At 35.4% G+C, this 144,179-nt stretch overlaps 2 protein-coding genes across 4 annotated transcripts; one reads left to right on the top strand and one right to left on the bottom strand.

The window, feature by feature from the left end:
* The first annotated feature begins 46,929 nt into the window (after window positions 1-46,929).
* crok (crooked) lies at window positions 46,930-93,337 on the top strand. Of its 2 annotated transcripts, none has more exons than XM_081759682.1 (3): window positions 46,930-47,107; window positions 73,579-73,740; window positions 90,275-93,337. In XM_081759682.1, exons 1-3 carry the CDS (start codon window positions 47,032-47,034, stop codon window positions 90,502-90,504), a joined length of 468 nt encoding a protein of 155 aa, XP_081615808.1. In that variant the 5' UTR covers window positions 46,930-47,031; the 3' UTR covers window positions 90,505-93,337. The 2 variants fall into 2 exon arrangements, with proteins under 2 accessions (XP_081615808.1, XP_081615809.1); XM_081759683.1 differs by lacking the exon at window positions 46,930-47,107 and adding an exon at window positions 47,146-47,229.
* Window positions 93,338-105,447: 12,110 nt separating this feature from the next.
* On the bottom strand, window positions 105,448-139,229 carry LOC145684764 (uncharacterized). 2 transcript variants are annotated; one of them, XM_081757135.1, is made up of 2 exons: window positions 139,096-139,229; window positions 105,448-106,520 (listed from the first exon to the last, which is right to left on the bottom strand). In XM_081757135.1, the coding sequence occupies exon 2, from the start codon at window positions 106,419-106,421 to the stop codon at window positions 105,837-105,839; it is 585 nt and encodes a 194-aa protein (XP_081613261.1). In that variant the 5' UTR covers window positions 106,422-106,520; window positions 139,096-139,229; the 3' UTR covers window positions 105,448-105,836. The 2 variants fall into 2 exon arrangements, with proteins under 2 accessions (XP_081613261.1, XP_081613262.1); XM_081757136.1 differs by lacking the exon at window positions 139,096-139,229 and adding an exon at window positions 138,523-138,541.
* Between the last annotated feature and the right edge of the window lie 4,950 nt (window positions 139,230-144,179).

Raw genomic sequence — 144,179 nt, 5'->3', positions numbered from 1 at the left:
CAAACAGAACTTGATTATTAAAGATTTGAGGAACTTAAGAAAGAGTGTGCTTAAGAAGTAATGATCGGGTAAGCATTAATTCTTAACAGAGGATACATACTTGAACTTTTTTATCTATGGTACTGAGATGTTGTATATCTTGAATATTGAAACTATGAAATCACAGTAGTTTAATATCAAACCATTTATGTAACGTATTTTGCAATCTTTTAAAAATATCAAAAAGAGGAAACTCAATATTTAACAGTTGAGATAAATAATTCGAAGAGGATATAAGAAGCATCAGGTGCTATCGCTGGCCTAAATGACTAAATTTCTCCCTGTGCTTTAAAAGTCAGTAGTACTTTCAAGTACTTGTTTTTATACGTATTTAGTCTATAGTGTTTTCACTCAAACTAAATAATCGAACTCATGGTCCAAAATTTTTCAATTTCACGATTGAAAAGTTTACAAAAATAACCTTTCTTGTCGCACAATGACGATAAACACGAGCCGGTGCGGGACCGAAACTATTAAAGAGTTCTCACCTGTTTGGCAAGCACGTATTTCCTGACTTTCTCAGGTTATCTAGGTCACTATTTACAAATTTTTAAATGTATATATAATGTAAAAAAGAAACCACATTTTTCCTTCCAGGGGATTCCTCATCTATGATGCGAATAGGCGGGAAAGGTGAAAAAAGAAATGAGTTCTGAGAAGTAAAAATTCCTTACTTAAAATTCCCTGACTTTTGCAAGTATGCTCAGCGTTTCCTGACTTTTCCAAGATTTGTTTCTACAAATAAGTTGAACTCCTTGATTTCCACAGATTTTCCAGATCAGTGGGAACCCTGATTAGATTTGCAAGAGCTATTAAATTTGAAATAGTTCCAAAGCACAGTTCTGAGACTCTTAATGACTTTTATTTTCTTCTGATATGATTTCTCTGTTTTTTTTTTTTTTTTTTTTTTTTTTTTGTTTTTTTTTAAAGATTTTCAAGTTGTGATAACGAAATTCATGGCATATTCCAGGGTTTCTCAAGGTACGAAATCCATGGCTTATTCACGATACCCTAAGTTACCCCAAGTGTACAAACATACTTTTCACAACAAGGAAATCTCATATGTAGTACTATTAATTCTATTTATTTCGTTATATTATAGTATGTCAGATACATACTTCCATTTTGAAATTTAGTCTTTCATTCACGACATTGTTAAGAAATTTTATCATCTGAAATCTGATTCTACTCTTTTTATTATCAATAAATTCGGAGAGTGGCGATGATATATTTGACTCTACCCAACCTTACTATTATATGCAATGGAAAGAACTTTAAAAAAAGAAAAAAAAAACTACAAGTACATCAACTTCACATTGTAAAATGTAGTATGTTCAAGACAGTAGCGTCTTCTCTGGGTGTGCAAGTCGTGTGTTAACACCCAACGAAAAATGAAGAAAAAAGTATTTTAACTTAATTAAACGAATCGTCAGAACTAGGGATTTTTTTTCTTTTTAACGAGACAAAATCAACTGTTGAAGTGCAGTTAAATAGAGAAGTGCTGTGTGATCCCCGTCATGTTTTGAGGAAGCGCCTCTGCGAGTAAGTCGTTGGCAATGCTTTGGCTGCATTTTCACTGCTTCAGAAGACTCATATTGCGCATGCGCTTCGTGTTTCTCACCTCATGCATTTGTGATTCAAGGCGTTGTTTAGAAAGTCAACGTCTTGAGTTTTCTGCTTGTCTCATGCGTTGCCAAGTCTGTAGATTTATCTGTGGATGTAGAGATTTTCTATAGCAATACGGAGTACTTTTTTTTTGGGGGGGGGGGTATGATCTACGCACTTTTTTATTGTTAAACACATCGTTCAATTCATAAGTTAAGGGTACAATCGACTTCTTGCTAAAATACATGTAAGGGACCCGGTGAAAAGAAACATCATTTTTCTCTTGATCCAATAAAGTTATGTTCAAAGGGTCAGTTGATGATAAAAAGAAAAAAAACCTATACGTTAAGCTACAGAACAGTTTTCCATTCTGCCTTTTTCTTTCCCTAATTTTCATTGACTTTGTCGTTAGTGGGTCATCTTCAAGACCTCCGGTTTCGGACCCCCTATTACTGTTTATAAAACAGTAATACTGAGGTTTCTACGCAGAGAAAGACGACTCAAGCTGGAGTTCAGGTAATTGTAAGTAAATAATTGCTTGTTTTTCATTTTGTTTCATATTTTGAGGGTATATTTACTTATATAATTATTGTAATTAAATGTATTCCTTACGTAATAACATCCTCCTTGATTCGTCTTTATAATTTGCAAACTAAATTGTTAGAAGAAAATTGCTATTTATAGGTTGGCGTAACTAGGACATTATGGGGGGGACGACCATGGTCCCTTACTTCCGAAAATTGCGAGAACTTCCAGACACAGACTGCATTCAAGATGTCAATGTGTGGACAAAGTATAGTAACTATTAAATACTCGTATGTCGAATGCAAATGCCATTAAAATAGTTATGCGTAAATTGAGGAAAACTTACCACATTATTATCGATAAGTAAAAAATGTGGGTGGGCCCATCTTTCCTCCTGGGGAAAGGGAGGTCCCCTCTAGTTTCGCCTATGGTTGTAAGGATTAATATATTTTTCCTTTTTTGCCAACGCCCTAGCATTCACGTCAGGAGACGCCACTGGTTCAAGATGTTGTTGAAGTAATGCTCCTCTATCAAATTTTCGCTACTACACTTAAGCAAAACTAAAACACTTTTATCTGCTTGAATTATTTATCTTCTTTATATATTTAACATATCACGTCTTCTAATTCTTTTAGAACCCTTTGTTCCAATTAAATTAGCCACCAGCTATTAAATGGTGTCCACTGAACATAATTTTAACAAAAAATAATTTTTAATTCTCAGCCGAAACTGAGAATTATAATAATTTAATTTTCTTCATAAATTAAAAATTACTTGATTAAGTTTACTCTCTTCTTTCAAAGATGGAAATATCAGTTCAATTTTTTTATTGCAGATTTTTAATAAATTTTTATTCTGTTGATCCTTCCCTAAAAGCTATTCCTTCAATTTTGAAAATTATTTTTATATAAATAGGAAACTTCTTTGTCACTTTAAAACAATGTACAGAATTTTATCATACACTGTTTGAAAAACATTAAGAATTGCATATAATAGAAAGTCTGTAAAAAAAAAAAAAAGTAATACAAGGCATTTTCATTATTTGAAAGTATGAGCTGAAAAAAAATTAAATTTGTAATATGTAACAATATCATATAAATAAATTGTAAATACATGTTAAAAATATATATAAAGTTTTAATAGACTGTGTTGTAAAGTTGAAGTTTTAAAGTTGTAACTGTGTTAACCTTTCATTGTTTTCTTACATCACAATATAAATGATTATCGCATAAGAAAGTTTTTCATAATTTCAGAACAGCTTTTATTAATATAAAAGAAAGTGTTCAGAAATGTAATCTTCATTACAATAAACTTTTTGGTTTTCTGTGATTCAATCTGTAAACAAGAAAATCTACATAGTGGGATTCTTAGCGTCTCTAATAGGAAGGTTTAAAATCCTATCCTATTCTAACTATATATAATACTACATGAACTGACTGACTGACATAAAATAACGGGTACTTGTGGTTAGCGCAGAAAGTTGAAATTTGGCCTGATTGTAGTTTTTCAAGACTAATCCACAAGAGAATTGCCAAAAGCAAATATTTTTAATTTTTAAGGGGACTAAAGGGGGATGAAGAAATTTCTATGTTATATAAATGAGCCTTTTCTTGGACATATAATCTCATATTTTAGATACTTAGAATTATAATAAAAACTTGAAATTCGGTACGCTTTTACGTTTTCGTTAGTGTTACCAAAGTAAATCACCAAAAACTAAAATTTCCAACTTTAGAGTGATCTTATGAGGAGCTAAACATCTTTACCATGTTATTTATGTGGGACATCTTCTACATCCCAAAATTACTTGGTACTTCCTACAGGGTTACAATGATTAAATTTGACACGATTGTAACTTTTTGGGACTAATCCACAGGAAAATTGTCAAAAGTGAATATTTTTAGTTTTTAAGGAGTCTAAAGGGGGATGAAAAAATTTCCATGTTATTTAAATGGATATTTTCTTGAGATACAAAATCTTACCTTGTAGATAGTTGAAATAGCGAAACAAACTTGAAATTCAGTAGAATTGTGGGTTTAAGAAGTGCGGGGGTCTGGGAGCAAAGCCTCCAGCTGGCCAAATTCAGAAAATATTAAAAGCAAATGAACGTAATTCACTCCTAATGCAAAGGCTAGTTACAATAGAGTCCTGCTAATAAAACGCTTCACTCCATTTACAGTTAGTTTCAAGAATTATTTTAGTGATATTAGAATCGCATGTTGAATCCACATCAAAAACAGCTTCTTGCCATCTCTTACTGTTTGTTCTATGGAGATCACTATTGAAAACGGAAGTAATCATAAACTTAGTAGAGTGATGCGCGTAAAGATTTCGTCAGACGCTGAATCAATTTTTTAAAAAAGCAACTAAATAGATTCCGAAAGCCGTTTCTTGTTATTTCTTACCATTCTCGCTCTTTGGTGATCAACGCTGAAACCGGAAACAATTGATTTCACCACTTTTGGTTTGAATAGAGGGTTAACGGATGAGATGGAACCTATTTCTGGGACGCTGAATCGATTACAGAAAACCACTTCTAGATATTTTTGGCAGTTCTCGCTCTGATACCTATTATCAAACATACAGACGGACAGATGGACATAGCCGTTCTATAGACTTCCGATACTTACGTATAGCATAGTTTGGAAGTCTAATAAAATAACCTAATAAATGTTTTTAAGTGAGGCTAAAATATGGAAATGTAAACGTAAGAAAAAAGCTAGTTATTGATTTGCCATAAAGTAGAGCTATTTCGAAACATTTTCATTGTGAAATTACATAAATGAGTAACCCATTTTAGACCATACGAAACTTGAGAACCTAGGACGATCAATTACTTGCACATTTTACAATATATCTCTGTATCGTTATTTACATAAATGAAATCAATTATAAATGCAATAATTTACATTTGCCTAAAAAGTATGTTCAGTTAACTAATGTCAAGACTAAAAAATGTGCATAGACTGGTATTTGGGGAGGAGGTCTGGGCCATAAAATAACACTGTTGGGAAGATCGAGAGCTTTAAGGCATTAGCTGGCCTATCTGCCACTGGTTTTAATCTCACTCAGGTCACGGATTTTTTATTTATTTATTTTTATTTATTTATTTATTTATTTATTTATTTATTTTTTACAGTCGTTTCATCGTTAGTTCATTTATCATCGACTTTAACCTAAAAGGCCTACTCGTAGGACAATGGGACTTTGCAATTGTTCTTATCTCATTTTTTCCGTAAAGCGTTACATAGTTACATAGTAATGTGTATTTAATGTATTTTACAGAAAACGTTACGAAAAAGAATCTTTTAAACGATTACTGGAAAATTAAATATGAGCTGTAGTATGATAAATGTGTATGAAAATTATTGTTTCAGTTAAAAAGTAGTTAATTGTTTATTACTTCAAAATACTTATATATAATTTGAATACATGTAGAAATAATAATTAAAACGATTTTGTTTAGTACAGTTAATAAACACATATCTTACCTTGATAATCTTTGATAGTATTTTGTCCTCTAAGCAACCAATTGTTTTATATTGTTGTTTATTTCTTGTGAGTTAAAATACATTTTCAACAATAAAGAGTTTAAAAATCGTTACATATACCAATATATATCTGATCAGATATAGGTACTACAATATCAGAAATTCCTTTACATTCAAATAAGTGTTCCCAGCAATATTTTTAGTTAAGTTACTGCAACTAAGTTAAAATGTATCTACCTTTCAGCGAAAAGTTCCTACATGAAATCTTAGCTATTAATACTGAATATGTGATCATACATTACAAACGTCATTATACATAACTTCGCTACATACAGTTATGTAATACGTATTTTGATCACCAGAAATTCTTTATGCATGATGATGTTTCCTTCCGCTATGATTTTTTTGGAACGATTTGGGCAATGACTGGGACTGGGATTAGATAAATGTCAGTCGATTCATACTGACAAATAGGTCAATAATTGGTATAACATTTTTCAGAAAATTGAATTTTTACCCGGAAAATGAATAATAATTCGAGATTTTGGACAATGAGCACTACTTGTCAACTGCGACAAGGCGGGTGTCATTCGATTCGTATTAATGAGTAGGTGAATAATATATGACATTTTCCTGAAAAATCAATTTTTACCCGGAAAATTTTTAAAAGATCGGAATTTTGGGCACTGCGGACCAGTTGTCATCTGAGACGAAATAGGTATCATTCTTTTCGTATTGACAAGTATTTAAATAATTGGTATAATAGATTTTTCCTTAAAATATAATTTTTACCTGGGAAATTATTAAAAATATGGGTATTTGACCAATTTGGGTAATGCGGATCAGTTGTCGACTGGGACAACACTGGTGCCATTCAATTCTTATTGACAAGTAGATCCATAATTGGTATGACATTTCTCGAAAACTCAATTTTTATCCGGGAAATTAATAAAAAAACTACATTTTTACCAATGCGAACCACTTATTGACTAGGACGAGATGCGTGTCACTTTATTCGTATTGACAGTTAGATCAATTATTGATACAACATATTCCCGATAATTAATTTTTACTCGGAATTTTTTTTTAAAAAATGGGGTTTTGGCTAATGAGGACGAGATGTGTGTCATTCGATTCGTACTGAAAAGTAGATTAATTTATTGATATGACATTTTCCGGAAAATTCAATTTTTACCCAGGAAATTAATAAAAATTCGGTATTTTGGGCAATGAGGACTAGGTTTTCACTTGGACGAGATGAGTGTCATTTTATGCATATTGTTATATCCTTCATGTACTCCATATTTATTTATTTTTTATTTATTGAACAAATTTCCGGATACAACATAACTTTGTCATTTTACACAGGGAAATAACAAAAGAAAGAAAAAAACAAGCCAATAATAATAATAATAACATAAAACAGTGTCAAAAAAGAGTGTAAAAGTAATATTATTTTGTCAAAACTCGTTTAATTGTGCTTTCAAACAGCGGGTAGTTCGAAAAAATGTCTACATAAGTTGTTAATTTATTATAACAGTTCGATATTTTGTAAAAAAGTGACCTCTGTATAATTGCCAACCTGGAACGGGCAAGATGGAATGGGTGGGTATTCCGGGTTATGCGGGAAGGGACACGTAAGGATAGTTCCTGTAGTAATATTTCCAGTCTTAAGTTTCCGTTAACTATTTTATGAAGATATTTCAGGTCAGAGATAATTCTGCGTACTTCCGGAGTCTGGATATTAAGATGTCGCAAGAGTTCGACATAGATAATATAGATAATATTCGAAGATATTATTCTTAGATAACATTCGAAGTGCAGGAACACGAAAACGGACTATAGCAATAAAGAAATTGAGAATAGAATCAAGTCTGGAGAGATATGTAGGTTTTGCCATGGCCCATATGGGAGAGCAGTATTCGATCTTGGATATTTGTAAACAAGACCACGTTTCTTTACAACTATTACTACTACGAGCAAGCATATACGATAGGCATCCCCACCAACAGGACACCTGATAAAAGAGGAACACTAGCGCCGTCGCTAACTACGAAGAGGGTATAAAAGAATCCATAGGACCTCCAAGGGATCAATCTTACCTGCCTTCTCCTGGGTACACTTGGCCTCAAGAGCTACTACCTTAACCCAATCCTCTGTCTGTTTCTCGGCTTTGAGATGACCGACCAACTTTTTCCTTGACTGCGCCACGGCTCTGGGAGACACCTATGTTCTCCTCTCAGCTGCACCCGGTCCCTGAGAACTCATTTCTCTCAGCTGTAACTGGACCTTGAGAAGCATCATTTACTCAACTCTTGACTGCGACTGGGCCATGAAATTTTTCTCTCTCACACATGGTTCCAATTGGACATTGAGAGAGGCACCACACCTATTTCTTGGCTGCAACTGTGTCTTGAGGTTCATCCTAACCTGTTCGTTGGCTGCGTCTCAGCCCTGGGAAATCTTATTCCGAATTTAAGGAAATTAGTTGGTCTACGGACAACAACTATAGTAATTTGTATTATATTTGTATAAGCTGGATTTTGATAATATATGGTTGTGGAAGAGAAATCCAAATCCCGTGTAATAATTGCTCTAGCTACTGCCTTAGAAGGGTAATGTTACATGATAGAAACGATGGACTCAATCCGAACAGATTGAATTGGACACTCCCCTACTCGACGCTTTTTCTATTAACCAAAAAGTGGACTTAAAATTCATAAGATACATACTATAGCCTGTGTTTTGTTTGTTTTCTTCTTTTAAAAGATTAAATTACCTCTTCGGCAGGATTTATGCAGCAGACCAGATATGGAAATAACTTTTATATAGATACTACAGAAAATATGTCCGAACAAGGTTCTAGACCATAACTTAATATCCCACGTTTAACGACATATTCCGGACGAATAACCGAGGATCCTGAACGTTTTTTGTATTATTTGGACTTTAGTCATGGACTACGGAATGTACTTACAGGATGTTGCATTGGACTCAGTTCTTCAGTTAAAGAATGAAACTAATTAGATAGCCTCACATTCGAACAGTTAAAGAGTAAATTAATAATATTAAGTCATTCCAAGTTGCTTGCGAACATGGAACAATTCGAAATATATTAAACATGGAAATAAAGTGAAAATCAACCTGTAGACGCCTTTTCTTTTACGAAATTACGCACAATAAGACAAATGATACAGCAAGCGACGGAGGAACTGAAGATCCACTATCTATGTTTAGGGCTAAAGAAGAGTTTTTTTCTTTTTTTTCTTTCTTTTTTTTAAACAGAAGATCACCTTAGAAACTTTCCAAACGATCCAGTTACTACAGGATTATATCCGCTTATTAGAAGCTGCACAAGATCTTATGAAAAATAGCGATTATGTTGAATTATCGTAAATGATTTATTCCTTTTATGGTCAATCTTCTAATACTCTATCTGACCTATTAATTAATCGAATCAACCGACTGTTACTAACTAATCTTTGCCCATATATAATCAACAGGCAAACCATACCGTGTATTATAATTCTCTGAATTGGTAAAATTTGGAAAACTTAACAAATTACCAATTCAATCAGCCTCCGGAAATTCACCCTTCCGCACCTTCACTACAGGATACTCCAAAAAATCAAATATAAACCTGCCTTTCCCAACAGGCACAATCGTCATGCTCCCTTCCCACCTCTACCGACACTAGTCAATTATCAGTGAATAATTCAACTGTTATCAGCAAGATTACCAACCAAATGGGAGAATCTATATATTAATGGCAGTGTCTGTGATTTAAAAAAAAAAAAAAAAAAAAAAAAAAAAAAAAAAAAAACTTCGGATTCAAATTGAAAGTTACTATGTTTGTGATCCTTAATCTCTTGAATCACCCGACCGATCTCGATCAAATGTTTGACGTAGATGCAGTTCTGGCCTGGGAGTGCTTTTAGCTATTCAGTTTGACGGTAGAACTTAGGAGAGGGAGAAATATAAAAAATAAATAAAACTTAATAACTCTTGAACCAAACGACCAATCTCGATCAAATTTTCAACATAGATGACGTTCGTGCCTGGGATGGATTTTACCATTTCACTTTGACAGAATAACGTAGGGGATGGGGAGGAGGGGGAGATATACAAAAATCAATAAATATAAAAATAAAAGTGACCATGTTCGTGAGTTTATAACTCTCGAACCACCCGATCGATCTCAATTAAATTTTCAACGTAGGTGAAGTTCGAACCTGGGAAGTTTCTTATTATTTCATTTTGATAGTAGAACTTAAGGGAGGAAAGGGGAGGAGGGTAAATATATGAAAATGAATAAAACTTAATAACTCTTGAACCACCCGACCTATCTCGATCAAACTTTCAACATAGATAAGGTTTAAACCTGGGATGTTTTCATCATTTTACTTTGACGGCATAATGTAGGGGAGGGGAAAGGGTGATATATGTAAAAAATAAAAAGAAAAGTAACTGTCTTTGTGACTTCATCACGCTTAAATCACCGAACCAATCTTAATCAAGTTTTCAACATAGATGACGTTCGAGACTGGAAAGTTTTTTTTTTATTAATATTTTTACTGTGACGGTAGAACCTAGGGGAGGGGGAGGGGAAGGGGAGATTAACATATAAAAATAAATAGAACTTAACTCTTGAACCACCCAACCGATCTCGATCAAATTTCAAAATACATAGCATTCGGGCCTGGGATAATTTTTCTCATGCCGTGCCCCGCAACATGGCGAGGGGAAAGGGATATATAAAAATCACCGAAAATGACTAATGTCAAAGAGCGCTTTAGTAATAGTAACAACGGAATATATTACTATTTTTCCTTAATTTAACCCAGTGAAATCGGGGTGCGTCTTAGATTCGAGGACGTCTTAAAGTCAGTGTCCTGCGCTTGCGCAAGTCGTGCTGGTTTGCTAGTTCTCTTTATTAGTGGTCCAGGATGCCACGAGAGGCCCTCAATTCAGAAAAAAAATGGGGCGACCGGAATTACGGAACAAAGAAATAGCAACAGCGAAAAAATAATGAGAAGAAAAGAAGAAGTAATAATAACAATAATATTTCAAACGGCAATAACAATAAGAAAAAAATTAAAGCTGAAAAGTGTCGGTATGTGTCACGCTATGAGAAAGAATACGAAGCCAGCCAATGTTATCAAAATAATAAACCGGGAAACGAGTAACCAGGTTCAAGGACAACTCACCAGTTCTGCGGGCCAATAAGAAGCGGGACAACAATAATCTAAACATTGTTCGGAGTAAGCTCTAAACTGCGATAAACAAAGCCACGTGAAACTAAATCTCGCTGATTTGCTGTTGTCCTACCGACGCTTGTACTCCTCCGCAAAATAGTTCATGTGATTGCATTATTACTTTCACTATGAAGCTTCATATAAAACTGCTACATTATTATAAATGATAAAAATATAATACGGATTATCTAATAATGCTGCAATCGAGTGTGGTTAATGAAACAATAGAAGTAAACACTAAGCATGCGCAGTAATTATGGCGCCAACTCAACTGTGGACGGGTGTTCTGCTTTTAAAGTCTGAAAGATGGCTGGCATGAATCCCGGTTCCGCGAGTGTTGTGGTGAAACACCAACAAGGCAAACCTTTACTCACTAAGCAACAATTGTTTACGAGCGAAATTCAAATACCTTTTTTCTTTTAACCTTTCGAGTTTTTTTTCTTTCTTTTCTGCTGCTGCTGTAAGTAACTAGACAACACGAGACAGTATTGTCAAAATGCACGTGTATAAATTGCTCCTCCCCGTGGGGAGTGAGAATGATACATCACTAGCCAATCGTATTTGTGACAAGCGGAAGGATACAAATTTTTTGTTTATCGGAGTTTAGAGCTTACGCTGAACACTGAACAGGAATAGTGAGCTGGATACAAGCAGTGTTGCCAGATCTACTGATTTTGCAGGAAATCTCCTGATTTTTCTACGTTCTACTGATCTACTGCGAAAGAAAATGAAAAGTAAACAATCTCCTGCTTTTTCCTTACTTCGAGAAGTTAAGAAATATATTATTATTAATATTGAATTTTCAATGTTTCCTCACATAAAAAGATGAAATTTCTCTGTTATAATACACAAAGCTCTGTAGAGCATATAGTTATAGAGCTTTACTGTATATAATATGAATCCAAAGGATACAACTGTATGTCATCTTCTATATACATTATGGTTAGCGTTTTTATGACTTTCTATAAGATTTACAAGTAAGCGTTGTTTAGATTCGGATTTGGGTTGGAAGAGTGGCTTAGATCATTTCTCCACGATCGTCAGCAAGAAATCGTCTTACTCCACGATCACGTGTGACTGTACCATATAGCTACGTTATCGCTACGTGCATGAAAAGACATTTTCCCACTGCACTTTGCTCTTTCACTACGTTTTACTTCACACACGTGTGTATCAATTAATATTAATATAAATCGAGACTTCTCCCTTTCATTTGCTCAACGTAGTTCATCGGAAATGAATTCTGAACTGCTCGTTTTGACTACCGCGCGCGTAATAATGGCAAATTTTATTGCCCCTCCCCCGGATTTACATTCAAACGCCACCACTGTATGTGTCTACTGCTTTCTCCTGATTTTTTATCTTCGAATCTCCTGCTTTTCCAACTGACTGGTCTGGCAACATTGGATACAAGAAATTTTCAAGCAGACAATTAACCAGCTAATACAACTTGATCTGCTAACGAAAGTAATGTTCGCGAAACTCCTAATTTATTCACTAGCAACATTATACCAAACAACCGACAGAAATGTACAAATTTAAATACTGAAAAAAATAAACTAGTTATTAATATCCGAGTGACAACAGACATCTTGGCAGTGATATTAGATACAGGATCATCTCTCTCTCTCTCTTCGTGACCAAAGAAGGACCTACTTCCAAATTCTAAACTCATATCATTCTCAACTAATAGTGATTTTAGATACAATCGTTACCCTAATATATATAACATATATCATTAATTCAATATACAACACTAATATATATCACTATAATATATATCACCAATATATATCACTAATTCAAGATTAGAAAAACTACTTCTTCCCATTATTTCTAAATTTTGTTCGTTTATTTGGACAGGATTTGCTGAAACGCCTTCAGTATAAAGTTGATTTGCAACAAAAAAAAAAGAAAGAAAAGAAAAGAAAAAGAAAAAGAAAAGAAAAGAAGAAAATAACACTAAGTACCAAAACCCATGAAAACCAATTTTTCCAATAGAAAACACGAGACCCAAAGAATTATCGGAGAAAGTTATTAATGTCATATGTCAGCACGCCTCGGCAGGCTACTTACAGTTCGTAAGGTCATCATTCCAGCTAGATTATATTTCCTTCTTCCTGTTTCTATTAAAAAGAAAAATAATGATGACATTCTTCATTATATCACCTTTACAAACAATGTTAGATCGATACTGCCTTGAAGCTATAATAATGTAAATTCCGAACAATAACCTTACGATATTAATTTCAATTCCAACAAGTCATCCTTTTAGGCTGGGAAAAAAGTTCACCAGTGGTAACGTTATATATAGAGACAAATTTTCAGGAAGTTACTTTACACGTCAAAAACGTAGAAGAAATAAAAGTCAATAAACAACAAACGCCATTTAGAACAAAGCAAGAGATACAGGAAAGACTAAAGTAAACCGCCAATTATTTTAATATTAAACTTTTCTATGTAAACCCAAATTTAACAGAACATCAGAAAACCGCTTTACATAATTTGTTGTATAAATACAGAGACGTCTTGCCTATACTCACCGAAGGTATAGGATATTATTTTCAGGGTTACACACCCGACAAAGCGGCCACATTCCATGACCGCTCTCCGCCCATTCCTTTAGCAGTGAAATCTCAGATAGATAAACAAGCTCAACAGCTTTTAGAAACAGAAATATATTGACATGCTCTATTGCACAGGTCATGTGTACAAGATACTGTGGTCGCTTGATAAATATTATAATGATAAATTAATGAAAATTCAGGTAGGGAAGGCGGGGCAGAACGAGGTAGCGGGATGGAATGGGGTACCCCTCCTATTTCCCTGTTATGGTGCTGCAGCCTTGCGGAAACAACAGGAAACTAAATGTCGACTCCTTACCGGTGTGTGAAGCAAGTAGCGTTAGCGTTGGCACATGCTAATCATTCAGGTGTTTGCGCTCTGTTTCTCGACGCCTGTTGCAACATCAACAGAAACAAAGCTCAAGATAAGTCAAATAAGAATGCATAGAATGCTGAAGTCGTAATTATAGTTTCAGAGTATCATAGTTGTTTTATGTTTTAGTGACTATAGTAAGCTTTCCCACGTAGTTACCGCTGACACCATATGAAGCACCAACATGTGTATTGGGGCGGAACGGGGTAGGGATGAAATGGGCTACTGATATCATATTGCAACCATAAAGAAGAAACCCAGACCAGCGAGAAATGTCTACAAACAAACTGTTTCAGGAAGTTGTTCCCTTGCAGCATCGAAACTAGGACCTTCGTCGTCATCCACAGAATCACAATCCCAGATGCGACCACGGTTCCAGGAAGTAGACCTCTTGACGAATCGATTTCAGAGCCTTCAACGCCAACCACAGGAACAGACATTCCCCACGTGACAACATTACTACACATGTCACTGAAGGATGTTTTACCTTTCCCCAGAGTTAAGACTGGTGGCAGGAGACTGATCAAAAGACGAGGAAAAACAGCATTTTTGACATCATAGCCGTATAAAGCAGCATTAGAAACAAGAGCCAAAGAAGAGGAAGCAAAAGGTGGAAGAATGAAAAGGAAGCAGCAGGGCAAGGAGAAGCTGGCGAAGAAGTCAGATCACGCACTTGAGTATGCAAGAGCTAACAGCAGCAATAAGGAAGAAGAAATTGATCGCTAGCTCATCAGGGGATGCTACATGTCTTTATTGTGGTGGGTGGTATTCCCAATCTAATGAGGGATTTATTGCGCGTATGCTGTGAAAACTATGGTCACATAATTCTGTGCAAGTGTAGATAGTGACGACGACGAAGAAGTTTACGGTTGTAAGTACTGCCAGCCGTAATTCAGGGTATACCCCATTGTGCCCCCGTGTGTTCACGTCCATGCGAAAAAACATTACTTTCGATAAACACGTTTGCTTCCTTAGGTTTGGACACATATCAACCAACTACTGGTGCTATCTATGCCTAAAACTTCAAATAATATATTAACTTCATTTTCAGTACTCACTTGTCATTTTTGTTACCCTTAACTTATGTTAAGTACCCCGTTCCGCCCCGCCTTCCCCTAAATATGAATATGCTAAACAAGTTACTTGTTTATACTAGATACCTTAGGTTAATTTTGGAATATAATGAGATTATATAGAGTCTTTTTGTGTGATATGCGGTCCACCGAGCATTATCATGCAATAGGATAATTTGTTCCTTGACAAACGTCGTATGCTTGTGAATAAGTCAATATTTAATATCACGTGGTACAACACAGTAAATATTTACACGTTTTGATTTCTAATTTAATAGTTGTCATAGTATCAACTTTCGTAACGAATTCATTGACAACAATGTGAAATGTAATCTATATTGCAATGTATATGATAAGACTGGCTAAAATGTCTATTATTTAAAGTGAGTTATAATTACTGTTATAATTACAATTGTAATTTATGTCACTCAATTTTAATTGATAAATGATTAAAATAGTTTATAACATAAAGTAAGACTTAGACATTTTTGTCTATATTTACTCAAATATTCTAATCGTACTTAATATAGACCTTTCCACTGAGCTAATGGCTAGCGCATGTGCCTCTGGTGTATGTTTTTCCGAACTCGATTCTCGGTGGGAAACCACAAAAAATTAATTTACAAAAATCACTTTCATTAACCATCTATTTACTTCATCTAAAGGGCATAACCGTAGTGGGTTAAACTTAAAAAAAAAAAAAAAAACTCTTTATGATAACTTAAACTGTTCAGTTAATCGAGAATATAATTAGCAGGTGGCCACAAACTCTCATTACCCCTTGATAAATGCTAATGTAAGATTTCCCGTTAACCCTTTATAAATGCTAATGCAAGGTTTTCCATTGTTTCAGATTATGTGAACAATGGCTGATACTTCCAGTTACAGTATTGAAGAACTGAAGAACTACCCGCACATCTTGCCTGACCACCACGAAGCCCAGACCTCACCACCCGTGATAATGCGCTATGGGGTTCATAAAGGGCATCGTTGCACAAAACCGTTACCATAGCACTGCTGAACTGACAGAAGCTATGAAACGAGCTTTTACTCAAGTTACACCTACAATAGACCTACTCCGCAAAATGTCGCACAGACCCTGGCGGCGTATTATCCTTTGTCATGAGAATGACGGTCTCATCCTTTGGATACTTAATGTTTCCTACTTTGTGTCCACTGATATATATATATATATATATATATATATATATATATATATATATATATATATATATATATATATATATATATATATATATATATAATACTTGAAGGGAACAATCCATTAAAGTTTTACTGTATTTTCTACAAGTACGAGGGGAATTCAAAAAGTAAAGGCACATTTGCAATTTCTCTTTCCAGGGATTGGCAACATTACTAGTAATCAACGCTGAGTGTATGTAGTTGGCAACACTTCGAGACAGCGTGTTGCTAGTATTCCTGCATATTCAGGCGTTGGAGTGTAGCAGTCCGTTAAACATGACAGCTCCATTGGCGATCTGCACCAAGGAGGAAATGTGAGCAGTAATTCGCTTTTCGTATGCGGAAGGTGTGAAATCTGCGGACATTATTCGTCGAATGCAAGCACGGTATGGTGACAGCTGTTTATCGCGAAGAAAGATCTAAGTATGGATAGAGCGTTTCAAACAAGAAAGAGCTTCTTTACGTGACGAAGAAAGATCCGGCAGGTCATCGACCTCAACGACTGAGGAACTTGGGTACGACATCCCGAACCGGAAAATAGGGTTATGAGCATGGTTTGGAAACAACTATAATCACCAGAAGTTAAGAAATTTAAACGTCGTCCATCAACTAGTCATTGATGCGGTGCAAAATTGGTTACAGATGCAACAGAAAAACTTTTTTTTTGACGGAATAAAAAAAAATGTGAAACGTTGGGAAAAGTGCATGGAAGTCAAGCAAGGTTACGTAGAAAAATAAGGCATGTTTCAGTTTTCTATTATTAGAATAAGTACATCTTTTCTCAAATGTGCCTTTGCTTTTTGAATTCTCCTCGCACATTGTTCTGTCTTGGTCATGTCACACTGTCTGGTTTGGATTCCACATTCTTTAGTGTACTGCCGGATTCAATGGTAGAAAACTGCTGCATTGAACCTAGGAACTAGGAAGTCACTTCTGAATAAAATCCTGAACTTCAACACAAGTTTCTTAATCGAATCTCTGTCGAATACATATCGTCCGTTGAGAAGATTCTTTTGGACTTAATAATCATAATCAACAGAAGGAAGGAAGGGCAAAACATGACCAAAATGGGAGTTTTGTACTTGAAATCTTTCTTTGTATGTTACAACTTCTACCGAAGGCCAACATATACATTTGCTGTTGGAAAAGGGAAATAAATCTGTTTGGTAAAAGTAAAAAACTCAGATATGATATTTTGTTTAGGTGAAATTAATTCATTGATACATTTCCAAAACGTTCTACCTATCAAAACTCAGATATGATATTTTGTTTAGGTGAAATTAATTCATTGATACATTTCCAAAACGTTCTACCTATCAAAGCATTTGTATTCTGATCCCAGACAACACGGATATGCTGTTGGATGATTCACTGTAAATGTCATAGAGTAATAATACGCAGCGCAACCATTCTGAACTGTGTATCATCGATTAAGCTACATCCGAAACGGGCCCCACTGAAGCTGACAACACTGGTGTTGCTTGGAATCAACTAACCAACACTGTGTGCTACGGACAACTAGTTCTGAATTACCAGCCATTCGTCATGCTATTCAAAGAAATTACGTCTCAAAGTAGTCCATAAGGCATATATTCATGGGCTGGAACCCGGACATATTGCGCAAAGGAAAACAAACTTCAGAAAGCTGTACGAACGCCACCTAACGGAAGATATCAGTCACCATAGACGAGGCCTTGATGTTTCTGACCAATTGTAAGGTCAGAACAATTACGTACAGAAATTGCTAAACGATTAAGCAATTTCCTTTGTCCGTGCACCGAGAGTTGTCCAAGTATTTTCATGGTTTTAAGATTTTGATAGAGAGAAATGTTAATGCTACATCGTATTGCCAGTAATGTGAAGATCAATTTGTGATATCAGGTATACGTTTTGACGGGAATTTACAACGGAACTATATGAAGCGTACACCAACCAGGTTAACTGCGTCATGAGGAGGTGTCTAGTCATACAGCCAAATCATCACTGGCTCTACAGACAGATAGAAACCAGTACTGGAATTCGTCCTGTCCCTTCACCACAGGGCCGTGCCGAGGGGAGGAAAGCGGGATGACGGCCCCGGGCGAAGTAAGGGGGTGAAAAATTCGGGAGAAAAAAGGAAAAAAGATAGGAAAAATTGCTTGGAATATATGTATGGGGGCACCGTCGTATACTCTTGCTCCGGGCGCTGATTTTCCACGGGATGGCCCTGCTTCACCATTATCTTAGTGAAGAGCTCCGATGCTAGTCCGATGAACTATTGTACCTTTAGAATTCTGAAATATTGTGTTTCTGCTTGCAAGATGTGCACCGTTTCCGACCTGGAAAGTGTTTCAACAGAAATGAAATAAATTAGCTCTTTTACAAAGGCACACCTACAAGAAGTCTTCTAGAAAGGAAGGTGCGCTGTCGAGTGATCGTCAAGAGTACTGGATGTCACACAGAACACTGCCGGTGATGGAAATGTGGACTGTCATATATGAGTAAGTGTTTCAAATTCATCTATGTGGAAGCTTATCAGCCTCAGTACTTGTCTCGGGTAAAAACCTAACTAATGTTGGATTTATTTTCAAACAGTCTAATATAGCCTTAGTGGTCAAAACTAGTGCTATCGAAATCGGTTTTTGAAAAAAACCGAAAACCGGTTTTTGAAAAAGTGAAATTTCATAAAGCCGAAATGTCGGTTTTGAAAACCGCTTTTGCGGTTTCGGTTTTGAAAACCGCATCTGCGGTTTCGGTTTTGAAAACTGTTTTTGCGGTTTCGGTTTTGAAAACCGCTTTTGCGGTTTCGATTTTGAAAACCGCTTTTGCGGTTTCGGTTTTGAAAACCACATTTTCGGTTTTCAGAAAACCGGTTTTATCAGAAACCGAAAACCGAAAATGTCACAAAAATTCAACAGCAGTAGTCAAAACGGATTTTAAATACTAATGAAATGAAGCGTTAGCAGCAAAATCATATAATGTTAGATTGAATTAGTTCCGCATTTAGTGCCAAATCTTAAAGAGAGTACATGTTAGGACCCTTCTGAAATTAAATGTAAAATTTAGTAAGTTATTAAATTTTAAGAATGATCATACGAGTATGTTACTTCCTGATTAAGCACGTGATATTGCTATGAAATATACTGCTTAAAATAAAATAAAAATACAGTACTAACAGACAGTGCTTTATTCAGAAGTTTGTCAAGGGAGTTCATATAATTTCAGGTGTTACACATCTTAATATAGTAAATATTTATTTTTGCATAATATTTTGCTCAAGGAAGGGGGTTAAAAATCCCTAACTCCCTTGTACACACCACTACTAAGGGGACAGTGGGTTGGTCCATATTTATAGTTGCAATAGAACAGGCAATTGTATTGTTTATTGCTTTTTATGTCTTTTGTTTTCCCATTCATATTCTCATATTGCAAGATATTTGGTGGTGTATTCTAGTTAGATTTACTGAGCTATGAATTCTTTTTCTTTACATCACATGTTGGAAGGCTGTCTGGGAATCTTAAAGGAAATTTATAACAAATGAGAAACCGATTCATCTTAGGAAAAAGATAGCAAACCCTTGCATTCAATACTCATCAACAGATAAATGTGTTTTGATATCGAGTATTTCCTTAAACTGACGACTCTATCACCGTCTATCGCCATAGGGGAAAAATGGAACAATAAGTGACATATAGTTTTGTTAAGTATAGTATATTAAAATTGCACTTACGTCATAATGTGCGAATAGTAAACTTAGATAGCTACCAGGGCCGTGCCGTGGAAAATCAGCGCCCGGGGCGAGAGTATACGACGGCGCCCCCATACATATATTCCAAGCAATTTTTCCTAACTTTTTCTTTTTTTCTCCCGAATTTTTCGCCCCCAGCCCACGGCACGGCCGTGATAGCTACTAAATAATGTTTATTACATATCATATAACAATAAAGACTAACATAACTAATACATAATAGTTATTCTAAATTAAAAATTTACCCCTTGTCTATAGTGAGTAATTTTCAATGGAAAGGCGAGTAAAAATAGGCAGAATTCGCTCTAATACTTTCTTTATGGAGGAAAGTGAAAATTAGGATGAAAAGCTCGGTTGAAATGAATATTTGTCGTCCATTTAAGCGGATTGAAACGACATAATTTCTAACTAATTAACTCAATGACCTGTGGGAGCCGAAGGTTCATTGCGTATTCCCAAACGCTTTCGATTGACTTCTGACCTTAGGCAACTGTATCCAGTTTCCACTTTGCATTCCTATTTCTACGAGATTCACTTAATATTATATTTTCATCTGCGTCTCAGAGGCGGATCTAAAAGGTAAAAACTGGTGGGGGGCAGCCAGAACCCACATTATGGGGGATAGATATACCATGAGTTTACTATAAACTTTCAAAAATAATAGCTTCAATTATATTTGTCACTAAAGAAAAAAAGGGGGAGCTACGCTAGACACCACGGTCCCAGTCTAGATCCGCCTCGGCTGCGTCTAGGTTTTCCCAATGGTCTTTTTTCGATTGGACTTTCAGTTAAAATTTTGAAAGCATCCATTCTGGCTACATACATGACCTGCCCATCTGAGAATGTTAGGTAAACGGTATAATTATATAGTTCGTCGTTATGAGCCACATAATTGCTGGTTTCAATATTTAAGGGGGCAGTGAATTATGAGACTTATATAAAAAACACATAATTTAAAACATAGCTATTGTGTATAAATCTAAGTATACTAGATGTAATCCAAAGTAAAACTACGTGCAATATAGGGTAAAATATAAACTTATTTCCAACACTCCTAAGATTGTGTATCGAGTTTTAAAGGGTTGCGGAACCCTTGCATTAAATCCTTTATTCTTGATTCAGCTGTTAAAAATATACAAAGCATATTCAGATGTTTGTGGAAAAGTGCAGCTTGTGTAGGAAACTGTTTCTGGGATGTAGGTCGCGTGTTTATTAAGGTGTGAATTAAAATGGTCAACAAACTTATCGCACCTCGCAGTTTAGAAGCAATTTTCCGTTAGTCACGCTCTTCGTGCATTGTTAAGATTGTACGGTCATTTACTTCTGACTTGAAAGAACTTCTTGAATAATGCAAAAACAGATCGACAATATAATAATAATAATAATTCTTGCTAATTGGTTTGCGTTGTAAATAAAGAAAGTCGTCTCACTGAGAAAATCGTTGCTCAAAAAGTGAGACAAAATAACTATCATCAATCTAAGAGCAAATAGAGGGTTGAAATCCTAGGAGACATGGCATTTCTGGATCATAAGAAATTGTTATGTAACTGTCAGCTTAAAAAAAAAAAAAAAAAAAAAAAAAGTAGATTTCCAAACTATGCGAATTTAATACTTCAACTTGAAATAGTACATCTATAACTATTTGAATAAAATCAAAGGTAGAGTTGGGGAATAAGATCAAAGCCAGAACCTGTTAGTTGGATGCTGAATCTACAATATATTGAAAAACTATTATCTCTTACTGCTTTTGCTTTATGGATATTAATATTGAAATCGGAATTTCTCATTGATATTTATCGCTTCCGGTTGCAATACACGAATAAAATCAAAGGTGAAACATATTCTTGCTGCACTGAATATATATCAAACTCTTTATCGCTATCTATTACCGTTTTATCCATTATGCTATCAGTGTTATAATCAGAAATCGTGAATTTTCACTATCTTCGGTTTGAACAGATACAATTCGATACAAAACTCATTTTTAGGACACTAAATCTTAATATCTTAATATTTTGTAAGAAAATTAATATATCTTAATATTTTTGCTTTGAATCAATTGCAAGAGGTCGCATCTCGCTGTCTATTACCGTTTTTGTTCTATGATGACCAACGTTGAAACAGTAAACAGTTGAATTCTACTACTTCCGGTTTGAATAGAGAGTTAACGGAAGATGTGGAACCTATTTTGGGGACGCTGAATCGATTGCAAAAAAAGCCGCTTCTTGATATATTTTACTATTTTTGTTCTATGGAAATCATATATTGAAACTGGGAGTAATAGTAAATTTTAACCACTTCCGGCTTTGGTAGAGCGTTGTAGATAATCGTGATATATTATCCTAAGACGCTAAAAAGTTTGCAAAATACTGATCTTCACTCTCTCTTACCGTTTGTGTTCTATGGAAATAAATGTTGAAACCGAAAATGGTTAATTTGAACCTCTCCCGGTTTGAATAGAAGGTTAACGTAGGAGATGGAACCTATTTTTTGGAACGCAAATCGATTGCAAAAAATCACTTCTATGTACTGCATCTCTTACCGTTTTTGCTCCGTTACTTGTCAACAGACGGACGGACGGAAATGACCGTTCTATAAGACTTCCGACACTTACGCATAGCATAACTTTAAAGTCTAAAAGCAGACGACAATAATCTTATTTTATAAAGGTAACCAAGAAAGTTCTGTCGCTTTTTGTGGAGGTATGTGTTCATTTAGCCCTCACGCCGTGAGTTGAATCCGAATGGAGATAAGGCGGTCAGTTGATGGTGTGGGTATTTCCAACATAGTACCTGGTTGTGGCAGTTCAGTTCCACTGCGAAGTTGCGCAAGGACAGAGTGAATATGAAACCTCCACAGAGAGTCATAAGGACGTGTATGCTGCACGAGTTCAAACTGGGGTCAAATGCCGCTGGGGTCAAGTGTCGTGACTACTCGGGCAGTGCAGCGGTGGTTTAACAAGTTTAAGAACGGTGACGAAACACTCGAAGACGCGCCACGTGCCGGAAGATCAACACGTGTACAAAATGAAGATCTCCAGAAAGTAATTGACGCGAATAGTGGCCATGTGAGTGTAGAAACCATTCGGCAGCATCTCCATCAACTTGTGAAGCACTACAAGTTGGGTCGATGGGTCTCACATGATTTGACTCCGGGCAAGAAGACAACGCGAGTAGACACCTGTGTTTCTTTGCTATTTCGTCTGAGGAAGGAGCCATTTCTGAATTGGATGTTGAATTGCGATGAGAAGTATATCCTGTACGAGAAGTATATCATTGGTTAGCATCCCATGAACCGGTTCCAAAACAGCCGAAACCAGCACTGCACCAAAAGAAGATCCTCATGTGTGTTTGGTAGACTGCTTGTGGCATCTTGCATCGGAAGCTCTTACCAGCTGATCAGAGCATCAATGCAACTGTGTACTGTCAGCAGTTGAGCCGTGTTCAAGGAAAACTTGAAACTCTGGAGCCAGCACTTCTGAATCGCAAAGGGGTCCTCCTGTTACATTACAACGCTAAACCCACGTGGCTAGGATGACCCGGGACACAATTCTATGTCTTGGATGGGAAACACTATTGCATCTGCCATACTTCTCGGACATTGCAGCGTCCGATTATCACCTGTTCCATTCCTTGGACAATCATCTTAGAGGACGTCAATTCAAATCCCTAGTAGAGGTGCAAAATGCACTTGATACCTTTCGCTTCACGGCCTACTAAGTTCTACCGCGATGGAATCCATGGCCTTCCAGAACGTTAACAGATCATCGATTCTGATGGTGACTATTTTTGATCTTCCAGGTACGTGTTAGGTGACATATCGATGTTCGAAGATGGTGGGTGAAAAGCGATAAAACTTTCTTGGTTACTTTTATGGTAATTTATACATATTTTGATAGTTTTATATTTCAAAGTTACTCTTAGATTAGAAGTTAGATTAACAAGCTTCTTCCATATTTACTTGCTCTTTTATAAATAACTTTTTTATGTAGCTTCTTATACATTATACGGTTCAAATAGTTTTTCTATTTCACAAATTTAGCATATTTCTCACAAATTAAATTATGCAGTATAAATTGTGAATTAGGTTTCACTCATTATAGTTTTCATATGATTCGGATCCTACGTTAAGCTCTAGATCCACGTCTCATATGTTCTCGGTGCTGAAAGGGGCACTAAAATTTCAAACCAACCAACCAAAGTTTTACAGCTAACTTTTCCAATGAAAAAAAGTTTTCTTGTATTCACTTTATTTATTTTCTAAGCACTATCATTTGAACTCATTTAATCGATATCTCTTTCTTTTAGTTTCAATACTTTTACACAAACACGCAAAAAGATTTAACAAACTATTGTTTTGGTTCAGTGGCATCTCTTATGTTCTATACAACAAGTTTTTCTGGCTCGCTTGATTAAATGTTGTCGATCGGTTATAAAAAATATATAGCTTATCTTTTGTAATTCTTGGGCATTTATGCTCTTATAGACCTTGTAGCTATCTTTCAGTGCAATGTTTTGACACATATAGACGCAGACATCATGAGAGAAAGAAAGTTCATATTTAATGAGAAGAGAGGGAAGAGAGCAGAATCGTGTTTGTTAGAATTACATTTAAAATTAAATGAACGTAAATGAGAAAATAGTTTAACGTCTCGTTCCTTTAGTCTAAAGGAGGTGGATGAAAGTAAATGCTGGTGAAAGTAAAAGTTCAGTGATTTTCCATTGGAAATCGCACCCGGGATTACGTGCATCAAAGATGCACGTGCTAGGCACTGGACTAGAGGGAAGATCTAGAATCAGATTAACAACCTCACACAAATTCCCTATGTCTATGACGATGTTTCGTCGTTCTCGAGTCTGTTGAAGTCATATCGAGTCACGGGTTTGACTCCTTCCAGGTCACAAACTTTGTAACCAGTCTCATCATTGTTTCCCAGCGCCAAGTATAATACAACGTTGGTTCCAACTCTAACGAGTAACAACTGATTGTGGTCTGTTACCTTTTTCTAAAAACAGGCTTTAATTACCGACGGAAGACCACGTGGCTCGAAGCTCACGTTAAGCTATTGACCCACGAATCATATAGCCTTGCTGCTGAATGGGACGCTAAACTCAAATCAACTACAACTAAAAAGGTATAGATTTATTCTAGAAAGTGCTCTGTAGACCATTTTCTTCGTAATGAAATTTCATTCGAATCAAACAGAACTAATGCCTACGTATAAAAGATTCTGTAAAACCTTCCACAATACCCACAAACCTTTTTAAAAGTCCGGTGTTTTTTTCTTTAAAAAAATTAACAAACAAAGTAGGTTATTTTTGGCGTTATTAAATGTGATCAGTTGCGACATTCGCTAACGAAACGTTGGCGTTACTTGTTCTTTCTGAAATATATGCAAAGGAAAATAGATTTTGACCTCACATCGACATGTAGTAATAATTTAATTTGTTATGTTGATTTATAAACAAATTAGAAAAGAGGTGGTGGTTCAGTGAGCCACTCCTTAGATTTATCAGTTTGTAAAGACAATATTTTAGCCACGGGATGTTAAACTTAAGTGAATTCCTAATGGCTTAAAGTTCTTAACATATTTCCGATTCTGTCCAGAATCGAATTTAAAATGTATATTTCAGGGTGAAATATTGCGTACCTATTCAAGAAACTTTTGTTACAACATATAAAAAAAATGTTGCTAACTTCCAATATCTTGTACTCTATTGCAGTTTCTTTTAGTATAAGCCATTGCTTTCTTTGTCACTGAATTTTTCATAGTGTTTGTCACATCGTCTTCGACATTTTCAAGTACAAATGTATTCATTTTTTTTTTTCATTATATAATGAAATGTGAGCTCCCTCATGGCTAAACGATTAACGTGCTCATTTTAGTCGTGGTAGACACAGTTTTGATTGCCGGTGGGAGCTCAAATGATTCGGATCCCACGTTAGCCTATGGTCACAGTGGATCCGACTTTCATCCGATTTTTTAGTCTGACATACTCTGACGACATCGGTGAAATAAACAAATGCATTGAGAGAAATGTATTACATGGTCAGACTCGCCGACATGGTCTGGCGACTACGACCGACTTGTAACGACCACCGATCAGAAACAAATTATTTTGTTTTTGTCGTCAGACTATGTCAGACTAGCGAACTTTCTGTGCGTGAATGCCCACGTTTGGTTTCTGGTAGGAATATTTGTCGCGGATACAAATCCACGTAGTAGATGGGGTTTCACATTTAAAAAAATATTTATTATTTTATATTTTATTTCCTTCATTACACTTAATTGGTTGTTATTTGCTCAGTAGGTCCCTCTTTCCGCTTCATACAGCCTTGGTGCTGAAAGGAAAGTTAAACGCTAACCCCAGCAATCAATAAGTTCGTGTTTGATGTCGTGTTTCCATATTGATTTTTAAAAAGGTGTAAATATTCATTACCTTTAAGAGCTTAATAAGAAGGGCATATTCCGATGAGAAGTCGCGTATAGGTATTTTAGGTATCATCTTATAACATTGCTTGCGAAACTGAGGCAAAAGGTGGAAAATTCTGCTCTTAAGGGGGAAATAAGATCCAATTACTATGACATTGAAATGTCCCCCAATTTATATCCAAAATACCGAATGTGGGGATTTGCTTAAGTTGGTGATGAAAAATACGGTTTATAAACTGATACATAAAGCTAAGGAAACATATGTTTCAACGTTTTCGTAAAATTACTATTAAAAGAGGGAACACTAGGGCCGATTTTATAAGATCTAAATTTGCATTTTTAGAAAAAGAAAGAAAAGAGTATCCAATGTGAGGGTTCGTTTAAGTTGAAAGTGTGATATTTGGTATATAGACTTATGTAGGTATATAAAAATAAACGAAGTAAAAACGTATTTCATTTTCTTCGAAAATTTTGTTTCTGAAAATGGTAGGAGGAAGATTTCTAATATGAAAATTTTCTATTATTTATTCAAAATTGTTTAATGCAAGAGGTACGCTTAAGTTTTAAGTGATAAATTCGTTATATAATCTCTTAATTAAAAACAAAAGAAACAAAATTCCAAAAATTCCACTTGTTGAAGGGAAAAGGGGCAAAATATACTATTATATGGAAGAATGAAATTGATTCACCGAAAATTCAGCTCATATTAACTAGGGATGGGCAATTCCAGAAATCGGAAAGATTCCGGAATTCAAAAAATTCCGGATTTTGGAAAAATTTCGGAATTCAAAAAAATCCGATTTCGGAAAAAAATCGAATTTCTGGAAAATTTCGACGTCGGAAAAATTCCGGAATTCGAAAAAATGGAATTTAAAAGATTCCGATTTCGGAAAAAATTCGGATTTTTTCCTAAATCCGGAATGTGAATTTTCCGATTCCGGTAAACTTTTGCCATCCCTAATGTTAACACATGTAGAAATGTTATACTTGGACAAAAAATCATTTATTACTAGAACAATGAATTAAAAAAAGTACTTTTATTTTTTTAAATTGTGTAAGCTAAGGGAGGTAAAGATGAAAAGATGATTCAAATGTTTTACTCAGAATATAATATCATATTGTAATATCCCATGTAAAGTTGTTTACAAACAAATCCACGCATAAAGTTTTTATAAACACTACCTCGTGCTTCATCAAGAGGATCTTCCACCAGGGGGACCTGCAATCACCTGCAGAAGACGTTTAGCCCCTCTCACGGAGCAGAAGACGAAATTGAAGCAGCAGCGCCACCGCCACCTAAGGGACGCTATAAATTGGACAGAAGAATCCAGCTCAGTACCAGTTTTCTGGTGACCCTCCTTTAGTCTGCTACGGGACTCTTGGAGTAACCTAACCCCAGGCCTCTAGTCTGCTACGGGACTACGCCTATCCTATCTCCTGGCTTAGCCTGCTACGGGGCTCTGTCTGGGAATCCTAACCTCAGCCGCTTAGCCTGCTACGGGGCTCTGTTGGCGACTTAACCCGCCTCTGCTTACTACGGAGCATTGGTTCCTTAATTCCACTCCTCTTAGCCTGCTACGGGGCTCTGTTGGAGATCCTGTCTGCAACCTTATGGTCAAAGACCACCTATACTCACCCTGATTATAGAGAAATCAATTTGTATAGTATTTTGTAAAAATACTTTTATAGAGGAACTTTTTATAATAAAAAATACTGGTAGTGGGAGTCGATTCCGGACGCTCTTTTTATTAACAGCTCTACCTCTTCCTTATGAGACAAAATTACACAAAGTTTTACATGGTAGAGGCTTAACCGACTCAGAATAAGCTCTGAATACTCCCCTACCGGACAGTATTTTTATTAACTAGAAGTGGACTTTTTTTCTTTTGAAGGTATGTGAATTTTTAAGTGTTAGTGCTTTTAGTGAACTGAATTTGTTTATGCCTCAAACTAGAACTGGTAAAAACACTTTTCCAGAAAACATTTTTAATATGGAGCAGAATTCGCGTCTTTCCTTTAATGTACATCTTACTAAATACTCGGGTCATGTAACGAAGGATCCCGATAGGTTCTTTATGCTCTTTGACCATCTTGCATTATTACATTCGTGGAACGAACAGAAGAAGAAAGAGTTGTTACCTATGTATTTGCAGGATGTCGCTCTGGATTTAGTTTTGCGATTAAAAGCTCAGAATCAATTGGACACGCTAAATTATAATCAATTAAAAGACAAATTAATAGATCTGAGCAGGCCGAAACTTTCAGCGTATAAGGCGGAATTTGAAATTTTCCAGGTTCAGCAAGGGAAAAATGAACCTATAGATGCTTACTTTCTTAGGAAATTAAGAGTAATTAGGCAAGTTTTACCTCAGGCCACCGAGGAACAGAAAATCAATTATTTATCATTGGGTTTGCAGATTTTTTTTTTTTTTTTTTTTTTTTTTTTTTTTTTTTTTTACAAAAAATAGCATTAGAATCCTTTACAACCGTTCAGGCTCTACAGACTCACTTACATAATTTAGAAAAAGCGAATGACTTGATGAAGAAACGTGATTATGTTGAGCTACAACAGGCCATTTACTCGCTGTGCGAACAAAATACACCAGTCAGCAATTTACATTCGAGATCGATCGCTGGCGCTTCCTTTCCTGTTCACCAGCAACAACAACAAATTACATACCGCTATATAATCCAGCGCATAATTGGAGTCAATATCAACAACCTCCTCCTATGTTCCCTGCATCTTCTGCACCACAATTACATGCTACACCACTAAAGCAAATACCTACAAGTTCCTCCTACCAAACTGCGAACCAGAATCCCCCACCCGACCCCCCGGCGCCTAGCACTTCTAGTAATTCTAAAAGAACTAATTCGTTAGTCTTTTCTAAATTAGCAAACCAGATGGCCGAACTATCACTTTTGGTGGCCCAGAATGCTATGAAAGCCTCACAATTTAGAAAAGGCGGCCGTAATAATCATAAATCGAAAAACACAAATAATAATCAAAACCATCAGAAAAATGGGGGAAAGAATGGTCCTAAAAACAATAATAATAACAGTAATGATAGGCCTAGACCGGAAACTGTCACTGTATGTGGGACATGCTATAAAAGAGGTCATACTTCCAGCGTATGTTTTAAAAATACACAACAACAGGGAAACGTATAGACGGACCCCAGGACAGACCCTTACAAGAAAATGTTCTGGGAGCCGAAAACATAGATAAAAATGAACATCAGATGATAGGGAACACATCGCTATATGCAGTGGCTCTTTTGTCGGAAAGAAGAGAAAGTGTTAACATATTAAATCAAGACCATAAATTATTAGTTAATGTATCGGTTAATAGAGAAAAATATCCTGTAATTATTGATACCGGAAGTTCGTTGTCTCTCTGGCCTAGATTAGCCATTCCTCCTAATACAAAATTAATCCCTTTTAACACTAATTTGAGAGGAATTGAGAATTCTATTATAAATCTACGATACATAGCTTTAATTAAATTTAGATTAGGCTCAACGACATTCTCACATTACTTCAGAACCTTAGAACATGGAGACTTTCTACCTCTATTTGGCGACAATATTTTAAACCGATTGCAAGCAAAGATCGCTTTGCAAAATCATACACTGTCAGAAAAAACCTAGACCTCCACAGTATCCAAGGGAGATTAATACTCAGGAACAACTATCGGCTAGTGCCATGAATACGATTAGGCAATGCAAGTCGGCTGATGTCTTCACAACCAGAAAAGTCACTATACCTGCCAGGACACATTTCTTTTTACCTATTAGTATTAAAAATCAGCAGAAATCACGCAAACATTTTTTCATTTCTCCATTAGAGAATTTATTAGACAGGCATGGTCTGCAAACATTGCCTACTAAAGTACCTAAAAATAACCTCACTCTATTAATATCAAATCCTACAAATAATCCGGTAACACTAACAAAGAACACACCTGTAGCATACGTAGAAGAGAACCTTCAAGAAATAGATTTACAGGGTAATTGTCCAGATAGTGGCCATGATGACGAAACTTTTTACAGATCAGAAAAAGAAATTCAGGATCGATTAGAAGAAACAAAATCATTTTTTGATATTAATTTGTTTGACATAAACCCGGATTTATCAGAAGAAAAAAAGAAAGCCGTACAAGATTTACTCTTTAAATACAGAGATGTTTTTTCCTACACACCAACAGATATTGGATATTTCCGAGGTTATATACATAAAATAAGGATAGACAAAGGAGCATCCTTTCATCAAAGATCTCCTCCGGTTCCATTGGCGGTAAGACGTCAAATTGACTTACAAATTAAGCAACTTTTAGACGCTAATATTACACTAGTTAACAAAGGTTTTGTTACACAAAAGGAAATACCTGTTCTTAAAGGAACTTTTTGCGCTGAATTCGAATATGCACTCGGTTTTTCTCCATCATGTACGATTTTCCCGTAACAGAGGGATTTTCGGGAAAATCCCTCAAAAATTTCCCTTTTCGTTTATTTTACACCCCAAGATCTTGTCCCCTTCCATATACTAACGTAGAAATTATACCTAAGTATACTTTGAGTCATATTTAACAAACCCTCCAAGTTTCGTAATAATCGCTTTATTCTTTCTAGAGAAATAAATATGTTTGTATGTATACTGTGTGTACTGTTTATTGCACCTTATAGTAATGCTTTCAGATCTCTTAAGTTGAGGTAAAACGTTTTGCTTTATTACCACAAACACATATATAAAATATAATACAATATAATTTAGAAGTGTGACAATTTACAATAAACAATAATACAAATGTACCAAAAGGTCATGAAAAGACAATCAAAACTATCACAATATATGAAACTTCCATTGGGTTACAAAAACGTACACTACTTCCTTCTTTTGTAAGAAATGTTGCATTCTCTAACAAGACCCCAACAATAGTCCCCCATCATTGAAGGATTCCATCGTCCCTGGTACCTTTTCTCCATTGCCATTATATCTTGGTGGAATCTTTCCCCCTGTTCGTCGCTGAGAGCACCTAGGTTAGCAGGAAAGAAGCTGAGGTGGGAGTGAAAAAAGTGGATTTTTAAAGACATCCTACAACCCAACTCTTTGTATTTCTGTATCATGTCCTGTACGATTTCTGTGTAACTCTCAGCTTTGTTATTGCCCAGAAAGTTGCGCACAACACACTTAAATGCTGTCTAGGCAGCTAGCTCAGCACTGTTTAACTTGCTGTCAAAGCTGTCATCAAGCATTAATTTCCTAATTTGGGGACCAATAAACACTCCCGCTGAAATCTTAGCATCACTCAGGTTAGGGAACTTATCTCGCAAATACTTGAAACCTTCACCAGATGTGTCTATGGCTTTGACAAAGTTTTTCATAAGTCCTAACTTGATATGAAGTGGCGGTAGTAATATCTTATTAGGATCTACCAAAGGAGCGTATTTGACGTTGCATTCTCCAGGTACGTAATTCACTCTAGGTTCCCATTCCTTCACTTCATAATGTTTGTCATCAGCTCGGCTATCCCATAAACATAAAAAACATTGGTACTTCGTGTAACCGCACTGCAGTCCTAATAAAATACCAACTACCTCGAGATCACAACATATTTGCCAACAATGGTCCTTGTAATTTATAAGATTTAGCAAAGTTGACATGGTGTCATAGGATTCCTTAATCTTCACTGAGTGCGCAAGTAGTATAGAAGGTTTTTTATTTCCATTATGTAAAAGGACAGCTTTAAGGCTGACCTTTGACGCGTCGATAAATAAACTCCATTCTTCTGGAACGTAAGGAATTCCTAGCTCCGCCATCAACCCATTTATATCCGTACATACGCACACATTATCTTGCATTGAGAAATAGCTTGAAAATTGAACATGCCTTTTCCTGTACACTGATATGTTCGTTTCTGCATCCAATAAGTTCCACTGGTGGAGCCTTGATCCCAGAAGTTCCGCCTCTTGTTTTGTCAGGTGCAAATCACGGACTAGGTCATTAAGTTCACATTGCCGGATGAAATGTGGCTCGCGAACACAGTCAGGGATGAACGTTGGATCCTTGGATGTACATGTTGATGTCGATGGTTCATCAAGGTCATGATCATCATCAGAATCTTTTGGTCATATCTCTTCCCAGTTGGTAGGGGGCTCGGGAAGTGGAAGTTCTTTTGCATTCTGTTACATTTGATAACAAATATTGATAACCATTTCATGAACAAAACGAAAAAACTTGGAGAATTGTATATATATATGTATTAAGATATACATATACTGTACGTTTAAAAAAATATACGTTGGAAGTACATTCTATTTTTATACACGTTTCTAATTTACAGAGAGCAATACAAGTGTGTTGTTGACTATTGTAAATATTCATTTTTATGTCTGTGTTTGTAGTAATAAAGCAAATCGTTTTTACCCCAACTCAGGAGATCTGAAAGCATTACTATCAGGTGCAATAAACAGTGCACACAGTATACATACAAATATATTTATTTCTCTAGAAAGAACAAAGCGATTTTTACGAAACTTTTAGGGTTTATTAAATATAAATCAAGGTATACTTAGGTATAATTTCTATGTTACTATATGTAAGGGGACAGGAGCTAGGGGAATAAAATATCTTAAAAATGGAAATTTTTGAGGGAATTTCCCGAAAATCCCTCTGTTACGGGAAAACTGTACGTGATGGAGAGAAACCGAGTGCATATTCGAATTCAGCGCAAAAAGTTCCTTTAAGATCAGGTGATTTTTCTCATGTAACAAACAAAAAGTTTAAATTTGTTAACTAGTGTTATCAAGGAAACTAGCGATAGTTCGTTTTCATCACCATTGATCATTGTGAAAAAGCCCGGGACTTGGGAATTCCGGCTAGTTTTGAATCTCCAAGCTTGCAATAAGTTCTCACATTATTTGAGTATTGAATTTCAAAATACGGAGGATATTCTACACGTTGTAAGAGGAAAAGCCTGTATATCCACCATTGACATAAAATCCTCATATTTCCAGCTATTGTTGCATCCCAAAAGCCAAAAATACATGACTTTTGAGGTCAACCATACTAGAAAGGCATATAAATTCCAGAGGTGTACAATGGGTCACTCCAATTCCGCCGCCGGACTCAGTATAGCTGTACGCATGCTTTTAGAGGGCCTACCACCCCGTATAACTGCATTTGCTGATGATTTGATCATAGAAAGTAAAAATTGGAAACAACAGATATCGGATTTAGAATTACTTTTTAAAAGATTAAGAAAGCATGATTTTCGTGCCAGTCCAAAGAAGACCCACTTATTATACATAGAATTGGACGTTTTAGGCTTCACAGTTAGTGGAAAAGAAATCAAAATTTCACCCAAAATCGTTAACAAGATTCGTAATTTTAAGAAACCAACTACTAAAAGAACTCTGAAAAGTTTTCTAGGATTATGCTCTTATTGAGGAGCACATATCAAAAATTTCTCGGAAAATATAGAACCATTTCAGTGCCTTTTAGACAAGAATTCAAAATTTAAATGGACCTCTCAGCATGACGAATTATTTGAGAAACTTAAAACGGACATCATACACGCGCCATCTTTGTTTCACTTCGATCCCTCACTGGAAATACGCGTGTATACTGACGCTTCCTCTATCTCTGCGGGAGGATTATTAGCATGTTATAACCATAAAACGAAACAAGAACGTGTTGTTGCCTATGCTAGTAGACGTTTTACACCAAGTGAAAGGAAATCATCCACTTGGCAAAAAGAGCTGTACGCCTAAATTTATGTTTTGAGAAAATTTAGATACTTCCTACTAAATAGAAGATTTAAATTATTTATAGACGCCAAATGCTTGACATCTCTCACAACACAGGCGGACAAAGTTGGAAAATTTAGTCGCTACCGAATATTCTTAGCAGACTACAATTTCGAAATACAACACATTAAAAGTCAATTACACCCAGCGGACATTTTTAGTCGTTTAGAGGATAAACAAGAAATTAAACAGGAAGAAAAACAAGAAGTAGACAACTTCTCGGACACAGAAGAAGCTAAAGTATTTGCATCCCATTCTTTAGACACTACTTTCCAAATTGAACAACCTATAATCCTACCAAATTTAGCAGAAGAACAAAGGAAATATCCTTCATTCTCTGACATTATTACTGTATTGGAAAATAAGGAACCTAATAAGTTGTCTACTCTTCGGGCCGCAAAATATTTTTCTCTAAAAGACGGGATATTATACAGAACACAGAAGCATCCCCAATTAGGACTGCTATATTTACTTTGTGTGTCGAAATCTTTATTAGGTAAGTGGTTTGATGCCTTACACAATAACCCCATGGCATTACACTTCGGATATACTAAAACATATCATTCGGCGCTTAGGAAATACTACTTTCCTAATATGAAAGCGTACATTGCCAACAGAATTAAGACATGCATTTTATGCCAGAATCTCAAGAAATTACCAGTTAAACCAGTGGGTCAATTACTCCATCACCCACCTAATCCGATCGCAACAGCTTGGCAATATAATTCTATTGAGAAAATAACAGTGGGAAATGGGCAATTTAAACACATATTAGTGGCCATAGAAATGTCCACAAGATATTGTGTGGCCAAGGTTGTGGACAATATAACAGCGGAAGAAACTGAACAATTTCTTATATGACATCATACTCAAATTTGGACCTTTTTCATATTTATATCTGGATAGACTATAGTGCTAAGAGGCTGCAAAATTTGGTAAAATGATATCTATAACTTTGAATTTAAATTTTACCCCGCATACGACCATAATAACCTAGGCATAGTGGAAACATTCCACAAGACAATACAGAATGCACTTAAATGTTTCGTGCAAGAAAACCAAAATCTTTGGCCGAAGCTGATACCATATATTACATTCGCAATTAATACATTCGTACAAGCCGGAACTAAATATTCAGCTTTTTTCCTCATGTATGGATATGAACCTAAGACCATCTCTGATATTGCGATAGCGGTAACTCCAACATTATGTGTCAACAAAGAACATTTGAATAAAATACGCGAGAGTGTACAGAATAACTTGATCGCTAGCTATAATAAGCAGAGAAAGTATTTCGATAGCAGACACTGACAAACTCAATTTGAAAAGGGACAAAAAGTACTGGTCTACTTTCCTAATCGACAAATAGGAGTGCCGAAGAGCTTTTCAGCTTCCTACGTGGGACCCGTTCAAATCCTGGATAGACTGAATCCTAACCTTTATAAGATAGAGTTTCCAAATTCTTTTCGGTAGAAAATACAAGAAAACTCAATAGATAGAATTAAGCCATTTTGTGGAGATAGAGAAGATATAGAACAAGAATAAATAACTTCTTTTTATTTTCTACACGAGCGAATATATATATATATACAGTACTCACCACTAGGAAGAAGGAAAACACAGAGACACGACTTCAGCAGATAAAGACACTTTTCATTACGATACAAACATTCATTTCCTCTTTGTTTTATAAAAAGCTGATTCATTATTCTGCAAGTGAATGATAGAATGCTGAGATTTGCATTTCCGCATTTAAAAGACAACTGATCTTTTACAAGGACAGCTAACCTATAATTCTACATTTTCAAAGATATTTTTTTCTTTTCCTCTGTGAACTACATATTGTCACCTACATTATGCAACTTGAATATTACATAGGATGTTCCAAAAGTTATGACCACACTTACATTATACAGGATGATCAGAAATTCAGGACTATCATTATCATCATCATTGGCATTTAAAATTGCATTATTTTCTTGAAATATATATCTTTAGTGCATATATTTTAGAAACTTTTGCACCTTATACAGGGTGACCAAGAAATCACGCCGTTCGAATCACGAATTTTCCAATATAAATTATCTTTATATCTCAGTGTTAATAGCAGCCTTTTTAATACTTCTAACTCTTATCATTTTATACATATTATATCGTCGTCTTCGCTCGTTACCAAACAAATCTAGAACGACCCACATAGAAATTTCATCTCCTATTCCATTGGAAACATTTAATACCAATAATACAACTAAGACAGACTCCAACTCCACTTACTATAAGTGAATTAGTATATATTTATTGACACCAAGCCAAAAACAACCCTATCTCGAGGGAAATGAAGTATCATGTACCATGTACGGATCCTGCCTGTATATAGGGACCACCTGTTTAGTGCTCTATTCCCCTACCACATCACTGCTCCGAAAAGTGATTTTCATTTATTTCAGTGCCACAAGTGTTTAGTGCTTAGTGACTTTTTGCGTGTGATTCCTCAGTGTTGCCAACTATCACACAAACAAAAATAACCCTTCGGCTTATTTTTAAACAGGCCAGGGGGCTGTAATATCCCATGTAAAGTTGTTTACAAACAAATCCACGCATCAAGTGTTTATAAACACCACCACGTGCTTCATCAAGAGAAACTTCCACCAGGGGGACCTGCAATCACCTGCAGAAGACGTTTAGCCCCTCACGGAGCAGAAGACGAAATTGAAGCAGCAGCGCCACCGCCACCCAAGGGACGCTATAAATTGGACAGAAGAATCCAGCTCAGTACCAGTTTTCTGGTGACCCTCCTTTAGTCTGCTACGGGACTCTTGGAGTAACCTAACCCCAGGCCTCTAGTCTGCTACGGGACTACGCCTATCCTATCTCCTGGCTTAGCCTGCTACGGGGCTCTGTCTGGGAATCCTAACCTCAGCCGCTTAGCCTGCTACGGGGCTCTGTTGGCGACTTAACCCGCCTCTGCTTACTACGGAGCATTGGTTCCTTAATTCCACTCCTCTTAGCCTGCTACGGGGCTCTGTTGGAGATCCTGTCTGCAACCTTATGGTCAAAGACCACCTATACTCACCCTGATTATAGAGAAATCAATTTGTATAGTATTTTGTAAAAATACTTTTATAGAGGAACTTTTTATAATAAAAAATACTGGTAGTGGGAGTCGATTCCGGACGCTCTTTTTATTAACAGCTCTACCTCTTCCTTATGAGACAAAATTACACAAAGATTTACAATATAAATCAATGAAGTGAGAGAGATAAAACTCGGCATAAAACTAGACATCAGTAATAAACAGACGCGTATCCCAGCGTTTTTCAAAATTCCTTTTTAAGAGGAGAGATACATTTCCTATTATTTTGCCTCCCATATTCAAAGGAATGTTTCTTCTTATTTGTGATCACATCACGGAAAAATATCTGAAAACGTTCAAATTAATTTTGGAACAAACTTGGAACAAGTTGGTATCTATCTCGAGGTAGGTTTTAATCACTACTTTGACTAAGAAGCACATCTTAAAGTGGTATGGAGTTCAAAATTAATGAGGTAAATAGAGTATATTATAAGCCCCTCAAGTTAGGAAGATGAAATATCTATATAAACTGTTCATTATAAATAAGCTGACACATGAACCAGCATTTTCCAAAATTCCGGTTTTAAGGGGGTGGAAGTTGCAATTTCTATATTTTTTCGCCACATTGGTATAGACATTGTCAGTTGTTTGTGAACACATCGGTAAACGGTTTAACCGTTTGAATCTTGGAATATAACTACTGCCTTAATGTTTTTCTCATGCCATTAACTGATTAAGGAACGTATCATAATGAGGTATGGTAGTTCGAAATACACGCCAAAAAGAAAATATCTTATGTGGTTTTATAATTACACTTTCATTGAAATGTATTGTGTATTCCATCTATACGTCTGCAGTTTATATATAAAGGATGACGCCTTCTACGTGTGGAGGCTAGTGTCATAAATAAGTCATCATAAACTTGTGGAAAACACCCCCGATAACTAAATGGCCAACCAGAACCCTCATTTCTAGCATTTGACAATCGCTCGTCAAGTACGGTACCAAACGCTGTCCTTTCAGTCAGTGATTAGACGATTGCAGCGATATAGTTTTCTTTTATATATATATATATATTATATATATATATATATATAATACTCGATTGTAGCAAAATGTGGAAGCCTGACACCTGTTTCACATTGCCGATAGTACTGGTAGAGTGAGAGAGAGACACACACAGTGGATGTTGAGACAGATTCAGATAAACTAAATATTTAAAAAATACAACTTCATAAAGCAAGTATGGCTACAAAGTTTAACACGCAAACAAAACAAATCAATTCTTTGCAGACACTCTTTGTGATTTAGTGTGTTTTACATTCGTCAGTTAACAACTTTATCAACAACACATTGCTATCACTAGCTCGTTACAATTAGAGCAATAAAACCTAGAAAGCAGTCAATTTTGTTGGTTCCTGCTGTAGACGATTCTTCTGGCATGAAGCAGCTGTTTCTTCATGTAGATTATGTCATTACGAATTTTTTTTTTCTGGCATACCATCAATTGTTAATACACTGTTTCTATACCAAACATTTTCTCAAAGGCACTTTTGCAGGTCGTTGTGAAAGTTATAACCACCGATATTGAGTTTTATCATTTTTTTATTTTTTAAGCAGCTTACCATTCGACTATTTTATGACTGTTTTTCTCTCCTTGCTAGTTCATACAGAATTACCAGAGTGAAGTGTGCATTTCGCGTTTTAAAAGTTGTTCTCAAAGGTTTGCTCTTGTAAACCATGTTATGATATTGATTGTTGATTGATTGATTTTAGTTTAGCGTCCCTTTCAGCAGCGAGGCTATATGAGACGTGGACCTACTGATTAACGTGGAATCAGAATCACATGAGCTCCCGCCAGGAATCGAACCCGGGTCATGTCATGATATTATTATTACAATAATGAATTATCACGTCTATGTTAATTTCATAGCAGAAAAAGAATGTTAAAGAATTTATGAAAAAATATTCAGATGTTAAGTTCGGATGATCCCAGGTTTGATATTTAAGTTATATTTTACATTTATACAGGGTTATGAATTGAAATAAGTTGTGCAATATAAAGAAAATATAATGAAGATAAACATCTGACACGATTAAACAAATAATGTTAAGTTAAACATGAATGCAATTGTGGATTTTAGTTTAATATTGGTTTATCTCAGAAAAGGAAGGAAACGAGAAGCAAAGTGCAGAACTCCTTATTTGATTTCACGTGTTTGAATATCGGCAGAGCAGTTACTTCTTCCATTTCTTGCATTGCAATGTTTTGCTGTATGTAGTATTTTCCGAAGAATGGTATGGATGACCTTCTCTATTCTTCAATCGAGAATGTGATGGGCATGAAGAATGCTCAAAAGAAGGAACTTTATTCTATACAAGTCTTCGCAAAAATTAGAGAGTAACGCACTGCAAAACGCGCAAAAATTAATTACATCTGATGTGCATATAATCGCAAACTAAGACACAAATATTGCGATGACGCAACGCGTTACGGATTTGGCAGTGGTGGCAATTGGACCTTAAAAGTAGGGAGGGACAATACATGATCTGAATGTTTGTATATCAATGTTAGTTTTCCTTGTTGCTTCTAATACTTTGACGAGAGGTCGTATAATTAATATGTTACTATCTTTTTCAGTTCTTCTACAACCCAAACCACATTATTCATTACTATTATCCTTTATATTTAATGTTTTGCAAATTTGTTATTAAATAATCTCATCACACAATTTTCCAGACAGAATTTTAAGATGTTCATGAGCAAGGAATCAAATCTCTTCTTACGCTTTCGTTGTTTAAGAGTACAAAGGTCTAATACCTACTTGCGTTGTTCTTGTCAAGGGGATTAATGAACAACTTATATTTTTAATTCTACACATGGCATTAAATATATGTTATTACTCTTAGAAAATGAAATACGGTAAATACTACAAGCATATGCTACGACGTTTAGGACCTTATGTAGAATCGTTTTGACGTATGATTAGCGTCATATTCAAGGCCTGGCGGGAAGGCCTGGCGACTACTGCAGGAAATATATGTAAGTCGAACTCTTTATTATGGTACTAATAACGTGTCAGAACGACTCTGCATAAGGCTCTTAAAGAAATATGCAATTACAATATTAATTGCTTTGAATTCTTTCTTAACTCCACAGAAAGACAAGTAACCAACACGTACTCACGCAACGGCAAATATTATATGGCATCATTTTTTCTATGAACCAGTAATACATACAAAAACTTTATATTTTCAAACGCAACTGCCCCTTTTGACCCCCTAATTGGCGCACCTGGGATTAGGGCTTAGAATTAGCCGGTCAAGATATGCCCATATTCCCTGCCGCCGGTCAATATGTACCCATATTGCATTACTCGCCGCCGATGTCCGCCTCCGCAGCGAAAGGGCCACCCGCAACTGTCCGACTCACCGAAAATATGCTACGAAAGTTGCTGTGCCGGTACAACAACGTCGAAACAACTTCCCACATGTCGATTTTGGCTCGGCAAACCTACGGCAATGATTATAAAAAGACGTCGGAAAGACAACATTCCGACGATTGATTTACGGTCGACAAACCCAGGACATAGCGATAGGGAGTATGGCGTTTCAAAGGCACGATGGTGGCACAGAGAATTTTTTTTTATTTTTTATTTTTATTTATTTATTATTTTTTTTGGCTCAGGCCCGTCTTTCAGATCCGGCATCTGAAAATTTTGACCGGAACGGGTTATCATCATTGACATTCATTTGTTTTCTTATCTTTATTGGATATCCATGTTTGAAAGAAAAAAGGTGAAAAGGAAAAGGGAAAAAGGAAAGAACAAAAGAACCACAGCACAAGAACAAAACAAACAAAATACAAAGAAACAAACAAGAATAAACTATGAAAAAAATAACAATTTTCTTACAAAGTGCTACTCAGCTTAAATCTATCCGCACCTATCCTGAACTATACTACTTAGTATTTCAATTTCTGATCCAACAACTGTAATAGTACGGAATACGATATAAGATACTTAAATAATACATTCTATTGTTATTAATTCTTATCTACTTATCTATCTATATTATCTATCTAATCTACTCTTCTATTTTGCTGTTATTTGTTTATTTTTTATATTTTATTTCCCTGTAGTTCTTAACCATTTAATTCCTACTGATTGATTTCTTTTCTTAATTATTAAGATGTTTTTTTTTAAAGATTGTAGTCTTATGTTTTTTAGTTACCTAGTTTCTAATTTTTATTTTTTTAAAATTGTAATTATGGTTTCCTATTCTTATTTAATGGTTTATTATATTATCATGTATTAATACATTTATTAGTTAGGTTACTATTTATCCTTTTTCCCTCTTGTTATTCCACATGAGTGTTTAATGATATTGTTTAATTAATTTTATATTTCTTTATTAATTATTTGAATTGTTATATTATTTAGTTAAGTTTTATTTAATAATGTGTTGCTTCATCTTCTTTCTTCGGTTTTCACCGTATGACAATGGTTCCTCTCCCGTATGCTGTATGGTTATTTATCAAACTGCACTCCTCTTCACTTTTCACAACAAAACAGATCACTATGGTTTTTCACTGTATGATTGGTTCTCTCCTGTGGTCACGGAACACATTTACACTAACGTTTCACTTCACTAATAACTTCCACTCTTATATGACCTAAATTTAATAATTATTCATGAAGTATTCTGTGAGTGTTCTCAGTTTCGTGTCCATGCCATACCACAGTCCTGTATGTGCTGACTTGAGGTCCAGAACCCACTCAGAGCACTTAGTGTGGATCCTGGTCCGTTGTGTCCTTCCGCTCGCACACCCAGGCTGGGACCGTCATTTCGGCCGAGATCGACTGAAGCGTCACTAAGTTCACTATCTCTGAGACACTCCTCTTCACTTATTGTCCATAACGCAATGAGGTACACCCAAAAACCCGAAAACCGAAAACCCGGAAACCACGAACACAAAACCACACATGCGACGTACACACACAAGACCATACGCATCCGGAGTTCCATCCGGTGTAAACCGGGGATGCGATGATCCACTCGCTCCTCTCCCCCGGGGGGCACGGAATACCAGTGCCATCCTGAAGATTTTCTTCGGTCCGGAAGATTTCATTCATTCAAAAACACTCAAAGACACATCCACTCTAATTCTATTTACATTTATGCAATGCTTATTCGTTTTCATTGTAATAAGTTCTTCTTCTTATTTCTGAATAGCTGTTTGCTATTCGCTTTAAGATGTTAAAATCATTGCCTCAGTTTCTTCGGCACAGAGGATTTTTTTTCACTCAGTTTACCTGTTGTCAGCACCTAATAATTAATGCTGGACAAGGCATTCATCATTGTGAAATGTTTCTTGTGCTTTGTTGTCGTTTCATTTATTTTGAAAACGTGTGGCTTAACCACAGCCAAAGAACAAACAATACAAAACAAAAATCAAACGGAAAACAAAACAAACCCAAGTGGAAACAAAAGAAACAAATAAACAAAAGAACAAAGAAAATTCCTTGTATATTAAATGCTTCCTGTCAGTGCTCGACTCTAGTCCTTCGTCTTTCCTCGTTCTGTTCTTGTCTGTTTTGTCAATGTCTCGTCATTTGGCTTCTTCTTCTTTTCTTCTATTCTGGGCGTTATTTTTCACCTGTATCTTAATGGTTTTCCCTGTATGTTTTATATTGTTTATTGTTTCACTTCACTGGTTATTCACCTGCAATGTTAACACTATTTCACTATTTACACGTCTTTTCACTTATATTGCTCATTATATTTTTCACCTGTATGATTATTTTAAATTTTCTTTTATGCTCAAACCGGAAAAAATTTACTTTCATTTACCACTACACAACACCACACTATAATATACTACACAACACTGCACTAAGAATATCACCCACTAAGCACACATATTTCAAACACTGTTATTACACTTATTTTTCCATTCGCTCGTGGTACTATGCTATCCATTGAACGATAATTGGGGCCCAAGATTCACTCAGAGAACTTAGTGTGTCTCTTGGTCCGAAGTATCCCACCTTGTCGTCATATATATGTTCTCAGCACCACCACCTCGAGACGTTCCCCTCACCATCACACACACACACACGCTCCTAGTGCATCCGGAGTTCCTTCCAGTGGTTTACCACGGCGATGCACCAGGCTCTTTCACTCTGTTCCTCGGCCAGTGCGGTGGTTCCTGCACTTCTTGGAGTAATCTCCGGTCCGGAGGATCTGTTCACTCACATATTTCACTTCCACTCTTCCTAATCGTTACTGCTTTAGGTTTTATCTTCTTGATGTTCTATATTTTAGTCTGCATAAATTTGAATATTCCATTGTAAGTGTTTTAAGGATGTTATAATCTTCTCTACTCTTTACTATGTCTTTTGTATATTTTGTTCTTAAGTAGGCCTATTCTCTTTCCTGTATATTTGTCTCTATTTGATGGCACCACAGGACGTGATGTTCAGGTGTTCCCCTACTTCCACAATCACAATTTGGCGTGTTTATTTTATTAATCCTATATAAATATTCCTCATACGGTCCATGTCCTGTGATGTAGTGTACTATGCCAGAATTTGCTTCTATATGTTTCATGCTCAATCTTTCACGTACGTTTGGAAATATGTCTCTGGTCCGTGTTTTGTTGTCTTCCTTCACCCACTCATTATTCCAATTACAGTGAAACCTGTCTATGTTGGCCACCATCGGTTCCATCGACAAGTGGCCAACTTAGACAGGTGGCCAACTTACAGAAAATAAGTGTGATTTGTGTATTTTTAGAATAGGATTTCTAGTATCACTTGATTGTAAAATTTTAATAAGCAGTGGCACGACAGCTACTTATAAATAATGTATATAGAGTAATCATAAAAATATACAGTACTAGAAAATATTACTATAGTATGCAAGAGCGCCGATTTCTCTGTAAATTGGGGGGGGGGGGGCATTCAGATGCAAAAGGTATATATATGAAGATTTTAAGACAAATTGCACTCAAATTATACCAAATATTGTATACTCATAAATAAAATAGGGGCCACGGACCCCCTCTCCCCCCCCCCAGGATCGGCGCTCTTGATAGTATGTTTAATATATATGCATACCTTTCTCTTCCTGAAAACTAGTCTGGTACATTGGATTATTCGGATTGAAAACACAATAACACAAACAACCATGAAATAGAAGTGTATGGACGCAGTTTATTGAAATTGATATTATAGCACACTGAGTTATTCAGATTGAAAACAAGAAAAGCTAAGTTATAAATTGAGAAATTCATATGCAATTTATATGACTTATTTTCAGTTGTTACTGAATGGTGGTTCATTCTAAACATATTTGCTTTATTCTTTTTGCCAGATAAGCACATTCTAATATTGTAGTTAACTCTCTTGTTAATGACCTGGAAGTGTATCCCTCGGAGGAAAAGATGTTTTGAGAAAATCTTGAGGGAATTCATATCACAAAACCTCCGCTACCTTTTGACATGGAGTCAGATGCCAATAAATGACAATTGAGCTTTAACCTTGAGAATTTTCCGGAAGCTTGCCACTGATGAAAGGAGCCGATGTAGCTAATGGTTTTGCCAAAACAGACAGGGTAAACAAATACGTACAACCATTTCCTGAATTCCTGTACGTGCTTTTTCTTATTCACATCTTCCTTCGCCACCCTTTTATGAGGGTAGTGTTCTGGCCATTGACCTCCAAGAACAAATCGTGCGAATCTATGATTCTTTATGTCCAGTCACAAATACAGAACATCTGCCTCTCATATGGGAATTCGAAAGAGTTAAGAAAAATAACAAAACTGTATTTTTCCTGGCCAAGATACGCAGGTAAATTTATCATTATCATCATAGGGTAAACATTGCTTCAGTGTGGCCAACTTCCAAGATAGACAGGTGGCCAACTTATAGAGTAGTAAGTAACGAATGTCTTATGGGAAAATGCAGGTTCAAGACGAACTAGGCCAAGATAAGCAGGTGGCCAACTTAGAGAGGTGGCCAAGTTGACAGGTTTCACTGTACTTATTATTATTTGTTCTAATTCTTCGTTGTTAGTCGGTATTAATGTGCTTAGTTTCTGCATCTCCTCTACTTTACCCCTTTTAAGGTAATAGGTCATTGCTCTCTGTTTGACACAAAGGTTCGTCGGTTTTTGGCCTAATATTATACACAATGCCATATGCGATGTAGTACTAAAAGCTCCTGTCATTCTTAACATTAAATTCCTCTGTGGTCTATTAATCTGTGCTTTCAATTTCCTATTTCTTGTAAACGATGCGCCCATATACTTGCTCCATAACACATAGTCGCATTTAGTATCATTTCCTGATATAATTTCACTGTTTTTATAGGTAATCTATATTTATTTGTTGCCAGTGTTACTAATTTATTTATGATTTTCTGCCCTTTTTCAGTCACGTAATCTATATGCGAACTAAATGCCAATTTATCATCTATTTCTATCCCTAGATATTTAAATGTTTTGACTCTATTTTGTTTTCCTGTATTTTGATTATTGGGTCTCTTTTTAATATTGATCCAAAGATCATATATTTCGTCTTCTTTGCTGACAATTTTAACTTATTTTTAGTGCACCAGCTCTGTAGCTTTGCTAATATTTCATTTATCCTTGATTCTAGTTCATTTCTCGAATTTCCCGTCGTAATAACTGCTATGTCATCCGCAAAAGCTACTACCTTTTCTACATGATGCACTTTTTCCAGTTCTTCCAAACACGGTTGTATTTGAATATCCCACATTAGTGGTCCAAGAATGGACCCCTGTGGGCATCCTTTTTCTACCTTTATGTTTATATCTTCCCCTCTCTTACTATTCTTACTATCCTATCCGTAAGGTATTTCTTGATAATATTGATGATATATCCGGGAATTTTGATCTTTCTTAAGTTTTCAATTAACGATGCCCCCCACAGATTATCAAATGCTCCTTCAATGTCTATAAATATTGCCGCTGCATATCTCTTTTCTGCTTTACTCGTTATTACCTGATTCACAAATGTATCTAGAGCATCTTCCGTGCATTTTCCTTTCCTAAATCCAAATTGTAGATTGTCGTTCCTTATGTCTCTCGCTTCTTTTATTCTTTCCGCTAATATCTTTTCATATATTTTGCTTATATTTCTTAGTAGACATATTGGCCTATAAGAACTAACTTCTGTATTATCTCTGTCCGTGCTTTTCAGTAATATGATTAATCTTGATTCCTTCCAAGAGAATCTCAGTTTCTTCGGCGGAGAGTCGGATCTGTCACCAGCCCTGCCGCGACGTCACGTTTTTGCCGATATACAGTCGGCAAAGGTTCGCCGGCTACCGGCTACTCTGATCCGAACCTCAAAAAGATGCTTTTTTTTCTGTATATAGTCGTGTATGATCCGTACCGACGGCCCGCCACCTTCGGCTGCGGCCCTCCCACTTTTCGACCGCGATTTCCCCATGGGGTTCTTGTCACGCGGTGGGAGATGATAACAGCTCTCATCCTATACTTTTCCGCTATATATCTTTAATATTTTGTTAGTGATACCCTTTTATTAATTTACTATACACTTAGTACATTTAATAACTGCTCGATGGTGTTTTTTCACTATAGTCATTAAAGTGGTTAAAAAGACGTTTCCAAAATTGTATATTGCATTACTCGTTTAACTTCTATTTACTCAGGATTTGTTCGCGCTTTCGCAAACAAGCGTTTTTTCTAAAGGTGTTATGTTTGGCGCTACTGTCGCATTGTACAGTGGTGAGGTGTGTCTGTCACGTGACCATGGGAAATGTTTGAAATTCTTCTGCGTGTTTGTGATTAATTATGAACATTTAAAGTAAATGTTAAACATGGTGACTTTTCGCTGGTTTTATATTCCAGTTATTGTTATTTTATTTTTAATAGCAATCGAAAAAGGTAAGATTTAACGGAGAAATATTTACTTAATTGTTTATCACAGATGAGTCCATAGTACATGTAAATGACCTATGGGTATTGTTTACATATCATCTTTATATCAGGACGTACTCTTTTATTTGGTATGTTTACTGTGTTTGGTAATATTGTTATAGTGACATTAGATACTTTTAACAAACCACAAAGTAGATAGTAGGAATGAATTAAGAATTTGTACTCGCTCACCGTTTGTACACACCCTTGCACGAATGTAGAGCATTATCATTCGCATCTTAACAAAAGGAAGTGACATTATTCTTGATAAGGTAATATCAGACACGTACGTTATAATTTGCATCCGAAAAGGATATAAATGAGAAATATGTACTGTGTAAACAATCTATATGAAATTAAGGACAATTTAGGTGTGGTTACCGAAATCGCCATGTATAATTTAATGTTATTTTATAAACTAGTATTTTACAGCGTGTTCTGTAAACAAGGAACAAAATGTATTTAATGTAAGTGATCTATGGGCAAAAATTTTAAGCGATCATTTCAATAATTTGGCTTAAGTTCCGCAGTAGAAGCAGAATAATAACTTAAAAATATGTTATTGTAGGTTAGGTTTAAGATTCCTGTTGTATATATTACTTCCCTGGTCCCAATATGATTCTTTTAGATCCAGATTGACAAGCTGAGACAAAAATGGGCATTTATTCCGAAGTTGGGCGTCCGCTTTCGCCACGTTTTTTCGCTGTTATCTCCTTTGCACACTTTCTGCAATTCGTTATTAGGTTCATTAATCCTTGCTCTTCACAAACTTTGAAAAGATTTTGCTCGTTATCAACGTATTGCTTCACAAATGTTAAAACTGTTAGTTCATTGCCCTTGCACATTCGCCATGTTGATAACATAAATGCTAGTTTCTTTCCCACAATGCAGCTGTTCGGTTACCTTGCGCCAAGTAGTTCCGTCCGCTCGTCGTACAGTCCCATGTTTATAGCCGCTTATATATAACAAATAAACAGATTTTTTGAGACTCTCATATATTATCAAGCACACAAACGATCAAATTATCCATATCTTTCCTGTAAATTTTAAAAAATTTGCTGGAAACGGACGCCCAACTTTGGAACTTAACTCAAAAATGTAATTTTATGACTCAAATTTGAAGGGGTTGTATAAAAAAAGTAAGAGTGAACTTTACAATACATACTCCAGCTGCGCATTATAACGTTCCGCAACATAAGTAGTACCAATTTAAAAGAGTAGGCTAGAGTAGAGTAGGGTTTGGTTAACGTAAAGTTAGGGAAGCGTACAGGTTTACTTTTGGCGCACCACTAGGAAGAATTGTTGGACAATTTGGTAAGTCTTTACTTTGACTCCAACTGTGACTTTAATCGGTTCTTATAGGTTCAGTTACTTCCTGGAACTGTTTGTGCGTGAGTCACTTGTTAGAACTGTTCGTGCCTTTGGTGTGACGTCTTAGTTCATATTTTTCCCACTAGGTGTCTGTGTAGTCATATGGTAGTTGGTTAGTGTGATGTCACATGTTTGTGTGCATGTATGTGTGTGCTGCTGTTTGTGGCATGCGGGAAGCGCGTAATTGAATTGGTTGAATTGAGTTAGAGAAAACGTATCATGGTTGTGGTCTAAAGCTGAAGATATTTTCGATGTATTGTAAAAGTGGGCGTTTATTGGTTTCTTGTTTGTAATAATAGCAAGTGTGTTCGGTTTAATAAAACGACGTGTGTGCGGAAAGAAACATTTTTCAGTAATGTTGAGCATTGCGCATGTGTTCTTGGTATCTTATTTTTTCGTGTGTGGAATCAGCAGTTATGAGTTTATTATTCATGAGTGTTCTCCTATGGCGAAATGGTGAGTGTTTTCTTTTTTTAATTCATATTATTTTTATTCTTGATTTGTTTTGCATTTGAGTATTAGGCAAAGTATTTGGTTTGCTGCTGCTTGTCCTATTGTCTTGTTGAGATGTATTTTTTTTTCTTTTGTCATGCACTGATTTATAATTAGAGACAAGTGTTTTTTTTTTTGTTTTTTTTTGTTTTTTAATTTTTCCCTTCTTATCTTAGCTTTATAGTAGTGGTGTGATTATTTATTATTATTTTGGATGTTTTTATGGTACTTGAGCGGGGGTTTGGGGGGCGGTAGCCCCCCATTTAGATCTCAAAAATCATAGTCACCGCTTCACCTGAATTGATGTTTAGTAACATTGTGGCCCTTGTACTTATAGTATAATTCTTAACATCGTACATTACTTTCACTGTGTTAGTAATTGTAATCGATTCATGTGATCCGGTTCCGGGAGCAGTTTAGGAATCATTCCTAAACTGCTTCGGGAACCGGATCAGATGAATCGGTTGAAGTCACAGTTGGAGTCAAAGTAAAAATTTGCCGACAATTTAATTCTTTAACTAATTTTCTTATTGTCCTCTGAAAGGTTTTCACTGGGTGACATGAAATTCTCACTTGGCATTGAGCATAAATAAAATTCAAGGGGGCCACCAGGGGTAATTATTGGAAACTTAGTTTTTTTTTTTTTTTTTTTTTTTTTTTTTTTTTTTTTTTTTTTTGCGATTTGCGTATAAATGCGGCTTTCAGGTAAAAGTTACAGTTTAGACTACCGTGCTAAAAACAAACCAACCTGTACTTGGTGGCTCCTAGAAAGCATGAATGCTGTCTAACCGAGTCAGCGCAGGGCGAAGCTGGTGGGCCCGCACGGGGTGCGTCCGAAAGGAGCAGGCGCATCAGCATTGGTGGGTATGAGCGCAAGCGGGGTCACTGGAAATGAGTAGGTTTGGGCACAGGATACAAATTACAGTAGCGCTTGTCATAGTTTCATACTAGTAACGCTCCACTTATAATCATAACACGCAGATTCTGCACAGACAGAATTATGCCGGTGGGCATTGTAAAGTTCGAATGGCATTTAGTATCTCCCCAAATCCATGGACAGCTCCGGCTTAATCTAACCGAACTCATATTATAACGGATCATCAATGATTACATCACAGTTACAAATAACGAATCTTAATCAGTACCAATTGACCCAGAATCACTACTAAGTGATTTGATGGACAAACTAATTTATACCCGTATAGTTTACCCAAAAGTAATTTGTAGCAGCCTATACATTTCCCTAACATCGTAGAATTGTAGTTCATGTGTGCAAGATAGTGACTACATATATAGCTTCATTACAAGTCCCATAGCATGCTATATTGCAGGAGCGATGGAAAGTTACGGCCACTGATAAACATTGTTACCGATGCACTTCATAACAAATAGCTCCTTTTCCAGACACAATCACAAAAATTTTTCCTGGTTGTGCTGACGGACTAGGTTTTCACATTTTTTGTTTCTTGAATATATGATATTGTATATTTCTTTCTCGTAGAGACAGCTATTGAGAAGACCGTAATAGAAATACAGTAATTATATGCATGAATTGTGTGATGAAAAACTAAACAGAGTAATGTTAATGATCAGGTGCTTTAGAACGAAAATATCAAAACTCATCACGAATAATTCATTAAAATAATATATATAAAAAGATTGGTGCTTATCTACACTATCAAAAAAATAAAAATAAAATAAGATGGCTTACTTATTCATGCCCAGTCAAACTATTATAGATAGAAACATAAAATTTGTGCAGAATGTTCTTTTAACAAGAAACCAAGGAACAAGAAAAGATTTGTTTGAAGTATGTATCGTGTAGGGGTTGAAAGAGGGCTCAAATATTTTTTTGCTCAGAGTAGAGTATTTCACAAATCCTTGAAGTTAGGAAGATGAAACTAAGCATATAAGTTCTTCATTAAAAATAACCGGAAACATATTTCAGCGTTTTCGAAAGTTTCTATCCTAAAATGGAAAAGAGGGACCCTGTACTAACGTTCAAACTTCCAAATATTTGTTCAGGAAGTGCCGAATATGAGGGTTTACTTCATTTGCAAGTGTGAAATTCAGTACATAAACTCTTCATTTAAAATAATAGACTTAAAGTTTCAGATTAAAATTAAATAATCCCTTGCTGCAGGGTTGGCTGGTTTAAGTTTAAAAACAAAAGGTTTAAACCAAGAAACGAAAATTGTTCGTAAAAGTGTAAGTGTTTGTAAAATCTTGATGAACACATTTGTGGGTTATCACGTTTCACTTCCGTATATTATTCGTATTATATTCAGACAGGGTTGGCAAAAACCATGGTTTTTATTGAAAAAAAAAAAAACGGATTTTTTGGTTTAAATAATTTGATCTACGTATTTATATCATATGGACAGAAATAAGTTTGTTTCGCCTTGGTGTTATGTAACAACCGACCGGGTTATGCTGGAAGGGGTCACATAGACTTAAATCAGAATCCAAACCGCTTCTCGGCTTACATCCGAAAGAAATTGTCCTTTGAACTCGAAACTGAGACTAATTGGCCACTAATGCGATAAATCTGCCAACTCACTCACAAAGGACTCCTGATAAAAATACGTTGTACTGATCTTTACATACTTGTTAATATACGTAATTGTTGAGAGTCATTTCAGAAAGACTAAAAGATAAACAGTTATACAAGTGAAACCGTTATACAGAATTGCATATGGACAATTTCAAAATACTGCAGAGTACAGAAGAACTAATTTAGTCCAAGTTAGTTCACTACGACTTTTATTAGTCCAAGTTAAAGAAATACAACGACTTAATTTGCATATCAGTAAGAAAAGTGAATAAAGATACGAATTATTTGAGTCCACTTCGGCTCTGACCCATTTATACATAAATGCTAAATACCAAAGACGCTTTGATTTCAATAAATGCGTCTCGTGGGGTTTGTATGAGAGCCCTCCCAAAAAAGTACGGTGTTTCGATGAATTTTATCAATAGTAAACTTTATTAAAACGAAACAATATTTAGAATTTTTCTTTGCAATTGCATAACAATAATAACTATAAAAAATCACAAAAGAAACATTCATAAACTTATATAAAAAAGTTGCTTTTGTAGTATAATCTCTTTGAGTAGTGAATGGGAAATTTAGGTCTGAATATAATACAAATAATATGCGGGAGCAAAACGTGATAACCCACAAATGTGTGTTCATCAAGATTTTACGAACATTTTCCATTTTTTGGTTTAAACCAGCCAACCCTATATTCAGACGTAAATTTCCCGTTCATTACTCAAAAAGATTATACTACAAAAGCAACTTTCGTTTTTTTTTTTTAATAAGTTTATGAATGTTCTGTAATTTTTTTATAGTTTGTTGTTATTGTTATGTAATTGCAATCAAAGAAAAATTCTAAATAATGTTTACTATTGATAAAATACATCGAAATGCCTTACTTTTTGTGTATATGTGTGTGTGTGGGGGGGGGGGATCTTACAAACCCCACTAGAGGCATTTAGTGAAATGAGAAGTGTCTATTTATGTATAAGTAGAGATGCAAAAAAGCCGGCTTTTTTGAATCGATGGTTTTTTTCACATAAAAAGCCGTCTTTTTTCATTTTCATGATTTTTCTATCTAAATAGCTTTCTTATAGTATATTCTATAGTTAGATAAGAATCCCATGGCCTAAATCCCATATTTCGCTCTGAAATTCATAACCAAGATGGATGGAGCACATGTTTTGCGAATTAAAACTAACATGAAGAATGTAGTATTTGAGGGCAATTTTAGAGGCTATTTAACTTTATTTTAACTTTTGAGTTATCAACATTTTTCTTTCTTCTGTAGATCATTTTAGTTTGTTATCCGTGTTTCATTTCTATGAACTTAGTACTCCAGCTTCTAGCGCAAAAGTTAAACTTACCTTTTTCCGTATGTCCGTCAAAGCATACGTTTTTTAATATATCCGTCAAACCGTACTTCACATTTCTGTTATACTGTAGCTGTACAATGATTTAGCAATAATTTTCCGGACACAACCTTGAATACCAATTTATACAAATAATCAGTAGCGGATTTAGAAAAGTACTTTGGGAGGGGTTTCTTTGATTGTTTCGTTTTCTAATAAGTTTTAATTTTATTTGGGAGGTGCTTGAAGTTTATGAGTACAGGCATAACTAATATTTTGTTTCGTTTATATATTTAGCAATAATCTTCCAGATACAACCTTGCAGATCATTTTATACTGAGAATCAGTGGCGGATTTAGAAAGTATTTTGGGAGGAGTTTTTCTTACTAATGTTTAGTTTTTGCAAACATTCGTAATTTTTATTTGACGGTAGCTTAAAGTTTATGAGTAAAGGCATAACTAATAGATATTTCGTTTGTTTTAGACATTCCGTAACTTTGGGGAACAGGCTTCAGTCCCAAAGACCGCCCCCCTAACCTTCGCAAAACCGTCACTGCTGGTAATTAGTAATAATAACGATTTAAAAACAATAAGAAAGGAAGTCGGCCAACTCACAGTACACGCACTATTTCTACATTCACAGATGGAATGAAGAAAAGCTTTGTTAGAATGGTCGAATACTGGATTGAATCCCGGACTTCCCGATAGAAGCGCAAAAGCTAACCACCACTCAGTCATCTTTGTTGTGCAGTTGTATTTAGCTTAAATTTTTTTTTTTTTTTTTTTTTTTTTTTTTTTTTTGTAGGGGGGAGTTCTGTAATGATATGCTGAATCTCTCTTGTTAAAAATTCAGAAAGCTTGAGGATTGGATAAACCGTGATGGTGGTTCTATAAAACTTAACTGTAGAATTTCAAGAATATACAGAACCAAAAGCTCTAGTTAAGTATTTCTTTTATGTTTTAATTTTATTTTGTTTCAAAAAGAGAGTATGGGATATTTTGAAGTAAAAATACTACATACAATTTTGCTAGTTATTTGTGTATTTTTTTAAAGAAGTGTTTACTTTTAGGGTTGGCTGGTTTACACCAGCTGTTTTTTTAAAAAATAACTGGTTTAAACAAAAAAATAATAATAAAAAGAACGAAAAATGCGAATCGTGTGAACTTCATGGTGACGTTTCCACATATCAAACCATCTGCATTAGTTTTATTTCCTACTCACCTTTTAATCAAGGTGTTCCATGTTCAATTCTCGGTCGAACCACAACCCTTCTTTCATGTGTAAACCATGTAGAGGTACGAAGTCACTTTAAACGAAAGTCTTCTTGATAACCTCGGTATTACGTAAGGATGTTAAGCCTAAACATACTAAACGAAACCAAATTGTATATTTCTGCCTGCTTGAATGCCTGCTGTTTTATGAAGAAGCCAAGGTTGCTTAAATATATTGATAGAAATTGGCAAAATTTATCGATTTCCTACGTAGCTTCCAACATTAGCTTGGATTGGACTTTCAATGATATCTACATACTAAATTTGTAATTTAATACCTCAGTTTAGCGTACTGATTATGATACGTTGACCTTTAAATTTTACATGCAAAGCAATAACAGGATTTTCCCGTTATTGTTTTACATTTAAAGTAATGACGGGATTTTCCCGATGACTAGGGCGGGAGTTTCTCAATTTAAGAAATTTACTCACCGGACTTCTTTAAGCTTATGTGACCTCTTCGGGCATAACCCCGTTGTTGAATAATAACACCAAGGCGAAACAAACTTATTTCTGTGAATATGTAATATAAATACATAAAGCAAAATATCTAAATAAAAAAAAACCTGGTTTAAACAAAAAAAAAAAAAAAAACTGGTTTAAACTTCCCCCCAAAAAACGGGTTTTTGACATTTTCAAAAAGAACCATGGTTTTGCCAACCCTGCTTACTTTTGTATATAGGAGGTTAAAAAATTCTTATTATATACATTGGTTAATCCTTTGGAATTCATAACGTAAATATGTTGAAGAAAAATTGTTTGAAATATCTTTTAGAAATTCATGGTTTATTTTCGAGGTTTTATATTATTATCGGCATCAACCACTAATTAAATGACTTTTTGTGTTATAGAGAAGCGAAACAAAGTCTGTTTTATCAATTTAAAGCAGAATTTTGAAAAAAGCCCAAAATTTCCCAAGCAAAAAAGCGAAACAGAAAAAACCGAGTTTTTTTTTTCAAAAAAGCCGGTTTTTTTCCGAGCCCTTGCATCTCTATGTATAAGTGAGTCTGAGCCAAAGTGGACTCAAATAATTTATGTCTTTATTCTCTTTTTTTACTGGTATGCAAATTAAGTCGTTGTATTTCTTTAACCTGGACTAATAAAAGTCGTTGTTAACTAACTTGGACTAAATAAGTTCTTCGGTACTCTGTAGTACTTTGAAATTGTCCATATGTAATTCTGTATAATGTTTCACTTGTGCAACTGTTTATCTTTTTGTCCTTCTGAAATGACTCTTAACAATTACGTATATTAACAAGTTTGTAAAGATCAGTAAAACGCATTTTTATCAGGAGTCCTTCGTGCGTGAGTCGGCAAACGTATCGCATTTGTGGCCAATTGGTTCCGAGTTCAAATGGAGGACAATTTCTCTCAGATGTAAATCGAGAAGCGATTTGGATTCCGCTTTAAGCTTATGTGACCCTTCCAGCATAACCCGGTTGTTGCGTAATAACACTAAGGCGAAACGAACTTATTTCTGTCCATATATAATATGAATACATAGAGCAAATTATTATTATTATTAAAAAAAAACGGTTTAAACAAACAAACAAAAAAAAAAAAAAAACTTTTTTTGGTGTTTCAATAAAAACCATGGTTTTTGACAACCCTGCCTTGCTGAGAAAATGGGGTCAATTTCTAATTTCAGTTTTATTAAAGAGATATTAAGTATTTGAAACCAAACATTAGTGCGATAGTAAACCCGTAGCAAAACTGATTAGCATTCGGTTGATGAAGCTGTCAGTTCACAAAATTGAAAAAGAGCTATACTGATCATGACGTCTGTAAATACTTTTGTATTAAAATTCATTAAGTTTTTTACGTTGCAAGTATTGTCTTACACGAAAATGTATCCTAAGATTAGTGACTGAGGCTTCCTTTATTGTTCTCATTATTGAAGGCAGTAACCAGTTAATATTAAAGAATTGTTGTTGAAACTTGGATATTAGGCTATTTCGGTATGTGGTCTCCCTTCACGAAGGTAAGGGCACTGGTTTGGGACGTGCGAAAACGATTTAACTTGGTCTTAACTAAAATCGCCTACGAGACGGGACGAGAAATAAGTTCTTCGTCTTGATTAGTAATTTTATATGCGTTAGAAAATAATCTTGGTAAAATTAAATGCTGTGTAGGGATAATTGTTGAATGATTAGCGTTAATTTAAAAAAAAAGAAAGATATATACCACCCAGGTTTCTTAACCAATGTTTGTACCCAAATCGGACATTAGAACTACCTACTTCTAACTGATACTAACATAGCAAATTTTCGGAGTGTCGTTACTGATTAAACTTCTGACCACTTACAAGTGTAAGTAATGTAACAAAAATAAATAGTGTGTGTAATAAAGAGTGTGCAGTTAATCAAAATATTAGACAGAAGGATTCCATGAAAAATCTGTTCATCTAGAAAGTAGGCTGCCTTAATTTTAACATGAAAATAATTTCCTAAATTAAAAATAACTGAGTATAAGATAAACAATTTAAACTTAAATCATTAAATCACGTAATGGCACACAAGATGGAAGTTTCGAGTATGATGAGAGTTTAACTTTGGACTTTCATTATTTGGTATCTAATCTATTTACAAAAAATATTAAAGATTCTGAATGCACTAAGCATTCAGATGGTATGAAATTACATAGGAAATAGAATATTGCAAGATATGCATTTAAACGGTATTTGTAACTGAAGTATGTTGAGTAGTGGCATACATATTTTTAAACGTTGATGGTGATCTTTCACTGTATTTACGATAGTTACATACACAGTAGTTTTTATACTGTGAATCACGCAATACTAAAACAGTGTTCAATCTAGAACTTTGGTATGGGAAACATGTAAAATTTATCTTCGTGTTTTCCGGACGAGATGTGGTAACACTAGTCTTGAGGCGAAGGAAAGTTGAAATTCTTTTCTTGTGAAGGACGGACATTTCTGTTAGTTTAATACAAAAATGTAATGCTAAAAGTCCTAGCATTAAAATAATAATAATAATAATATAAACTACATACACTTCAGTTCCACCAAATCTTAATAAAATTGTAGGAATCGTTAGTGTATGACAAGAGCGCTTTTATGGGATTTTCGGCAGGTAATGAATAATAGGGGATAAAAGAAATGTATTGTCGATGGTAATAAATAAAATCAAATAAAGCTGCCACGTATTATCTTAGATGCATATGAATTCTTCTACAAGAGTGAGCGTTATCAAAACGTATCACAAAATAAAAACTAGCAATATTTTTTAAAATATCTTTATGCAAATATAAATTAGGCGTGCTATTTTTAAATAAGGAATTGTTAAAAAATGTGCGATTTATCTGTTCGTGAATACAAACATCTTAAACATTAATCGGCCACAAATGTTATTTATAAGATACATGATCTATGAAAATAAGAGAATATAAAAGGTATGTAGTATTGTTTTACCTTGATCTACTACTTACCCTAGCCTACTCCTGATGCAGATTAGAATTGTCTGATGATGAATCTGTAATTTCCACTAAAATTCTTCGTGAGTTATTTGAAACAGGTTAAGGGTCTCTTTAGCTATTCAATACCCACCAATACCAATGTCTTACGGAGTTTTTCCAATTTTGATTCATATTGCACTCTTTAATAGAAACACTAGTTTTGGTAAGTCTGCCTTTCAGGTTTTGGGATGCTACCGTGCATTTCAGTTTGCAATAGTATGGAGGTGATCTTAAAACATGCCCACATGATGCCACTAGTTCGTCAGTTATGGTTTTTTTCTTTCTTTTTTTCGCAATCAGTCATTCGGAGGAAAACCGCTATTATCGGGACCTGACTATGTATGTCGATATTGTGCGTTTGCATGTAATTAAGAATAATTTCTTTTCTCCACGAAGAATTAAGCTTGTGATTATTTATACGACTATGGTAAGGGACATTGCCTAAAACTATAATTGATGGGGCCTCTAGTGTTTTAGTATGAAGTTTCCAAATCAGTGCTCGAAATTAGCGTTTATTGTTCCATGATAGGGGGCAGGAGCATCAGACATTTTCTTGTGAGTTATAAATAAAGCATCATCCATTAAACCAAATTGGCCACTACAGTGCATAACAACAATCCTTTCCCCATTCTTGTCTGAAGTTGCAATTGTGACAATCGTCGGACTACCTACTTCTTCATTTGGTATGTGTTGCTGTCGTACCAAGTTTCGTCTTTGGTAAACGTCGCAGTATCCCGGCAGAAGCTTTAATTTCTTCCAGATAACTGTATTTCCGAGCAGTACCTTCATTGGATTCATATTTTGCACTTTTTCTTGAAACTGATTTATACGAAAACCCCATACTATATAATAAACGACGTACTGTTCTGATGGAATAAGGAAATTCGTAATTAGTTCCAGATGTCTTCTCGCACATTATTTGAGACAGTGTTCTTGCAGTCGATGACACTCCTTTCTTATAACTAGAGACCGGATGTTTAGGCATTAAAATCCTGGAAAATTAACAGGCAAATAGGCACTTTAATTTAAAAAATAAGCACTAAAATGTAACTCGAAAGAATGAAAATAAATACTCAATACAATTAAAAAATAAATTCAAGTCATAGATAATGTTCGAAGAATATCGAACCATACCTGTTTGTTAATACCTTCTTTTAGTGTATATATAAAAAGGAAACTTGATATGCATTCCATGTGTATTTCGTAAATACATTCTATAGAGTACTTTATCACTACACATATGAGTCCAAATTTTATACACTTTATCAGTACACACAGCAGTCCAAAATTTTGCAGCACTTTATCACTACAAACGGCAGTTCGTATTTTACAATTGATTTGTATATAAAAGAGTTCTAACCACTGGTACAGACAGGATAACACCATCTGATCAAAGTAAATTCAGTGAGGAAGGGAACAACTGAGCGATTGCTGTACTATTTGTTTTTGTGGCAGTTCCTTACGTGCTAGAAGAAATATTTTGGGCTGTTGATCTGTTCCATTGTACCGATTACAACATTAGCTAGGAACCGTCCTGCGCCAACGGTCGCTTCGTCAATCGAAACCCAACTTTTTTCCCACTCACTTATTTCCTAATTTTTTCCATAACACCCAATTAACAACTGTCTGCGTAATTTTTGTGCAGTTTGACTCACTCGGTACCTGTTTACCTATGTACTTTGACAAGAAATGCTTCAAGGAGTCATTTTGTTAATTTCCAGAGATATATCTGCTTCCATGAATGCCTTACACAAGTCTGCAGAAAACTGAGATTTCCGAATAGTAGTAGCGTAAAGAACTTTAATTCTTTTGTGCATCTATCGAATGCATCCCTGTTGCAAACAAGAGGAAGTAGGAGAGGAGAATATGGATCATACTGTGCTTTCGACGACATTCTTTTATTGTATCGGAGTGAAGCCTAACCTTGACCTGAACATAAGTTACGGAAGAGGCAGAATCCTTACTTGAAATATGAAATTGTATATCTTTCCCAATAAAGTCTTATTTTGAAAAAAAAAAATGCATGGAATAGGCAACATTAGGCACTAATGCAATAATTTAGGCAGTAAGGGGCGAAATAGGAAAAATAAAATTGGCTTAAATTGAAATTAAGCCCTCCATATAAACTTTAAAATGTTATTTTTGATCATATTATTAATATTAAAGAATAGATATTTTGCGTAACATCCGGTCTCTACTTATAACATTCATATATTGTACATCGCAACAGATAGCGAGTAAAATATTCTATTTTACCGAACGGTAACTGTTTTCTGTTCAGTGTCGCTTCGTTGGCATTCGATAAACTAGGATCTGGAATGTGTAAAATATTTTTCATTGTGGTGTATTCGGTCCGATAGCGCTTAGTATTAGTTTTATAACATTTTTATTAGTCGAAACTACCATTTCAAACAACTTCCCGCAAAAACTTTTGTACACTTCGCTCTAAAAGCACGCTTTGCTTCCTCAATTTTGCTCCACTTACAAATACACTATCGTCCTTTTTGTTATTTGGGCGTCTTTGGCTAGGTTGCGGATCATCTTGTACCGCTGGATTACTGTCATATTCAATTAGCGAAATAATACTAAGATACCAGTACACTACAATCACATCGAACCGGGGTGGATTGATTTAAATCATTTGAATTTTTAAATAAAAATCGTTGATTTAAATCAAATTCCGAAATAAATTAATTTAAAGTGAAAATAAGTAAAATCTCGTTTCTGTTTTGTTATTTCAATTATGGAAGTTAATAAGCATAATACAATGAGAGTCAAATTTTATGTACAGCACAGTATGAAAGCGACTGTCATGCAGAGGATGATTAGGAAAAATCCCGTTTTGAACGGTTAACAAGGCAATCCTGTTTTCTTCTCTTCGTAACATAGGGTTTATATTGTAAATCGTTAACTATTTCAACAGGGAAATCACCATCGACATTTAAGACGAAAATTCTTTTGTGTGCGCGTTTGTTTGTTTGTTTCCAGATAATAGGGGCGTATTTAGAGGGTCCGATATCCTCTCCGTTTTTTTTTTAATTTTATTTATTTAGATTTTATAACTTTAGGTGAAATTTATGTATTTTATATGTATTTTGTGCCACAAACTAGTTCCGATTTTTTAAAGATATGTCCTTGCCAAATATTTGTAACTTTTGTGAAAAAAGTGTCATGTTATAAACGTTGCTGTACTTTTTCCTTAATGCTTAAGAAACAATTTTTGAGATTGAAATAGGTTAACGATTGGGGATTAATTCAAAATTCAGTCCCAATATTTTCACTTAAATGACATAAATAACATTTAATACTAATTCCTAATGTCTTTTTCCTTCAGTTCGCGACTTGTATTATACGATGAGAAAGATTTAATTTAAATAAAAAAAAAATCGATTTAACACTGCGTTGGTCGCGCCCTCCGCCGTTACGGGAGAGGTCGCGCGTTCTACTATTATAGAACATCAGTACTTTTCTATAGTGTTATGACTTTTAGCAATATTCGGTCTTGGGTATGTTAGTTATATTATTATACAGGTTTTAAAATATTTTTTAAAATTATTTTATTTGATTAATACAAGAATATTGACAAAAAACAAACATTAGGTATATCTTATTTAATATTAACAATTTCGAACAAAAAAATCTAATAAATGATTATTTATAAGTGTTAAAAATAACAGCATAAACCTTCTATGATAGATCATACAGGTAGAATGATTTGATGTAATCCTTTTGAATGATTGTCTACTCCAAACAATCGCCACACACGCTTTTCTGCTGTTCTGGGCACACACACACACCCATCATTGGCATTTTCCAAAAATTTTTTCTTGTCGAATTGTTGCGAGAACGGCCACAAAAGAAACATTTACCTATCCCGGAAGCTTAGCCTTGTGATAATGAAACACCATTGCTGAAGCCAAGCAGAAGTCTTCTTTTGTGTCGAAGCTCTTTTGGCAAGGATTCCATGCCAAAATGTTAGCTTTTCACTGTTTTTATCAACTCAAAAGTTAGATCCTGTAGAAAATTCTTGCGTCTGACATTCTCATCGTTCTTATTTGCTCTAAATATATTAAGACCATTAAAACCAATTACGTTCATCATCAGTTAGGCATGAAAATAATGCCTTGTAGGCCAAACCTACGAAAAGTTGGTCTTATATTAAAATTGGGAGTTCATGAGTTTCTTGGCGTTATGGGATCTATATACCTGCGAGAAGGTTCTAACTTTCCTCTCTACCGATATAAAACGCACGTATGTCGAGAGAAGGTGGACCCGTGATTTCAACTCTGGCTTGTACTGCAATGTTTTCTTCTTCTTCCGGTACAATGTCTGGTACATCTTCGGTATCACTGCACTCAACTATTTATTCAACAAAATCTTCCTCGAGCTCCTTCATGTCTTCGATCCCAAATACACTTTCACAGTCACTTTCTGCCTCCTCTAACCAAAGAAGCACCTGTTCACTGTTATGTTCTGACATTTCAAATATATACATGTACCTATTCCACAAAAATAACGTGAAAATGTAAAACGAAATAAATCACTAATACGAAATAAACCAGTACGCCAATAGTCGCGCGATCTACAATAGTAGAACATTAATTATATCATGTAACAAATTGGAGCAGGTGCAAGAATAAGGGCTGAAAATAGACTGGGATGTACAAAAGGTTGGCGGAGAAAGGTACATAACCACTCAAGGTCGAGCGTGTTGCTAACTGCTCAAAATTTTAAAAATAAAACACCTGTTCTACAATAGTAGAACGCGCGACCACTGCAGTGTTAAATAAAAAAAAACAAGAAAAACGATTTTTTTTTAAAAAAAAACATGATTTTTTTCTACCCTGCTTCGAACAAAATGTCGAGGGAGAGTAGAGAACTCGAATTTACCAACTGACAACTATTGATAACATTAGTGATCATAAACAATAAATTGGAGCATTCAAGAAAGAACGAAGTTTATTTTGAAAGCAGTCTAAGCTAAGATCTTCACTTTCTTCTATTCGTTTCTTTAATTTTCAAAATTGTAGAAAAAGAGCATACTTTTAATTTCTTGTATATGCTTACGGCTCATTCATAGATAAGGAAAACGTAAGTCATGCTGTTGTTTTTCTTTCTTTATATATATAGTCGAGTCAAAATACGGTTTGATCTGGGCAAAATTGCAACCTTTAGTTTTACACATGTATTTTGTTTAGGTACTTCACCTGATGAAAATATCCAAAATCCGACAAAATCGGACCACGGGAACACCCCCAAAAAACGGTTTCAAAATGGCGGACTATGGTTTTTCGAAAAACTCGTAGACCTTTACGTTGGCGGCTCTAGTAGCCCTCCTATTTGACACAGATACATGAATGATACCTCGTTGGAACGCTCATAGACCACAAATTCCAACAAAGTGACTTTTTTTATCCATCATGCCCAACCCGTAGAAGAAGAAGAAGAAAAGAAGAAAGTAGATTTTTTGTTTTTTTAAATTGATATTTTTTGGACGCTGGCAACACTGTACGTCCCCATACGCCGGCAGAAAAATTCCACGCATAGACCAGACATTGGTAACAATAATAAAAAAAATGAAGTACGTAGGTTCAACAGTAAGGGAGATAAAAATTCGGAACCGCGGACCAAGGAGGGTCACTCTGTATATTTTTACTGTGGTCTAACTTCTGTTTCTTAGATCTAGCATCCTCCCTAATTGTCACAGAGACATGAAGAATACCGCGTTTTAAAGCTTATGGAACCCCCTTGACAACGACGTATCGTTTGTGCCCTCTGTGCCCAACCTGTAGAAAAAGAAGAAGAAACCTTGAAAAAATTGGGAAAATTTACACTTTTACTTTTCTTGGGCTCTGGCAAACCTGATAGTCGTTCTACGCATGAAAAAATCTTGTTTCTTTCTTTAAATCAAAGGTCGCTTTAATATACGTACTATACATGAAACAAGAATATTCTTGAGCAAAAGAATGGGAATAACGAAAGACTTTGGGAGGTAAATTACACATCTACATCGTCATTGCCTACGCTAACACTGTCCTCACCATATTCATTTAAACAGTTGAAACATTCAGTTTCCTGGCACACACCACAAGCAATGGCAAATAGAAGGTCATACCATAATACAGTGTACAAGACAATTCGTTTTATAGAAACCTAACACCTATATGTAAAGCAAAAATATTCTAAAGCAAAAGAATGGGAAGACGAAAAACTTTGGGAGGCAAATTACAAATCTACATCGTCATCGCCTACGCTAACACTGTCCTCACTATATTCAGTTAAACAGTTAAAACATTCAGTTTCTTTGCACACACCACAAGCAATAGCACATGGAAGGCCATGCTTTCTGCAAGTACAATACGTTCTTTCACACCCGGTAGCACAGTTGCAATGAACAATGGTGAGCAAATTCCATACCCATCAAACACGATGGTTGATGTGCCATATTTACGAACCGTATACTCAGCAAATGATGCAGCGATATTGTCTTACGAACTGCCTTTACACCATGGTAGTCTATGTAACAGAGATCCTCCGTCTAAGACATACAGAATATTGTCTGGCTCCGTTTCCTCAAACTGTGCGGTCTGCTGCTTGCTGAACTCTAGTATCGCATGGGCCAGTGGGACTTTGTCTGCCTTACGCATCATGCTGGGTGACTCAAATAAAGCTGGTGGGTAGGCACATAATTCATGCGCTAAGATCTCCTCTAAAGATGTGCTGCCTGCATTAGCGACAACTAACAGTCTTTGAAACAAAAGATTCGAATCGACGGAGATATCGCTGCTGATTTTAACACTACTCGGGGATGCTAGAGTTTTGACTATCTGCACGTTTCCACTTCACAGTGAACAGGTCTTTGCCAGATAGTTTCTTCGCAAGCTCTTCCCCAACTGAAAATAAATTAATGACGTTGACCGAAGAATCCGCTGTGACGTCAGTGGCAATGTTTCTCAACAATTTGTCTCCGTCAAATGGTGAGATGGGCTGCAGTCGTGCAAGAATGCGACGTGTGTCACTGATATCACGTGACATTTTTGACGTTTCGGCTTCTTTATGTTGTTCGCTAGTGACATATGCTGTGTGAGTAAGAGTTTGCATCGCCAGATTGTACTCGGAGCATGAGAGCACCCACAAAGATCGTTGCATCTCCAACATTCCACTCCCATGGGTTAGACCTCCAGTGAATTTTAGCGATCTCATCAGAACCTGCTCTATGACTAGATCAGAGGACAACCCAGCCCAATAACGGTTGCTTCTTCTAATAACTCCGAACCCATTTTGAAAGCTTTCGTGAACTGTTGGATTAACTGATGGCAGCGTTAACATTGTTTGCAGGTACAAGCACGTCAACTTCAGATAATTGAAGTGTCCTGCTGCAGCGAACATGGGAATATACTCTGCTATAGCATCAAGGTGATTCTCCCAGCTTCCTGTTTGGTCTGCTGCCAGAAGTTTCCTTGCTGTAGCCAACATGCGCTGGTATGCAAGCCACAACTGACTTGTTTTTGATGTGTTAATAAGTTCTGACTTTCGTTCTCCTATTTTTTCTCGGGCTTCTTGAAGAAGAGGTGGAGCACTAGCTCGTTACAGTAATCTCACCCGACATCAGACTCTGGTAGAGAGAGTACGCATCGTTGATAGTTCTGTGTGTTCCGTTATCGGTCTCCAGAAAAACATTCTCCACAAGCAATGCACTTAATGCCAGGTCAACCATCATGTGCGCACGGAAGGCTCTTGCTACGGTCTTGCCACTTAATATATGTACAACCGAATTTTCTCCATAAACCTCATGCAAGCTTTCACGTAATCCTGAACCTTCCATCAGGGAACCAATTGCTCCTAGAAGGTTCATCAGAGTATGAAATGAGCCCAACAGGACAACCATGTCCTTAATACTGGTGTTATGTGCTCTGTCATGCAGGATACGTGAAGCTTTCCGAAACAGTGGTTGGTCTAAGATGATGATTGGTGTGACTTTATATTTTCTCGCAAGATTATTCAGGTACACTAAAATGGAATAGATGCATGACATATCAGATGGATGGAAGTCAATAATCGGTAAGCAGAGAACAGTGAATTTCCCTGGATGATGAAGAGATGGATCTGCGTGAATGGCCCGCATCATTCCTGACCAGTTTGGTGTGCGTGACGGAAAATGCCAGAAAAAAGTTTCCACAAAATATCCAGGAAGCTTTCGTTCGGTGATGATGCTGTTACCAGTTCACAGTTGACCTTTTCAAGAATAGCCCTGGCTTCAGTGTATGCATGAATGGAAACACTGGCAAGGGACTTCACATCAGCATCATAGACGGGCTTCCGAAGAATGGTTAGACAGGTGGTAGTGGATGGAGTAATGGCCGCCAACATTCCCATACCATGGAATGTGCCTAAACTACTCAGCGTTTGGAGATCATGGTCTACATTATCCGCTGCAAAGAGGAGAGTCTGGTCTGCTGACATTTCGACCACACGATTACCAAATGTGCTTGCAGCACAGCGTTCAAACCACTGCACTTCCGCGTATGAAGAGCAAAATCCCAGGTGATGCAGCGTCTCAACCAGGTGTTTCAATCGATAGTGGTGGTGCAGCTGCACAGCAACACCTAACTGCAGAGGAGCTAATATAGCTCTTGGTCTGGCTGCTTGCATCAAACACTGGCCAATCGATGCTATTTTGGTTTCATTGTCCTTTTCGGCAAAAAGTGTGGCACAGAATAGTTTAAGGCTAGGTGGAATGTACTGAAAGGATTCCTGAATGATCAAGTCGCTGGGTGAAGGATATGTATCACTTCCAGTTTGTAGTTTTGATTTTATGTCGCTTTTGATCAGTCGAGCTACGGTTTCTATTATTCTATTTTTTCCTTTTCTTCATCATACTCTGGTTGTAAATCACGATATGCCGGTAGAATGTGATTGGCAGTTTCTCGGCAGCTTCTGTAATGAAGTTGTTTTTTCCACTGTCACTAGAAATTATAATTTTTTCACCGACGTACTCCATTAGTTTACACTTCATGCGTCTGTCATATGCAATGTGATCAGTCCCTTCAAGAAATGTGCCCATTTTTGTAGCAAGTTCTCCCACAGTTAGTTGATCATCATCGTGCTCTTCCAAATAACTACAGATGCGCTGAAATGCTCGGATTCTCTCATCATTTGTAGGTCGGCCAGCCCGGAATTTTTTTGACGCTGACTGATTATTGGTTCAGTATTGTTGAGGAATTGCTTTACCTGTTCGAAAGTTGATACTACATAATCCTGTGATAGACACAATCTGCTGCATGAAGATCAGATGAGAAGTACTCAATTTGACCTCGGACAGTTTGTGACCAGGTATCGTTTCGTTCATTCCAACACTTTAATGTGTAGTAATGCTTGTGTTTTCACTAACACATTTTCTGATTTCAACACGTGACGGTCATCAAATAAGACAGGCGTACCGCAAAACAGGCAGTCACTGTTGCTGTTGAAGGACCCATCCGACGAGCGAGTAACTGGTTTTTGAATCGGCGATTACGTTTTTCTTTTTAGGGCAATCGCAATATTTTTTTTTTTAATCAATGTAACGTTTGCGACAAGAGACATGGACCACCATACCTGCAGCGGCGAGAATGTTAGTACCGCGAGCCTTACTGGCATTGTTCACTCCTTCAGCTCCCTTTTCTTGAAGTGTGATGGGGTTATCGTTAGGATCTAAGCTTCTGCAGATGATACAAAAACGTGTAATGGAATCAGGCTTGGTTCTGCAGTGCCAAGGTTCATGCAAGACTATGATATGTAGAAAAGCTTATGGAATCCCCTTTCCTTTCGTTTGTGCCCCCCTGTACCCAACGATTATCAAGGTTGCCAGAGCCCAAGAAAGGTAAAAGTGTAGATTTTCCCAATTTTTTCAAGGTTTCTTCTTCTTCTTTTTCTACAGGTTGGGCACAGGGAGCACAAACGATACGTCGTTGTCAAGGGGGTTCCATAAGATTTAAAACGCGGTATTCTTCATGCCTCTGTGACAATTAGGGAGGATGCTAGATCTAAGAAACAGAAGTTAAACCACAGTAAAAAATATACAGAGTGACCCTCCTTGGTCCGCGGTTCCGAATTTTTATCTCCCTTACTGTTGAATCTACGTACTTCATCTTTTTTATATTACTGTTACCAATGTCTGATCTACGCGTGGGAATTTTTCTGCCGGCGTATGGGGACGTACAGTGTTGCCAGCGTCCAAAAATATCAATTTAAAAAAAAAAAAAACATCTACTTTCTTCTTTTCTTCTTCTTCTTCTTCTACGGGTTGGGCATGGTGGGTAAAAAAGTCACTTCGTTGGAATTTGTGGTCTATGAGCGTTCCAACGAGGTATCATTCATGTATCTGTGTCAATTAGGAGGGCTACTAGAGCCGCCAACGTAAAGGTCTACGATTTTTTCGAAAAACCATAGTCCGCCATTTTGAAACCGTTTTTTGGGGGTGTTCCGGTGGTCCGATTTTGTCGGATTTTGAATATGTTATTCAGTAGTAATTCCTGAATCGAAAACTGTTTAAAAAGCTTGGGTTGCAATTTTGCCCAGGTTGAGGGTAAAATTGCTCTAGATTTCCTGGACTATAAAGTTGCTTTTGTACTATAATCTCTTTGAGTAACGAATGGGGAATTTAGGTCTGACTGTAATACGAATAATATACGGGAGTGAAACGTGATAACCCACAAATGTGTGTTCATCAAGACTTTATGAACATTTACACTTTTACGAACTTTTTATTTTTATTTTTTTTTTATTTTTATTTTTTGAAAGATCAGCTGGTTTAAACCAGCCAGCCCTGCCTAGCAGTAATGTTTTTCTGCTGCAGGCTGTAATTCAGTAAGCCTGTGGGGATCTTTGGAACATTCCATTATCAATCGTAGTACATTGCATTGACCTAAATATTTGAACATACTGAAAGCTTCACGAATCCTCTGGAACATTAAGAAAGGTCTAGCATCATCTGAAACATTCTCTAAGGCTCTCGAATCATCTGGAACATTCTAGGCTCTAGAATCGTCTGGAACATTTCTGGAAGTTCGTTATCTGTATAAAAGCAGAGGACATTGACATTGCATGCCAATAAGCTCTTAGCTCTAGATTGGACAACAAGTCTAGCTGCAAGTGTCTGTATAGTGTTCAAGCATAGTTAGTGAAATCACAGTGACTATACAGCAGATTTCCGAGTGCCAGTAATGGATAGTCCCGTGATCCAGGTGCAGCATTACCTGTGCTACTTAGGTGATTTCACTATATCAGCATTGCCACGCTTCTAGTGTGCCAATCCCTTTAGCAGTCATAGCAGTAAGGTGAGGGTTGGACTTCGTCCGGTGCAAACGTGGATGGCAGAACTAGCTCCACAACTCAAAGCTCAGAGTCGGAGCAAGGTGTGCAACAAGTGCAGGAAGAAACTAAGTAGACGCCGTTCCAGAGCAGCTGACATACAGGCAAATGTTGACCAACAATCGTCTGATGGGCAGTCTCTTAGTGCAAATGCTGATCAGCCTTTCACACCACCTGACGCAACATTGACGTATTGAACCAGAACCTTCAGGCACTTAGTGCGTCACCAATTCAGAAAAAAAAAGCAGAAACAAATCCGGTACTCCAAAAAGAACTGAAACCTATAAGCAAATTCTTCAGGGAACATATCCGCAGTATCGCTCATGTTGCACAGCCTGGGGCCATTTAAGAAAATTGAGAACGAATTTGGTGTGACAAGTTACATGGGTTGTACTGCAAAGAAACTTGTTAAGGAGGAGGACATCTTATCAACTCCAAACCCAAAGCCAGGAAGCACATTGTCTGATAAAATGATGAAAGAAATCCATGCTTTCTACAACAATGATGATGTTAGTTGTCAGATGCCTGGGAAAAGACTTCATGTCTGTTCATCAACAAGGAGGGAGAGTCCACATGCAAAAACGACTGATTTTGGTGAACTTCAAGGAAGCATGCTTGCTTTTCAAGAACAAGAATCCTGATGATAAAATTGGATTTTTCCAAATTTTGTGAACTTAGGCCACAGAACTGTATCCTGGCAGATGCAAGTGGAACATACAGTGTATATGTGTACCATTCATCAAAATTTTGTCTTGATTACTGGAACAAAGATTGACAAGATTACTATGGGATGGGAGAGGCCCCTCCACACATACAAAGACTGTCTCACGCGAATTGTGTATGACAATGCAACAAATAAGTGCAAGCTAAATGAGTGCCTTCAATGCCGAGGGAAAGTGCACATCGGGCAGAAACTTATGGATCTGATGGACGGACACATATCGAAGAGGTGACCTACAAACAGTGGGTTTCAGTTGATCGAACCATGCTGGAGACAATGACTAATTCTGCTGACGAGTTTGTAGATGATCTCTGCAACAAGCTGGAGGTACTTCAGAAACATTTATTTATTACAAAGCAACAATCGGCATATCTTACTCAACAGAAAGAGAACTTCAAACCAGGAGAGTTTGTTTTGGTGTGTGACTTCTCTGAGAACTATTCCTTTGTGCTACATGATGAGGCACAGAGATACCACTGGAATAATGCCCAAGCAACTGTGCACCCATTTGTAACCTACTATCGTGAGAAAAATGTACTGCAGCACATAAGCGTGATCATATCTGAATGGCTCAGACAGGACACTGTTGCAGTTCATCTGCTCCAGAATAAAATGGTGCAAATCCTGAAAGACAGGCACGTAGCCAGGATTTCGTGAAGGGAGGGGTCCGTGACATGAAATACTGTGGTCATCACACCAGGGGCTCGATCATTCTAAACTGTTTTACTAAAATATATATTGGTTCGTTTAGCCAGGATTTCGTAGGGGGAGGGGGTGACATTAAATTTTGAAGGTCCAGGAGCTCGATTAATCTAAACTACTTTATTATCAACATATATTGGTTTGTTAGGACAATAAAATGAGGATATGTTGGTAAGTATTTCAATAACAAACTATGAAAAAATCTCGAAAAATGATTTTTTAAAAATATTAAAAAAGATTATACAATATTTACGTCCTTCCTCTGTTTATTCAAATATAACAATTTTCGTTTCATTATGACCTCAACTATTATAAAAAGTACATATTCACTATTATAAAAAGTACATACTCAATAATGTCTTGTAAAATATTTTACAATATCTGCGTTCCTTTCTCTGTTGAATCAAATGTTAACAGAACTTTCTTTCCACATATTTTTTTGTTTTTATTATTCCGTCAACTACTGTCTGTTCCAAATGACAGGTTAAAGGAGCAGAAGAAAATTGTATATGAAATAACATGTTTGATACTGCAAGGATGCGATGACGAAAAATTATAATAAAAAATGTCCACACTGTTACAGAACGACACTATGCTTTTCGAAGCTTGAAATCTCTCAGACTAGAAATTCTAAAAAATCGGTAACTTTTCTAGAAATTTCAAATTCCCTGACTCTTCCAGAATATCTCGCTCACAACGCCACCATGTATTGCAAATAATACAAATCTTCTCATAAAAAGATTAACCAAAAGCTTCCTGTAGTTTATTTTTAACTGATGTTTCTTTTTCTCATTTCATTTTGTTTCATCCTTCCTTAATTTTTTCATTTCTGGTCTCGAAGGGGGGGGTCCGGACCTCCCCTTGGCGACGTGCCTGTGAAAGACAAAGACAAGAAAGGAAAAAAAAATCATTAATATTTGTTTGCATTCAAACAAATGTGGTGTCGCATGTGAATGGCATTGGAGTTGCACTGAAAAGGAATGCTGCAAAAGCAAGCCTTCAAAGACCGTACATAAATCGGATCATGACTGCACGCCAATTGTACAAATGACAGCAAGGTTTCTAAAATGGTGTATGTGTATTGCACAGGAGGGGGAGGACATGAAGAGGAATCCATCTTCCTAAAGAAAAGATTTGATGCATCTCGACAGATTCCTGGAATCCGTAAATTTCACTCTATAGTTCCTGTGTCTGAAAGAAAGGTGGCAATGAGGCAGTATACTTCTAAACCATACTTTAAGAAAGAGTTAGTAATTGCAACAGATGGCTCACAAGCTGGTATTACCATTGATAGAATCAGGGGCTTTGTTACTTGTACCATGGTGGCTTCTGGTGGCTTGCTTGTGTTCTGCAAGGCGACGAAGCACATGAAACAGCAAAGTTTGTTTTCTGAGACCTCATAGACTAGCACCTTCCTTTGTATATCCAGATATACCAGACGTGCTCTGACGGCGTGCTCTAACATTATCTGTTTTGTTGACCCCATAACTGCAACTGACCATACATACACGCTCAGCAACAAAGAGGTGAAAGAAGCCAATCGACTGCTTCAACACAGGTACCATTGACAATTGATCACTTCCAGCAGGTCAGTAATAGCTAAATATTTCTTGCACCTTACTTCATCAGTATTGACAAATTGGCAAGTTGCCACATTGGCACCCCAGGTGTCTTTCCCGACATAGTCACACGAAAATTATTGTAGACTTCAAGCCCATTCTTGGCCCAAGTTGACATTTGGCATACTTACCCTAAATATATGGGGCTACCTTGGTACCCAATTTCAAGGAAATCAAATGGACAATTTTTGAGATATCACTGAAATTCTCCCGGAAAATATTTGATTTTGAAATAAATGTTCCTCACATATCTTGTAGCGTATTCTTTCCTCTTCAAAATGGTATATTATTTTTCTCTCTATCTCAATATTTACGAGAGATATGACTTGACCAATTGAAGATGACAAGAGTATACAAAAAGCATCAAATTTGTCCATTTGTTTTTGTTACCACCCTGTACTCTGAAACTACAGGTGGTACAGGGCTAAAATTTGGTGTATGATCATCTCTCATAGGAGCCTATATGTACACGAAGTTTCATCGAAATCTAACACCTTGAGGTTTTGGGCTTGGTTGATTTCATATGTAATAACCCTAAAGTGAATAGAATGCCTTCGATATTAATGCAGGATTTAATGCTTACGTTCAAACTTGAAAACACATTGAAAAAAATCTTTCGGTTTGTGTGGACATATTTCAAAGAAAAAGTTCGATTTAAATGTTATAATTTATTCCACAGCATTTCAAATCCATTCTCTTCATTTTGTCGTAACAAGGAAGTTCTTGGCTTTATTATATGGACAGTTATATATATATATATATATATATATATATATATAAATTTCGATAGCAACCATATTGTTGAACGTAGCTCGAAAATTCGTAGCAAGATCCTTGGAAAGTTTTGCGAGAAGTACAACATAAGTACCAGCATGTTTCCTTCTGTTTGTTTGGATGTCAAATTTGAGTGTTCTAGATGATTTGGGATTGAACCAAGTACCTTTCGTACCAGATATAGAACAACTCCTCCATTTAGCCATGTGTTTCCACTCTTCCCTTTTGTCACTAGAATAAAGAAAATTGTAAAACGTAATAGTACTGGCAAACATTCTATTAAAAATAGGAAATTAGAGTTTATCCTATGAGCGTATAAGCAATGGGCGCCCTATGTTGCCGAATGTGGAAGAACTGGGTTCATCATAAGCCAGATAAATGTTATGTTGTGTATACTTTTAAGGTAAGCGTAAGTTAATACCATCGAATAAATTTGAGATGTGTTGAGTTGACAAACGTTTCATGAGACTATAAGTAACTAACACAGGCAGACTTCAATATAAGATACCTGAAACATACAAAGAGATGAAAACAAAAGTAAATAAAATTTTCCCTTGGTTTACATCCAACCACCTAAAGTATCGAATTTCATTAGAATCTAGGGTAATTTGTTCTAAATACTGTCATAAAATAATTTCATATAAAACTGGAACTTAAAACTCCTTGCACCATTCGAAGCTCTAATTTCCGTAAAATAGAAGTGTGTGTATTTTGTACAATTTGGTACTTATGTGCTTTTGAGCTAACAATTGTTTTTCTTCTTTTAAAAGGTTTAAGTATAAAATGTTGGAGGTGCACCTCAGACAAAGATCCCTTATGTGGAGATCCGTTCGACAATGAATCATTACCTATTGTAGACTGTACGCAAGAAAAAGAATTGAAGCATCTTCCAGGAGTGAAAGCCACAATGTGTAGGAAAATCAGGCAGAAAGGTAATGCGAAATTTCAAGTATGAATAAACTTGTTGTTGTAATTTTTATTTTAGAATTCAGATATGCTATGTAGAAAATAAATACTTTTCCTGTACCATAATTTAATATTTATTGTTAGTCTGCATCAAAGTTGTGAAAAACTTAAATTTTAAAAAATGAAGCCCACTGAGATTTATTGTGCAAAATTGGGTTTAATTAAATTTTGTACTTACATTTAGAATTGTATTCTTACTTAAAACACCATCTAAGCATTTATGTTTTATTGTACACACGAAATTTTGATTGTTGCAAAAAAAAAAAAAAAATCTCCATTAGCGTTTCGTGAGAGACTGTGCACTAGGGTGGAGCGAAAAATCAAAAGTTGTCCACTCAAATAGCACTAGGTGTCAAAAGTTGTGTTTTGACTAGTATAACATTCGTGGATTTTTTCATAATTTTTGTACTTCATCTTCATTCCCCGCAAGGGCCTTAAAATTTTGCAATTTTTATGAAAATTTGATTTTTTTTAAAAAAAAATATTGATTTTTAAAAAAAAAAATGTCCAATGAAATCGAACTAGGTGCCAAAAGTTGCATAATGACTAGATTGACTACTCCATTGATAATTTTAAAAGTAATTTGCATCTTCATTCCCCGTAAGAGCCTGAAATTTGCAGTTTTTATGGTAAGTTTTGAAATTCCACTTAAAATATTAAAAAAAGTTTTAAAGTCGCTAAATCACTTCACTTCCTTAAGAAAGAATTGTACTCACTATCATAACACCTATGGTTTTGAAATAAGTTTTGTGCTTTATCTTTATTACCAGCAGAGGCCTTAAAATTTTGGAATTTATACAGTAAATCTCGAAATCCATTGAAGACACTGACAATTTTCAAGAACTGTCAAATAATATCCTACTAGATTTTAAGCCTTGTGCGTGACTAGTATAATTTCTGTGATTTAAAAAAATATTTTTCCTTTATCTTCGTTACCTCCAACAAGTTTTAAAATGCAGTTTCACAGTAATATCTAAAAATATTATTAGTGTAGCTCAAACCATAATGTATCTTAATATTATGTTTAATAATATTAAGATACACTGTGTAAATTTAACAATTCTGCATTGAAATTATTTTTGATACGCAACTCTTTGCTGGTTCCCAGTACCACTCAGAACTCACCACGAGGAGTTCCGCCCATCCTCCCTACCTTTGGAAATTATCTCTTTAACTCGTTGGTTTGTATTCAGATTTTGTTTCGAATGTGGGCATAATTATCATATCCGAAAGTATTGCTGTGATAAATCCATCTCGAGCTAAGACACCACACACTTCAGACGAAGCTTCAGTAACAGTTTTAACACACCTCTCGACTGCTTGGGTATAACATGGTAAGTGGAAAACAGGCGGAAAGACAGATGAACCTTCTATTACACATTTCTGTAGATCCTCCTCCGACAAGTGTTTTGTCACGAGTGGCTCGGTTACTTCACGTTCCTGTCAGTTGATTAGGTCAATGTAATAGTGAGCACTAAAATGTATTGCTGGAATACTGAACTTGTACAGGAGATGTTTGGTTTGAGCTCTTGACCTTGCGTCAAGGATTCTACTCATAACAAGTTTTCGAATGTGACTTCGATCATCGGCGAGCATAGATACCAATAAATTCCCGGAATGCGCGAAGAAACCATTGGTTGAATTGTCCTATCTACAATAAGCTTCAGTTCATTGCTTAAATACCGTGAAAAGGCTATAATACGATATAAGTTCACAGCATCTTGATAGTAGGGTTACATTTAATGTAAAACCACATCGGAGCATACACTTTCATAATGAATGTAACGAGCTCCTTCAAGTTCGAAGATAGGTCAGTAGCGCTTATGTACACTCTAAGCAGTATGTTAGTAGTAGTGATCTATCTTGCATGGGATAATTTCTTAGGACTTCTTGATGCAAGATTCTGTGAACACTCACCAGCAGAGATTGCTTTTCAAGTATCCCACATATAAATCTTTGGTCTGTGCTACGGTTTCTTACTTGTTTTTCCATGGCCGGGAAGATTCGGTCCAGATTTGCTTGAAAATTAACGTTTGGTAAATCCTTACAATTGGTTAAACTTTTTCCGATAGTTCCCGAAAATTTTTCAAGACTCGCTGTTGTGCCATCTAAATGCTGTAGAATATGCCTTAGAATATACCATAAAAACTGCTACATTTCAGACTCCTGTGGGGAATAAAGATGCAAATTATTTTAGAAATCATGAACGGTGCAGTCAATCCAGTTATTATGCAACTTTTGTCACCTAGTTCGATTTCATTGGGCAGCTTTAAAAAAAATCGTTATTTTCAAAAAGTTAAACTTTCCATAAAAATTGCAAAATTTTAAGGGCCTTGCGGGGAATGAAGATGCAGTACAAAAATTATGAAAACATTCATGAATGTTATACTAGTCAAAACACAACTTTTGACACCTAGTGCTATTTAATTGACTTTTTTTTTTTTTAATTGTTTTTCGCTCCACCCTACTATGCATCATTGACACTCGAATGTACTGTATTTCGATTTCTAGAAACAAGGAAGTATACAATTTTTAGAATAATAAAGAAACTCTAGGTAATTGTATATAGTACAGAAAAACATCCCTGAGTGATTCCATTTCAAGTCGTCCAGGATAGTCCACACGACTGTCTCAGATTTAGTTTATTTTTTAAAATAAGAAACTACATACAAAATTATTAGACCCATATTTTGCTTTTTGCTGAAAAAAATATTTTCTTCGATATACAGCCTTCCAAAATGGCTGCCCTCCTCTCAGATTGCTCGAAAAACTGAAAAAGATGTCAAATTAAAAAAAATATTGTAGGGAAACGAGTGTACTTAGTAACATAATCGCAATAGCAGGAAGAGTATGAAGTTGTATGTTTCGGTGGATGGCCAAAATTCGTCGATTGGTCCAATAGGAATTGCGCAATTCACTTGAAATGTTGCCAACTTTGGTGAAATTTTTGCTAACTTCAAACTTTTTTTTTTCTGTCCTCACGAGCAATATCAACCATCTGCTTTTAGCATCGAAATCTACTCCATACGGTATCGTTTCTGATTATTAGATTCCACGTTATAACATGATGAAAAGCTGAAAATTTCATTAAGACGCCATGTTTGGACGCCATTTTCTCAAAAACCCTACCTTTTAAAAATCTGAATTTTTTTACGTGTATTGGAGAAGTACCTAAGTATTTAATATGCGTTAACCGTTCATGCTGCTGCAGCCCCAAACAGTCGCAATTAATTATTGAAATTTCGATTTGTGTACTGGAAATTTAAATATTTCCTATGGGCATTTAGATCCTGTACACAAGGCGAATTGAAAGGGAGTATGAAAATTTTGAGAGATGAATCCTGACATCAAATCCAATAGAAAAGTTCCTATAAAGATGAGTCGAATTCCGCTTCGTTTTCGAGTTACAGGGTTTCCAACTCGGGATCCAAAATCGGCTCGGTACAATAGAAAATATATATATTTCGCGTTAAATCAGAAACTATATGTTAAAGCTTTGATAAAGTTCAGAAAGTTGATTTGTATCAATATGATGATTTTTATGTGCGTTGCAATTCGGTTGGCAGTTTTGCCAACTTGGTAGAACTTTTATTTGTTTCCAAATTACACTACGTGGTTTTTATTTGATATTTGGTATTCATTAATGATTGTAAACATCACATGGAGCACAATTTTCCTCACATCACCACAGTTTTCGAAAACTTACATGTATTTCATTAAAAAGTTTTATCTCGTGCGTTATTGATAGTTTGCGTAATTCGGTGTCGTGAACATCGTCGTAGTGTTCTCTGGAACCATGAAAATTGTTTTGACTGGTAACATGACATTGTAGTGCACTAATTACAGTGTTTGTGTGAATTATAATGGAGAATTCCTACTACAGTAAGGACCGTATTAAATGTGTTGATTATGCTAAAAGCCATAAGAGGATTGTGCACAGAAAGAATTCTAGACAAAAAATTTATCTTGCGGTGCAATATATGGATTGCGTACAGCGTGTCTGCCCAAACGTACTATTAGGGGAGGATGATTATTTGTGTCCTGTACACAAGGCGATTTGAACGGCAGTATGAAAAATTTTGAGAGGTGAATCCTTCACCGTAGTCTAGGTTTCACCCATAACGGCTGATTTTAATGGTGACACATTCATGTTTAGCATGTTAACAGTCTGGTTAATGGTTTCCAAATCTACATTCAGAGGAACAAATTCTTTATCTTGCTGGTGCATAATTTCATATTTACACCTTTCGTGGTCACCAGTATCTCACACACATTCACGTTGTTCACGGTAAATATTCAAAGCACCCTTTACACAAATAATCATCCTCTCCTAATATTACGTTTTGGCAGATGCGCTGTACGCAATACATATATTTTACCGCAAGATAAAATTTTTGTCAAGAATTCTTTCTGTACACAATTATCTTATGCCTTTTAAAATAATCAACACATTTAATACGGTCCGTACTGTAATAGGACTTCTCCACTGTTTCACACAAACACTGTAACTAGTGCACTCCAATATTATGTTACCAGTGGAAACAATTTCCATGGTTCAAGAGAACACTAGGACGATGTTCACGACACTGAATCATGTAATAAACTGTTTCGTGGTTGCAGCAGAACTTCTTGAACAAGTTGAACTTGATGCGCGGAGTTATGAGAGGTTTTGCAATAATAAAAGATAAATCTTCTTCTTCTTCTTCTTCTTCTTCTTATTATTATTATTATTATTATTATTATTATTATTATTATTATTATTATTATTATTATTATTATTATTATTATTGACAACTTAAAAAAAACGTAGTTTTTATTCGATATTTTGGTTTTACTAATGATGGCAAACATCAAGTGAAATTCACACTTAATGTTGCAAACTATCAATAACGCACGAGATAAACCTTTTAATGAAATGCATGTAAGTTTTCGAAAACTGTGGTGATGTGGGGAAAATTGTGCTTCATGTGATGTTTACAATTATTAATGATTACCAAATATCAAATAAAAACCACGTAGTGTCATTTGGAAACAAATAGAAGTTCTACCAAGTTGGCAAAACTGCCAACCGACTTGCAACGCACGTAAGAATTACCATATTGATAGAAATCAGCTCTTTCTGAACTTCATCATAACTTTAACACATAGTTCTGATTTAACGCGAAATTTATATTTTATTTTCCATTGTCGCGAGCCGATTTTGGATCCCGAGGTGGAAACCCTGTAACTCGAAAACGAAGTGGAATTCGACTCATCTTTATAGGAACTTTTCTATTGGATTTGATATCAGGATTCATCTCTCAAAATTTTCATACTCCCTTTCAATTCGCCTTGTGTACAGGATCTAAATGCCCATAGGAAATATTTAAATTTCCAGTACAAAAATCGAAATTTCAATAATTAATTGCGAATGTTTGGGGCTGCAGCCGCATGAACGGTTAACGGATATTAAATACTTAGGTACTTCTCCAATACACGTAAAAAATTCAGATTTTTAAAAGGTGGGTTTTTTGAGAAAATGGCGTCCAAACATGGCGTCTTAATGAAAATTTCAGCTTTTCATCATGCTATAACGTGGAATGTAATAATCAGAAACGTAAGTCCTTTACATTTTCAAGAGACCTTATGGAGTAGATTTCGATGCTAGAAGCAGATGGTTTATATTGCTCGTGAGGACAGAAAAAAAAAAGTTTGAAGTTAGCAAAAATTTCACCAAAGTTGGCAACATTGCGAGTGAATTGCGCGATTCCTATTGAACCAATCGACGAATTTTGGCCCTTCACCGAAACATACAGCTTTATACTCTTCCTGCTATTGCGATTATGTTACTAAGTACACTCGTTTCTCTACAACAAAACTTTTAATTTGACATGTTTTCCAGTTTTTCGAACAATCCGAGAGGAGGGCAGCCATTTTGGAAGGCTGTATATCGAAGGAAATTTTTTTTCAGCAAAAAGAAAAAATATGGGTCTAATAATATTGCATGTAGATCCCATATAAAAAAAAAAATAAATAAATAAATAAATGAAATCTGAGACTATGATGGGGACCAATTGTGGTTTGCCTGGACGATTTGAAATGGAATCGGTCCCCTGTTACTCACAGGCTTCAAATTCCTGAGACTGAATATTCCTTTAATTTCCCTCAAAACACACCAGGACCTGAGATAGTACCGCAGGATCAGAGGAGCCAATGATGAAAAAATAAATAAATACACATTAAAAAAATAAAAACTGCTTCCTTTGGAAGAAGTGAAATATTGGATTTTTTTTAAAAAATCTCATTTCCAGTTGTCAGTTTGCTGTAGAGGGGTCTATCACTGAACCACCTTGATCTGTGCTTCTATGTTAGGATATTTGTCACTGTTACGAGACTTTACACAACAATGTATAAATCCTCTATTTTACAGTATATATTTTCTATACATATAGTACATAAATAAATAATCTGTTCCAACCAGGGGCGTCATTTAGGAGGCGGCAATTGCCCTCCTCCCAAGAGTTTGAGGAATACATATGCTTTAATCGATTGTCTACTAATGTACTAGTAGAAAACGTGAAAGTCTTATGTTGGTGGTGCTCTTGTCCCCCTGAAGGGGAGTCTGAAATGACGCCCCTGATTCCAACCTAACGCCTGTGTACTGCTTCAGATTGGCAACGAACGAATACGTTTTAATATCATAAAAATTATAACCGCTACCAGGTTATAGAAGGATTTTTTGTGGACACTGTATATTTCTTAAAGACAGTAATCATTATTTTCGATTTGTACTTTATTCTGCAACGCATATAAGTTCTTTCTTCGGTGGGAATTGCTTCTTTCCCACACGATTGGACAAAGAAATCTTTCATCGTTTTCTCATATATATATATTTAAAACGTTGCTTTTGGTGAGAACATTTCAGTTAGTGACGAACCATTTCAATGTTTCTCCCTGACTCATTATATGCACAGTATATATTCTATAGTTATTGGGAACTGAATTAATTGCTTTCTTTAATCGCTTATGGAAACATTAATATAGATTAGAGAAATACGGGCTGACCAGATGTTCAGCAACCAAAGTGGCACCAGCCTCACAGTTTTTGCAGTTCGTTATCTGTACTTTTTCACGCCAGTGTTATCGCCGTGTCTAGTGCATTATAGGCAGTTGACTAAGATTAACATAAATTGTTTTCCGTATTCTGTTTGTATGTGCATACAGGTGAGTTAACTGAGTGATTTTTGAAATGAACTGCCAACACTTTTAGTTGATCATTGCAACCCGTACCTTGAGTTTTGATGCTCAGGGAGTTCGACTCCGGTGTTGTACGCAGCCACCACGCACGTTGCGTTGGGAATCAATCATTAAGTTTTGTTAAGGGGCACAAGCTATTTAGCCGGTGAAGGACGTTTTATTACGGCTAGCCCCAACTAGTGAAGTCCCAGGTCCGCCGACCTTGTGCGTACATGTAAGTTATACACGCGCCCTCCACATCAGCATTCTACTTTTTTCAATTTGCTGAAGATTCATCCTTACGCCGCAGGATTGTCGGCACAGCAATTGGATTCATCGTGGGACGATCCAGGCAACTTTTCCCCAGTGCTAATCCCCCAAGTGTGTCAATGGTGTGAGAGAAGCATTTGTAGTGATATCTGAATCATAATCATATATATATAAAGGGCTGTATTGCCCGAAAAGGGCAAAACGTGATTTCAGCGACAAAAATTATTATACATATTCAGTGTTCAGTGTTGTGTTCATTTCTCTTCGTTATTTTTTATTTTTTATTTTTTTTTTTTATATAATAGTGCTCTAATAAATAAGTATAGTGTCATTTAATCCAGTGTGTTTTCGTTGTTTGTATGAGTGATGTTTGTGTGCGTTATGGTCTGGATGACCGTCTGATCGTCCGTGAGGTTTTCGAGACGAGACACCCGAACCTCTCGGCGCCTAATGCTCATCTCATTATTGAGACCGACGAGCGATTTGGAAACAGTTTGTAACCTTTTCTGGGAGAGGTTCTTCATCGTCCTGTCCAGGTAAGTTAAAGTATCAGGAAGATACTTATTGGTAGTACCACGAGCCACGGACAGCGACCAGATTACACGGAATGGTTACAAAATCAAGTTTCTCCAAAGCTACGCATAAGATTATACCCCTAAGTTTGCAATTGTATTCAGTTTGATGTGATCTATGTGTATCTTTTTATGTATATTTTATCTTTGAACAATAATATAGTTTTAAAAGATAGTAAAATTTAAGTGAGTCATAAATTTGGGCTATATCTCATTAACCATATGGTATTTAATGAAGTTATACAATGCATATTAATAATAAAATGAAAGAGAAATCAACTCACTTGTAATGAGAAACGTCGTGAGTGGGGAATGGAGTCGCTAACTTTTGAATTGTAATCTTGTATAATTTTTGATAATTCAGCCAAAATATGTACTATTAAAATAAATGACCTTTTTAAATTATTATTATAACTTCAAAATGCTCGTTTTACCGGTTACTAATTCCTATCGGACTTCCGAAGATAAGCATTAAAACAATTTAGTGACCATGTCAATAGCGACAACTCCCAGTCACGACCCCTCTTCAGTTTTATTAGAAATAGGAAAAGAAAGAGTGAGAAAGAAGAAGAAGAAGGTAGGAGAGAAGAAGGAGGAAAGGAGGAAAAGAAGAAAGGTAGAGGAAGTTAGAGAAGAAGGAAATTACTGGATAAATATGGGAATATGGTAAAGGAACGAATAATTATTGTAAGGTAATTCATATCCAATTGCTATTGCTTGAGGATCAATGTTAAAGTGATCCGGAAGAGACACATGTTCCCTCATACGACCCTGACCTGGATCCAGGCAACTGCACAAGTGGTAGTTGCCCCGACCCAGCCCGGGTGACGAGAAAGTTTTGATTTAATTGTTTATTTGTTATTTCCAAACATTGCATAATCTGTACTCAGTATCGGAATTCCCACAGTGAAGATCCATCACACATTTGAATAGGCCAAGAAAAAAAATTCAAAGTAATACAGTAAAACCTGCCTTCAACGGACCCTTTATTAAACGGAAAACTGTCTTAAACGGAAATATTTGACGGTCCCATGAATTTTGGAGCAAAACACGTGTAGAAATCTCTTCATTTACTTAATGTAGTTTCTCAGGCTGCAGTGTGTATGGAGAGTCGAGCAGCCAAGCACCAATGTATACAGCATGCAGAAATGCATAGAATATTTTGTGCTCATTTTAAGGTGTTTTTTTCTCTGTGTGTGTATTAATTAGTAGAAGAAAGCTACTAATTAGTTGAACAAGCTACGCATAGCAATATACAATATTCTCTCAATATGTCCGTCATAAGCATATATACTGTATATTTTTTAAAGGAAGGGTCTACCCCTATTAAGCGGAAACCTGACTTTAACGGAATTTTTTGCGAGTCCCGCTCGATTCCGCTAAAGACAGGTTTGACTGTATATATCTTTTCCACACGCAGAAGTTTTGAGATTCCTGAAAAGACTGTCGTTATTCTGGCTCATCCTTTTGGTTTGGCCTTTCCCATAAAGCCGATTTTGAGTACTTTTGAATTATTAATCATTCATGACCTCCGTCATGCATTAATACATATAATATATTATTACATATGTATTGCAGACACTACTACCTCCTGAAATCAATATTAATACTACCACTTAAACCTAAATTTGTTATTCATTCACGCACACTCACATACATACAGGATAGTGTATCAATATGGATAAAAATAACGTAACAGAAACCATCTAACTACAATTTGCTGAACATTTATTACATCTCTTCTAAAATGAGACACAAATTACTGTAAACATGCAATACACACACACACACACATATATATATATACATACGTACATTATATATATATATATATATCAATCTACATGCAAAATTGAGTAATAACATTGTGACGATATATATATATATATATATATTAACAGAAAGATTGAAAGGAACATTTTATATTCATATATACATATATTTGCTTGAATTGTTTGAAGATAATATGAATCAAAGAAAGAAAGAAATAAAAAGGTATTTATATTGTACAAAATCATAACTGGATGAAAAGAAAAAAAGAACTTTATATCAGGGTTTGAATGAGTCCTTTCTCATATATGAGGATTTCTGAGTGAATTTTCGAGTCCTATCTCGTAGTTAGCGATGAGCGTTCATATCGCACAAAGTATCAAATCACTCTTTTTTGGTGTCCAAACATTTCACTTTGCTTTAATTCGCGTATACACACAAGATTAGGTTGCTAATTGTAACCAACACATATTCTGTTTATAGATATATTTATTAATATATTTCTCCCACTTTTAGATTACAAGGACCACGCGTCGTATCTACTATTATGGCGATTATTTCACCTCTCTGGTTATTCCTATTACTGTACTAGTTCCTTGACTATGTTTAAGTCACTATCACTTTATATCATTAAATAATCACATTCATCGGTATATTCGCATAACTCAAGAAAGAAAGAAAGAAAGAAAGAAACTAGAAACGAGAATTTCTCAAGTCCAGAAGAATCTTCGGACTTTGGAAGAATCGATGAGAGCACAATTTATCAAGATGAAAACACTGGTTGAATTTCAGGATTTGCACAGGAGGGATGGGATTAAATATAATTCTATAATGGGATTTCAGTTTTCTGGTCTGAGGATATATTTGGCAGTAAATTGAGGTTACGCCGACCTGCCTTAAACCCATAATACATGCTGTTAGTACAAATGATGTTAGTGCTTAAGTAGGTTAATAATGAATATCACACAGATTGAGGAGAATATATAACATGCGGCGGTACTTTGAATAGTTACTCTTTACATTTTCGGATATTTCATGACCGTGTCAACCAAGAACGGTTCGAGGTAAGGTACCAAGACCCTTTACACTTATATTAATTTACTCTATTCAACATTATATATTTTACTTCAATATTATATTCACATTCAATACATATTCATATCTCGACATATACATATATTCCACAATTATTCAATCTTTCAACTTATTAACCCCGACAAATCGAATTTTGCGGTTGCAACACTTCACATTTTAAATCCGATATATCGTACATACTAAACTTAACTAATTTCCCCCGCATAAAAATGAAGTTCATATTTTCAGGTATTATATTTCACATAGTACACATTCAATCTGCAAGGCAGGCACGTATATATATATATATATAAATGTGATAAAAATATTGATACTATTTTTGGGCCCAAACAACTACAAACAACCTTTATATTCAGAGTTACCAGTGGAAAACAAATGTGGGAAAAGGTAAGAATTTGACCAAAGATTCTACACGAATAATGATAGAAGGAAATGCAAGAAGATTTAATCATAGATCGGTCCATCGCTCGCTACTACAGTCCGTCAGTATGCTTGAAAACGTTCGCTTTATACCTCACACCAATGAATACCTCTACGAATCGTGTCTCACGACGTCTCAGCTGATAATTTAGGTTCAAAAGCTATATATTACATGGTCGATATTTGTCAAGTTCAAAACTCGGGGGGAGGTTAAAATAAAAAAAGAATCTTGAAGAAGAGAGTAGAGGAAGAGATAAGGAAGATAAAGAGAAAAAGCGGCGCTAAAGGAATAAGTTAGGACACTAGAACTACAAAGTTAACTGGTCGAATTTCAACATACAACAATCCACAGCCAAATATACTTTTACATGCCGAAAATGGTTGGTTACTAAAATGCGTAGCCTAAAATAAAGTATCTCCAAAGTAACAGTAAGTCTGTGCCCTCAAGGGGATTTTCAGGAAAACAAAAGCTTTAGGGAAATCCCCTTCCTCGCTGTAATCCGACTTAGACCTTGGTGACTCCGGCACTACCGGAAGGATGGTGTGGTCTCTAATTTAGAATTTCTAAAATAAAAAAAGAAAAATTATCCGACCTCTCAGAAACTGAGAAGAGTTTCGAGTAAAGTATGGAAAACTAGACTAAAGTCGATAAAATAGAAGAAATCCTAACAGAGAATTGCCAAATAAAAAAATAAATAAATAAAAATAGATTTTGTACTAATAAGTTGTCTGCCAAGTCTTACTAGTCGCTCCCAGTACTCAGGATTCGCTACATCTTGAGGCGTCAACTAATTTCAAACACTATATGCTAGAGATAAAAGAAGTGAAAATTCATGGGTATCGGGGTTTAAACGCCCTGGTACGTTATTACTAGAGTTTACGGTTATCGATGTACTAGGTTATTTGATCCTATCCACTCTGTCACCTCTACGAACTATAATGAACTTAGCTTGGTCGGGTGACGTGGAAAAAAATCGAAGTTGCCGGGTATTGTCCTAAATACAAGTTAAACGTATATATCTAAACTGTATTAATTGTGCCAAACAGCTATTCTGTTAGGTAATTCACTGTGAAGTATCCGGGATCATTTGTCATATGGCTATTCTTTGTATCGTCGGGCTGGTTGACTAATTAACAGATATATTTACTTTAGAATAGTTGAGCCGCTAAATGAAAAATACCGTCCATCATCTTTCATTACACGCTATTCTCATGTAAGATTTGACGTGGTAACTAATGCACTAGGGAAATAATTATTATATTTATTATTAATACTTCACAACGAACTTTATCACTGGGCACATCTACACATGGGCGTCTTGCTATCTACTAATATTCATTATTATACACATTCATATACTAATAATATTATCATTACTAATTTATTTATTCACTTTTCCTTACGACGTCGATTTCTTTTTAGACACCCTACTTCATTACTCAGCCCAAGACTGTTCAAAGCAGTCTAAATAACTATGTTAAAAATCAGCAATTGCCATAATCCATCAATTAGAACGTGTGATCGTACATGAACCAAATATAGATTTCTATCGTAACAAACCATAGTATTATTCACTTCATACCTTTAAAATTTAATTTTGTATGTAATGAAAGTTCAATGTTATGAATAACAAGCAACTACATATCAGAAAAATGTCAACAATGGAATTACTCGCAGCACGCAACGGATAAAGAGGATTTGTATACGCAGCCCCGAGATAGAATAATGTCATATAGACAAACTTCAAATTAAATAGAAACGTAAAGATTATTATTATTAATATTTTGGTTACTAGGTTATATAAATGATCGTGCTTTTCAGGAATGTTCAATTATAAATCAATTTGTCTAAATACCAATTCGTATGGGCCTAAGCTAATGTTTACTTGTAATTTATTATAAAAGAAGGGTCATTTCCGTATAAACCAGATCACTAAGTATTTAGATAATGGTACATTAGCAACGAATGATTCTAAATTTGGACGTGATGGCGCTGGTAGTCTAAAAACAGCTTGTACACAACTAAATAATCTTTGCAGTATTATTATTACTCATAAGCAATGTTCTATATAATTACGGAATTTCTATGCAACTCTTCGGGAAGGAGTGATGCACTCATTATGACTGACCAAAGATAAGTAAACAGACAACAATACACTGTCCGACGACACATATTTCATACGTTCTCTCACATTTTTTACTACTAAAATCTATACTACTTACTTATACGTGCATGTGTTACTAAAATCTAAACACATGCACGCTACATTCCACATACACAAGAAAGTAAATATTGACACTTATAATTTTGCATGCTAATACATACATTATCACACTCAACGATATACGAACCAAATTGGATTATCTGATGTCAACAATCGGCTCTAAGGAATAGAGAAAAGGGAGACGAAAGGATCAGGGCCAAGTGGCCCTTCTGCAAAACTAAATCATGTTTTCAAAGTACTATATTAATGAGAAGAGTCCCCTTCCTGAAGGGAGAAGTACCCTTATGAAACTCGTGTAACCCATTCTGGTTGGAAGCTTAATCAATTACGGAATGAATAAGAGCCCCCTTTGTACGTTTACACTACCATGATGAAAATTAACTTAACTACAAGAAAATCTACCGATACCGCCATGTTAGTAATAATGATACGAAATTACCTATATTACATACACAGACAAAGCTATATAATGACAGGCCTCACGTAACCGTAACACTGAATTTTTAGGAGGGTAAAAGAAGGAGATTTTTAAATGTTCTGATCACTAAAACTTCATCTGCAATCCCTTAAAATCAGAAGACTATTGCACTTCTTGCCTGTCCTTAAACGATTTCAACTCCAAACATGGCGTCCCTGAGTCGGGTTTTACATCACAGTTTTTGACTAATCTACTGTCGAATTTTTACATCTCGGGCTCACTTTTTGCTTCCAACATGTTTATTTCTTAAATGAAATTAATTTTACCGTGGTTTTGCTGCTAATTCTTCTAGTTATGAGCAGCTTCTAATTCTTCTCCACCTTTTGAACGAGCAGCCGAATCGAGTTGTGGCTTGAATTGTTGCAACTTCTAGAATAAGCGTTCTCGCGCCTTGGTATTAGAGCGTCAGAAAATAGTGCAATCAGAAAAGAGGATTTTGGCGGCGGAAAATTTTAAAGCGAATGAAAAATAGTGAAAACTGGTTAAAACCGGATCTTGGGAGGATATGGGCATCTCAGAGGGACGACAGGGATCGAAATTATTCTGCCAAAAATCAGATTGGTGGATAATTTTAAGAATTTCTGTCCAATAGCGGGCCTATGTTTTTGTATATCATTAACATGATAATTTCAATACTTACCCATCTGAAATGTCCATATACGGGATTCATAATAAAATAATGTATAAATAAAGATATTCCCCGAAATATGATTACTACTAGATTATTTAAAACTTCCACATTAATTTTGGTTTGCATAAGCGACGAATGAATACACTACACGGACCGAAATTATACTTTGAAAATCACATAGTACAGTAGGTGCAAAAACTATTGGACCCCTCCAAACAAAACTTCCATTCACTGTAATGGTACATTACACACTGAAAAGCATCCAGCTGTTAAAATGACGTGTCGGTGCTGCCTTTCAATGGCTTACTATCGTCTTTATTATGCCTGTGTTTTTAGGAAGAAATTGTGCTGCTAGTAGAACGACATCTTTTTATCACTATCCTTTAATTGTGCAGAGACAGTTATTAATGTTTTCTTGAGTCACATACAGGGTGTTTCATACAATATGTTATACAGATTGTGGGAAGATTCGTAGGTTCAAACTGATAAGTTTTCTTTGCTTGATACTGTTGGTACATATAGAAATTGAGGCAAACAAACAAGAAGAACATGAGTCGTACGTTGTGTAGAAATTGAGAGTATAACACACAGAATGCGAAGTGAAGCGGTACAGATCTCCAATTTCCAGCATTAAGTTGTGATTTGTTAAGGTATATTAGAGCCTAGGTATACAAAGCGCACAGTAAAATACAAAATAAATAAATGCCGGTACGGTTCTAACCATATGTTCGTTAACTGGCATTTTTGCAATAGTTTCAGCATTCCCAATGTATATGGAGTACACTGTACTGTATTTGAAAAACACTTTTCACATCGCTGTACTGTATTTGAAAAACACTTTTCACATCGCCGGGCGTGCAAATATTTCATTAACAAACAGTTCCCCTCCACCTTTTCACGTCTAATCGCTTCTAAAATGCAACGTGACTCTTCCAACTAGTTTACTTCCAAGTCAGTAGTTCTGGCACTCTTAGTGGAACGCCCATTTACAATTTCTCTCGGATGTAAGCCGAGAAGCGGTTTGGATTACGCTTTAAGCTTATGTGACCCCTTCCAGCACAACCCGGTTGATGTATAATAACACCAAGGCGAAACAAACTTATTTCTGTTCATATGTGATATAAATACATCGAGCAAATTATTTAAACCAAAAAAAAAAAAAACGGGTTTTTTGTTTTTTTTTTTCAATAAAAACCGTGGTTTTTGCCAACACTGATTCCTATTAACTATTAATTACGATAACGTTCCTATTAATTACAGTGTTAAAAGAATTTCTTGGCGATAAAATTATATTTGTCTTTTTTCTTTTTCATATATTAAACATTAATATTTTTTCTTTCCTACATTTAATTTTGAGTTGTTTAATTAATATATGCAATTTAATGTAATATATATATATATATATATATATATATATATATATATATATATATATAAACAACTGCAGTATATTATATAAAGAAAACTATTCTTGAACTTTTGTAAACAAGTATCAAGCATAATGTATTTTGAACCTATGTATTCTGAACTGAATCTCTCAAACACTTGCTAGATAGCTTGGTTATGTGGAGTAAACAAATAAATATACATTTTTAAACAAAGTAACGTGATAAAAACCCAATTTAAGGTAGTTGAAAATTGTATCCAAGAATTCATTTTAGTCGATTCAGGCGTGTTGCAGTAATTTCATCACAAACAAGATCAGTTTCAAATTTATTTCGTATTTTTCTTTTTCTTTTTTAATTATGACAAATTCACTTTTTAGTTTCAGTCATTGCACTAAATGCTTTTATTAATGTTCTTTTGATTTTATTTATTTTGCAGTTCATGGAGTGTGGCGGTATATTAGATCATGTGCCTTTATGGGAGAGCCTGGTATTGAAGGAGATGAAAGATTCTGCCTTATGCGTACGGGAACGTACAATATTTTTATAGAATATTGTACATGCAACAGTAAAGATGGGTGCAATACGGGTAGTTCTTTGTCGCCTAGTGCTTTGTGGATTGTTAGTACTATTGCGGTATTACACCTTGGGTATTTTTATAGAAGATAAATAGAATGTTCAGTTTCGTTGACCGGATAAGAACCAAGATTTTTCCTGTTGATTTTTATTTAATAAAAATGAACATTCCATCAGAAAACCATCCGTCCACCTAAGGCTGATTTTATACATTAAGCTATGGATGAATTCTAAAATACAGAATAGTATTTTGTATAAATCTTGATATTTGTTTTTACGAGTTTTGTATATTTTTTACTGTATATGTGTGTATGTATGACCGTTTATATTATGTTTAATAGTGTATGTAGTTTGTCTCTGACGCAGTGAATCTCATAGTACAATTGTTAGTCTATATTTACCAGTCATTGTTTCTGTTTTAAGTAGAAGTATTCAGGAAATAATCATGAATAGTTTCACTGTATTTGATTTTTTCAGATTGTTTAAAATCTGATATCTTAATGAGTCATCTTTTTTTTAAATAATGAGCTATTTTATGTATTAAAATACATAATTAAGTGGTATCAGTAGATGAAATGTATACATCGGATGATAAATATTGCGTAAGTAATAATTTCTTAATTTATGTTCTTTTTTTTTAATTTATCATATTTGACGATATGATTAACGTTTAACAGGTTTTTTGAACTTTTTTTCTTACAGTTGTTGTTGATTTTATGACTCAGTATTATTGTAAAACTCCTTATACAATGATAACTTTTCTTATTCGACGCTGTAACTTAATGATCACTAGTTTTTTAAACCTTGTTTTATTGGCATCTGGATTTTATGAGTGACTATTGTTTTCAAGATGTAGAATTACTCGTTTTCTTTCGTTATGTGTAATGACTATGTGATTTAAAAACAAACAAAAAAGAGAAGCCTTATGGAGTTAGGGTATGATTTTTTTTAACCATGAATTAATTGTTTAAAAGTATATAAGGGTTGTTATGATTGACGGAAACCTTTTGTTATTATTACTATTAACAGTAGAACAGAAAACAGATGTGTTTTTGTAAATATTCATCCTGAGGCTGAATGCTACCGTCAGTGTAAAGAGTGCCATAATGTCTTTGGCGTAGGGAAAAATTTGTTGTATACAGTACTTTATTTATCCCAGCATAAATGGTAGGTGAGAACTAGGGGCTGGGCAAAACTGGTTTGTAAGAGAACCGAAAACCTTTGTTTCGATTCTTCACCAAAACCATTTTGACTTTCTCCAATAGTTTTTGAATTTTTACTGAAGCCAGTATGTTTTCGCCGAAGCTGGTATCCTTTCTTTCCTTGTAGTACTCGTTTCCAAACAAGTTAAAGAAAAAGCAAAAAAAAGTTGTTGGAAAACCGAGGTTTTAAAACCGAAACCTGTTTTTGATAGAAAACAAAACCAGTTTTCTGAAAGTTTTCAAAAACCAGTTTTTGTGCCCATCACTACCTATAATCAAAACTCCCTCTCGCAATTGACCTTAAAATGGTACTGTGACATCGGCAGGGTAAAATAAGTGTTGCCTTAAGATTGATGAATTTTTGATACAATTTTTTGGTTGTATGTTTTTGAGCTGTATGTAGTAGTTCTGTTAAAATTGGAATAATATTCGTTATTCTAATAATTTTAATATCACTAGTTCCGAGCGTTAAAAATTCTGCCTCCCAAAAGACCAACGTGTTCCATACAGCTATCTATATTTAGGACAGTCTTTATGCCCATGTTACTTCATCTGGTTTCTGTTGCTAAATAATGTCATTGCTCATGAGAAGTGCTATTTAAAAAAAGGTCGTGCAATACCGACGGTGGATTTTTCCTGTGTACCATACGTGAAGTATTCAGTTGTGGGCTGCGATACTCGTAAAGTATGACCATGTGCTCATTGAAACATTCAGTCACACAGCTAGTGTCATTATATTTTCTTGCCCGTGACATCATTTCCTGTACTAACTTTGCAGCCTAAAGTTTCCTAAAGTTTCTACATTCTTTTCTGGAAAAGATATGACGATGCATCGAAGGCGAAAGATTTCAACCTTTCCTGTAAAATTTTGAGGTTAATTTGAAATGCTTTATAAAATATCACTTCTGTTGCTTCCCTTCTGGCTTCTCAAGAACCCCAATACAATTTCAAGTTTGTTTGAATGCATGTGCTCTGCAACTACGCACATTTCTTCATGCCAAGTGTCGTGCAGTTTTGGATATACGTCGTTAGAGGCTACAATGGGAAAATCATAAGGGAATGTTGTATTCACAAACAATATTCTAATACAATTATTACTAAGTGTTCTACAGACAAGAATTTTTTTTTTTTTTTTTTTTTTGTCAATCTTCAACGGCTTTACATTATTGTTACTTTTTTAAATTTGTAGAAATCTTAATGTAAACCTGTTTATGGAATAGTGTACTATAAATTCCTAAAAGTATTCTTTTCATACTACTTAATTTTAATGTAACTATTGACTTTAGTTGCTCTTCTTGATTGATATTATTTGAAAAATAAAATACAGTATACCTTGCCTATCGTCGGTACAGAAGGTATCTAAAACAGAATAAAGATGAATTCCATTAGTAGGTGATACTAATGTTAATGAAACTAATTAGTTCGATTATTGCAAACTGTTTTGAAAATATTTTAAGTTACGATAAGTAACTTTCTAATGCTGTATAACATATCTATATGTATATTCGTTTGAGACGAAACAAGTCCAGACAGTATTGTTACTTGATTGGTGAAATAAGAGTGTATTTACTTGAAATGTTATTTTCAAATACGGTTACCGTAAAAATTCAGGTTGTGAGTTATATTGGAAAATTGTATAACCTTAACTATATTAAATGCCTATTTCTAGATTTTCATCTGTTTCTACAATAAAGTGTTAAAAGAATATATTTTAATTGACTTTTTATGCGTGTTTTTATTGTAATAAGTACCTTGTCAAGAATATGCAGCAGTTATTGTGCTGTGTTTTGAAATCATGTTATAAAGCGTTATGAATATGTTTGTAGACGAAGTGGTTAATACTTGTACCAAAACTTGTACCAGTACTTGTCCCCATATACGCTTTGTTTGAATGTTACATACCAGTCAGGTTAGTTTAAGCTTAGACTCCCTCAAAAATAAAACTAATTCTGAACAAACGTGAAGTAGGTATCCATCAATGATCTGATATATCGTGATATATCTAAAAAATATTCAGAGATGCTGCAAGTGATTCATTACACAATGAAACAATTCATATTTTTCAATTGTAAGTTTTATCTACTTATGAACGTCGATATGAGTTGATTTTGTGGAAGAATTATGGAAGGTGATACGCGGTGGTACAGTTTTGGTCACAGAAAGTGGGACTATCTTCCAGAGACTAAGTCCGAAGAAATGACCTAAGATCCTTAAACGATTGAGATATTTTAGTTTAACATTTTAAATTATTTTATATATATTAGGGTGGTCCTTAATTTTTGATTTCCGAATTTCTTTGGACTCACCCCCTGAAACGGTTTCATATGGGACTAAATTAAGCCAGGAGAAAAATTATCTTCATTGAATAATATTAAATGGTGCCCCAAGCGTCCTAAAATTTTGAAATCGATTACAGTACATAGTATATGGGAAAAATCTGGAATAAACTCATGTAATTTAGAAACGCCTAAAGGGAATGCGAAGATACTCTGGATAATAGAAATAGAGGAAGAGCCTAATTTTGTATATAGCGGCCATCTTGAATTCAGGTCAAAATTTTCAAATAGGAAGAGTCATGTGACATATCGTTTTGAGGTAGCGTTTTACCAGAAGCACAAATCTGGCACTATTTTAAAGATAGCTTTAGTCGTGTAAGAATTATTACCTGTGAAAAGATTTCTCCTTTTCAGAGGTAATAATTCTTACACGACTAAAAGTAAAGACATGAGTTTGGCTCGAAAAAAACGAAAGGGATATGTACGGCTTCAGAAGAAAGAGGAACGCGAAAGAAAATGTACTTCTGAAGATGATTTGTTTGAACTTTATACACCAAAAGACATGGAACAGTTCAAGTAATGAAGAGGAAAACCCAGTTGAGAATGTTAGAGAAAAAGTAAATATGGATGCGTATATTCCCGGACCCTCCAAGAGATATAAAAGGATAAAAACTAATTTTATTACTCAAAGACTAATTTTATTACTTTGTTGCTCTTGATCGATAAAATTTCACTGATAGAGCAGCAATACATATTCTGACAGCGACAGCAGAAGCACTAGGCCAAGAATGGAACTTGGTAAAGTTCGTGCAAGCAGTTTATTGTGACACTACTCCCTGTAATATGGGTCATGTCAACGGTGCTTGCATTCTGCTAGCTCAAAAATAACCTTCTATACCTTCCTTGTAGACACGACCTTTATGAATTAGTTTTAAAATGTGTATTTGATAAGTATTGTGTTCTGTTTGCATCTGGACTGGACGTTCTCCTATTGAAGTGTTCTCAGAACGAGTGGTCTAAAATAGATTGCACTAACTTTATTCCAGGAATTGATGATGATGATGTAAGGAACAATATTTCCGATGTAAGAAATGAAGTGTTGAATTTTGCTATCAAACTTGTGCAAGTAGGGCACCACAGAGACTATTACAGGGAAGTTTTAGAACTGACCATCATATTCTTCGATGGCATGCCTCCTTGAGGAGTTTCCTTTCGTTTACCTGGAGCAATTCACCATGTAAGGTGGATGGGAAAAGCAATCTACTATTTAAAAATATTTCTCTTTGGCCAACAATTTCGTTTAGCGAAATTAATAGAAAGGGGTCTTCGGAGAGTATGCATTTTCTGATACGACTATATGTTCAAGCTTGGCTTAAATGTGATCAAGCATCCCATTCACCATTACAAGACCTGAAATTTTTGAAAGGTTTGTACAGTTATAGGCAAATAGATGCTGAATTATCTGAAGTGGCTCTTTCTAAATTTTCACGCCTACTCTGGTACTTGACGGAGGAACACGTAGCATTGGGTTTTTTTAATAATGGAAAAACAAAAAATGGTTGAAAGAATTAAAACTATAAGGGGAAACCGCGAGGCAGCAAAGAGGCTTGACGCAAGAGATGATACCATAAAAGTTTTGTGAAAAGAGAAAACTAATTTTGTTACACCAAACACACACATTTTCCTAGAGATTTAAAATACCCAAAGGGTTTCTTGAGTGTGATCCGATTTTATGGCCAAATAACAATGACTATCTTCAAGGAAAAAGGGGGGGGGGGCGGTGGCTCAGTGGTAGAGCGTTCACCTCCGGTGCTTGGGGTCCCTGGTTCGATCCCAGTTCGCGCCGTGTGGACTTTGTGGTGGACAAACACCGTGCTCGTGGGTTTTCTCGGGGTTCTCCCGTTTCCTCCCACTTTCTTCATTCCACCATTTCACTCATCTCTCATTATTACCGTCTCCTTTAGCCCGACCGGCATAAGCGTGGGACGTAAAACTTAAAGATTTTTATCTTCAAGGAAAGACAATAGTTAAATTCATCCGCGTAACAAACGGTGCAGCAGAAAGGGGAGTGTAACTAATAGAAGATTACAATCAACGTTCTTACGAAAAATGAGGAGCACAGTTTCTTTTGCAGATAGTGAAGGCCCACAGATAATTTTTTCCTAGATGCGACAAAAGTGAACTGTGTAGCAAATAAGATTCATAACTTACCAAAAATCTAGTACATAAATAAGGGATATTTCAATTTCTTCCAAGTTATAATTTTTCTTTTTCCTCATAATGGCCTATTAATCATATTAATGGAAAAACTTATTTGTAGTTCAAAGCGAAACAAGCAGCTTGTTTCAGTATATGTGAAAGACTTCCAAAATTCTTACAAATTGGTGGTCCATAACTACAATAAAATAACATTACATCGAAGCATTTTGTTTTTCACACGTAGTAACTCTTACATGAATATAGGTAACTTGAAAATAATACCAGATTTGTGCTTCTGGTGAAATGCCACCTCAAAAGGATATGTCACATGACCCTCTTCCTATTTAAAAATTTTGACCTGAATTCAATTTGGCCGCCATGGTAATGCATAATGCTACAAGATTAGGTTGGTCTCTTCGTCTAGTTCCATTATCCAAGATATCTTTCCATTCCCTTAAGCCGTTTCTAAATTACAAGAGTTTATTCCAGCTTTTCACCATATACTATGTATTCTAAACGCATTCAAAACTTTAGGTCGTTTGGGGCACCATTTAAAATTATTCAATGGATCTAATTTTTCTCCTGGCTTAATTTGGTTCCATGTGGAACCATTTTAGGGGGTGAGTCCAAGGAAATTCCTAAATTTTATTTTCCCCACATAAATAAGGACCACCCTAATATATACAGAGGATAGACAAAAAAAAAAAAAAAATCCAAAAACATTTCATACAGGACACGTAAATTTGCCCCTCCACTGTACAACACGTGTTGCGGTTGCCGATCGTTTTTTGTTTTCAATGTGTCATGTGGATCTTCCTCTTCCGTCAGCAGTAACCACTTCACCTGTGAGTGTCGTGGTGTGAAAGTGGTGCGGTAAAATGGGCGATCTGACAGACTTCCTAAGAGGCATAATCGTTGGTGCCCGTCTGGTTGGAGCTTCAGTGGCAACAGTGGCGAACATTGTGGTGGTATCGAAAGGCACTGTGTCCAATGTCACGAAGGCATACACAATTCATGGGCAAACGACGTCTGCAAATCACAACAATGGTCGAAAGAAAAGTTTACATACATAAAACAATGAAAAGTTTATATACATTTATTATCTTTCTAACTTGAGGTTCATGTTACGCTCTATTTACCTCATTAATCAAAGTAGTGATTGAAACCTAACTCGAGGTAGATACTAAGTCTATTACAAAATTAATTCGAAAATTTTCAGCAATTTCCCTTGATGTGATCACAAATAACAAGACAACGTTGCTTTCAATTCGGAGAAGAAATAATAGAAAATCTCTCTTACCCCTTAAAAAGGAATCATTGGAAAACGCTGGGACACGTGTTCGCTTATTTTAAATGAGCTTTTTGCCGAGTTTCATCTCCCTAGCTTCATTGATTTATGTGATACTCTTCTGGGTAATTCACCTTTTCACTTTGCCTCCCTTAGTATACACACTAAAAAAAAAAAAAAATCTTTCTTATTCATTGACATTAACCTGGCCTGAATTTTTAGTGAATGGCTTTCGTTCTGCCATAAGATAAATAGTACATTTTGTCCCTTTCCCCTTCAACAGGCGGAATTTTCGAGAACGTAGTAAGAGTTTATATAATGAATTTAATACCTCTAACTTAAGCGAATTCTTGCACTAAACATTTTCTCAATAAATAATGGGAAATCTTAATATAGAAATCGGCCTCTTACCTTTTTCAGAAGTGAAATTTTCGTAGACGCTGAAATACCTAAGCAAATCCTTACAGTGAGCACTTTCTCAATAAAGAAAGGGAATTTTAGATGTTATCGATCCCCAGACCTCCCTTAGGAGCCGAATTTCCGGAAATGCTGAAATATGTTTTCACTTACTTTCATATGAGTTTATATACCGAATATCACATTGTTTAACCTATTGTTTGACGCAGAATCTAAACTTTTTTTTTTTTTTTTTTTTTTTTTTTTTTAAGCAAGGAAATAATAAAAACGACAAATCACAGGTAGTCGATGTCAGAGTCCTTGAGTCTTAATTTACTTGTACTCAATTTCTGAAGCCCGTAACTGGTTTTCTTTAATACCAAGTTTTCGATGCTTGTATTAAGCAATTTAGAAGTAGATAATGGATAATTATAATTACATGGGCGCATGGAGGGATATTCAAAATTGACAAAAAAATTGGCTACTTACCAATGAATCCTCCCTTGAAAAATTTAAAAATTTTGACGTTTCGGAACTCTCAGCTGGTCCTTCCTCAGTGGCAAGGTAAAAAGGATTAAAATTATTCTTTTTTTCACTCTGCTCTTTTCATCTCAGGATTTTTTTTTTTTTTTTTTGTACGCTACTTTTATATAGTGGTATGTATTCCTGGTTTTACTCCTGTTATCTCCTTTCCGTTTTAATCCTTTTTACCTTGCCACTGAGGAAGGAACCAGATGAGAGTTCCGAAACGTCAAAATCTTTAAATGTTTCAAGGGAGGATTCATTGGTAAATAACCAATTTTTTGTTAATTTAGATAATGGGTAGTTTATTGATGAGAGTTCAACGTTCTGTGGAATCCAGACCACATGACCTTCTGCCGAGAATCCAACTCGTGGCTCCCACGACAAAGACACGCACGCTAACCGTTTACCTTATGGGTGCTCATATTTTATTACATAATTAAATGATAAAACATAAATACAAATATGCTTGAAAATGTCGAAAATATTGTGACAGTATTATTATCTTTACAAATTGAGTAGTAGCAATAGATCTAAGGAGTGATTCACTGAAACACGACCTGTTTTCCGATTTGTTTAAAAATAAATAAATAAAAATTATTACATGTTGGTGTGAAATCAAAACATATGTTCTTTTACATACATTTCAGAAAGAACAAATAACGTCAACGTTTCGTTAGCAAATGTCGCAACTGATCACATTTGATAATGCCTAAAATAGCCTATTTTGCTCGTTAAAATAATTTTTGATACATCCCCTATACATCAAACTTTTTTTTTTTTTTTTTTTTTTTTTTTTTTTTTTTTTTTTTTTTTTTTTTTTTTTAGGTTTGTGAATATTTTATGAATATTTTTCAGAATCTTTGTTCTTATACGTAAGAGTTGGTTCTGTTTGATATGAATAAAATTTCATTATGAAGAAAATGATCTGCAGAGCACCTTCCATGTTAGTTGTAGTTGATTTGATTTTAGTGTTCCGTTTATCATTGAGGTTATATGAGGCGTGGACTTACAGCTTAATGTGGCTTCCGAACCACATGAGCTCCCTTCGAATAATTGAAGTCCCCCCCCTTTTTTTCTTTAAGAAAAAAAATACCAGATCCCAATCAGTTGTTACTCGTTAGGGTTGAAATCAATGTTGTATTATATTTGATATCGGGAAGCAGTGATGAAACTGGTTACTAATAATCACTAAACTTGTAGTTTCACTACCATTTACTTTCATAATTATCCCTCTCCTTTAGGCTAAAGGGGATAACCGTAAGTATTTTCTCATTCACGTTCATTTCATTTTTAAATGTAATTCTAACAAACATGATTCTACTCTCCCTCTTCCCATAAAACCTATAATTTTCTATCTATCTTGATGCCTGTGTCTCTATGTGTTCAAACATTGCACTGAATGATAACTACAAAGTCTATAAGAGTATAACTGCGCGAGAATTACATAAAGATAAGTCACGTTTTTCTTATAAGGAATCGTCAAAATTTAATCAAGCAGTTTGTTGAATCTTTGTGTAGTTTGTGTTCAAAGCCAATGCATTATTTTTCAGTTTGGGAAGACAAATAACATGGAATTAGAAATGTCTGAAGTTGTCAAGACATAATACCTTCGTTAAAAAATATCACACCGGGAATGAAACACAAATATTCGAGCTCGATTAATGGGAATCATTAATGCTATAAAATGCTTCTAGGCTATCGGGTCTGTCCAGGTCGTTAGGTTTGTCCGATTGAGACCGGATCTGAAAAGCAAGACTCATACTCATGTGACGTGAAAAAGTCGTGACCAAAGTGATCCAGGTTACAGCAGTAAGAAATAATTCACTAAGAAATAAAAGTATACGATATCAGTAGCAAACCAACTTTTGCAAGATGAATAATTTAAACATGATATTGTGTGTATTCAGTTTAATTTTCCTTTTCAGATTAATTTTTCTAATCAAAGTACAAGTTAGATGCTAGTGCTAAATGTATTAGATGAACAATTTTCAGTACTGAAAAGGCGTTAAGGAAAATATTCCATTAATTCTGGGGCAGTTGTAAAAAGATATGGGAAAAAGTTTTAAAGACTACACATATAAAAAGTTGATGCCAGTGTTCTGTAAACTGTTGACAAAATAATGGCTAGAGGGGAAAGAAAATCGCTTGAGGAATGAAACTGAACAATGTTTCAGCATTCAAGCTTAAATTGTTACTAGTGTGATAGAATACATTCAACATAAGATAAGTCCATAAGCTTGTCTGTTGATAACATGGAAAATGTTGTATGTATTGTTCATCACGTTAAATATAACAACTAATTTATATATACTAATTTATATATACAAATAACTTATGCACACAGGACAGCACCAATACTGTTAACATATTATCACCGGCCCCCAAGCCTATTCATCGGATTTAAATCAAAATGGGAAAGACTGTTAACTTTGAATTTAATTGACCAAGCCTCGTATAGAAAGAAAGATTTCGAAGCCTTCTCTCACGAGTTTGGTATGCATATCTATGTGTTGGTGCGTTTGGCTCCAAGCCTACGGTCATATATGGTTAAAAAGCAGGGAGGATGATCACGTCATATCTACAATTTTGGTGATCACCCCTTTGTGTCTGGATTTTCGGGACCCTTACCATTCCGCCCACGCTTTGCTGCATATAGAAGCTCGTTGGACGAACGAACTCATTCACGCGTTTGTGTGAATCGGAGCCGGGCCTTTGTTGTCCGCGCTGTCTCAAGTCTCGTTACATGATTTTGTATTAAGTGAACTCCCCATTGCTTGGGTTGAGTATTTAAAGACAAGATATTGACTTGCGAATTAAAAATGCATATTTGAATCTTGAAGTGAGTTTTCTCGCTTATCAACAGCGCTTAGTGAAGTTTCACGATTCCTGTATTCGAATCCAAGTTTGACGGACCCTCGTGTCCATGGCAGCGTCATAGAAGTGCAGATTGGGTGTACTATTTTAAAAGTGTGTATCTAAGCGAGTGTATGTACTGAACTTTTATTTTCCCTATTACGAAACGTCCTGGGCAGAACAATACGATGGAATAATCGTTTTGGTTTGTCGCGGTGGCTCAGCGGTAGAGCGTTCACCTCTGGTGTTTGGGGTCCCGGGTTCGATCCCAGCCCCGCCAAGTGAACTTTGTGGTGGACAAACACCGTGTGCGTGAGTTTTCTCGGGGTTCTCCCGTTTCCTCCCACTTTCTTCATTCATCACTCATCATCACCGTCTCCTTTAGCCTAACCGACATAACTGTGGGACGTAAAACTCAAAGATTTCATTTCATTTTTTTTTCGTTTTGGTTTGTGTACGACTCTAATACAGCCTTTTTTTCTTCTTTTTTACGCGGACAATGCGTTAGTACGTGGCTTGGAAACAATAAGAAGATTTAGCCTCCTTCGGGGCCCTCGCTGAATGAACGATCCTGTGGACTGTGCCGTTGCTTTCGATTGCGTTGTTGAGGACAATCTTGGACTTTGTGGACGAATTTGTGGTAACTATAAAAGAATACTACGTAGTGATTATTAATAAAGCCACCTTCGTTGGTACAATTCTTGAATTATATAATATACGCTGAATAGTAAGGTTAGTTTGTGCACACACGTAAATTTCAAAAGTTACAGTTACATACATTTATATATAAGATTTGTATTTGCATGTATTTTTCTTTTCTTGGTTAGTTTTAATTAAAAAATCAAGAACATTTAATTGCTATTTTTGTGTTACACATTTGCTTACATTAGCTTACGGCGCTCACGTCTAAAATCTGTCGCTTCCCAGCCACGATAGAGGTAGGCTGAGCGTGTTGTGCATGAGTTGTTGTGACTAGCTGGGATAAAGAAAGAGAGAAAAGTAGGGAGAAAGATAATAATCGTATTAAATTAAAGTCATTGCATTATTTTGATTAAAGGAGTCACAACCAACGATGGCCACAATATATTTATATTGTACAAATAAAAAAGACTTGTCTACTACAATGAGATGTGGCTTTACCGTTTAGAACGAATTTCTGAACATAGTTGATATATACCTCAAACTGGGTTGTTGTCAGGTCATTTTCATGAAAATGCGTATCCAAAGGTAGAAGAGAGAGTCCAAAATGTGTGCGAAAAATAGTTTTTCACGTGAAACTTTGTCTATAAATTTCTTATTAAAAACGAGTGGGCATATGTTCAAGCGTTTTTAGAAATTTCGGTTTTAAAGAGAGAAAAAGAGAATCTATCTCTGTTTCTCAATATTTAAGAATGACATCTAAATCGCATGTCTCGTCATCACATCAGAACGAATGAACCGTTTGAATTTTTTTTTTTTTTTTTTTTTTTTTTTTTTTTTAATAGCTTATTTAGCAGTTAACTACAGTCGGGATTTTGTCTCATGTTACGAGACACATCCAGAAAGTAAGTTTCCCACACGTCCCATAGCTAGGAAACGGTATGTTGCACGACGCGACTACGTGTACATGAGAAAGTAAGGTCCTAGCATGGCACATGCAGTAGCGGAACTTCCCTAGTGCTCTCAGTAGCGTCGTGGCAGTGGTTGAAGATGGACGTTCCTATTCCAGCTCTCGCCGCGTGTGAAGTGCGAGCAGTGATAAAGTTTTTGAATGCACAGGACATAGCACCGATTGAAATCCATCGTCAGCTGTATCGTTGCAAAAATGTCAATGCTGATCCTGTGCGCCTTGCTTTGTGCTCTAGGGTCAGTTGCTTCAACACAAAACTTCTTCATCAATAGGCACTCCGTGACTATGCGATAAGAAGCGGAAAATCTCAGGAACTGCTTGCTCATGCCGTTAGGCCCATGGACCTGGCACAGCTAACGATGGATTTCGATTGGTGCTATGCCCTGTGCATTCAAAAACTTTATCACTGCTCACAGTTCGCACGCGGTGGGAGCTGGAATAGAAACGTCCATCTTCAACCACTGCCACGACGCTACTGAGAACACTAGGAAAGTTCCGCTAGTGCATGTGCCATGCTAGGGCCTTACTCTCTCACGTACACGTAGTCGCTTCACGCAACATACCGTCTCCTAGCTATCGAACGCGTGGGAAAATTACTTTCTGGATGCGCCTCGTATATTCATTAACATGTGTATCATAAGGAGAAGAGGGGTTTAAAAGGTATGTCAAACAAAGTATCTCATGAGCACATTATGTTAGAGAGGTGAAACTTTATATATATATATATATATATATATATATATATATATATATATATATATAAACAGCGCATGCTAATCTAATCATCTTCAAAAATTCCACTTTTAAGGTGAAAAGAGGACAACTTCCAAATATTTGTTCGATATATAAAAGTGACATCGATATGGTCTGTCTAATCATCACGGAAAAACAGGGAAACCATTTAAAATGATGATTTGTACAGGATGTCTACTAAAATTCCAAAATGAAATTTTGTGACTTTTTCGTGACCATTTCTTTACCAAACCATAAAATTTCGTAACACTCTTAAGAGGGAATTTGGGTGCGAATTAGGCCAAAATTTCATGCATGCGATAGAAGCATGCTTTGCTAGCGATTTAGGTAGCGTCTAAAGCCGACCATAGATATTTTTGGTGGTGAATTTTGATGTTTTATAGAACTAAAGTTTTCAGTTTGTATTTATATTTGTACAAATAAAAAAAATCGTGATCCAAAAGCTAAATTTCGTAACTTTTTCTTGACTTTCATGACCGTTTTCTGATTTAATGACTTTTTCGTGACATTCGTGACTTTCGTGACCGATAGACACCCTGTTTGAACTTATTTAGTACTTACTAGCAAATGGTCAGCTGGCGCCCGCTGGGAATTTGACAAAATTTGGATACACTGCTCAGGCTAGTCAACTCAGTTCAAATATAACATTTTAGGTCTAAGTGCACACGAGGGCAAAAGTAATGAGGATTTGAAGTTTAGCACTGGAAGTCAGTGAGAAACAGAATTTGATATGCATAAAAATGAAAAACCTTCTTACAAGGTTCCAACACATGAACATTTGATTAACAAGATCACTCACCCAAGCCAGACGGCTATTTATTACCAGGGTATCTATCGGTCACGAAATCAGAAAACGGTCATGAAAGTCAAGAAAAAGTCACGAAATTCAGCTTTTGGGTCACGTTTTTTTCTTATCTGTACAAATATAAGTATAGACTGGAAATTTTTGTTTTATAAACCGTCAAATTTCACCACCAAAAATGTCTATGGTCGACTTTAGGCGCTGCAAACTCGCAAGCAAAGCACGTTTCTGTCGGCATGCATGAAAATTCGGCCCAATTCACTCTTGACAATGTTACTAAATTTCATGATTTGGGAAAGAAAAGGTCACGAAAAAGTAACGAAATTTCATTTTGGAAATTTAGTAGACACCCTGATTACGCATATCCAAACGGCTCAGCTGCGCTGTAATTGTTGCTGACGATTAAAGTTGCAACAAAATTTGTCTCATTAACTTTCAATGATAAACTTCACTTCAAACTTCTATAATTTTTCGCGCGTGTACTTCCACCTAAAATCTTCTTCAGGCGTAGTTGCTCATTCTCTAAACAGTGTCCAAATTTGCCAGCTGACTGTTTCTTAGTTATCTCGAACCAGGTTTTTATCAAGTTACTTTTATTACAATACATGTTCTAGGTGGGAAAAGGAGGATTACAAATGTATGCCAGACAATAGATATCTCACAAACCCTTCTTTATAGGAAGATAAAACTCGGCATACAAACTCATTATTAAAAATGTGTGACGTGCTACACCACTTTTGAAAATTAAGTGTCTGGAGGAGAAAAGAGCTAATTTGCTGCAATATCTTACTTTCACATTTTGTAGTCATAAAATGACGAAAACGAGTTTTAACTGTCCAAACCAAATAATAATAATAATAATAATAATAATAATAATAATAAAACAACAACAACAAAATCGGCACTTATTTTTTCTTTTCTTTCATTGTCATTTCCCCCTCGTATATATAACAAATTAGTGGGGAAAACACGGAACAAATCTGTTAAACATTAATTTAAAGTTAAACCTTAACCTGCTGTTCGTCCAGTAAATGCAGTCTGTACCCATAATAAAGATTTACTACAATCAATGAAAGACGAACTTTTTCCGCAATCAGGATACTCATTATTGGTTGTTAAATAAAATTCAAAAATTATATTTAAATTTAATTTCAAAATTTGTCGACTTTACATAGCATTCAAATTACACTTCAAAATTCATTGACTTTACATAAAATTCACATCTCAAAATTGTATAATTGCATGAATTTTAACATTATGTTTTCTGTTTACAGTGTGTAAATAAGTATACAGTAACATTACGTTTTCTGTTTACAGTGTAAAATAATAAACAAGTCAATCAAAATAATTTTCTTAGTATATCAACTATATAAATGATTACTCGTTTTATAAAATTGATGTTAAGGCATAGGAAAATAATTTTTAGTTTCTTTATATATATATGTTTTAAAAGGATGTGTATAAACTTGTAATAAATTTCAATTAAAATGCCATTTCTGTGCACAAAGAGAGAGCTCGAATATCACACGGCTTCAAGACAGGAGCCTGCTTGGGTATTTTTCTTTCGGATTAAGACCCTGAGGTTTATATTGCTGAGTTGTTGTTGGTCAGCTTCTTGCAATGTGAGAAAGCTCTTCAGTTCAGGGAGAGGTACGAACAAGTGTTCCACATTGCCTGTGATAGACATATCTTTGTTTTCGCTAATGCCAACAATTATCTCATACTGGAAATGTTCTGCCTTATCTGCCTCTCCCAAATATTGGACATAAAATCTTGACGATATCCCATTTTCATGACGATGTCGAACTTCACGTAACAGAAACAGACCCCATCGTGAAGCCCGGCAAAGAAAAAAGTAATCAGAAGTAATGTTTGGTTTCAGTCTTGCTTGCCAGGTTACTGTATTTGCATCCGGTTCTCTCAAGGATATACTGGCACCATGGGCATGTAGAAGGTGATCTTGGACAGTATCTTTAGTGACCTTTAGTCTGCAGTAGTCAGCTGGGCATGAGAAGTTGGGTATCTTGTACTCCGAGTGTGTTTTCTTCTGTGGATTTTCATTTTCCCCGTTGCCAGGTATATTCATCTGTCCCATGTTGTGTGCCATAATCACAGATATGAGAAATTTGATAAATTATGAAAATAGTTTTAGAATTTTCGATTGTATATTGCTGTATTTGAAGTTTAGAAAAAACCTACCAAATCGCTGAAAAGAAAGACAATTTAAAACCGCATTACCTTTAATTTATCAAATGCTAAATAAACTAAACTAAACAATTATTCAGATGCTATAGAATGCATATTAAACAACATTTTTTAAATCTTATCTTGCATATAGTAGCTTTGAGATTAATTGAAACAGTTTCGATAGTCACTGATACCTTTTTCAATGACTGCTGAATACCATTAAATCTGGTGGCATGTGTGTGCTTTTCTGCCTTCTAGTACAACCCTTCAAAGAGAAAAATAAATTGAATTTTCAGTTCTCAAAACTATGTTGGATTCTGTCTAAAAAAAAAAAAAAAAAAAAAAAAAAAAATAGTTTTTTGGGTAATTGTTCTTGAATTTTATTTATTTATTTTTCGTTTGCAAATTTCTTGATTAACATTAAATCATTTTTCTATCTAGTGAAGATGTATGGATAAATTTAAACACGCAAAACTAAAATTGACTGGAAAATATTTTTTTCAGATAGTACCACTTAGCAACCGAAATAGAATAGCTTACTCCACTACTCCGCATGGGAGTAGTTTTTATGTGGCTGATAGTTTCCTGAATACATGAAGACTGATATGATGCAGAAATTTCACGGGCGACCCTGGCATGCGAAATTTGAGGGGAACTAAAGAATTCTTATGGATCTGAACTAAGCTTACATCAAAATCATGAGATAAATGGGGAGCAAGCGAGATCGGATCTCTACTTCTAACAGCACAATTAATCATAATTATTCTTTCATTGCTGGTAGACACTTGCTATATATTTAATCTGATTTTCACGAAGTTTTGCACCCCTTGTAAACAATGCAGACTGAAGTGCAGAAATGTTGCCAAGTAATTAAACAAAAAATGTTATATGCAATTTTGTGCTAAGAAATGAATAAACAAACTGAAGGGGGAAAAACAATGAGATTAAAAATAAAATGGCATGGGAGAATCAGGAACCATTATCTCTCGTTTGCAATGGCGTACGCACTTCTCTCCTGAATCTTTGAACTACTATGTAAACGCAGACACGCACCAGGAGGAAGAACGGCAGAACGGCAGAATTTCATCCGGAAATCGAACGCGGGTCTCCCGCCCGACGACGAGTACGCGGACCATATAGCCATAAAGGAGTTAATTATCAGATCTAGAAACATGTGCAGTTGTACTCACGACTTCTATTCAAAATTGAGCTCTTGGGGGGCCGCGGTGGCTCAGTGGTAGAGCGCTCACCTCTGGCACATGAGGTTCCTGGTTCGATCCTAGCTCGCGCCAAGTGAACCTTGTGGTGGACAAACACCATGTGCGCGGGTTTCCTCTGGGTCCTTCAATTTAATCCCCTTTTTCTTCATACCACCATTTCATTCATGTTTTCATCATCACCGTCTCCTTTAGCCTAGCCTGCATAATCGTGGGACATAAAACTCAAAAGATTTTATTTCATTTCATTTCAAAATTGAACTCCTTGTACACTTCGCATCAAAAAAATTGCGACAGCTAACGCCGTGCAGCTAGGCCACCCAATACATACCTTCTTATCCCATAATCGTGTCTGGTAAAGAGACCCCGCTCTCTCCTCTTTTCTTCTCTCCCACACTAAATTTAGCTAATAGCATGAACGCAATTCTAATTTCAAACTACACATGTATTAGTATCGGTAAAATGAAATAACAAAACCGAGACGAAACCAGATTCATAAGTTGATTTAGGGAGAAACTGAAACACACACAATGAAAAATTGAAACCAATGGATGTCTATTACGCAGAGGTTCAGAAATGAGGCAGAGAGAGAGAGAGAAGCCGAGAGGAGAAGAAAAAGAAAAGGGAGAACAAATAAAAATATGGAATTTTATACCTAGTAAGAAAACAACCTAACATTATAAATAACCTTACCAGAAATTCAACAGTAATATAGAAATAACGTTTGTTTTTATATATTTTTTCAGGACTATTCGAATATATAGAGGATGCTTGAGACATCCATTAAGTCACTTTCAAGAAGGATAGCATACTCAATTTCCAGTAGAACAGTAAATATCACAGACACATCTAAAATAATGTCAAAAGTTTAATGCACATGCTTTGTTTCCGCCTGGTTCGGTTGCAAATTCGGTAGTGTTCATTGGACGTACTGATGCAAACCACATTCTTATAAACCAAGTAAGTAGCGTAGGTCATATCTTCCATTCCAGACTACTAATGCAAAGTGAACAAAAAAAAAAAAAAAAAAAAAAAAAACCCGAAAAGAAAAAGGAAGAAAGAAAGAAAGATAAAATTGAATGAGTGCTATTTTACTGGTAACTTTTTATCAGAAATACCCTATATTAAAAGTCCAAACCGTATCATAATGAAAAGTTACAAATGTTCAAGTGGAAAATTGCATGTTCCTTATAGATGTAGCAGACCTTGCATGTTTCAAATTTCAACATGAATAAATCACATTGAATTATAGGATGGATACAAATTTGTGTCGAACTAGTATAAATAAAATTTTGTTTTCAAATAACGAAAGAGGTTGCCATTTTCTAGTGTTTTCCGAAGATTTATCTGTTTCGAACATCCAGTATCTCTTTCATCTCTTGCGGATATAATGTTGTAATTTGCACAGATAGAATGAACACGCTAGAGCTCAAACGGATCACAGTGTCAGTTGGATGATGTTGGTTAGCTTATGGACCACCACTTGGTCGAGGATTGAAAGCCGTATTGACCCGGTAATTCGACTGAGACTCGGTAACCCAGATGATAAAAAACATATTTTGCTTATTCCCTTGCATTTAAACAGTATTTCTTTCAGAGATGACCAGGACTGGAAATGTTATCCCCAGAGCACAAAAACCCGACGCTTAAGTTGCCAGTTAATTACATTTTCCAGACCAGGTCTATCGGTCTCTTCCTCCGTTTTAACTTTGGAACATGCACACACACATGAAGTGTGTGTATGTGTGTGTGTGAGAGAGAGGGGGGAGAAGTGAAAGATGCAAAAACAGGATAGGGAAACGTCAAGAGAGAGAGAGAGAGAGAGAGAGAGAGAGAGAGAGAGAGAGAGAGAGAGAGAGAGACACGAATATAAATATGAAACATAATTACAGTGTATGATGAAGAACACACACACTGTTTATTCGAATTCTCGCCAGTGAAGCTTTGTAAGTTCTCCAACAGAAGATAAATCTCTATTTGCAGCCATTATTTTATGTGAAAAAGTTATACTTCCTGACGGGGATTCGAACCCAGATTTTCCGCTTGGAAGTCTGGTACTTTACCACTACGTCACCGATTGTTTTACCCAAACTTTGTCCAACAAATGCTGTAATATTTCTTTCTGAGAACGATAACACGAAAAGTATTTACTGCAGGTCAATGAAATGTTTCTAATGTCTGGTAAATCCCTTGCCCTTTCCCAACCAATATTCGTAAATCGTTTCTATCATGATAAAGGTGTTTGCTTCCACATTCTTAAGCATTGCACGTCTAATATGAGAAATCGATTCTTTACTATCACTTTGTAAAAAATGCAACTTTGGCGTGAAGAGAACTCAAACATATGCTGAACATCCCTATTAGTCGTAACTCCATTACGTTACCGCTACACTATCATGCCAGCTGAAACTAGAACCGAAATATTACTTACTTAGCCTTGATCATTGGTACGATCAAGCTTCTTCTTGTAAGGTTATTTGCACCTAAGTGCACAACGAAATTAATTTATTCGACGATCTAGAGAGAAATTAGTGCCCTCTAATAAAGGAAACCACATTCAATCCAGGAAAAAAATACAGAAATAAAAACATATTATGCAGTAATTTCAACGTGCAGATTCAAAAGAACGCGAATAATAATAATAATAATAATAATAATAACCTATATTATAAAATTAAAGTGACTGTCACTTATAGTCTCTTGAACCACCCGACTGATCTCGATCAAATATTCAACATTGATAATGTTCGGTCCTGGGAGTATTTGTATCTATTCGTTTTGATGGTGTTACTTAGGGGAGGGGTAGAATCGAAAATATAAAATATAAAGAAAATTTAATAAGTTTTGAATCAAACTACCAATCTGAATGAAATTTGCAACATAGATTACGTTTGTGCATGGAATGCTTTTAACCATTTCACTTTGATGGAGGAATGTAGGGAAGGGGGAGGACGGGTAGATATACAAAAATCAATGCAAATAAAAATAAATGTGACTATGTTACTGAGTTAATAAGTCTTGAACCACCGGACAGATCTGAATCAAATTTTCAACATGGATGAAGTTCGAACCTGTAGTGGTTTTCATCATGTCACTTTGACGGTAAAACTTAGGGGAGTGGAGGGGAGGGTAAAATTATATAAAAATAAATAAAACTTAGTAATTCTTGATGAACCACGCGAGCTATCTTGATCAAATTTTTAACATAGATGAGGTTCGGGCCTGATATGGTTTTTATTATTTCACTTTGACGCTAGAACTTAGAGAAGAGGAGTGTGAAAGGGATATATATATAAAATTTAATAAATCTTGAACCACCGTACCAATCTCGATAAAATTTTCAACCTACATGAAGTTCGAACTGGAGATAGTTTTCATCATATCATTTTGATGGTGTAACTAAAGGAAGGGGGAAGGATAGCAATATTTAAAAGAGAACGAAAAATGACCGATATTAGTATCGAATCTATAATTTTTGGAGTTGCTGAGATGAACAGTGACACTTTGATGCCGTTTAAATCCAAATTCAGTCCGCAACATGGAGGAGAGCAGACATATAAAAATGATCAAAATAACCAATATCATTGTCGAATTCATAGTTTTCCGGGTGGCTGAGGTGAACAATGACACAGAAGACGCCGTACTCCGCAACGGGGAAGTATAAACCTCATCGAAAATGACCGGTATCAAAGAGCGCTTTAGTAATAGAAAAAGTGACTGAATAATGGAGCATATTATTATTTTTCTCAATTTAGCCCAGCAAAGCGGCCAATAGAATCTAGTAATACTAATTATTATTATTATTATTATTATTATTATTATTATTATTATTCCTGTACTTTTGAACTTGCAGGGCGAAATTAATTCATATGTTTTTATTTCTGTAATTTTTCCTGGATTGTATGTTGTTTCCTTTACTAGTGGGCACTAATTTCTCTCTAGGTCATCTTTCACTTCTCCCCCCCCCCTCTCTCTCTCTCACACACAGACACACGCACCTCAATTGCGTGTGCATGTTCCAAAGTTAAAACGGAGGAAGAGACCGATAGACCTGGTCTGGAAAATATACTTAACTGGCAACTTCAGCGTCAAGTTTTTGTGCTCTGGGGATAACATTTCCAGTCCTGGTCATCTCTGAAAGAAATAATGTTTAAATGCATGGGAATAAGCAAAATATGTTTTTATCATCTGGGTTACCGAGTCTCAGCAGGAGCGTCATTTCAGATTTTGCTTGGGGGAGCAAAACCCCTTGATATAAGTAAAATTTCGCGTATTTCACTGATTTACTACTATTTTATTGATCAAATCTATAGAAATCTCAAACTCAGGGGGGGCAATTGCCCCTCCCGGCCCCCCTAAATGACGCCCCTGAGTCTCAGTCGAATTACCGGGTCACTACGGCTTTGAATCCTCGAGTCCACAAGCTAACCAACATCAACCGACTGACACTATGATCCGTTTGAGCTCTAGCGTGTTCATTCTATCTGTGCAAATTACAACGTTATATCCGCAAGAGATGAAAGTGATACTGGATGTTCGAAACAGATAAATCTTCGGAAAAGACTAGAAAATGGCAACCTCTTTCGTTATTTGAAAACAAAATTTTATTTATACTAGTTCGACACAAATTTGTATCCATCCTATAATTCAATGTGATTTATTCATGTTGAAATTTGAAACATGCAAGGTCTGCTACATCTATAAGGAACATGCAATTTTCCACTTGAACATTTGTAACTTTTCATTATGATACGGTTTGGACTTTTAATATAGGGTATTTCTGATAAAAAGTTACCAGTAAAATAGCACTCATTCAATTTTATCTTTCTTTCTTTCTTCCTTTTTCTTTTCGGTTTTTTTTTTTTTTTTTTTTTTTTTTTTTTTTTTTTTTGTTCACTTTGCATTAGTAGTCTGGAATGGAAGATATGACCTACGCTACTTACTTGGTTTATAAGAATGTGGTTTGCATCAGTACGTCCAATGAACACTACCGAATTTGCAACCGAACCAGGCGGAAACAAAGCATGTGCATTAAACTTTTGACATTATCTTAGATGTGTCTGTGATATTTACTGTTCTACTGGAAATTGAGTATGCTATCCTTCTTGAAAGTGACTTAATGGATGTCTCAAGCATCCTCTATATATTCGAATAGTCCTGAAAAAATATATAAAAACAAACGTTATTTCTATATTACTGTTGAATTTCTGGTAAGGTTATTTATAATGTTAGGTTGTTTTCTTACTAAGTTTATACTTCCACATTTTTATCTGTTCTCGGTTTTCTTTTTCTTCTTCTCTTGCCTTCTCTCTCTCTCTCTCTCTCTTTCGCTCTGCCTCATTTCTGAACCTCTGTGTAATATACATCCATTGGTTTCAATTTTTCATTGTGTGTGTTTCAGTTTCTCCCTAAATCAACTTATGAATCTTGTTTCGTCTCGGTCTTTTTTTAAAATTTCATTTTATCGATACTAATACATGTGTAGTTTGAAATTAGAATTGCGTTCATGTTGTTAGCTAATTTTAGTATAGGAGAGAAGAAAGACGAGAGCGGGGTCTCTTTACCAGACACGATTATGGGATAAGAAAGTGTGTATTGGGTGGCCTAGCTGCATGGCGTTAAGATGTCGCATTTTTTTTTTTTTTTATGCGGAGTGTACGTTTCTATTACAGACGAGCGAGTGTTTGGAACAAGCAATTGTTTATTCTGCAAGAACCTGAAAACAACTAAGTTTATTTATTTATTGAATAGAGAATTTACTATTTTATTTCCTTTGTTGTATGTAATAAAATACCTATAAAATATATTTTGAATCCTCGTGACTTATCTTTTCATTTGATATCTAACAGAAAAGTTATGCCATAATATCAGTCATGAGAGTATGAAGACTCTATCGACATCTTATTCAACAAATTCCAAGAAACTTTTTAGATTCTACATAGGAATAAAGACATTATTTAACATGCACATAGTACTTCTTCTTAATTTCACTGCAGCAAGAAAAAAATAAGACTCAAAAGTTATGAACATTCCTATTCAATATTATAAAAATTCTTAAATGTTGAAGATTCCTTTGTACATTATTTCATTTCTGGCACCGAATATTCGGTTTTTGCATCTTTTAAATGGTCATTTATTCTGATCGCATTTTAAAAAGGCGATATACAAATTATAACTGAAAGAATTAGCCTCATATTACTTCGTAATGAATCACTAAAACAGGTTTTATCCTCTTTAACTTCTCTCTATCCCCCTTACTCTCTCGCTCTCTCTTTTTCTTTTTTTAATTGACTATTTCCTCATCTCTAATGAAAGGTCAAACTAAGATCTGAAATACTATAAGGAACTTTTATTATCTTCAATAAGAACAGCGAGTTCACTTGATTTCTCTTTTTCACTTTCTTAGCCCATTTTCATGAAATGACACAACTGTTTGACAACCATTCTTTGTGAAAAACTGAAAAATAAACATGAGTTAGCAACATTGAAAATGAGACTAATAACAGTTTATTCTTCCATGAGCAAATAGTACACAACAAATGCAATGTATTATGGTATTTCATGTATTGTTAAGGCACAGTAAAACATTTAGGATCCGGCTCAAAGTATGTATCTATATGGGATCGAAATCTTGAACCAAAGTCGAATTTGTAAGAGAAAACTGTTACAACAAATGACAAAACACACGAAGTGCGCACCACAATTTAAAGATATCACCCGAGGAAGCCAGCAGGGCGAGTTTCGAGTTATTCTGTTAAACATAAACAAGGCAAACCCGTAAGTGCAGAAGAAAAGCAAATACTTTATCAAATGACATCAACGTTGTTCAATTCACTTGAAGAAAATTAAGACCTATAATAGCTAATTCTCATGTTCTCATAGAATATTTATTTACTTGCTTTGTAGTACTGAAGTTACTATTTGTACATTCGCATGCTATACAATGTAAGAAAGCACGTCAATAAATTGAACTTAAGGGGGAAAAGTACCATCTGTTTTTCATGGATATTCGTAATGATTTAGGTAATAGATGAAAAAGAAATAATCTCTCATGATGATATGCTTGCTGTTACATACCAGCACCATCTCTTTATCGTTCAGTTGATAATTTGACATAACTCATTGTAATTTCATCTATAATTACAGTTTGGAGAAAAATAACAATGTTCAGTTGCTCTTAAAGGAGAGGGATTATATAGTATTGGGTATTTTGCCCTATATCACGGCAATGGTGTGAAAGTGAGACGAGTAATGCACATCGCAATAGCAGAAATACATGCACGTACTGCAGCAGAAATATTGCGGGAAACAGACGAAACAATTTCCTCTTCACCAATCAGCAAATAGTCGTGCGCGCAGTGATACAACATCAATTACGCGGTTTGTTTTTGAAGGGTGCAAAGGACTGTGAAAAATGCTTTAGAAGTTTTTACATACTATGATCCTTAGGAAACTTCGCCTTGATGTAGGAATTATACCATTAATACCATTTATTAACTTTATATTTCTCTACCATTTTGTTTTCCTTTCATCATAATTCCTACTACGTCACTGAAACTACAATTTCTTCTCCATTACTTCACATTATATTCTTTCACCCAATATCATTTTTAATGCGCTTCACTGGTTTATCGTTTTAATTAGCTAAGTTCAACTCTCCTTAACATAGATATTTTGGAGAACTCAAGTACAATATTTTTTGTCGTCTTTCCGTAATGTCCGTGTTTCTACTCCGTACAATGTAATATTGAGTATTTAATTCCTTTCAATTCCTTATTGTAAGTCTTCTTTCAGTGGCTCACATAATGCGCTTTTCATCATCATCATCACAATCATCTTAAAAATCAGTCACCATTTTTCGAGTTGCCTGTCTTTTTATTTATTTATTTATTTTTTTAAAATTTATTTACGTTTCATATCTTAGTTAACAATACTACCAAAGTACTGGAAACGACCTACTTATTCTATTCCTTTGCTCAGACTTCTACAATTGTCATAGCTTCAATAATCATCCCATCCATGGTTGGAGTAATATTTTTCATATTTATCTCATATATATATATATATATATATATATATATATATATATATATATATATATATATATATATATATATATATATATATATATATATATATATATATATATATATATATAATTTACAATTTTTCTATTTTTTTTTTCTGACGTCTTGTTAATTTTCTATTCAAATTCAACAATGCAGCCATATCATTTGAAAAGGAAATATACACGTGTACTAGTCCGTCTAGTTCAAACCTAATTAACCTGTTCCTTTCTAGTTAGTAAATAATATCAGTAAAAGGACTTTTATTTTTGGATCAAAAGATCCAATATATTTCAATCAAAAATTTTTATTTTTTGTTGGACTTATATCTGGAGAACTACATATAGTGAGTCAAACCCAAACTATCAGTTAACTCAATATGGCGTGCTTATTCCGTAGAAAATACGGAAACTCGATTTAGGGGCCGTTGAAAAATTTTGTGGCCAAAAACTAATTATTGGCCAAGATCGCAATCTTTTGATCCATTTCTGGTTTTTCTAATTTTTTTGTTTGTCTAACACTTCTTTAAATTTTAGACAAATTGTAGGCATTGAATTAATATTTTTACGTAGTTCTGAATTCTTGTCAGCCGACCCTTGCACACATCACGTTGTTTTACTAATTTGTTTCTGTTCTAAGTCCTCCATCTTGAACATTAGAAGTTCGCACTAACATTAATAAGTCTACACTAATGAATGAGTTCTCACTTGTCATACATGCGCAACTTGCATATTTACAAAGTTCACAAAAGAATTGATAAATGTCACTGCACACTTGAACATAACGAAACAAAAAGCAAGTCAACAATTGTTAAAATACATATTCACGGTTTGTATCACCAAGCTAGTTTACTTTGATTCGGTCAAAGCTGACCAATGTTTCTGTATGTTGATGAATAAATTATGCACAAACACAAATAATTATGATAAGTGAATACACGCTTATTTATAGTAACTGAAGAAGAAAAAAACTTGAAGACACTTATAACCTCTTATGAAATTGTCTTTTCACGCAGTTTCAGAGTATCAGCACTAACTCCTCTCATGGCGCTCACCTTGCTTACACTCACACCACTGTTGCCACAGTCCTAGTTCTGGAGTGGGCTGAAAAATAGTACCAAATTGAAACAAAAAGGGCTGAATTCATTAATTTTATACCAGTGTAATACGTGGCTCTATAACATGAAAGTGGTAAAGTTCGAGAACACTTTTCCCATCTTCAAGAGTTCAAATCAAGAAAGTGCTCTTTTTAAAAATTGGTTTTTGAAAACATCCAAGTAGGAAGGCCTCGAACAAGCATGAAGTAGATGAAACTTTTCTCGCACGTAGCAAGTATAACAGAGGCCACAAATTGAAAGGGAAATCAGTTATCATCTTCGGTATGTATTGTAAGGAAACCAAACATGCCTCTATTTCAAAGTGACCAATAAACCAAAACTGTATTATTGCCATATATGAAAAAATATATATATAACGAGGAACAAATCAATCATCTCCGAGTTTGTGTATAAACAGTACGTTATAATAAAATATTAAAATATAAATTATTGCGCCTATCTAGCGTCATTTGTTTCCCGGTATAGTTCGAATTACGAATTTTCCAAACAAAGTTCTAGCTTTATGCGGTGCAACGTCACAGGACGAATGTTCAACAGCAGTATGAGTAACGTGAGATGTAGGAAAAGTCTTATTGACACTTTTGAAAATATTAACAAGTATTAAATGATGCTGAATTGGGTAAAATTGTACCAACTTTTTCACAAAAGGGGCTGAAAATGCCAGCGTGGTACCAACGGGCCGATGAATGACAAAAAGGGCTGAATTTGGTACAATTGTACCAAGTGTGGCAACACTGACTCACACTGACTTAAACAAAAGACAAATGTCATGCAAATGTAACTGACAATGACACCAACTCACTGCAAAAGTCTCTACAAAGCCTTCATCCATTTCCTCTTCTACACAAAATTTTGAAAGGGTGCGTCCCTAAGTTTCTTTGCCAGAGACGCCTGTTGAGGAAAATTAACCGTTGTGAAGATTCGATGTATGACGCAAGTGTAATAAAATAAAGTCCATCTATTGAGTTAGTGTTTCCTTGAAATTGAAAATACCAACACACAGAAGTCATTGAAAAATGTATCAATGAATACGAAATTAGTATATGAATTGATCTCCAATTCATCGCATAGAATTTAAAATTCTGTCTATTTTTAGTTCTGATTAAAGGAGTTTAGCGAGTGAATGTTTCCACTGCCTTTTGATCTAGCTCACACAAATGCAAATGAATCTCTTCAATCCGTCCAGTTTAAATGCCTCCGTCAGCACTGGTGGTTGCGGAAGAAGCCCAAGAAAGATAGATTGATTGGAGCTCAGAATCTCCACTATCTCCACCGAGACTATCTGAAACAACCACTACTTGCAATAGGATTTGAATCCTTACTGGTGATTTTACCTTCGAGGCTTTGTTCCTACGGGACTCACAGCACACGCGTTACCAAGTACATTGGGAATGAAGAACCACTACCTTTGCAGGAATTATTTTGTTATTAAACATTGCGTTTAGTGAACTTTATAGCATTTTCTCTTAATTTTATAATTTTCCTTGCTGATCATCTGCACTTCCTTATGACAAATTGTTCAATGAAGTATTAGGTAATTCACGAGTTATCACTTTAGTAGTTCTTATTAGTAAAACTCTTCATGTCAAGGCTGATAACTAGTGTGGAAGAAGGAAGAAATTTAATGTTAACTGTTGTTCTTGTAACTATTGCCCTCGGGGGTAAAAGTAGAAGAGGAATTCTTTTCAGCATCATCTCTTTTAACATGCCACATTTCATTGGATAATGCGACTTTTAATAAATTTATTTAAAAATGTGTTTTTTAGGTTGTGTATATTTAGTATCAAGGTGACAAAATGCTTTAAAATGTAAGCCTTCTATAACTGCTACAAACTAAGTTTTTAAAAAGAATTTGGAGATAACTTGATATGCAAAATTAATATCCAAAAAGTACATGCGCATATTTGAAGTGTTATGAACAGCAAAATCTTAAGATCTATATTAAATTACCAGAATGATCGTTCTTCACCCGGAAAAAATAAGGTTTATGGAAAAATATTTGATAATTATATACCCCTGACTTTTACCCCTGTGTAAACTTCCAAATACGAAAATCGCTTTCTTTAATGCATATCTATTTCTGAAACTTGGGACAATTATCCGACATAATTTTCAAAATTGTTTCCATTTCAAATTAGTTTTGAAGTTGCTTTAGACCGCAGTTGCTCAGTGGTACAGGAGCATATGGTCCCTGGTTCGACTCCAGCTCACGCCAAGTAAATTTTATTATGGACAAGCACCATATGACTGAGTTTTCTCGGAGTTCTCTCGTTTCCTTCTACTTTCATTCCATCATTTCACTTAGTATCATCACTGTCTCAATGAGAAATCGTGGAACGTCAAACTAAACATTGCTTTATTTCATTTCATTTGAAGTTGCTTTAAATCTCGTATAATTTCATCTCAAATTCAGGATCTTGATTTTCAATATTGATTACAATAGAATGTGTACAAAAAGCTGGAACATAATGTTCAAAATGTCAACACTGGAAAAACAATCCTAAAATTTTACCCGAAAGTGGTTAACATATTGTCTAACTTCGGTTAAATTCGGATACTTCAATTGATTTTTTAAATTATTATTACTTTACTGGGTTACAGATCTTCTGAATGGAGTAATTTAACATGTAAGTACCAACCCACAAAATAAAATTTTCTACTCTGGGGCTAGCAGCGTACATTGGCCTATTGAATGATACTGAAATGAAAATAACATATATGCACATAATCTCTTGCAATAAAGCAAGTGTGCACAAAATATACGCACATGATGCTTACGTGTTAGTACTAACTTTTTTTTTTTTAACGAAACAATGAAACCTTGAAATCAGTTTAACGTTCTTCTTTCTCGCCGAGTATAAAGAAAGACATGATCGCTATCAACATCATAGATATTCTGCCATTATTGGCAGGTCACTTGTAACGGAGAAGCTTCCATGCTTCATGGTCTTCCGCTAACAGCTTCTTCTTCGCGGACGATTTTCTGTTTCGATATCGTCCGTTAATTGTAATCTCCTTCGCCCTCTCTCTCTCTTTCTTGCCACTATAACCTCTAGCACGTCCCTCATGATACAGTTCCTTCTTAGCCAATGTCCCAGCCAGTTTCTCTTCCCCTTCTTAAAATTGTTATTTTCTCGCCACCATTTTTAACACCCTCTCTCTCGTTTTCTGCTCGACCCAACTAATTCTTTCCATTCTTCTCCACACTCACATGTCGAAAGTTTCCAGACGTTTTCATCATTTTTGTGTAATGTCCATGTTTCTGCCCCATACAGTACAATACTCTACACGAAGCCAGGGGCGGACCAAGGCAAAATTTTCACCCGGGAAAAATGACTTTTTGGAGCTTCCCCACTTTGCCCTACCCTATATTTTAAATTTTATTACAGTGATTTTAGTATTTTAAACCCATTTTTCAGAAAGAAAAAAAATACTCAAATACATCATATGGGTATATTTAATATTTAAAAATATACTTATGGTATCAATTACGTTATATTATTATTATTATATACTGATATGTATAAACAAAAACAATATCGAACAGCATTTATTGAATACTACTAATGGTGACATAATTACTGCTATATTGTAAATTTTGTTATATCAATACCATTAGGAGTCATTCTACCATATCCGACTATGTAACAGTCTATTCTAATAACATCAAATACCAATAAATACATTTCACATATGAATCGATTTCTGTTAAAAGGGCGTAAGTAACATTTTTTACGATTTCCACTTTTTTTTCTAAAAAAAAAATGAGTATTTTAGAGGCAGATGCAACGATTTGTGTTAAAAGGAAGTGTATTCCTGGGAACGTGATGAAAATATAAGCCATTGAATTATATTATTGTAATATATTATTATAATATTATACTATGATATATTATAATATATTAATCTGCCCTGTTGGTCGGTCTATCAGCTGTACTGGAATCTGGGCAAACGCTCAGGAATTTGGGGAATAAGACAAAGAAAACTCGCTTGGGTTAAAAATACAAATCCTACCATTAAAATAATATTTTCTTATGCAATGCTACTTCCTTGCATTCCCAATTAAGTCTCGTCGCACAACATAAATGAAATCTATCTTAACTTATAATTGCCTGGTTTGGCGTTACAGCAGGTGAAGACAGGTCTCAGCTTTGTAGCGACAGTTTTAAATCCCGTAAAAGATACCGTGAGAAAATTTCACCATTTATTCTGACACAATATAAAGGTTTGCAGAATTTTTATTTAGCATGTAGGTGGCCAAGATATATTCTAGCATTAACCTTAGTATTTCCCGATATGGATTCAAAGTACTTTACAAGTCGGAGTAAGGCAAACAGTGACAAGTGTTAATTCAGAACTTATCCTGACAGATTTTTTTAAAAGTAATTTTTGGCAGAAAAATGTTTGCTTTCAAATTATTATTATTACTAATTACTATTATTAGTATCGCTGTCTTTTATTAATATACCGGTACTACCAATGTAACAGCAGTGTCTAAAATTTCAGAAAAAACCCTAGTTTCACATTTTATGTCACCATGTTTTCTGTCACCATGTTTTCTGTTACAGTATGTGTCCAGAATTTAATATTTTCTGTACATTAAACCATAATTCACAGTTACGTCCTATATAGCTAATAAACAATCAGTAACAATGTACATTTACACATATTTTTCTTTTTTTCATCAACCGAACCGACTTGTGAAAAAAAAAAGTTTTTTTGTCATTTCCCGAAAATTGTGTTTACTGCACATACGCCCTTTTAACAGAAATCGATTCATATGTTGAACGTGTTTTACTCACAGCAATGTAAACAACCCTTTTTATGTCAATCTTAGTAGTTGAAGTCCATACCATTCATAAAACGTATCTCATGAATTTGTACAAAAAAAGGAGCACTCTTACAAGATTAAAGCTTAATAACAGGTTTTGTCAAGTATTAGAAATCCTCTATCTTTCATAAGTTTGATAAGTAAGTAAACCATACCAAAGTCAATATAGGGAACTTTATGAGAAAGTGTCAGTATATATATATTTTTTTTCTTCATAAGAAGAGTGCCTTAAAATCTAGAATAATTTACACACATTTTATGAGTGATTCGGCAAGAACTGTATACAGCGAAACAATAACGTCTCCTAGAGATTACTTTCAACAAAGGCCGACAGTTTGGCGCGGCGATGTCGTTTCTAAGAAAGTAAGTGCTGAATATACTGTTCCCCCTCCATTACTACTTTAAAAGAGTAAAATATATAAAATCCAATAACATTCATTGCCTGGGAAAAGGTCACAAATAATATGCCCCGCTATAAATCATACCATCCCTCTTCCATTCTTTCTTCTACATGCGATGTCTCCTTTTGTCGATACATCGCCCCGCTTGTGCTACAATACTCACTTATCAGTGATGGAATGGAAAAAGATAAGATAATTGACGCTACTTTACAAGAATATAAACCAAAAAGTCAGTAGAAAACACGTTATAAATTTACTTTTTGAGGTTCATTTTGGCGCCCCCTGACTGTGGTGTCCCGAGCTGTCGCCCGGACCTTGGTCCGCCCATTCATGAAGCATTTTATGAGTCTTTTCTTAACGCTTTATTCAAGATTCCACAAAATAGTGTTTTCTTTCTCCTAAAGGTTTCTTTTGTCATTCTTATCCTTGTTTTTATTTCACGTTCGCACTTCATATCATTACTAATAATTAGTGCTCTCAAACGGGTCGGGTCAGGTCAACTCGGGTCGGGTCAGGCTAATCGGGTCGGGTCGGGTCAGTCGGGCCAGCTCGGGTCGGGTTGTCGGGTCGGGTTATTCGGGTCGGGTCAATCGGATCAGCTCGGGTCGGGTTATCGGGTCGGGTCAGTCGGGTTATCGGGTCGGGTCAGTCGGGTTATCGGGTCGGGTTGTCGGGTCGGGTCAGTCGGGTCAGTTCACTTTGGTCAACTGAGTTTAGGTTGAGATTAAACTCAGCTGGAGTCGAAAGCTGCTATTTTTCACTAGCTGCCTAATTAAAAATAGCAATTTTCAATTGATTTTATAGAAACCATAAATCTATTTTGAACACTTGCAGCTAGTGTTTTTATGATAAATGCTTATTTTTCTACTTGTGTGTACTTTAATTTTTAAATGTGGAAGATTGATTTTACCAATCGACTGTAATATTAATATCTACGCCAATATGGAGTCTGGATTTAGAACAAAACTAGAAGTTGTTTAAGCAACGCCAAAAGAGAGATTGGATATGGACGACCAAGCCCAAGCAGGGCCGCGGTGGCTCAGTGGTAGAGAATTCATCTCTGGTGCATGGTTTCCAGTAGCGTACTTAGAGTTTTTTTCAGGGGGCCAATGAAGGGCCCAAGAGGATTTTGAGGGGGACATCTCCAATATATATATATATATATATATATATATATATATATATATATATATATATATATATATATATATATATATATATATATATTTGTGTGTGTGTGTATTCAAGGTGAATGTTTCCATCTTTATTGTTCATGATTTTACTCTTTGGAAAACAGTGAAAATATAAGAATTTAGTACCTCAAACAACTAGGATTCATTAATGCAATTGATTTCTAATATAAGTAAATAGTTATTTAATCATGGCGTTTAAAATATGTGTAGCTGGTTGACTTAAGTGGAAGCAAATACACTTTTACAGGTAAAGAAAATAACTTATAGGTTCATGCCTCTACTTGAAGAGGATCTTTCTATTCGTGTGGGCAGCAGCAAACATATCCACAACTTGTTAAAGATCTAACGATTTAGCAATTTTCTTAATATAAAGTAACACTAAGTTTTTCAACCTATCATGAGTCATTGACTTGCGTATACAAGTCTTTAATCTTTTCAAAGAACAGAATGACCTTTCACATGTAGCACTAGAAACTGATATAATCACAGAGATGATACCTAGCTTGTAGGTTTCTAGGAATGCGTTTTTGTAGACACAAAGAAGATCAACGAAATTCGTTAAGGAATCAGCTTTCGTTTTCTTCTCGTCTTCATACGACTTAATTGTTAGAGCAACCCACATTATGCTTTATTTCTTGTTTAATTATGCTTTTTTTAAATTATGCTTTATTGTTAATTTCAATGATTATTTTACATTAATCGTGTAAGGCTATTCATGGCTTTGGATTAATTGTTTTAACAAAAGAGACACTGACCAAAGCTTAAAACTTTACTTTATTTTAAATTATAATTTGTAACTGTTTCGGATATCTAGCATATCCTTCTTCAGACACGAAATGTTGTTATAACAGAGTTTAAATTCTTTAACCGTCATGTATATATATATTCATTGTTATAAAAAAAAATTAAATTCTTTTAACAGTCATATATAGAGTCATTGTTGTACTTTTTTATTTTTATTTATTTATTTATTTTTCTTATTTGCCGAGGTTAAAAGAATTTAAAATTTTTTTATTTCTCACAGCAATGTAAACAGAATTTAAAATGTTTAAAAACCGGTCTAGAATCTATCCTGAATTGTTCACTCAACAATAACTCTTGGTTGCAGGCGTCCCTTCCTGTTAACCACGGAGGTCTCGGCATTCGTCGCGCCATGGATCTGGCTATTTCATCCTTCCTGTCTTCATTCTATGGCGCTAAGCCATTAATAGAGACCATTCTCCAACAAGATCTTAGCCTAGTATCGAATTCGGATGTCAACGATAGCATTGCTAAGTGGTCATCTATAGTGGGATCAGATCCACCTGACCTTGATAAGAGAGGACTACAATCCTCTTGGGACGATCCTCTTATAAGTCATCACTTTTCAGCTCTACTTCAGTCATCCGATAACCGAGAAGATAAGGCCAGACTTCTAGCTACATCATCTCCAGAAGCAGGCGCTTGGCTTCATGCTATCCTGTCACCTTCTTTAGGATTACATCTTCCCAATGACAGTTTTCGAATTGCCAGTGCACTGCGTTTGGGAGCAGATGTTTGCGAGCAACACAGATGTCCTGCCTGTAGAAGTGTCGTAGACAAGAAGGGCCTTCATGGACTCTCCTGTGCCAATAGTGCGGGCAGATATTCACGCCACTCCAGCGTCAACGACATTATCATGAGGGCACTAATTTCAGCAGGCGTTCCTTCTATATGTGAACCGTTGGGATGCAGTCGTGCAGACGGCAAGAGGCCAGATGGTATGACCCTAATACCGTGGAAGAAAGGAAAAGCACTTCTATGGGATTTTACTTGTTCCGACACCTTCGCCCCTTCAAATTTACATTCTTCCTCAGCACAAGCTGGCATCGTGGCTGCTCGCCGAGAAACAGAAAAACGCAGGAAGTATAGCAATTTACTCGACAAATATAATTTTGTCGCTATAGCTATTGAATCGGGTGGTTCATGGGGTCTCGAAGGCCTTAACTTTATAAAAGAAGTTGGTCACCGCATTTCTTTATCGTCAGGAGATGCTAGAGCAACCTCTTTTCTACTGCAACGCATCAGCATGGCAGTACAAAGAGGGAACGTTGCATCAGTTTTGGGAACGCTACCCTCTGGTAAGGAACTGGAGGAGATCTTTTGTCTGTAATCTCGGCGAAGTTTGAGGATGCTGTTGCAAGGCTTATGTTATCAAAATTATATTTGAATTTTAAGTACCTTTCCAATATGTATGTTTGTTTCTTTGTTGAAGTCTATTGTTCTTTTTAGCACCGAGGCTACATGTGACGAAAACCTATAGTAAAATATAGAATCCGAACCACTAAAATACAAATATAATGTTGGAAATGTGCAAAGCTTATTTATTATTGTTATATTTGGTCTAACTTCTATAACGTTCGCTATTTGTTCTTTATACATGTATATTCCAATCTAAATATTATATTTTATAAATTTTAGATCCAATAGACTTCTATAAATTTTATCTTCTAAGTATCAAGGTAAAAGTGTCAAAAACACACTTTAATTCTCAAAGCAGTAAAGGTATCAGCAGAGAAAAAAAAAATTATAATTTAAAATAAAGTTTTAAGCTTTGGTCAGTGTCTCTTTTGTTAAAAAATTAATCGTGTATAATGTATATTTATTATACATCAAATATTTTAAATATCTTGATGTATTTATTGATATGTTTTTGCAACTAGTTTCTCTCATATTTAATGAACTTTCTACTTAATTCATTGTAAAGAGATGTGCTTTGCTCGAATAAATTTTTTCTATCATTTGTGTGCGCCTTACAGGTACATATATACAGAAAGGGAAAGTAAAAGATGCCACCAAAAAGTACAGAAAGTGCTTAAGTTCAAAAAGTAAACATAACAATACAGTGATGACGCCAGAGGGGGGCAAGGGGGGCGAACGCCCCCCTAGTAGCTACTTCTGCCCCCCTGACTGCCACCTAGACTGCCCCCCCAGACTCGTACAATCCTTAAACATTCTTCATGTAGTATTATATATCAGTATCATAACCAATCTCATTGACAAATTGTAGTCTACTTTCCATGAATTTACTATGTGGCAAATTAATCCTCAAGCTTTCTTCTTTGAGCGTCTGGGTATGCACGCATATTTCTGTTTTCTAATTTAGCCCCTTTTGAGGTAAATTTTAGTTATACTTCTTTCTTATGATTTTTAATAATTGTGCCTAGCGAACAATAGTAGATTTGGTCGACTTGTTTTCTTCTCATTGGATCAACTTCGATTGGAAACAAAAGAAAGGTAAAACCAGTTACGTAACTTGTTTGTATTTGTCCAGATTTGAAGTTTTCAGTTTCATATTTTGTTTTATTTAAAACTTCTTTTTTTTGAAACATTATTCTCGGCTTCCAATATTCAGAGGATGTGCTTAGAACAGCTTAGTTTGCAACTACCAGGGCTTAATTTTTTGAAGGAGATAAAAAGAGTTGTGTTTTCCCTTCCTGCAAATGATAATAATAAAATTATGGAATGAAATTGATTCCCAATAAAATGTATTGTCAGAGTGCTGATCTTTAGTTAGTAATTGGTTTATACTAGTGCTCCTTTACTTATTTTGTTTCAAAGTACTGACGTGACGTCTGCCATATTGACTAGGAACTGCTGAAAAATTCGTAGCCCAACCCAGAAGGAGTGCACGTGGATTGGTGAAGTTTTACTTCTTCTTCTCTTCCCCCGAGAGTCAATATACTACCTTGTACAGTGCTCCAGCTTTTGCAGAAAAGTTAAAAAATCTAGATTTCCTCGCACCACTGTTCGTAGCACTACCCCTTTTAGATCTAAAATAGCGTCTTTCAAGTGTTATTTATGTTTGGGAAATAAGTACACGTAATAGTTAGACGGAGCTAAATCTGCGGAATAAGACTGATGATCTAGACATTGAAATCCTAGATTATGCAATGTCAGTTATGTTCGCAGGGGCTTGATGGACAGGTGTATTCTCCTGAAGGAACAGAATTCCTTTCTTTTCATTTTCCGCAGCGTTGAACTTTGAATTATTTTTCTTTCAGTTTTGTAAGTAATGTAGAGATTCTGAATTAAATATCTGACTATTGAGGATATGTCTTCCACTCCATACTTATACCAGAAGAATGTTCCAAACAGTTTCTTAACCTACTTCTGTGTCTTGAACTTCTTGAGGCGATGGAGAAATGAGTGCTACTACTCCATTGACTGTTGTTCCGATTCAGGATCATAGTGGTACAACCATATTTCATCTATGGTTACTATTCGTCAGCGAAATTGATCAGCATTACGGTCAAATTGGAAGAATACTTCTCTTAATGCTATTACCCTTTTATTCTCCTGACATATATTTTGGGAACCCATTATGCCGAGAACTTGCGCATACCCAAGCCATTCTGAATTATGCTACCGGCGAGTTCCAAAAAAATGCCCAGAATCCCTGACACAAGTTTTGCTGAGAAGGTAAAAACTGAGAAAGCGGGGTGCAGACCTCAGACTATAATAAATATAAATAGCTTAAATTATTTTTGTCACAAAAACTGGGGTGGCCTAGGCCCTCCGTCCCCGGGCTATATCCACCACTGGCTGAAATGCTGCAATTTTCAAGAATAATGTCACAAATTGCATCCATGATTCCAGGAAGAGTCATTGCTTTTAATCATCTTGGATGTAAAGCATAATTTGTTGAGAAATTGCTACGTTTATACTAAGCCACTTACTTCTTCACCACTATATATAACGGAGGAGAGTCCCGTGGTGTTTCACTGATTTCCTAATTAATTTACTTCGGTGACTTTCCCTGGTGGAACAAAAATGTTATAACAGTAAGGATCTGGATGTTCGTGAAATTATATGTTTGGGCACACACAATCACTTCAGAGGCCTGAGAAACAATAAGAATTTCATTATTAATATGAAAATTTATATTTGTACATACAGAGATATGTTTTTCTAAACTACGGTTTCATTTTTCTACCTACCCACCCAACACAAGTACATACTGATCATGTGTAAAGAATGTTCCTCGAGGTACATTGGAATGTACATGATAGGTACGTGAATAGAGCAATCATGTGAAATACACATGTAAGGAATAAGGTTACTTCCGCCCAAAAGTACGTGCATGACACATACCGAGGAATGTATCTATTATGTGTATATCACGTACCGTGTATGTACTTGACACATTTACTGGGCATTGGCATGTGCCAGGAATGTACTAGGCATGTCAGTAATGTTCCTTAGGGCAGTGCTATGCAACTCGGGGTGCGAGTACTTAAATACTAAAACCTTAACGCTTCATTTTTACGTTCGAATTTAGAAGCTTGTACTTTTAAAAAAAGCCAAGCAACTAACTCTGAAAATATATGCCCTTCTCCGGCATCTGTGTGGCAATTTAACTATCTATTAAAATACTACAGTAACATTTACGAGCGACCGAGCTCTAACCTATAATCTTAGCATTCAAACCTTTGATTTACGGTTATTTGTGATTTCACGTTTATAACAAAGACAAATATTTTTAAAAGAGTGTAGTTTAAATAAATTACTGAAATAAATATTTTTCACAAAGTGTATCCTTTTAAATTATTGTTCAAAGGCCTTTGCCTTTAGTAAGCCTTCTCCGAAATACATGCAAATGAATTGTGCTGCCATCTTTGGAGCTCTTTTAAAATACACATATATGTTTCTCGACAATGAGATCTCAGAAACTACAGGCTCTAGAAAGATGACGTTTTCACTGATCGATTGCAAATTTCATGTAGATTGTCCAGTTCTAATTGAATATTTAAAAAACATGGGCACTATTTCTTTAGTACATTTTTACGGGTACATTGGAAGTGTTGAACTTTCAAAAAAATAAAATAAAACATCACATCCTAATCATTACACATTCCAACACCACACTGTTGTATATAGCGGTTGTATATGTCTCCGGCATTTGTTTCATAGCCAAATAATAATGGAAAAGGAAGGATAACCATTTCCTGAAGGATGTCTATATTATCAGGCTGAATTTCTTTAAGGAGTTAGTTTATACTTAAACTTACGTCTTCCCGACAATTTTCTTTAACGTCTAGTTTTAACGTACAGGTTTTGAACTAATTCTCTGCTGTGTAACGTCACAATATAACCATCAATGCTAATTTTATGAGGACAATTCTGCCAGTGGGGTTTAGAATGTTACAACCTAGAGAACGCATCAAACGTCAGAAAATTGCAAAATGACACACACAATATATTACAATGTGGCTAAACGCAGAAAGTGGCTATAGATGTGAAAAGCATATGGCTAAAAAGCCACTATTGGCTCTTTGGAAATTATGTGACTAACGACGTTCTCAAAATGGCCAGATCTCGTCACAAAGTGGCTAAATTGGCAACCCTAGTCGCAATACGAAGCAACTTACGCACACCCATGCCATGGTACATGGGGTATGTGCCATTCACATTCCTCACATTCCAGTGAAGCATGTAAAAGTACCTTTCAAGTTTCAGACATTCCTCGAAAGGCACGTACCTAGCGACACGTGCTATGCATATGAAATGTACATTTTTCAAGTACCAGGTACGTAAACGGTACATATGGAACTTAAATGGCACGTTCCTAGAATGTACCTGGTTGGGTGGGTAGTACCTACACTCCTTCTGGATTGGACTACGACATTTTCAGCAGCTCCTCGTAAATTCTCTCTCTGGCTCTCTCTCTCTCTCTCTATATATATATATATATATATATATATATATATATATATATATATATATATAGAGAGAGAGAGAGAGAGAGAGAGAGAGGGAGGGAGAGAGCGAGAGATACGTAGCATATAGACGAATGTGTTACTTGTAGCATTCGCGAAAGTAATTCAATTTATGTTTAGGCTTCAAAAGTTTCATTGAAAAATATTTCATGTGCAGACGTTACTTATTTGTTAGTTACAAATTTTATTTGAAATAAGTTTAATTTATAATCATATAGATCTAACATAAAAACAGCAAGGAAATACACAATGTAATGTAAAATAGGTCAAACGTAATAAATATGTCATTTTGGTATGGCAAATAGCCGCCCCCCGAAAATGTATCTGCCCCTCCTTTGCCCCCCTAAGAACTTAAAGCTGGCGTCGTCACTGTAACAATATAGTATGGAGTTCTTGCATACTATTCATTGTTGGCGGAAAAAATTCTTCTTTTACTTTCTTTTCTCCACATCAAAGGATTACACCGAAAAGTTTACAGAAATGAAAATAAGCTTTTCATTGTTGCATTGTTATGTTCTCAATGATTTTCCATTGTAAATATTGGCTTTAGAAAATATTAACACAGTATGTTAAACTTTCAGTTAAAGAGAATTTTTGCAAGAATTGTGCTATATATTTTAAATTATGCTTTATGCTTTATTTTCTAAAATTATGCTTTTAAAACTAGTTTTTCAATGTGAGTGCATTTTGGCGTTCACCCAGTGTCGTGATCATAGTGCTCTCAAACGGATCGGGTTGACCCGACCCGACCTGACCCGACTCGGATCGGGTCGGGTTGTCGGGTCGGGTCAGTCGGGTCAGGCTACTCGGGTCGGGTTGTCGGGTCGGGTTACGGGTCGGGTCAGGCTACTCGGGTCGGGTCAATCGGGTCAGCTCGGGTCGGGTTATCGGGTCAGCTCAATCAGATCGGATCACGGGTCGGGTCAGTCGGGTCGGGTCGGGTCATCGGGTCGGGTCAGTCAATTCGGGTCAAGCTCCATATCATCTACAAACCTTACACACCTAATCATTCTACCTCGTACCGAAATGCCGTCTTCATTTTGTAGGAACACTTTTTCATTAACTCTTCTAGATAGATATTAAATATTGTTAGCGAGTGACAACATCCCTGCCGAACTTCCCTTTTAATTGCACTCTCCTCCGTCATTTCGTCCCCTATTCTAACACTTACTTATTGGTTCAAGAACGAAAAATAAAAGACCAATATCTTGCAAGGAAGTTAAATCGGTGAAGTAGAAACACAAAATAGGTGATAAATACAGCTATAAATCCCCTATCCTCCGGAAATCGAGGAGGTTGTATAAAGCACTAAATTAAATCTAACAACAGAGACAGAACTGTACCACAAATACAAATCGGGGGTAACGGAGGCTAGGAGGAAAATCCACTACTTTATTCTTTACTGATCTTAATTTCCTGCAGAAGAGGTGATGGCGAAGCCTCCAAAGAATTGCACGGTACATTACGGCAAAATCGAATATTTTTTAACGAAAATTATCATGGAATACTTTTGAAATTCAGGTGGTAGAGTGAATTCATTCTTGGCAGATTTTAACCTCAAGCTGTGGGGATATTCACAATCCTATAGGCCTAAATGTCATAGTCGAATAATTTTTAAGTGGTTTATATTGGGAAATAGTCTTGTATGTGCATGTGCACACTTGAACATGAGGTGGATTTTACTTCCTTATTTCTAATTGGTGGATTGCAACCTTAAATAGGGTTATTTCTGCATGTTGAAAGAATGCACACACAAAATTTCGTTAAAATCAGGAGAATTGTCGTGGAACAAACGGACAGTGGCATGGTAGGAGTTTTGCTAATGTTCGTTTCAACTAGTAATAAAATTATTGAGATTCTTCCTCAGTCCAAAATCTCTTCTGCGTCCTAAACTGAAATATCTTACTTCTAAAATATTAGATTGTAAAAGTAAGATATTTCATTATATCGTAGACTAGTTGCTAATTTTCATCTATGCTGTGGTTAAGAAAAGTAGCGTCTGGCAGCAGCACGAGTTGTAAACAGGCCCGTGCTGGGATGGTAATGACGGCGGTGGACAAGTCTACTAAAAGGGCGCCCATACAAACGGGAATATATCCAGACTTTGAAAGAAAGTATGGGTGCCATTTTATATGAAAATCACCACCAAATTTGTTTTAGTTTAACGTAAATAGCTAATTTATGGAAACCTCGAATCGAAATCCTCTTTACTAGAGAAAAACATTTTAGTTCCTGTAATAACATTTTTGTCAAATATATCTAAAGCTAAATATATAAACAACTTAATATAGTTCTATGACCTATGGACACAGGAGGTTCAGTGCCGCGTGTACAAAAACTCTCCATTGATTTCTGTCCTTACCCAACTGGACCCAGCTTCTACTTTATATTCCAATCTCTGCGAAAACCATTTTAATATTGTCCTCCCATCTGTGTCTCGGTCATCCTAATGGTCGTTTTCGTATTTGAATTTCCAGTTAGAACTTTAAAAGCGTTTCTAATTTCTACTATTCTGGCTACATAACCTGCCCATTTGAGCCTCCTAGACTTGATGACCCTAACAATGTTCGGTAAACGTGTAAATTATGCACTTCCTCGTTATGAAGTTTCCTCCATTCTCCATTCCCGTTCCTCTTGAAGTCCGAATATTGATATAAGAATCTTGTTTTCAAATACTTTCAGTTTGCGATTTTCCCTCAGAGTCAGTGACCATGTTTCGCAACCATACAGAACAACAGGCATGATTCTCGTTTTATATTTTAAGCTACAAATTCTTCAACAGAATTCGCGACAACAAAATATTTTTAACTGAATAATAACACGAAATCCCTGCTTTCAGTTGACATCACATTTCTTACTGATTATGGTTTTGGTCCTAGATTAATGATCCTAGATATTTGAAAGTATCCAGTTTTTCGAAAGTAAATATTATTTTGTATTTTAATTCATCCATAAAATGCAGTATTACGATCCCGACCAACTTCCATGTACGAGGGAGGACCCAAAAGAAACCGGATTGAAAGAGCGCTGCCTTTCCTAGGCGTAGTAGAGAGTTCTCCTGCTAGGTGGGTCTAGCAGAAACTTTCCCAAATCAGTTGGTCAAGAGGCGTCTGCGTAGGAGGTTAACGTTTGATCGTATTATTGCCTTTCTCAACTGTTCTCGTTTGCCGCCTGCGAAATCGTTATGGTAGAATCAAAGGAACAAGGAGTGCGTTTGTTTCCTACTTGGAAAATCGGAAACGAAAAATTACCAAATGCTTCAACAGGTTTTCAAGAAGGATACTATGAACCGCACACAATTTTTTGAGTGGTTTGGGCGCTTTAAGTGTGGTGAGATGAGTATTGAAGATCATGCTTATTCTGGGTGCTCTTCATCATTTCGAAACGACGGAAACATCGAACAAATCTGCCCCAAAATCAGCGAGGATCGTCGTTGCATGATCGATGATATTTCAAAACAGACAGGAGTGAGTTGGAGCTCGTGCCAGCGTGAGGTTTTGCAAATGAGACATATTGCCGCTAAGTTTGTTCCTCGCCTGCTCACACAGGATCAAATCATTCGTCTGAATTTGAGCCAGGACTTGAAAAATCAGATTGAAAGAGATCCAAACTTTTTGACCAACATGATGACATTTTTCGAGAATTAAACAAAATCTAAAAGGAAAATGTTTTGATGGTGTAGAGGCTGTAAAAAGAACTTCGCAGAGCGCATTGGACGATATAAAAGTTCCAGAGTTCCAGAAGTGCTTCAAACAGTGGGAAAGAAGATGAGAGAAATGAATCGCATTTAATGGAGAGTACTTTGAAGGAGACTGAAAGAATTTTGTAAAAAATGTAATAAATTATTTTAGAACGAAGGTCCGGTTTCTTTTGGGTCCTCCCTCGTACTTAGTTTTCTCTGCATTTACTTCTAAGCCCATATCCCTGCAAGCGTTATTAAGATTTCTGCATTCCTTTCTGTTGTTTTATCATCCCCTATTAAATTTACATCATCAGCATACGCCATAACCTAAATACAATTCAGCTCTAGGACCTGATTGCTGTCTTTGATTTTCCTTATAGTGTTCTCCAGAACAAAGTTAAATAATAATGGTGACAAGGCATCTCCTTGTTTCAGGCCATTCCCAACGTGAAAGCTCATGAGCAAGAATTTCTCTACTAGAACCTAACTTTGGGATTCATTTAAACATAACTTAATTAATCTACCTTTTTCGGTATTCCAAATTCTGTAAGTATGTTGTACAATGTTTCCCTCCTACCGAGTCTAAAGTCAATAATTGATGTATCTGGATATTGTATTCTCATTTCTTTTCAAGTATTAGTCAACTGGTAAATATCTGGTCGATATTGATCGATTTTACCTAAATCCGTACTGATAATTTCCAATAATTGTATCTGCGTATGGAGTTAATATTGCTAATAGAATGTTTAAGAGGATTTATTGGATGTTGACAGAAGAGAAATGCCTCAATAATTATTACAGTTTTGTTGCTTTTCTTCTGAACGGGAACAATGAGTGATTCTTTTCACTCTTGTGGTAATTCCTCCTTGTTCCAGATAAGGAGAATGAGTTTGTGTATCTTGCTCTACAATTTTTCCCCTCCAGCTAAAATTAAGTCAGCCAGAATTTCGTCTACACCCGGACATGTGTGTTTCTTTATTTTTTTAAATAGCGATTTCTATTTCTGCCTGGTTAGGTTATGAAATATACGGTCATGCTGTATACATTTCACTTTCTCCACGAACATCAGTTTTTGGCTATGTGTTAAGCAAAATTGTCAAAGAAATCTTTCCATCTATTTAAGATGCTATCCTGATCAATGAGAACTCTTCCGTTGGCTTTCTTTAATATATAAACACGAGGTTGATAGCCTTTCTTAAGTTCGTTGATGCATTTATACATTTCCCGAATGTTTTTGTTTTTACTATTCCCTCTTCAAGTTAATTAATTTTAGCTTTCAAAATTCGCATTTCTTTGTGCTAAAAGTCTTGGAAGTTTTCCGCCAGATCACAATGAAATTTTATGTAGTTATTTCGTTCGGATTTTGTAGCCAACCCTGTTTCTTCTGTTTTCGTTTCTCTGCTACTTTAGTTCATTCCTGGTTGAACCATGGTTTACTCTTACGTATTTCTGCGTGCCCCAATATTTCTTTTCCTGAAATTTTAATGTTATCTCTAATTTCAACCAAGTATCCTGAACACTAGTGCACTCCGAACCTTCTAAAACCGAGAATGTATTCGACATTTCAATCTGGCTCCCCTCACCTGACTCTCCTCTAATTTCTTTAAATAGCTTCGTTTTCAGATGTTGAATATTTCCTTTATTCAACGATAGTCTCTCTTATTATCTCTGCTACCAGATGGTAATCAGTATCACAATCAGCTCCTCTGAACGACCGAACACAAGTTGTGCTAAACTGTTTTCTTCTGTCTACTAAAACATAATCAGTTTGATTATGTGTTTTTCCATTTGATGAAGTCCAAGTATATTTATGAATATCGTGATGTGGGAATTTTATAATCTTCACGATAATGTTTCTGGATGTTGCAAAGTTCACGAGTCTAAAGCAATTGTCACAACCTTCCTTATGCAGACATTTATTCCCTATAATCGGTTTGATAATACCCTCTCGTCCTACCTTCGCATTGAAACCGCCTAATAGAATTTTCATACAGTATTGCGGGAGATGATCAAATACTCGTTCTTTTCTTTCATAAAAACTGTCTCTTTTTTATCGTCATCCTTATTTTCTGTTGGGGCATGTGAATTTAAAACAATAATATTACACCATCGACCCTTAAGAGATTTAAAAGAAAATCTATCATTAACAAATTCAACCCATGTAATTGCTGATATTATTCGTTTGTGAACGAAAAGCCCTGTTCCTAGTTAGTAATTTTTAATGCGTTCCCCATAAAGAATGTAAAATTTCCCGACTTACTCCCCCATTTCCTTCTTATCTAACTTCCTGATATCCCACTAGGTCCATCATCTATTTCTAAACTAATTCCTTACAAATTTTAACGCGCCTGCCCTATAGAGACTTCTTATATTCCATGTTCCAAATCTCATGTCGATTTTACTTTGCTGAGTTCGTGCCAAGTTATCAGTTTTAATCCTAGGATTCTGCGATTATATTTGAACAAGCCTTTTTTTTTTTAATATATAGAATGAGGTTGTTAGCCCCATAACAAATCTCCACGCTGGATTATCACCCCTTGTCCGCGACTCTTTATTTACTATATTCACAGCTAACCTATCTAGAGGCCTTCTCCTCGACTCACAATCTGACGACGCGCCATGCTGTGGTGACAGGAAAACCACATTTCACGGAAATTAATATAACTATATGTTAGAAATACAACAGGTACTGATAATCCGAACACTGCTTTAAAACCCACAGGAACAATCAATATGCTCGGATATATTGATGCATATTAAGACTGTGAAAGCTTCGATGCAGTAAAAATCGTAAATTAGAGACTAGTTTCAACGTAGTATTTTGACTATCCGAACTATTCTTGATGTATCACATTGTTTCGTTTCATAGCTACATAACTTCATAATATTTTTGTAAGTGATTATACTCTTTACCTGTTCTCTGCCAATAGCTACTGTATGAATTTATAATACAAAACAGAAAAAACAGATGAATAAAATTTTAAAAAATGTAATGTGATATTTCGCAGGGCATCTTATGTAAAGGGCGCCTTGCATCCTTCACAGGTTCTTTATTAACAGTCACTATTTTAATTTATTATACAAAGCTGGTATACAGGATAACTAAAACCACTTATCTATAATCTGATGGTTCGTAGGGCGCCTTATGTAAAGGGCACACTGAACCTTTCACGGTTCTTTACCAACAGTAATTGTATGTATTTATTGTACAGAACTGTGGTATACAGAAGAGTGAATAAAATCGTTCATCTTTGATGTGGTTCCGCAAGGGTGCCTAATGTAAAGGGCCGCACTGAACCTTTCACGGGTTCTTTACCAATAAAACTAAGAATTTATTACTAAAAACTTGTATCTTTATTTATAATGTGATGTTTTGGAAGGCGCACCGGACACGTCCCGGTAGGCCAACATGGGCCTGGCTGTAAACAAAATGGAGGGAAGCGTTGCTTGCCAACCACTGCAATATTCTTTCACCCTGTTTCTAGACAACCAAGGTCACTGATTGTGCTGTCGCGGGTAACTGAATATTGAATATTCTATCAAATATTCCAATTAATTACTATTATTTTTCTTATTTGAAAATCTTATAAATCACCATGACATACTATTACAGTTATAGAATTATGTAATCATTTTTGCCTCCAGAGCTATTGTCTTTATTGTTATAGCCATCCATCAACAACACCTCCAATGCACCATGGGTTCTGTCCAACTGTTAGACGCTAACTTTCCTTAACTGGACAGTAATTCGTACAATTCAGTTATTTTTTTAGTTCATAATCGTTCTGTTTTATCTACTAGTACATTAAATTTGTTTGGCTTCCATTAATTTACCTTGCTACAAAACTTTTTCCCCCTAAATTTGAACTGTTCCTAGATTATAATACTAGCTTATAGATAATAATACGTTTATCTCTCATATGCAATATATTCTTGTTAGATTATTTTTCGTGCAGTCAACAGAAACAGAACCACAAAATAATTGTATGTAGGCTACTAGGTCATAATTTCAATACACTTCTGTATTCCGATTCCGAGCGACAGAAAAATTCCAATCAGATATAGATGACCATATATCCTATTTCCCTTCGAAGACTTAACTTATAAAAATGTAAATATATAGGCTTAATAGGTGTGCCAGTTATATTTATATCTTGAAATTTAATATGAAGAATAGTGAAAATAAGATATTAATTTGCATATCGTATCTAAAAAGATTTGATGTCAATAAAAACTTTTACTGAAATGGGGTTAAATTCCAAAGTTGGGCGTCCGTTTCCAGCAAAATTTTTAAAATTTACAGTAAAGATATAGATAGTTTGATCATTTGTGTGCTTGATAATATATAAGAGTCTCGAAAAATCTATTTATTTGTTATATATAAGCGACTATAAACATGGGACTATACGGCGAGCGGAGGGAACTACTTGGCGCAAGGTAACCGAACAGTTGCATTGTGGGAAAGAACCGAGCATTTATGTTATCAACATGGCGAATGTACAAGGGCAATGATCCTTCAGTTTTAACATTTGTGAAGCAATACGTTGATAACGAGTAAAATTTTTAAAAGTTTGTGAAGAGCACGGATTAATGAACCTAATAACAAATTGCAGAAAGTGTGCAAAGGAGATAACAGCGAAAAAACGTGGCGAAAGCGGACGCCCAACTTTGGAATAAATGCCCTGAAATGTAACAGAGGTACTAAATACATACTTAAAGATCTATTCAAATTTCAAAAGTTAATGATCTAAAATACAATTAATTACTGTGTTCATACCTTATCTAAATTTAATTGATGAATATTATTTCGCTTATATTACTTGATTAAATTCTTTCATGTAGGCCTACTCCTCTTTTTAAAATATTGGGTGAGGCTTAGTATCTTGAGGTGCATGCCTAATTCAAAGTAACCAATATTACTGAGTTTTATTATTTCTTTTGCAATACAGTAATTTTAAAGTAAAATTTGATGAAAATAATGTATTGATTTAAAATGGCGAATGGCCCTATACTCTTTCTTTCTCCTGAACCTTTGTATTTTAAACTTGTATTGAGACAACAACTTAGATCAATTCTTGTACATCATTGTGTTTATTGTGAATTACAATTGTATTTGAGTTAGTAGTTACAGGATATATGCTACAGGCTGCAGCTAAGATAGAACAGACATGCGTCTCATTCTGCTCGTTTAAAAAGTAGTAGATTAAATTATTTTAAATGATCATAATAAATGTGATTAGCAGCCAAAGATATATTGATCTAGTTGATCTATACGTTATAAAAATCTCTTAACATACTAAAAAATCATTCAATTATAAAAGATAATTAGTAAAACGAAATATTTACTTACAGACCAAGTTTCTGCCCTGTACTCTTGGTACGTAAATAAATGTTTATTTGTTGCCTAAGTAACAGCGATTACCGGTATTTCAATATTGTTAACGACAATGTAAATACTCACTGATAAAATTTACCAAGAAAATGATAATTCGTATGATGTAGGATACGGTTTTTTCGGTGTAGATTGTTTTGACATACGGGCGTTTCGATGTAAGGACATTCAAGTGTGAGATTGGTCCGGTGTAAAAATTTACCATAACGGCCGTTCTTTCTGATGAAAGTTATTCATTAAGAAGAAATAAATTCATGAAAAAATAAAAGATAAATTAATACATAAATAAAAATTAAATGCTGCCGTATGTATTTTAGGTGAACTAATTATCTTTGTTGCTCACTTCAGGAATATTAATTAGAAGCACATAATCAATGTTCTTTTTTATGTTGATAGTCTTGGTACCAATAGAAGATGGAAGGTTTATTAGATTCTTAATACGAGTACACATGTGTATAACAAATAGGCTATTAATGAAAGTGTCGGATGATAAGCAAGAATTTGTTGTCATGTACACAGGTACCGTACGTAGCCAGGATTTCGTGAAGGGGGTGTCCGTGACATGAAATACTGTGGTCATCATACCAGGGGCTCGATCATTCTAAACTATTTTACTGGAATATATATTGGTTCGTTTAGCCAGGATTTCGTAACGGGGGTGGGGGTGGGGGTGTGACATGAAATTCTGAAGGCCCAGGAGCTCGATTAATCTAAACTACTTTACTATCAACATATATTGGTTCGTATAAAAAACAACATATAAATGAGGATATGTTGGTAAGTATTTCAATAACAAACTATGAAGAAATCTCGAGTAAAATAATTAAAAAAAAATATATTGAAAAAGATTATACAATATTTACGTCCTTCCTCTGTTTATTCAAATATAACAATTTCCCTTTCATTATGACCTCAACTATATATAAAAATACATATTCACTATTATAAAAAGTCTCAATAATGTCTTTAAAAATATTTTACAATATCTGCGTTCCTTTATCTGTTGAATCAAATGTTAACAGAACTTTCTTTCCACATAAATTTTTGTTTTTATTATTCCGTCAACTACTGTCTGTTCCAAATGACAGGTTAAAGGAGCAGTAGAAAATTATTTTTGAAATAACATGTTTGATACTGCAAGGATGCGATAACGAAAAAATTATGATAAAAAAATGTCCACACTGTTACAGAACGGCACTATGCTTTCCGAAGCTTTAAATCTTCCTGACTAGAAATTCTGAAAAATCGCTAACTTTTCTAAAAATTTCAAATTCCCTGACTCTTCCAAGATATCTCGCTCACTTTGCCACCATGTATTGCAAGTAGATAATACAAATCTCCTAATAAAAAGAGTAACCAAAAGCTTCCTGTAGTTTATTTTTAAGTCTGGTCCGGACCACCCTTCCCTTGGCTACGTGCCTGCATATACACAATGTGTGGAAGGAACCTACTTGTTGTGGGAAAGAGTGACTCGTTTTGTTTCAAGGATGAAACAACTTCACAGTACATGTTTCATGTATTCTTTGCTTCACTCACATACAACTTATTATGAAGGAAAAATAAAACACTTTATTAATGCCCTTTAGAATTTCGGAGTTTAATAACACCTTATGTATGTTAATATAACTTTATTTTTGCTAAGCTTCCTCTTGGCTATGTGGACAGGTACGTCCTCCTGGCGCAGAAGACTCAGGTTCGAGTCTCGGAGGGAGTCCATGTGGTTCGAATCCCACATTAAGCTGTCGGTTCACATATAATATACTCTTGCTACTGAAAGAGACACTAAAATCAAATCACCGCAATGCATTTTTCTTTTTGCTAGCTTTTAGGAAATGAATGAATATTTTTGAACTACATTGTAAATTGATTTACTTCTAAAATGTTGCTGTGAAAAGAAGCATGTGAAAAGACAGACAATATATGTTACACTTGTAATTCAAATGAATAATTATCAAATACCAATTAGCAGATAATAATAGGATAGGTTTTAATGTTGCTCGCGAGACTTCTCGAAAACGAGACATGTATTTTCAAATGCGAGACAAGACGAGAAGCATAACAACAATTGATTACAGCTCCACCCATCCCAGAGTTATGCTGGAACATATATATATTTTAAATTTCTGCTGAAAGAATGTTGGTAGACACAATAAAGGTGTACGGAATTGGACTTTTTCTTTATCATAAAACTTCACCAAGTTACAGTGTGTTAAATCAGAGTGATCCGAAGATCAAATAGAGCTCCTTAATTTGGTAGTTGGTGATTAGGGATGTCCCAGAGGCCAGTCGCAGCCCAGGGATAGGTTCGGTAGAAGCCAGAAAGTTCAGTTACAGCCAAGAAGTGGGTGTATGGTGTCTCTCAGGGCCCAGGCGCAGTCAAGAGATGATAAGATAGCTCCAAGGTCCAATACAGCCAAGAGAAGGTAAGTAAGGTGACCAGTTCCAGAACAGACTTATATCTTCTAATGTGCTGCGGCGTCTTATATACCCTACCCTCAAGAGTTCTCGTAGAACCTCGGGTTGGTAATGACGTTCGTCCTTTTTCGGATCACATGTTGATTGCTGACATACGTCATCTGCTTTGTTGTTGAGCTGTCGTCATCAGTGTTTCTTCCAGACATGTTTTTTTGGGAGGGAGACACTGCCCCCCCCCCCCCGGAGCTCTGAGAGTGCCCCCCTAAGGAGACCAAAATAATACGTCTTTAATATAATAATAAATAGAATAGTACCAGCAGTGCCCCCAAGAATAGTAAGTGTGCCCTCCCGGAACATATTTTCTGAAAGAATGACTGGTCGTCATATGCAGAGGATATTACACCCCCTAGTAGATGTAAAAAATAAGCCTGATCATTTTTTTTTTGTTTAAATTTGCACTGGAATAGATCGACATACTGCATGAAGCACTAAAAAAAGCACTATTCATTGTAATAACACTGTAGGATAAAACATTGGAAACACATACACCATAACACTGGATAACCATAAGGAATTTGAAGGTTAAGTAAAAAAAAAAAAAAAAAAGCTCCGTGCAGGTTTTCCTCTGTCCAAGGCAAAATCAGCAGTACCACATCAACTCCCTCTAGGGAGAGACTGTAGGAGCTAGGAGCTTTGGCATCACCTGTAATTCGAAGTCGACGAATAGAATGGCAACTAAATTGAAAGAGATTCTATTTTCTGTGGTCGATTCAATCAGATCGACCACCAAAGGCGTCAACGTTGCCTAGTAGAAAACACCTCGTTTATCAGAGGGAAGAAAGCAGAACGCGAGTTCTTTAGAAATAGCCTGTTTAAGAACTAATGAGATTATATAGAATTGAATAATAATAATAATAATAATAATAATAATAATAATAATAATAATAATAATAATAATAATAATAATAATAATAATAATAATAATAATAATAATAATAATAATAATAATAATAATAAAGGAGTGCACTGAAGTAAAGGCTTCAAAGAATTCTGCAGTGCATGTGCGGGGAACACACTCTGATGTGAGAATATATAATTTGGTTTCATGAAACAGAGTTTTTTTCGTCATATTATACGACGGTGAAATTCCATTAATATTTAGACAATTCGTACAGATTGATGAGTTGTTGCTGAAAAACCAAAAACCAACTTCATTTTTGTGCCGAAGTACGGATTCTATTTTATGATGGTAATTCTATTAGGTAATTTATGGGTTATGCCCGTCGCTCTAAGGTTAAGGGACGCGTGTGTATAGATTAATGAGTAGAAATCTACATTATTTTAAAATCTTTCCACTTTGAAGAAAAATATATATGGGTAATCTTATATTAATACACCCGCTATTCCTATAGATCACTAACAGAAACAATATATAAATTAAGAGGATCTTACTGTACATAATGACAGGGTGTTGGGGAGCTGAAAGTGAAGGGCTTCAAGACACTAGGCCTTAAAGTTTAATAGATTTTACATACAAGCTACTGACTGTATCTATGTTTATACATGCTTTACATGTTTGCCGCCTTCGTAAGTAAATTCCTTAAACATCCCGCACTGTCGTAGTCATCTGCTTTGCCCTGATCTGAACCGGATTCTAGGAAATAATGGTAACGGAAAAAATGACAAACGGTAAATATAACAACAGAGAAAACGACAATGGAAAAAATAGCAACCGGAAAATATGGCAAAATGGAAAATTCCAATAACTCCAATAAACTATCCATCAACTTACAATAACTTCTATAAATATTGGAGAGCAATTCCAATTCCAATTGAGAATGCAGTGCACAGAAGTAGTTTAACTCAAATTTAGGTGGTTGAAGTTAATCATAATGGAAATCTTCAAATCCTATAAGGGCAGAGATAAGTTTATTTATGAAGGGTATGGGAACACAAAACAGTTTGCTTGAAGTGTTTCGTCCGTTGGAGATATGTAGATAGAAATAAAATCAAGTATACTGCAATTTAAAAAAAAAAAAAAAAAAAAAAACTGATAAATTAATAAGCCTACCAAAAGTTGTAGACTTACCTCAACATTCGCACTCTCCATGTTATGAAGATGTGAAATTTCAAAAGTGCCGGAACGCTATGAAGAAACTGGCAAAACTTCCTCGAAATCTACCATCCTAAGTGTATGCTGAAGTTTAGAAAAACAAGAAGATAGTGTGAGGTGTAGATTACCAAATTAAGAAATGTGTAAACGTTCTATAAGATCTCAGAGGGATTTGAAAATTCCAGAGCCGCACTTTTTGAACGACCTATTCCTGGAAGCTAAATCGTAACCTTATTTTTTATGATGTGATTTGGGTGAAGGAAGAAATCAAGTTAGAGGATAAGAGAATTTTGTATACAGTACTGAGTGTAACATGACTTAAATTGGAGAAAATGTTATCCTGAATTAGAAATTTTGTTTTATTTATTAGATTGGGAGAGACCGGGGATGGTTGACAAGAGGGTAGGTTGACACAGTGTTCAGTTCATAAAATGTTTATTGAGCTCCCTCATGGCTAAGCGGTTAGCGTACGCGCCTTGGGCGTGGGAGACCCGAGTTCGATTCCCGGCGGGAG

The sequence above is a fragment of the Thermobia domestica genome, chromosome 5, assembly GCF_964235325.1.
Source record: "Thermobia domestica chromosome 5, izTheDome1.hap1.1, whole genome shotgun sequence".
Lineage (NCBI taxonomy): Eukaryota > Metazoa > Arthropoda > Insecta > Zygentoma > Lepismatidae > Thermobia > Thermobia domestica.
This window is presented reverse-complemented; position numbering and strand designations above follow the sequence as displayed.

Bases quoted from the DNA above. Each gene is read 5' to 3' on its own strand.
- LOC145684764 (XM_081757135.1), bottom strand. From the start codon at position 106,421: ATGGCACACAACATGGGACAGATGAATATACCTGGCAACGGGGAAAAT.
- crok (XM_081759682.1), top strand. From the start codon at position 47,032: ATGTTAAACATGGTGACTTTTCGCTGGTTTTATATTCCAGTTATTGTT. The intron at 47,108-73,578 runs GTAAGATTTAAC...TTCTTTTAAAAG, and splicing joins TTTAATAGCAATCGAAAAAG to GTTTAAGTATAAAATGTTGG. The intron at 73,741-90,274 runs GTAATGCGAAAT...TTTATTTTGCAG, and splicing joins TAGGAAAATCAGGCAGAAAG to TTCATGGAGTGTGGCGGTAT.